This window comes from Quercus robur, chromosome 9, assembly GCF_932294415.1.
Source record: "Quercus robur chromosome 9, dhQueRobu3.1, whole genome shotgun sequence".
In the NCBI taxonomy this organism is placed as follows: Eukaryota; Viridiplantae; Streptophyta; class Magnoliopsida; order Fagales; family Fagaceae; genus Quercus; species Quercus robur.
The window spans coordinates 47,970,601-48,092,250 of NC_065542.1; the positions used below are offsets into that span (position 1 = coordinate 47,970,601).

The 121,650-nt window shown below is 36.8% G+C and overlaps 5 protein-coding genes across 13 annotated transcripts; 3 read left to right on the forward strand and 2 right to left on the reverse strand.

Moving 5' to 3' along the window:
- The first annotated feature begins 1,540 nt into the window (after positions 1-1,540).
- Positions 1,541-54,092, forward strand: LOC126698789 (acyl-coenzyme A thioesterase 2, chloroplastic). Of its 5 annotated transcripts, none has more exons than XM_050396238.1 (6): positions 1,541-1,916; positions 46,682-46,969; positions 47,817-47,988; positions 52,053-52,525; positions 53,245-53,373; positions 53,601-54,092. In XM_050396238.1, exons 1-6 carry the CDS (start codon positions 1,647-1,649, stop codon positions 53,760-53,762), a joined length of 1,494 nt encoding a protein of 497 aa, XP_050252195.1. In that variant the 5' UTR covers positions 1,541-1,646; the 3' UTR covers positions 53,763-54,092. The 5 variants fall into 5 exon arrangements, 4 of the variants coding, with proteins under 4 accessions (XP_050252195.1, XP_050252196.1, XP_050252194.1 ...); XM_050396239.1 differs by having other exon boundaries at positions 1,548-2,005; positions 46,771-46,969; XR_007646588.1 differs by lacking the exons at positions 46,682-46,969; positions 47,817-47,988; positions 52,053-52,525; positions 53,245-53,373 and adding exons at positions 2,774-2,945; positions 10,682-11,154; positions 11,898-12,035; positions 12,264-12,682 and having other exon boundaries at positions 1,566-2,204; positions 54,005-54,092.
- Positions 54,093-58,566: 4,474 nt separating this feature from the next.
- On the reverse strand, positions 58,567-64,264 carry LOC126698790 (formin-like protein 1). The gene is made up of 4 exons (XM_050396241.1): positions 61,849-64,264; positions 61,460-61,659; positions 60,251-60,495; positions 58,567-59,734 (listed from the first exon to the last, which is right to left on the reverse strand). Exons 1-4 carry the CDS (start codon positions 63,936-63,938, stop codon positions 58,895-58,897), a joined length of 3,375 nt encoding a protein of 1,124 aa, XP_050252198.1. The 5' UTR covers positions 63,939-64,264; the 3' UTR covers positions 58,567-58,894.
- Positions 64,265-82,219: 17,955 nt separating this feature from the next.
- LOC126698791 (mediator of RNA polymerase II transcription subunit 19a) lies at positions 82,220-96,441 on the reverse strand. Of its 5 annotated transcripts, none has more exons than XM_050396244.1 (8): positions 96,159-96,440; positions 92,673-92,739; positions 89,228-89,517; positions 88,820-89,065; positions 85,032-85,091; positions 84,745-84,878; positions 83,252-83,316; positions 82,220-82,593 (listed from the first exon to the last, which is right to left on the reverse strand). In XM_050396244.1, exons 2-6 carry the CDS (start codon positions 92,701-92,703, stop codon positions 84,828-84,830), a joined length of 678 nt encoding a protein of 225 aa, XP_050252201.1. In that variant the 5' UTR covers positions 92,704-92,739; positions 96,159-96,440; the 3' UTR covers positions 82,220-82,593; positions 83,252-83,316; positions 84,745-84,827. The 5 variants fall into 5 exon arrangements, with proteins under 5 accessions (XP_050252201.1, XP_050252202.1, XP_050252200.1 ...); XM_050396245.1 differs by lacking the exon at positions 82,220-82,593 and adding an exon at positions 93,146-93,277 and having other exon boundaries at positions 82,831-83,316; positions 96,159-96,441; XM_050396243.1 differs by lacking the exon at positions 82,220-82,593 and adding an exon at positions 82,831-83,155.
- A 19,009-nt stretch (positions 96,442-115,450) lies between these two features.
- On the forward strand, positions 115,451-115,854 carry LOC126700344 (tubulin beta chain-like). The gene has a single exon (XM_050398441.1). It carries the CDS (start codon positions 115,451-115,453, stop codon positions 115,838-115,840), a length of 390 nt encoding a protein of 129 aa, XP_050254398.1. The 3' UTR covers positions 115,841-115,854.
- A 1,047-nt stretch (positions 115,855-116,901) lies between these two features.
- LOC126698792 (F-box/LRR-repeat protein 12) lies at positions 116,902-120,140 on the forward strand. The gene is made up of 2 exons (XM_050396247.1): positions 116,902-117,147; positions 118,555-120,140. The coding sequence occupies exon 2, from the start codon at positions 118,772-118,774 to the stop codon at positions 119,945-119,947; it is 1,176 nt and encodes a 391-aa protein (XP_050252204.1). The 5' UTR covers positions 116,902-117,147; positions 118,555-118,771; the 3' UTR covers positions 119,948-120,140.
- Positions 120,141-121,650: the final 1,510 nt, after the last annotated feature.

Below are 121,650 nucleotides of genomic sequence, written 5' to 3' on the forward strand. Positions count from 1 at the left end.
CATATAAGGGTTATAAATCAAAGGTTGGATGGCTGCACTCAAATTTCAAAACTAATATGAAACCTCTTTTGGGCAAGAGTGGACTAAGGAGTGAATTGCTCTATGGCTCTATTCTTGTCTGCATGCTTGACAACTCGATTGACCAAACTTCATTTTCAGTTGACCCAATTCTTTAGAATCAACAACTTCAACTTTCAGCTCGTTCCTTCTTGAAAACCCAAACAACCATAACTCAATTGACTTAATTACAGGAAAAACAATTTGCGATTACCACAAAAATTTTAACACACAATCTACCAATACTTAAATGATCCTAACAATTATTATTAATAACCAAGAACTTTCTACCCTTTTTTATTTAATTCAATAGTTAAGGAATATAGATTTGAACTTTGAATGCTTTGATGGATACATTAGGCTATACCAACCAATTGATTGAGGTACTTATCTCAATTGACATTTCTTTTCAAAAAAGTCATTCAAAATTAAAACATTACATCAAGTGATATACATAATAATTGCTAAAGAAAAGTTTTTTTTTTTTTTTTTTTTTTTTTAGGATACATTGCTAAAGAAAAGTTAAAGTTAAAGATACAGGTAGATTTTGGACTTGCCACCCAATCTTTGTTCAAAATTCTTCTAGCCACACAACTAAAGCCAGACATGATTTACGCATTTGATGTCAGCTTCTTTTTTTTTTTTTTTTTTTTTTTTTTCATGTCAGCATTATTTGCGCATGTGATGTCGATAATTGGTTGATCCTAAAGCCACCTTTTTGGATTATTAACTATGATAACGATTTGACACTAAGAACAAGGGATTTATATTAGTTTATTGATGGGAATCAAAATTAATTGATTGAGAACTTGAACTAGAATTGCATTAAAATTAAAAATTAAAGCTGGAATTATAAAAAAACTGGAGAAACAAGTTTATATTCAAGTCTGAAACTAAATTATATTCACATCAAAAATTAATTGTACTCTTACATAGCAAGCCTATTTATAATCTTTAACTATTAGAAAATAAAGTAACTAATAATTACATAAGTCAAATCTGTAATTAAAGAGGATACATGGCAAATATAAGAAGTCAAAATAAGGGGATTGCTGGCTGCCCTAAGAGGTCAAAAAAGGTGGTTGGTTGTTTGGCTTGTAGATGGTGGCTGGTTGTTAGTCCTAATGGCAGGAGTGTATTGGTTGGCTGGCCTAAGAATAGAGGGTGGCTGCATTGTTTATTTTCTCGTGTGCCACATGCATCAAATAAGTAATTATAATCAATGTTCAATTATTTGACACTATATGCAATTTTAAACTCTCTCATGTGATTCCACCATTGGAGCAACTCGAATTTGTATTATATATATACACCAGATCGAGTAGATATTTCTGCTTTCTCTCTCCATTTCTGCACCACTTCTTTTCCTTGTTCTTTTGCAATTCAGTTGAGTAAATTGATGTTTTTTTTTGGGGACCCTCCACGTGAATAATGCAATTTTCCTACCCCACCTGCACTATTACTATTGATGCATTCATATCATGAAGGCATCGCACGCAGAATTTCTAGCTGTGTAGTTAACATTAATTGTTCCAATTTTATCGGTTACCCTACAGTGACAGAGTGACCTATCCAATTCTTATTACACAATGTTTGTTGCACACAATCTTAAAAATCGTGTAAAAATACGGTCTCAACTTATTTACATACTTCGTACACACTTGTGTGTAATAAATAGTGCCTATCCAATTTGTGACTTCTCTACTCATAACTACAAAAACCGAGTAGTGTTCTTTGAAGGAAATCCAAAAGTTTCCATGGATTTGAATTCCTCTCTTTCTTCTAACACCATTTTTGTCGTCTCAACTTTGACTAAGCCCACTGAGGATGCCAAATCTTCTCCTACTTCTTCTGATGAGGTGCACAAGCCCATTTGCTACTGGCCAGGAGTGTACCATTCACCAGTGACAGATGCATTGTGGAACGAGAGGGTGAGCATCAATGAGAGGTTATTTGACATACCAGACGATGCCCCTCCTCCTACTGAATTGCTCACAAGAACTCCCTCAGAGAGTCGCACCACCATTGTCTATGCTTTCTCCTCCGACTCCACCTTGAGAGAGCAGTATAAGGATCCATGGAATGAGTTCAGAATTGGAAAGTTGCTCGAAGACCTTGATGCCTTGGCTTGCACCGTCACTTTCAAGGTCTCTCTCTCTCTCTCTCTCACACAACATTTTACCACTTGTTTGTTTACTGGAATTTAAAACTTTGGTAGAACATTGCTTCAAATTTACTTCTCTCAAATGAGATTTTGTTGGGTTAAAGTGATAATCCAGTACTGATAGCATCTTTGTGGTCACCCAAAAAAAAAACAAAGTTGTTGCTATCACTTTTAAGTTAAAAGCTGGAAACCTGTAATGAATTGAATAACGTGTCATATATGTAGCTGTCAACGTCCGTACTTCTCTTAATATTTTACCACTTGTTTACTGAAATTTAACGCTTGGTAATTTTTGAAATTTACGGTTCGTTCAGTATAGGAATTTAATTTAAACATACGTTTTTAGTTTTGAAATAATATTTTACGTATTTTTATATATTTTTTTATTTATATATATTTTTAAAAAATACAAATAATGTTCTTAGGATAACGTTACTAAACGGACCCTAATCTCTCATGTGAGGTTGATCATTTGCATGTTAAAAGCTGGAGATTTGTAATGAACTTTAATTTCCTTTAGTGATTTATTTGTTTGGTTTGGTGTGGGATTAGCATTGTTCTGATGATGATATCACGACAAGGCCTCTCATGCTGGTCACAGCTTCTGTGGACAGGATAGTGTTGAAGAAGACGATAAGTGTTGACAAAGATCTTAAAATAAGTGGTTCTATCATATGGGTTGGCCGCTCCTCAATTGAGATTCAAATGGAAGTCATAACTGAAGGTAATGCAACATGGAAAATGAGTAGAATATAGTTTGAGTCTTTGAGATCTACAGTTATAATTTTTAAATAGACTTTATTATGTTTAAATATTACTTAAATAAAATTTAGGTAATATTCTATATTAAAATAATTTTTTTAATTTAAAATCCACCATTCTTACTTTTAAATTACTAATTCACTTAATGAAGCTAGATTGATCAGTTGCATATTTATTAATCCATAATTTTCTTTGGGAAAATGGTAAAATTGTTACAAATTTTATTTTCGTTGTGTATTTGAATTATTTTTTATAATTGATAATATATTAATTTGTAAGATCTATATTTTTGGGGCTTTCTTAAAAGGGGAGGAAAAAAATGCACAACTTATATATTTGGCAAAAAAACAAAAACACACACTTTCCCTTTTTTGTATGGGTTAGTTTACAATTCTCATCACTCTAGACTATAAAATCAAATAGTAATGTTCAAAAAAAAAAAAAAAAATACCACTACTCTGTTACAGAATCTTTTTATTCAAGGAATATTTCAAAATGAAATTATTAAAGTACTCTTGAGGGGGCAAATGCAAAAGATCCAATATTGGGACAAAATAAACTCAAAAAATGTTTATTAATAGAAGAAAAATTACTTAATTTATTAAAATAAATATTTTATTAACATAAAAAAAAATATAATGTAAATGTCAGTTATATTTTTTTTGGTGCTTGGTTTCAAATTTTTTTTAAACCTAGTAGAGTTAGTATAATCATTGTTACACTTAATAGTTCCTCACAAATTAAGTTGACTATAAATATATATATATATATATAAAATAATAATTAGAAATAATCAATAAATAAATATTTATTAATATATGAAATTAAAAGATTAAGCTAAATATAAGATATTCCAAAAAAATCATTTGAATACTTAAAAATTAAAATAAGAAAAGCTAAATTTTAAGAAATAAAAAGATGAAGGTATAGGGGAGAAAATCCTAAATTTTAGGAGATCTCTTTTTGAATTCAAAATGAAATTTGTTATTTAATATTTATAATCCAACTCCTAATAACAAAAATAAAGTCTTAAATAATAAAATTAAAGAAAAGCTAGGCACGTAACAGAAACTTACACTAGTCCATCCCATAATTCGTACTCCCAAGTCCCAAACATACTTTCAGATTTTCAAATTTTCATATGTACAGAATACATTTAACTGTTTACCACATACATAACATGGCCTAACGCCTAGCACTAAGGGAAGAAACCAAAATTTTAATTTAGTGGGGGCAAGCCCCCGTGGCATGAACCATAGAAATTTAAAATTTAAGAATGAAAAACATGCTATAATTGAAGTCTATATACTAAATAAAAATTATTTTAAAAAAAAAAACATTATTCATTCAGTGTTAGATAAAGAAATGGTGTAGAGAGGTTGTTGAGAAGGTAATAGGACTGTTTGGTAGCAGTATTGTTGTTTAGAATGATGTGAAAATTGTCGTTTAAAAAGTGCTATGAAAATAAGTGTTTAAAATACTCATAATGCAAAAAATGTGTTTGGCACAGTGTTATAAATAACATATTTTAAAATATGAAAAAACATAATTGTGTTTTTGGTATGTGTATTTTTTTTTTTTTTTTTAACTAATGAAAATTAACGCCCTATTTTATTTAAGGAGGGAGAAAAAGAAAGAAAAAAAAGGGCAAAGTGGTAGGCCGTAAGAGAAAAAGAAAAAAAAGTTTAGTATTGTTAATGGGTCCCACAATTTTTCAACTTATTTACACAAAGATTGTTCAACAAAATTACTTGAAAACTAAAAACTGGTGTGGTGAATTTTCAACACACATGTTTCAAATATTGAAAAAATACATGTTCGTATCACATACAAAATATACGCAGCGGAAAATTAACGGATCTATTTCATTCGCAATTAATAACATGTACTGTGTAAATTTCAGAATATAAGAAGAGAATGTACCTTGGTGCGGTGAAATTTAAAATCAAAGATTAGAAGTATTTTGGAACACTTTTAATCTTCACTCCAATTCCACTTAATGCCTAAGAAGTATGGTCTCTCAATCAGTATATATGTATGTGTTCAATGGAGAATAAGAAAGTGTCTAATACTCACATACAAACCATTTCATTCCACTCTAAGTGTCATAAATAAATCTGTATGTTTCTTCCTTTATATCTAACTGATTATCTAATTGGGCTAGCCTTTTGAGTCATTCCAATTGAGCTTTAGTTTGTGACTTGGAGTAGGACCAAAAAGAGAACAAATAAGACACTAGCTCTAATGGGTCTTGGGTTTTTCTATACAACTCTTGACAAGTCTAAAATTACCATTAATTATATTTAATACCACTATATAAATATAATTGTACTCTAGGCCTTATTAATAAATTGGGATAATTACACATTACCCACCTGTGGTTTACCTCTAATTCTAAGTGCCTACCCGTGGTTTGAATTTTGACACTTTGCCCACCTGTGATTCTCACCGTTATTGTGCCGTAACCCACCTCTCTACTTTTCGTTACTCTAACACAGAAAATGTAAAAACAAAACCCCAAACGGATCAAAACACTCCTCACATGAAGAACATACACAAACACATGAAGAACATACACAAACATGGATTGAAAAAAGCAAAGATCAATTTCAATGAAAAAAGCAAAGATCAATTTGGCATCTGAAACTTTTTTCTCTTTACATATGTTTAGTATGAAGCAGTAAGTTTTTCAAAAACCTATATCGCTCTCACTCAAATCTTGAATATGAAGAACATACCAAAAATCTGAAAAATTATAGGAAGTTGAACCCAAAATAAAACATCTAAATCATCAATAATAAAAAATCAAAACCCACTGGCCACTGCCCCTGCCACCAGCCACCACAACCCACTGCCATAGCCACCACCGCCCACAACCTCAAACCCCAACCACCAAAACTACAAACAAGTCACAAACCCAAAATCAAACCACAAACAAATCACAAACCCAAAATCAAATCACAAACAAGTCACAAACTCTAACCCATAACTGCTGAACCACCAAAACTGCAAACAAGTCACAAACCCAGGCAGTGAAACCGAGTGGTGGCATCGGGATTTGGCGTCTCTGTCGGGTTTTGATTCAGATTCTAGGTGTTTTGGGTGGACCGATCAAACCCACGCCGAACTCCAAGCAGTTGACCCACGCCGCTCCCAAGAACTCGAAGAAGGGTGCGGTTTCGTCGCCGCTGAATCCGGTACTTTCGTGTAAAACCTCATCGTCTTTGGCGCCCCAGGTGTCGAAACGGGAAGCTTTGATAGAGAGAAGCAAGAAGCCGAGCCGGTCGGAGTTGGGACCGGTGGGGAAGAAGAGAAGGAGGGAGTTGGAAAGAGGGAGGCGAAGGAAGGAGAGCTGCCGTCTGCATAATGCTAAATCTGTATCTCAAAGAGGGTTTTTTTAGCTAATGGCTTTAATCGATCCACGTTCAAGTGAGTGGAGACTTTTGCTAAGTTCTGGGAATTTTTTTTTTTTTTTTTTTGAGAATGAGTAAGTTCTGGGAATTGATTACAACTTTTGGCTAGTTTAGGTAACAAAAAGAAAATATGTCGCCACTTCGATCAATTTATTATTTAAATAAATAAATATAAAAGTAGGGCTGTTAAACTTTTGTTAACAGTAGCTTTGTGTATGTTCTTCATGTGTTTGTGTATGTTCTTCATGTGAGGAGTGTTTTGATCCGTTTGGGGTTTTCTTTTTACATTTTCTGTGTTAGAGTAACGGAAAGTAGAGAGGTGGGTTACGACACAATAACGGTGAGAATCACAGGTGGGCAAAGTGTCAAAATTCAAACCACGGGTAGGCACTTAGAATTAGAGGTAAACCACAGGTGGGTAATGTGTAATTATCCCTAATAAATTATATCTTAAGACTTTATTATACATGCAACATCTTCATAAAATATTCGTAGTAATATAAAATCATGAATGTAGACTACCACTTTGAAGATTACTACATCTTAATTCTTGAGTACCCGGTTTAATCCTTTAAGTTATTCATCATATATTTATGAAATCCAGTTTCATAAATATATATTTTAGAAACCCCTTACTAAAGTAGTTAGGCCTAACATTCTGAATAATCAAACCCATTAAACTTATTTCAAGGGAATATTTTATATCTCCGTTAAGAGATTATGAATTCCATCTTGAAAATATATGTTCCATCAACATTAAATGTGGCTATCCAACATATTGAGGTTTTGATCATGATTTTAGATCTCACTCCTAATATATCAAGGCAACCTACACATCATGATCAGGTCCATTATTCTCTCAAGATTAAGAGTTCATATAAATAGAAGTCGTGAGATTTATTATTCATTTGACAGTCGTTAGGAGAATAATAAATCTCACAGTGGTCCAGTTTAATATATCTTAACTCTTAAAATATATCAACATATCAACTAGAAGTCTTTACTTCCATGATCAAGACAAATTATCTTAATTAATATGTTATAGTTTTCGCAGATGAAATCCCCAATTTCATCACCAACTACGAACTAAAATTCTGAGTTTACAAAGAACTTGTGATTTATATCTTCAGTGACTAAATCACATATTATGCATCTTATGAACTATATGATAATGTTCAAATATTCATGTTACCATTATTTTAGATAATAATAAAATAACTTTATTAATTACAACATTAAGTCATACATCATGTTTTACATAATGTCATACATAGCATCATATAATAGGATTTAAAGGCACTAATCCTAACATTAAACATCCTAAATTGATAATTGTAACTCAAACACTTTTGATAAAAAAAACTTATACCAAACACAGCTTTCTTTTTGGGGTCCACAATCATGTTTAAATATTGTTGTTTGAACTTGCATACCAAACTAATGTTTAAGCCTACAAAGAGAGGGGCATTTCAGTTGGTCTAATGGGCTCCAAGTCAGTGGTTGTCATGTGAAGTTTAAGGGTTTGTTTGAAATCCACTTATTTTGCTGAAATTAAAATTTTTTTACTGAAAGTATTGTAGATAAAGGTAAAAATTAGCTGAAATAGTATAATAAGACCCATGAATAGTATCAAAAAGTTCAGAGAGCCCATAAATAGTAGCAAAAATAATTTGAATAGTAAAATAAGCTAGCTTTTTAATTTTTGCCAAACACACACTAAGTAGGCCAAGTGGGCTCTAAGTCAATGGGTGTCACGTGAATATCGTGCATGCATGGTTTCCATCTATGTGTGCATTTGGCTCCAGCTATTCATGGGTCCGACTGCACTTTTTGATATTATTCATGGATTTCACTGTACTATTTCAGCTAATTTTTATCCTTATCTACTGTACTTTTAGTAAAAAGTTTTCAGTTTCAACAAAATAATCAGATCCCAAATAGACTCTAAGTGTTACAACGTTTTCAATTTAGGGGGTTGGTTGTGTGTTTCAATAGTTCATGGGATAATGTGTAATTTTATGGTATAATTTAAAGTGAAATCGTGTAATTTTTCTCATTTTTTTAATTAAAAAAAAAATCACTTATTGTCCCCTACATTTAGGAGTCTTAGTTTTTCTGGTAAAAATATGAATTTTAGGTATCTTAATACTTTTTATTTTAATTTTCCTTGCTGACCATAAATTTCTTACATTCAAATTCTAAGGCTGTGTTTGGTTGGATGTAACATATTTTCCGAGTGTAAAATATTTTCAGGTGAAAATATTTTCGAGAAAGAAAAATATTTTCAAGTGTTTGGTTGTATTTCAAAAAATACTTTGGAAAATATTTTCTAGTGTTTGGTTGTGTTGCTGAAAATGCTCTAGAAAACCCATTTTTATCATGTTTCTCACATTTTCTTAGAATCCAAACAAATATTATTACAGAGAATCAAAATATATAAACAAGAAACAAAAATCAAAACAAAAAAAAAAAAAAAAATCAAAATCACAGGACCAATCGTGGCGCGATCGGTTCGTGGGTTTATGGGTTCATCAGTGAGGATGAGGGATGGGTCGATTGGTTCGTGGGTTCGTGGCGTAATCTCACCGGTGGACGAGGTGGGTCGATCAATTCGTGGGTTCGTGGCGTAATCTCACCGGTGGACGAGGTGGGTCAATCGGTTCGTGGGTTCGTGGCACGATCTCACCGTCGCGTGGAAGGGACGAGGACGGCGATCTGACTGGCACGATCTCGAACTCGACGACGTGATCTCGAACTCTCTCTGTTTTCGCGTCTGTGAGACCTTTCTCTTTCTCTTTCTCTCTTTACACGTCTCCGGAAATGATTTGAAGGTAAAATAGAAGCTGAAAATATTTTCCGGGTCAAAGGGGCTATTTTACAGTCAAAGTAAATGATTTTTCAGAAAATTGTATTTTCCATGCGCAACCAAACACACAGTTTCATATAAAAGGATTTCCTAGAATCATTTTCAGCCAAAACAAACACAGCCTAAATAGAAGTTCTAGTCCTATCTGAAGACATTAAGATTTAAAGCTTATATAATTATATTATTGTGCTCATATGATTAAGTGAGTTGATTAGAGACTTTCATTAATAGAATATTGAGTCTTTTGAGTATTGAGGTACATTGATCTAGATGTATTCTTTTCTTTCTCTTTCAACTTGTTCTTCTTCTTTAGCGCATAGTCACTGTTCAAGGTCTTGTATACGCATTTTGATCATGCTATTATTCCGAACCTATGGACAAATTAATCAAATCCTTTTGCAATTAATCAAATCCTTCCCTTCCCTACCAAAAATGTGACTATTCTTTGAACGCTAACCCTTCTTTCTAAAGCCCTAAACCATATAGAAATTGTCAATTTCTCCTAACTCTAGACAACATCTTCGCAACATATTTTCAGATATGATGAGTACTGATAATACTTTTCACCAGCTTTTTTATCTTTGGTTCAATTACGTGATTTGAATCATCACAATTTGCTCCATTAACATAGCTAGTCTTAGTGATCTATCATAAAACTTCAATCCATTTATCTTTAATAAGTCAACAATAAGAACACCAGAGCAGCACATTCTCCCTAAACTGACCTATCTCAATACTTTATCAAAAGTGATAACTTCAAGGTATAACAAGGTCATTGATCTTGATTGCCTTCTTATTTTTACTGTTTTTTTTTTCTTCAAATAAATGCCATTCTATTTTATCGATCAATTTTTTTCTATTAGGTTTGCTGACCCTTCATTATATATTCTTTGACATAGTTTGGCATTCTGAGTCTGAAATTATGAAATTCATAGGTTGATTACTTTTGACCACTTGGTCCACTTCTCCTTAACCAGCATCATGACCTATGCAAACAATATAATCCAAGAATGAAGGATGAAAATGGAGAAGTAAATAATTCCAATCTACAGAATAAGGATTGTACTCACAACTGATGTCTATCCTATTTATACAATAGAAGAGTGATCTTACCTAGGGAAAAAAAAACATTAATGTAGTTTACCCCCAATTATTCGGGGATTAAGGCTGGTCTAAGTTGAGTAGTTATGAAATCACTTTACATTTCCTCAATCATTTACAAGAAATTATGCTTTCCTTATTTGTTTTAATAATCTTGGAATTCAACTCCTCCTTATATGCATACTAACTTAACTCCTAAGAAACCATGCATAAAGCATGAATCCTTCTTCGAACAAATGAGAACATTGTTCTGCCCAGACAATTGTAGACCTATTTGCACTAAGTTGACCGTCATCTGATCTACTACATGTTTGTTAGGTGAGGGCCCTGATGATTCAGACTCTGAAGCTTTGACTGCCAACTTCATCTTTGTGGCTCGTGACTACAAGACTAGCAAAGCTGCTCAAGTGAACCGGCTCACACCAGAAACTGAACAGGAAAAGTTCCTTTATGATGGAGCTGAAGCAAGAGATAAAGCGAGAAGAATGAAGAGGGGAGAAGATAAAAAGCAAAGTGATAAATTGGAGGTGAATAGATTAGAAGCTTTGTTGTCTGAAGGCAGGATTTTCTGTGACATGCCAGCCTTGGCCGACAGAGACAGCATTCTTCTTAGGGATACTCAACTCGAAAATGCTTTGATATGCCATCCACAACAGAGAAACCTCCATGGACGAATCTTTGGAGGGTTTTTGATGCACAAAGCATTTGAATTGGCTTTTTCAACGGCTTATACCTTTGCTGGAATAGTTCCTTCCTTTCTGGAAGTTGATCATGTTGATTTCTACAAACCTGTAAGTACCATCATCCTTTCTTTTGAGACAACATTTCTCTGCCTTTCTAATTTCATTTGTGTGGTTTAGTTTAGGATGCTTATCCTAATAGTCAGGACATATACAACAGAAGCCCCACAAAAATTAAGATACTTACTCCTGAAATGGAGAGTGTAAAGAAAGCCTATGAAAGATGAACATGTAGTATATATCAAGAAGCCATTTAATTAAAAGGTGAGAATAAGAACAGAATCTTCATATGGGAGGGAGTTTTGCTTGGGTGCAGCTAATGCTCTCAAATCAAACACATCATGGCACACAAGGGAGTAGCATTCCAAATCCACTTCTTTCTTATCTACGACAACACCCTTTCCAGCAAGTGTACAACTCAGCTACTGTCCTTAGAATCAACCATTACTAGATAAAGATAGAATGGGGGAAAGAAGTAAATATGGCCAACCCCATTTAGATGAAGAGGTGCCTAGTCCAAATTAATTAGTATTAAGGCTTGAGTTAAGTGTTTCTTGTATTTGCAAATAAATGAGGCCACTTTTTTATTTTAAGAACCAATATTTGTTATACATCAAATATATTGGGGGATTTAGATGGTGCTCAAGAGCCCTCCCTGGAAGATTGGTTCTACCTTGCCCAAAATGTATTAGCACTACCATGCTTTGACTACCATTTTGGCATTCAGCGTACATGTGACATGAATAACTTTGTACATATCTGGAGAAAATTTATTATATATGTTTGTCGAACAGGTGGATGTTGGAGATTTCCTACGTTTCAAATCATGTGTTCTTTACACAGAACATGAGTCACATGACAATCCTGATCAGCCTCTAATCTATGTTGAAGTTGTTGCTCACGTTACGAGGCCTGAGATGAGGTCTAGTGTGGTAAGTCCTAGCAAACTCCGCTTTCAAAGAACAAAAATTTTTTATTTGTACTTATATAGGATGATATTATGTCTCTTATATTACCTTAGAAAGAGTAATTGTAGAAGGCTTATAATATCCTTTTCTGCACTATCCACATGAATTTGAGCTTCAGTTCATAATGGCTGTCTAAAAATTTCCCTTTATTGATTGCATATCTTTTGTCTGTTCCTGTATAATATGAAACAGGTGTCAAATACTTTCTATTTTACTTTCACTGTTCGTCCCGAGGCAAAAGCCACAAAGAATGGATTTAGGCTCAGGAACGTTGTTCCAGCAACAGAGGAAGAAGCTCGCCGTGTTCTAGAGCGCATGGATGCTGAGGCCCTGCAGAGATCACAGAGCACTTAAACGTACAACAAACCATTAAAGGCAACTAGTAGTAACTATGCCAATTATGGTTGAAAGTTTGTAAGACTCTAATTATATTAAAGAAAGATCAGAAACGAAAGTAAAATGGAGGGCTTTTTATTTTAAACCAGTGCCAAGTACTTTGTGTAACAAGGCTCTGTGTAATAGGTGGAATATATCTTCCACTATGTTTGCATGTGCTTTGAGCAAGGTCCGTTGGTAAGTGTTTATCTGTTTTGTATTGTTGTAATGGCAAGGTGCCCTGCTGTGTTTTGAAGTCTTTCTTCTAGTGTTGATGTTGTTTTAGTGTCCTGTTCTGTTTGAAGATTGTTCTTCTAGTGTGTTTTTATTAATAAAATTACTTATTTATCAAAAAAAAAAACTTGTAGGTATTTATATATTTTTTCCCTTTTAATATACCAAAATGAGAGGTATGTAAGTTTATTGCTCCGGTAATATTCTATGAGGTCATTAGACCCGCCCCATTCCAGCAGGCAAAATTCATTCTCAAAATAATAGAAGGATGCAAATAAGCCGAAGAAACTTACCTCCAAGGTGGTGGAAAAGGAAACAAGAAAAATAACAAGGGATTAGATCTAGAGAGGCTATATCAGGAGACACTAACTTCATTTGTGCTTGACTACTTCCATATTTTCTGAGTTACAGGAACATTCAGTTGAATTTCCTTCCCCATATATCCTAAGGAACTACTATATCAACAATGTCACAATTAAGTTGCACTATTTCCTCTACTATGCTATCTTAGAATGCAACATGACATCATCTGCATCTGCATTGGTTGAGTTACCACTATTCCCAACCAAACCTGAAGCTGCCATGTCAATCAATCTTCTGTGTTTTATCAACAAGCTACCATTGCTCATCTTCTTCAGGCTTCATTGCACCTTCCTGAATTCTGCCAAATTATTACTGTTGTCTCTCCCTTATTGCCTTTTGAAGTAGCATGCATCAAAACTATGTATTTTGTGCACAAATATGATTTTGATTCGTAGTTCAACCCAAGAGTGACCCACTCATCATTCTCACACTTCAAGTCAAAGAAATGATTTATTCTATGTTGCACGGACACGGACACGGGAAACGGCAATTTTTGAAAAATAAGGACACAACACGGCCGGGACACAGCAGTTAAATAATTAATTAAATTTTCTATTTAGGCATATTTTTAAATATTTTTAGACATAAAATACGTTTATGTCTAAAATTTAAATTATGTAAGGACTATAAATAAGTAAACTAACACCCAAAGTAGTACAATAATGCACATAAAATGTTTAGAGTACAAACCAAAAGTTTAAACAGGCTACATTCAACGTCAAATTAAGGAAAAAAAGATTTAAACTTTTGGGATTAAAATATATAGATATATATATATATATATATGTAGTGAGAGTGGGATTTAAAAAAAAAAAAAGAAAAAAAAGCGTCATAACTTAAGTAACACTTAACAGTACAGAGTACACAGCATATCTGAAAGAAAGAACAAAAAAAAAAAAAAAACAGAGAGAGAAGAAAAGAGGTCGGACTCGGACCTGTCCACGCCGAGAGAGAGAGAGAGAGATCGGAAGGGACAGAGGGCACGGTGTCGATGGCGACTGTCTATGGAGCTCGCCGACTCGCCGATCGGCCCAATCTTGCACCGGCGACTGTCTATGGGTTTCAACTTTCATGGTATCAGACTCTAAACTTTCACCAGCGACTGTCAAAATCTGTGATTTTTTGTTTTTTTTGTTTTCACTGCTGGCATGTCCACCGGCGACTGTCTATGGGTTTTCAACTTGAGATGTGGATTGAGAAATCTGTGATTTTCTTTCCTTTTTTTTTTTTTTTTGTCACTGCTGGCATGTCAAACGTGTCGAAGCCATGTCGGCGCTGTGTCGGAGAAGCGAAAAAAAAAAAAAAAAAAAAAAAAAAAAAAAAAAAAAAAAAAAAAAAAAAAAAGACACACTCGCCGGACACAAGAATTCAGCGAGTCGTACCCATTCCGGTGTCCAACACGTGTCCGACACCGACACGACGCCAAAAATGGCGTGTCCGTGCAACCAAGGATTTATTTCCCTCCTCTGATCTCAAAACACCTTCCTTAAGAAGTTGTTGAGCATCCATTTCCCTTGCCCTCCCCAAATAACAAGAATACAACACTTGGAATATATTCCTGCTTCCAGCCGCCAAATCGCAACGATCAGTCTTCTCCTCTTTGCTTCACTTGATTCCTACTTGATTAGTATCTGAGACAATATGCTTTCCTTTCTTACTAAACACCATGTTCCAGTCATGGTCACCATTTTATGCTTGCTCAAATTCCTTTTTCTTAAGTGGTTGCACCATCCTACCATTCATAGCCATTGAACACTTGGACAATAGTGTGTCCAAAATTTTACACCACATAGAACCAAGCAAATTTGACTCTTTGTTTCAGTTAAATGATCAGCATATAGAGACATTTTCTTATTGAGCCACCGGCTCCCTCACAGTATGCGGGCCCCACATGCTATGAGAGATCCACTGCATACAGAGGCTCCATGAGATACTACCTCCAGCATAGAGTGGCTTCTCAACTGCACTACCCACTTAACTATACCTGCCAGGCTGCCACTAGTCGAATACTCTCCTTTTATTTTCTTTTATTTGTTTGGTGAGAAACCACTAATCACTATAACAATATTCTAGCAATAATTATCTTTTACATGCAACATTTCTCTTACAATATGTGAGTCCCACACTTACATGGGACTCATATTATGAGAAGAATAATGCATATAATCTAATATGAAATGCCTTGTCATTTGAAAATTAGAAAATTTAATCCACTATAGGATTTTGCTCAACCATCTTTAGTCAAGGACATGTCAGCATGCGAGGAGCTTATAATCACATGCGAGCCAGGATGTTCTTGAGGGGTGATAGATATTTGATTTAGCAGTACTATGTTGTACTTCCAGAGCAGCCGTGTTTTAGGTACAAAAGAAGCTACACAGAATTACTCTGAAAGATACCTCAGACTAAAGTCTAAAAGAAACCAGTAACTCAATGTGCAACGAATTTCATTAGTTGACCTCATAAACTACCTTAAAAGGACTACGACAGGGAATGCAACTAGGCTCAGATTTTGATGTTATAATAGAATGATAATTATGATGAATTGATGTAATATAATGATAAATAAATTTGAGGGACGCCAATTTATTTAGGCACTGTTGGTTTAATTTATTATTGTTGATAATACTAGAAGGCTTTTATTAATAAATGGCCTCCTAAAGACAAGAAAAGTGGTAATAGTGAACTCAATTTCACTATGAAAAAGTATGCAATTCTTGGTTTTTTTTTTTTTTTTTTTTTTTTTTTTTAATATGCATTCATGGGTTGTGGGACTCGCATATCAAACTTAAATGCATTGCATGAGACAGATTCAGGAGATACGCTAACGTTTTACTAACACCAAATGTTGAAAATAAGAAAGAAACAAAAATTAAAAAAATTAAAATTTGCATTATGTAACCGAAGGTGTATGTAGTAAGCACAAGTTCTTATTTTGTAAAATTTGAATGTACATAATCACCATTGTTAGACATTAAAAACAATATCTAGACATTAACAACAACGTCTAATCTTTGTAGGTAGAAATTAACAACGTCTAATCATGTATTAATTGGTGCATTACTTATTTAATTGTCATTGAACTGCAAGGTTAAATAAAAAATAAAATAGATATAAAAAAATTTTGAAAAATCATAAATAAATATGAAAAATGAAAAAATAGATATGACTAAATTACTAATCAAAACTAAGTCTAAAAATCAAGCCATATAAAATAATTCAAACAAGCCATATAACTCACATCACTGGAAAACATAAAATAAAAGGATGTCATAGAATTGTAGCTAAGCCTTTGCTAAATAAAATTTTTTTACATTACACGTCTTAAAATTATTGGAAGAAAAGAATATATCAAACTACAAAGTCATATTTTATGCACATTTCATATCTCACTAGTTGCTCTAATCCCATGGATTACAATATGAGCTAAAATATAAAACTATATCTTTATTGATCAGTCCAGTATCAACCTCATTATAAAATCATTTGTTTTCATTATGCTCCAATTTTTTTTTTTTTATTTAAAAGGCATTGCAATGGACCTATAAAAGTAATCTTGTTCAAATTTACAAAGGTAGTTGGGTGAAAACAACCGGTCCAAGTTGCACGGGTTGCCGAAAGCCCGCTGGGTTTTAATGAATTTTGTTAGTTCAAGTGCATATACTAGTTCACTGGATTAGTAGATTATTAGCCAGACCAGTTAGGCCAGTCCAAGTTTCATAACTATAAAAATTCAATTGATTTTGAGTATGACATTCATCCTCAAGTTTAATTTTTCTTATAACAAATTTTTTTTTTTTAATTATTAAAAGGAAGAAACCAATTTAATAGGACATGCAATAAAAAAAAAATATATATATATATATATATAAAACACTTTTTTTAAGATATATAACAAATAATTGTATGTACAAATTATTTGAATTAATTACATATGTATGAATACAAAGGAGTAATATGTTTATGCTTTTAATTGAAATAACCTTAACAAGCTATATTTTCTAAATCCTTTTAATTACATGTAATGTGTGTGCGTGTGTGTGTGTCTATATATATATATATATATATAGTAGTCTAATTAAATTTGTGCTATGTAATTAAATTGAGTATTAATATGGTAAATGTGTTTATTTTCTTGTATTAATTATTTATAAATAATGCGCTAATAATTTAATGAAATTAATATTAACAATTATTTTCACTAGATTTATATATAACATATTATTGATTTGGAATATAATATTCTTTTTTAAATTAAATTGCTTTGGTAACAATTTAAACAAATTAAGTATAAAAAAAATAAAAGCAAATATAATTACATAAAATCAAGAATATAAAAAATAGTTATACTCTTATATCAGTGAAAATAATTAAATATTTGTCGATTCAGTCAAGCAATATTCCTATATTCTTAATTTTATCTCTTTCTAATAACATGTAATGAAATATAATTAAAATTGATTACTCAAATATTATAATTTTTTATTTGTCGAATGTGTCAAAATAATCTGTGTGGTTAGGTGAGTAAAAGTTGACGTGATTGATGATATTATTATAACAAATTAACTTTTACATTGACAGGAACGTTGACTTAAAAATAATAATAATAATAATAATCTCCATTCTAAAATATTTTTCTCAGTTTGGCCCAAATCCAATTCTCCTATTACTTAATTAGGCTTTGTTTCAGTGATTCTGAAACTCAACCTAGCTTGTTCATAACTACATTTTTTAAAATGAAAGCCTATTTCTAAACCTTACAAGCTTTCCTCAACAAAATTCATATCTCACACTTCCAAAGGTGCACTTAAAATTTTCAGCACAATATGTGATTTGGTTTGAGTCGTATCAAGACGAGTATGAGTTTGTGTTATAAAAGCAAGCATTGTGTGAGATTAAAGAAAAAGAAAATGGGAGAGAAATCAAAGGTCCAGTGGGTGCCACTGTGTCAAATATCTTCTCTATGGTTCTCCACCCTTTTTGTTTTCCTCACTTTTCTGTGTTGCTCAATGCTCAATATCTGATGTTGTTCATGTTGCAGTGATTGCCATTTGCTAGTGTTTTCGGAGTTGTTAGAGATTTACAGGGTTCTTACTTTTCAGCAAGGGATAATGTTTTTTTTTTTTTAAACCAAAAAACAATTATGAGCACGTGGTAGTCCAGTGACATAAAAATTTATTTTTTGTTATTATTTTTAGTCATGTCAAACTTTTCCATATCTACCATTAAAAACATAATTATTTCAGCTCAATATCAATAAGTTATGGACTAAATTAGCATATTTAAAATGTTAGGAACCAATTTAACACATAGGACAAACATTAGGAACTAAAGCAGTAATTAACCCCTAAAATATGTAGATCTATATTCATAAGAGATGGGTGCATCACTTCCAAACTATGATATATTTTTCATGAATGTGATTTTTCTTTTAAAAAAAATAGTAAAATGAAATTTGAGTTTCCAAAGATAGTTTCACTTGACATATTATATTCATGTTTAATTGTTATAAAAATACTAATTAAAACAAAAGCCAATGAGCCTGCAACTGGGAAATCCATCCAAGAGCTAAGCCCCACGACAGAGCAATATATATGCTTGTCAATTCCAAAAAGGAGGACCAACCAAACCAGTAAAAGTAATCCAAGTAAGCAATGGTTGAGAAATCAAGGTGGTCCATCCAAGGATCCAAAGAAAACCCATGAAATATCTTCTTGACTTTGGAATGGTGAAATTGTTGATACAGAGATTAACCTCCTGCTATTGTACATTTCCCTTGTAGATTCCTCTTAGTTCCTAGGATTTAGGAAGGTGTATTTATGCAAGTAGTTTACTTGTAAGTTGTTAATCCTGATTATATTCAAGTTCTTTCAATTTGACTCAAGTTCTTAGTTGTTAGCCTATAAGATCCTTTGTTCCTAACCATCGATCATATTCATGTTCAAGCTATTTACCATAGTATTGATAATCGATTAGTCTTACTAGCATGTAACCCATCAAATGCATGGATGCATTTGAAATTAAACACAATTTTTATTATAAAAATATAAATAATTAGTCAAATTATTAAAAAAAAAAATAGCATGTAACACATACACATGTATAGATACATTTAAAATTTAACATAATTCTTATCATAAAAATATAAATAATTAGTCAAAAAAAATTTTAAGTAAATGTAATTAGTCACATATTAAAATTCTTACCTAAATTTAATACTACTTATGATTTTTTTTTCTAATTTTTAATAAGATAAATCATGTGGTGATATTTGTTGTGCGGTAATTTTATTGAGTATATGTGATTGGTTTTTTTTTTTTTTTTTAATTATAGTTCATTAATACTAAATTCTTAGTATTTTGCATTCATTCAATCACTTGACACAATGATTAAAAAACTTAAGTGGATAATTATGATGTGGTTCCCATACAAATTTAGACATATGGCACAAAATTATATTCTAATTTTAAATTTTAATTGAATTTTCTTTAAGTTTTACCTATTAATATATACTAGCTTGTAAACTCATGCATATGCATGGATACACTTAAAGATATATAATAAGATGCATAATATAATTCTTATATATATAATTTAAATATTATTAATAGTCATTTTTATATTTTGTTAACTCTTTAAAAAATTTTGTAAGGATATTATTAGGTATAAAATGTAAATTATCCATTTTTAAAAAATTATTGTGAAGCATTTTTTTTTTATGATATATTTATTTTAGACTCTTTGGTTTTTGTACTAAATAACTCACTTTGATGAATATTTATAATGTGGTCTCACATTTTATTCTAAAATTAAGAAATAAAACTCTTTAAGAATAAATAATTTAGGACACATGGCACAAAATTGGAACTCTAATTTGAAATTCTAATTTAAGTTTCTCTCAACTTCACATATTATTATATATACTAGCGTGTAGTCCGTGCTTACGCACGGAAATATTAACAATTGTGATGATAAGATGTTTATCTTAGTAGATTCAATTTCCACATTGAGCATTATGAATGGAAGTAACTTAACACCAACATTTAAAAATCAAATTGGACACATAGCACAAAATTAAACTATAATTAGAAATTAATTTGATTCAATTTGAATTCTAAAATTGAACTTCAACTTAATATAATATATATGATTATATTTTTGTCACTTTTAACAAATTAACAAAATCTTAATCCAGACACAGTAAAAACTATTAAAAAATAAGAACTAATCATTGAGCTTGGAATCTTCTTGGAGGCGCCAATGAAGCGCTAATGTATGAGAGTGTGAAGCAAGGAAGAGTGGGATTGAACATTGTGTTTGAACCCGGCCTTGCTCTAAAAAATCCGTAAGGAGGAGGAGAGGGCAGTGTGTGGATCTAGTTGGTAGAGGTTGAGAGAGGAGGAGACATGGGATGAAGATATGGAATTAGGAGGAGATGATGTTTTACTTTTATAGTCTTTCTCGTTGGACTCCTTGGTTCTGGTTGTGGGATTAGAAGAGCTCCAGACTCTATTGAGATCACCCATAAAAGTGTGCAGGTGAGATGTTCTTGCTTAGGCCAATGAATATTATTATTGTGGTTTTCTTGGCTTCCGTGTTAAATGTTAATGCATCATTTATTTGGGCACAAAAATTAGAAAATTTAGATAAGATACATGACACAAAATTGGAGTCCAATCTATAATCTTCATGAAAGTGTGCAGGTAAGATGTTTTTGCTTAGGCCAATGAGCATTATTATTGTGGTTTTATTGGCTTCCGTGTTAAATGTTAATGCATTATTTATTTGGGCACAAAAATTAGAAAATTTAGATAAGATACATGACACAAAATTGAAGTCAAATTTATAATCTAATTAAATTTTTTTTTGAGTTTTGGTTAGGACAAGTGGCGCAAAATTGAGAATCCAATTGAAATCTAATTGGATTTTCTCTCTGCTTCACCTATTATTATATATATAGATAAAGACATTTAGATTTACAGTGTGACTTAGCACGACTTTAGTTTACTTAGCTTATTGGTGCTCTATAACTTAGAATTGCAATAAGAAATTAGCTCTTGATTGTAATAAGAATTTAGCCTGTTGATTTCCATCAATAACTGTTACTAGCATCATCTTCAATAATTACATCAATTTGAGGGGAAAAAAAAATCCTCTTAATTAAGGCGTCATTGAACTACATTCCTTTTGAGAATTGAATTCAAATCCCCAAATCAACATCTTTAGCAAACAAATCGAAGCATCATCGATTCACCAGCACTCAAATTGATTAGCCAAAATTAAAATCATCTCAACCAAACACAATCAGTTACATAGATTCCAAGTCTATCCTTCAAAAGTTCTCTTAATTGAGACATCACCAAACCAAATTCATTTTAGAAGCGAAGTCAAATCCCCAAATCAACATCTAAAGCAAACAAATCGAAGTTTGACAAAAGTCATCTATACACCTACAATCATATCGATCAGGCAAAATTAAAATCATTTCAAACAAACACAATCAGTCACATGGATTCCAATCTACCATTTATTTTTCTTATACAAATACAAATAGTGTGTGATTGATAGTAGAGGCCAATGCACAAAATCGCATTGCAGTTTCTTGTATCAATCCAGATACAGTTAAAAGATACAAAAAAGGACAAAACAAACTGCCAGTGTACTCTGTAGTTGCGGGAAAGAGACCACATTGGCTTCAAAATGGTTGGAAAGGAATCATGTTTAGCATCGAGAGAGGAGAAGTCGAGGACAATTTCAGGTGTACGACTATGAGTCCTTGAATGAGACAATGAAATGTTCATAAATACATTTAAAACATGAAAGTAGATGTTAAAAAATTGGTTGTAAAAATGTGGACGTATGAGCATCATTGTCATTTCTATATATTAAATTATGGATGCGTAGTATTAGTTGGGATATTAATTAATCTTACAGACTTACGCTAAATAAATTTATCTATTTATTTATAATTAATTTGACTGTTTCAACCGTGGTAGGGGTATTTAAAGCTAAGATGTTTTCATTGGAAGCATTAGGAGGTGTCAACCTGTTGAATTATACAAAGCTCTTAGCCAAGTTTAGTTTAATAATGAGCTAAATTGAGCACAATTATTACTTGAACCAAAAAAAAAAATTTGAGAATCAGCTTGAACCAAAATTAAAGCAACCAAATTAAACTTTTAGGCTTGTTTAGTTGGAGTGATTATTGGAGGGTTGGAAATCTTGGGAGAGAAAAGTGGGCAGAAAATGGTAGTGAAGGGTGTTTGGTTAAATAGGGAAGAAAATGGAAGGGCGTAAGTGTTTTTTTTCTGGGCCCATTTAAAATCAATTTCTCCAAATTTGGGAGAAAATATGAGTGATTTTGCTTGAGCCTTCTCATTTACTTTTTTTTTTACCCTCAATTGTAACGTTATCTCTCTTTATTTTATTTTATTTTCCTTCTTTTCTTTTTTTTTTCTTTTTGTTTTGTTTTGTTTTATTTGTTTCATGCTACCAGTCCTAGCTATCTTATGTTATGTTTTTTTTTTTTTTTCATTGACTTTGTTTCCTGCATTTTTCTTTCTTTCTTTCTTTTTCTTTTTTTCTTGCTTGTTCAGTGTCAAATTTGCGCTTTTCTTTTTTCTTTTACAAAGTTTGGTTACAAACTTAGTTGTATAGCTAAGAGTGGTAAAATTTGACACGACCCACAAACCTAACATGACTAACTCGTTTATAAACAGGTCATAGGTTGAGACTAAATAGGTTCAAGTCATATTTGGGTCAACACAGCTGACCCGTTTAATAAATGGATTGTGTATGTATTCAACATGCAAACCCGTCTGACCCATTTGACTCGTTTAGCTTATAAATGTATTAGCTTTTGTTATTATTATTGCTTAATTTTTTTTGTTGTAACCCAAACATTTGTTGAATGTGTTAAAATGGTTTCTGCGGTTTCTAACGTTTTAAATATGTTATTTTTAATAAAAAAAATTTATTCTTTTATGCCAAACGGACTTTTACTAGAAGCCCATGTGGCCCTAAAAAAAATCTCCATTCTGAAATATTTTTCTCAGTTTGGCCACTCTCCTATTTCTTAATTAGGCTTTCTTTCATTGATTCTGAAACTCAACCAGCCTGTTCATAACTACATTTTTTTTTTCTTTAAATGAAAATCTATTTCTAAACCTTGCAGGCTTCTCATCAAAACTCAAATCTCCCTACTTTTGTCAATGTGGCACTTTCGACATGCCACTTAAAAAATTTCGCACAACCTGTAATTTGGCCTAAGATGGATGAAGACCAATAATCCAATACTAGTATATAACTCATGCAAACGCATAGATACATTTAAAATTAAATACAATTTTTATTATAAAAATATAAATAATTAGTCAAATTATTAAAAAAAAATAGTATGTAACACATGCATACGTATAAATACATTTAAAATTAAACACAATTTTTATCATAAAAAAAAAAAAATAATTAGTCATTTTTTTTAAAGTAAACATAATTAGTCATGTAAGGACACGATTTGCAACGACCCAACACGATACTGGGTTCGCACGTGAATAGGCCCAAACAATATGATTTGTAGAGCGTGGGTGTAAAGAACTAGGTTAACTTTTCTATAATAAAAAGATTCTCCCTCACGTATATTGAAGGCCCAGAGCTGGCACAACGATCGTTTTCTTTGATAATCGACACAGTTCTTTTTCTTTTCTCTCTGTTTTCTCTCTTTCTATTTTTTTCCCCTATTTTCTTGCATGTTATTCTTTCAGTTTATATACCACCCTTTGTGTTCCATCCTCACCACACACGTGTAGGTTGGGTTCGAAGGATTTCTTTCTGTCCCATCTAGCACCTCCTGGAACTTCCTATGGGCAGCTGTAAGGCTGCCTCCTTACTGTTCAGGTATCACCCCCACATTAATGCGGCCAGAGAGTTGGTTGAGAGGTCATTAATGCGGAGGCAGCTGTAGTTATAGATATTTATTTGTCTTTTCCCTTTTACCCTTGGTCTGTTATCCTATCTTCAGTGGTGACATAATTCTGAGGTCCGGTTGCAACAAGACCGCGTCCTGATCGTCCTCGGACGCATAATGCCGAGGAGTATGGCGTCCTCGGACGAATACAGAACTCTACCCTCGTGATATTGACTACCACCCCCCTCAGTAATTGCCTTATGACCTGACTTGGCCTCCTCGGACGGATATGCCTCCTCGGATGGGCCACAGGCCCAACGACCCTGACCTTAATGGGCCTATTGATCGAATGGCCCCCACAATAGCCCCTCAAAATCCTACTTGTCGACTCCTCGGGAGAGAAGGTGGATTTTGATGTCATAAGCCCGTACCTATGCGTGTTTTGGGGCATGCCCCTGACGCTTTAGCATCCCGATTTTAGCAGCATTAAATTTTGGCAACGCCCTTGTCTCCCATGTTCGATGGTGAGATCTAAATCGAACGGCAGAAGGCTTCCCTTGTTTTGTGAGCGGGAACTTTACCGTTCACAATCCTCACATGACTATAAAGGCGTTCTCTAATTAACCCTGTACTTTACCTTCGATGATTACGTGGTTCCAGAGCTCATACATTGAACCTGCCTTTCTCCATTCTTCATTATTCTCCTAGCGACTACAAATAATCATACTTTGCCGAGGTCCTACCTTTGAACTTGTAAGTCTTCTCGAAGTTTTTACCACTTTCATTTCAAACCCATCAGTCTTTTCTGCTAAGTCTTTTTAGAAAAATGGGGAAACAAAAGAATTCATTTCGATATCTCGTTGAGTCCGAGGAAGGTATTAGAAACTTTCGCTCTAAGTATAAAATCCCCTCAACGGTAGAGATGAGGTACGCAGCCCAAGGGGAATGGGCTGATGCCAGACAAACTGGGGAGGTAGTTATTCCCATGATCGCCTTTATAGAGGGCAGGATGACTATCCCCATGGGTAGTATCACTAGGAGTTACCTCAACTTTTTTAGGCTATCCCCCACCCAGTGTGCTCCAAACATGTTTAGGGTCCTGGGAAGTATAGACGCTTTGAACAAGAGAATGGACCTAAAGTTAACCCACCATGATGTGAATTGGGTGTACAACCTTCATCACTTAACCGGTCATGGGTATTATCTTAAGTCAAGATATCCTGAGGTAAGGCTGATTCAGTGCCTTCCCACTTCAAACAAGAATCTAAAGGATGATTTCCTTATTCTTTCTGGGGAATGGCACGATGATCTGCCTTGCCCGACAGTAGAGGGAACACCAGGTGGGCGCATAGTCATAGATCTACAATATTTAATTCGCGAATATATTTCGTTTACTTTTTTCTTTTTAATCATTTTTGTATCCAACAATTTTTACTTTCAACTCAACGGTTTTACAGATAGACGCTACACAAGGCCCAATCTTAGGTTAGTCAATAAGGCGAGCCTGGATAAGTTATTGAAAGTTGAAATATACGTGAACGAGACTAACGGTCAGCTCCGGGCAGCGCACTTAATTCTCGGCTATACCCCCCTTTCTTTTGCTTTTTAGGCGCCGAAGTGCATGATTAGAGCCCGAGATCCTCGGCTTCACCGTATCAGTGTTGCCTATGAAGGGTTCATTGTTCCAGAGGGTATTCCGCTTCCCCAGTACACACCTCGCACAGAGTCTCTTTTCGTAGCCAGCGTCTCGGCAGGAACTTCGTCATCCCTACCTACCCTTAGGGAAAAGGAGGTAAAAGGGAGAAAGAAAAAGGGGAAAGTCAAGGAAAAGGTTGTAGCAGTATCTGAGTCCTCGGACGATTTTGGGATTTTTGATCAACCCACAAGCCCCGAGGAAGATCCTGACGAGATGGGGATACAAAGAAAACCCCAGAAAAGTTTGTTGGAGCTGATGGAAGGTCAGCCGGGAAAGAGTGCGTCTGCAAAATCAATACCATCCTAGTCTTCATCTCTTCCAGCTAGGTCTCCTCCTCCTCCTCCTCGTCAACCTCCTCGGCCATCACCACAACCAGCGCTTCCTAACGCTGCCGAGCAAAAAAGGCGCAGGGAACAGAAGGGCAAGGAGGTGGCAGATACGAGCAAGTCTCGTCCAACTCGAGAGGAGGATGCCCAACGAGCTGCAAAGTAACAGAAAACCAAGCACCAAACCGCGCGAGGCCAAGAGAAATCTGATTCCCAACATCTTGAACCACAAGCATGGTTGCCAGCACCGATGCACGGTGATGAGCCCCTGCGAGATGATGCATCCATAAGGGACTTTAACGGCGGCATAGGGTGTCATATAGCCTCGGCCATAGAGGAAGCCTTACTGCTCCCAAAAGATATGGCCGAGATAAAGAATATGAGGAAGAATGAACTTGTCCTTGACAACAAACGATATTTGGGCATGGTAAGGAACTAACTTCTATCTTTCTCATTCTGGGTTTGTTACTCATCAATATGCATTTTTCATTGACTATAGTGTTAACCCTTTTTCCTACAGATCATCCAAAATACTTTCAAGCTAGATGAGATGCTCAACGCTTGTTCCGATCAACTAGATGATGAAAGAAAGAGACGAGCAACGGCTGTACAGACCTTGTCCAAATTTGAACAGGACTTGGCCGATACAAAGAAAAAGTTACTGGCCAAAGAGCAAGCTCGCAAGAGCGCCGAGTCGGCATTAGAAGGCTACCAAAAGCAGGCCGAGAACCAAGGGAAACTTCTGCGTGAGGCGAATGCCGAGCTAAAGAAGACTCAAGAGCAAGTCCTAGTTCTTAGGAAGCACCTAGAGGAAACTCAAAAACTAAGGGAGCGAGCTGAAAAGTCCAAGGAGCAAGCCGAGAAAGCAAAAATCTGTGCCGAACAGGCAATAAACGAAGCTGAGCAGAGGGGCTACGAGGTTGGCATAGCTGAAACTGAGAAGGCTTTGAGAGCAGAGGTTCCGGAGGTGTGCCGTATCTATTGCGCAAGGACTTGGAGTGAGGCTCTTAACCGTGTTGGGGTTGAAGCCTCATCCAAGTTACGTAAGCCAGAGAATGTATTCTATCCCAAGGCGATTCGCCCCTCAGTTCTTCTACCCCATTAGGCTGATGTTCCCTCTTCAATTACTAACCTCAACAAGGAGGTTTCGCCTCGCAATTCTCCTTCCCTTGGCCAGCCGGAATCAGCTAAAAAGGGACTTGCCCCTCCAGGAGCTTCCCCAGACAAGACCACAATCTCTCCGGAGGCAGAGACGGCCTCCCAAGGTTTTCAACGGGATTTGGACTCCACAGTTCCACCAACTGGGGGCGTTACCAAAGCAAAAGAAGGAATCACAATTTCGGAGGCAGACATACCTGCCAGCCAGAACCCAAAGATCCAATTGAAATTAAAAAAGTAGAACTTGTTTTGTAACTTAACTAGACATCTAGTAGGGAACTTTCTTGTTCATTTTCTTACCGCTTTTACTATTTTATGTTATTTTTGTACTCGTTCATTTTGTTATTGTAACCTGGATAGGCTCATTTCAACTACCTTTTGCTGGTATGGGACAATTTTACTCACACATATCGTCAATCGATAATCAGCAATAGGCAATAAGCATTAATACAACAGGGTCTTAAGGAGACGTTTTTGATATGTGTGTATTCTTTCCAACCAATTGCAATTCTTTACGAAAGCTCATAAACTAAATAATATCATGCCTTCAGTACCTTGATTGTACACCAACTTACGTCCAAAGATCTCTCTCTGACTCCTCAATAAGTGTTACAGGGCATTATTTCCGGTTAAGTTTGTGATTAGAAGATCTATCACAACTCAGTTACTGTTCAATACTTCAATACACAACCTAGGACGTTAATTTTCACCAAGTTTGCGATTCGAGGACCTAGCATAACTTAGTTTCTATTTAACATTTCAATATACATCATAGGACGTTAATTTCCACCAAGTTTGCGATCCGAGGAACTGGCATAACTTAGTTTCTGTTTAACATTTCAATATACATCATAGGACGTTAATTTCCACCAAGTTTGCGATCCAAGGACCTGGCATAACTTAGTTTCTGTTTGACATTTCAATATACATCATAGGACGTTAATTTCCACCAAGTTTGCGATCCGAGGACCTGGCATAACTTAGTTTCTGTTTAACATTTCAATATACATCATACGACGCAGGAGTACAGGATGTATGGTTGACGTAAATTAAAAGAAATATTTGAATTGAAACACTTTTATTAATAATAATACCTCTTGAGATTATTTACATTCCAATGATGAAGTACGGCTTTTTCATCTAGGTCTTCCAGATAATAAGCTCCTATTCCCGCTACAAAAGTGATTCGATATGGCCCCTCCCAATTAGGTCCCAATTTTCCCCAATTTGGATTCTTGGTGGCCTCCAGAACTTTCCTCAGCACCAAATCTCCTAGAGCTAGTGGCCTCATCTTCACATTACTATCATAGCCCTGCTTGAGCTTATGTTGGTAGTAAGCTAGTTGAACCATCGCGCTCTCCCTCTGCTCTTCAATCAGGTCCAAACTTTTCTCCAACATTGCATCATTACTATCTGAAGAGAATGTACTGGTCCTTAACGTTGGGAATCCAGTTTCCAGGGGAATGACGGTCTCGGCCCTATAGGTCATGGAAAAGGGAGTTTCCCCCGTTGAACGTCGGGGTGTTGTCCGATACGTCCACAGCACATGTGGCAATTCTTCCACCCACTTTCCTTTCGCGTCATCCAGCCTCTTCTTAAGCCCATTGACTATCACTTTGTTAACAGCTTCAGCCTGCCCATTGCCTTGTGGATAAGCCGGAGTGGAATATCTGTTTCTTATACTCAGTTCTGAACAATATTCCCTAAAGGCATTGCTATCAAATTGGAGTCCATTATCTGAGACAAGAGTGCGGGGAATTCCAAATCGCGTAACAATGTTTCTCCAAACAAACTTCTTCACATCTACGTCTCTGATGTTCGCCAAGGGCTCAGCTTCGACCCATTTAGTGAAGTAGTCTGTGCCGACCAGCAGGTACTTCTTGTTTCCTATGGCTTTAGGAAAAGGGCCGATAATGTCCAGCCCCCACTGGGCAAAAGGCCAAAGGCTAGAGAGAGGGTTAAGAGCTCCTCTCGGTTGGTGGATATTTGGAGCAAATCTTTGACACTGATCGCACTTCCTAACGTACTCCTGCGCTTCATTTCGCATATTTGGCCACCAATATCCCTGTGTGAGGGCTCAACATGCTAGAGACCTTCCTCCTGTATGGCTTCCACAAATGCCCTCATGCAATTCCTCCAGTATCGACTCTGCTATCTCAGGAGGCACACAGAGCAGGTATGGCCCAGAGAAGGACCGTTTGTATAACTTTTTATCCTCGGACAATCAGTACCGAGGAGCTTTCCTTCGTATTTTCTCAGCTTCCACCTTATCTTCGGGCAATATGTCACTTTCAAGGAATATTAATATGGGATCCATCCAGCCTGACGACGGATTGGTTTGATTAATTTGGCAAACCTCCTTTTCTGGTGAGGTGGGGATACACAGGTCTTCGACGATAATCACCCGAGGAAAATTTCGTACTGAGGAGGTGGCAAGGGTCGCCAAGGAATCAGCATGGGTATTTTCACCTCGAGGAATATGCAATAAGTCGAAAGACTCAAACTTCGTTCGTAGACGCCTAACCCGGTCCAGATACCCTTGCATCCTTGGGTCTCGGGCCTCCAACTCTCCTCTCACCTGGCCGACTACCAATCTCGAGTCTGAGAATAACTTCACTGCCTTTCCACCCATTTTATGGACCATACTCATTCCCATTACCAAAGCTTCGTATTCTGATTCATTGTTAGTAGCCGAGAACCCTAATCTTAACGACTTCTCGATGATGACCTCCTCGGGGGATATCAACACCAATCCCAATCCTGCTCCCCGTTGGTTTGCGGCCCCATCCACGTACACTCTCCAAAAGGACTCACCTTGTGCGGATATTAGGCCAACCGATTTTTCATCCATGTGACCTTGATTCATATTAACTTCTTCTGGGCACTCGGCAAACTCAGCCACCAGATCGGCAAGAACTTGACCTTTCACAGAGGTGCGAGGCATGTATTTGATATCAAAAGCGCCCAAAATCGTGCCCCACTTGGCAATTCTTCCGGTGTAGTCATCACTTCTGAGTATGGACTTAAGAGGCAGTTGGGTCAAGATAACCACAGTATGGGCTTGAAAATAGTGCGGAAGTTTGCGTGTTGCATGGACCACCGCCAGTATGGCCTTTTCTAATGACAGATATCTCACCTCGGCTTCATAGAGGGATTTACTTACATAATAAACTGGCCTTTGGATGCCATTGTCTTCTCGTATCAAGACGAAACTAACTGCATGAGGGGCTACCGCCAAATAAGCAAACAACACCTCATCTACCTCAGGGCTAGACATGATAGGTGGTCTGGACAGGTATTCTTTCAACTGCTAGAACGCTTCAGCACACTCCGCGGTCCATTCAAATCCATGCCACTTATGTAATAGGCGGAAAAAAGGACGACACCTCTCAGCCGACCTAGAGATGAACCGATTCAACGCAGCAGTCATCCCAGTCAGTTTCTGCACTTCTTTTGGATTCTGAGGTGCTTGCAAATCGTTAATGGCCCTAATCTGGTCTGGGTTCACCTCAATTCCTCTATGGGTCACCATGTACCCCAAGAACTTCCCGGAACCTACACCAAAGGAGCACTTCGAAGCATTCAAGCGCAACTTGTGTTTTCTCAAGATTCCGAAGATACTCGCGAGGTCCCCCACGTGTTTAGACACCACTTTACTTTTCACAACCATATCATCGATGTAAACTTCAATATTTCTACCCAGTTGCGGCTCAAACATCTTCGTCATCATGCGTTGGTAGGTAGATCCAGCATTTTTCAAGCTGAAGGGCATCACCTTGTAATGGTAATTCCCAATCGGGGTCAGAAAAGCAGTCTTTTCCTAATCATCGGTGGCCAGCGGTATTTGGTGATACCCTTGGAAGGCATCCAAGAAACTCATCCTAGGGTGTCCCATAGTCGCATCCACCAACTGGTCGATCTTCAGCATGGGAAATGGATCCTTGGGGCAAGCCTTATTGAGATCCGTGAAGTCGATGCACACCCGCCATTTTCCCGTCTTCTTTTTTACTACCACCGTATTGGCCAACCATTGAGAATAGAAAATTTTCTTGATAGCCCCAGCCTGTTTGAGCTTGGCAACTTCACATCTGACCGCCTCGGCGTGTTCCTTCGATGGTCGCCGAGGAGGTTGCCTCCTGGGCATAACGGCGGGGTTCACATTGAGTCGATGACAAATGAAATTCGGGTCCACCCCTGGGGCTTCATACGGGTTCCATGCAAAAACGTCCACATTGGCTCGGAGGAATTCCAACAACCTCGCCTTCTCTGGCAAAGGCAATTTGGCCCCAACCTGGAAGAATTTTTTCGGATCGCCATCGACAACTACCTTCTCCAGATCTTCACACTCTACCCCATCGGCTGGTACGTCCAAGCCTGATACTGGAGACTTTAACTGCTATAACTCATTGTCGGCCGTAGCCGAGGTTTCTGCTTCTGGCCGATGCTGTATAGCCACTACTAGGCATTGCCGAGCAGCCACCTGATTCCCTACTATTTCCAACATTTGGTCTCCGAATGAGTACTTCACCTTCTGATGCAGAGTAGACGAGACCACTTTAAGGGTGTGAAGCCAAGGTCTGCCCATAATAGCCGTGTACGGAGAAAAAACATCTACGACAATAAAGTCCACCTCCACCACATCCGTACCTTATTGCACGGGCAACCTGATCAGTCCTTTGGGAGTGACCAACCTTCCCTCAAAACTTACTAGAGGAGAGTTATAGGTTGTTAAGTCCTCTGGCTTCAAACCTAGCCCCTTGTACAAGTTTGGGTACATCACATCCACAGCGCTACCCTGATCAACCATCACTCTTCTGACATTGTACCCACCAATTCTCAACGTTACCACCAAAGCATCCTCATGGGGCTGTATGGTCTCAACCATATCCTCATCTGAAAAGCCTAGAATCAGGGGGACACGCACCTTGGCTCTCTTCAGCGCTTGGAAATGATCCTCGGCCGAGGATTGGGACACCGATAATACTCTGGAGGGGCAAGATCCAGTCCTTCCCGGGGCTGCAAAGATAACGTTAATCGTACCCAAAGGGAGTCTTGATGAAGCGTCCCCACACACCTCTGAACCTGCTTGGTTCGCCCTTCCACTGGAGTGATGCAAGAGTTGTTTTAATTTCCCTTCACGGACTAACTGTTCCAAGTGGTCCCATAAATTCCTGCAGTTATCCGTCGTGTGCCCATGATCCTGATGATAATGGCAGTACAAATTCGGGTTGCGTTTCCTAGGCTCTCCCGCCATCTTGTTCGCCATTTGAAGAATGGCTCGTTTTTTATCTTCTCCAAAACCTGCTGCACTGGCTCTCGAAATACTGCATTAACAACCTGGGCGTCCGCCGAACCTGACTGCCCAACCAAATCCCTCCGTGGTCGGTTGTTATTATAACGGTCCGACCTGAAATCCCTCCTCTCTTGAAGGATCACCTTGGCCTTTCCTTTTCCCTGAAGTTGATCTTCCTCTACCCTTCTGTATTTATCTATTCTGTCCATCAGTTGGCGCACACTGGTAACAGGTTTATCCGTCAGGGATTTCCTCAAATCGTGATCAGTTGGAAGACCAGCTTTGAAAGTGGTTATAGCCATAGCATCATTCTTTCCCTCTATTTCATTAAACATTTCCCAGTACCTATCCGATTAATTCTTGAGAGTCTCGCCCTCTCGCATAGACAGAGTCAGCAAAGATCCCAAAGGCCGAGGAGTCCTGCTGCATGTAATAAAGCGTGCATCAAAAGCCCGAGTCAGTTTTTTGAAAGATCCCACAGAATTGGCCCTTAAGCCGTTGAACCACCTCATCGCCGTCGGACCCAAACTTGATGGAAAAATTTTGCACATCAAAGCCTCATCCCTAAAGTAGATAGCCATCTTCTGGCTGTAATAGCTTACATGTTCCACCGGATCCGAATGGCTATCATACAGAGAGAACGTAGGCTAATGGAATCGCCGAGGATGAATCGCATCATCTATGTTTCTAGTGAAGGGCGACTTGGAAATTTGACTCAAGGCTTTGTCCATGGCATCGTTTCCCAAACCCCTGCTAGGTGGACTTCTACGCTTACGTCGATAATGGTGCTCCTCCTCATAGGAGAAAGTCTCGCTTGGCGGAGTTCTCGATCTCCGCCTATAACTAGCTCCATCCGACTCCTCAGATGATGGTTCGGAGTAAGGTGGGGAACGTTCCCGCCGTGCATGGCGCAACTCTCTTTTCAAATCTACAATCTCACGTTGCAGATTCCCATCATGCTTCGCGTGGGAGACGTGACTCTTCCCCCGAGAGTGGCTCCTGGTGGTATGAGTTGTACGTACACTCCCCTCATGGCCTTCTCTCCGTTCGGGACTCCTTCGAGGATCACCATGTTGGGAGCCCCTTGACTCTGCCTGGTGCAGGTTGACATCCTCCTGATGCGGTCCCGCCGCGGGGTGATGTGGACCCACTTCTTCCATTAGAAACGTTGCACCGGAAGTCCTTTAAGTTAACACAAGCTCTTCCCACAGACGGCGCCAATTGTAAGGACACGATTTGCAACGACCCAACACGATACTAGGTTCGCACGTGAATAGGCCCAAACAATATGATTTGTAGAGCATGGGTGTAAAGAACTAGGTTAACTTTTCTATAATAAAAAGATTCTCCCTCACGTATATTGAAGGCTCAGAGCTGGCACAACGATCGTTTTCTTTGGTAATCGACACAGTTCTTTTTCTTTTCTCTCTGTTTTCTCTCTTTCTATTTTTTTCCCCTCTTTTCTTGCATGTTATTCTTTCAGTTTATATACCACCCTTTGCGTTCCATCCTCACCACACACGTGTAGGTTGGGTTCGGAGGATTTCTTTCTGTCCCATCTAACACCTCCTGGAACTTCCTATGGGCAGCTGTAAGGCTACCTCCTTACTGTTCAGGTATCACCTCCACATTAATGCGGCCAGAGAGTTGGTTGAGAGGTCATTAATGCGGAGGCAGCTGTAGTTATAGATATTTGTTTGTCTTTTCCCTTTTACCCTTGGTCTGTTATCCTATCTTCAGTGATGACATGATTCTGAGATCCGGTTGCAACAAGACCGCGTCCTGATCGTCCTCGGACGCATAATGCCGAGGAGTATGGCGTCCTCGGACGAATACAGAACTCTACCCTCGTGATATTGACTACCACCCCCCTCAGTAATTGCCTTATGACCTGACTTGGCCTCCTCAGACGGATATGCCTCCTCGGATGGGCCACAGGCCCAACGACCCTGACCTTAATGGGCCTATTGATCGAATGGCCCCCACAAGTCACATATTAAAATTCTTATCTAAATCTAAGACTACTTAATCATCATTTTTTTTAATTTTCAATAAAATAGAACATGTGCTGATCTTTATTGTATGGTGATTTTTAATTTTTTATTAAGTATATGTGATTGCTTTTTGTTTTAATTTATAGTTCATTAATATTAGATTCTTAGTATTTTGCACTCATTAACTCACTTAACACAAAGATTAAAAAACTTAAGTGAACACATGACACAAACTTAAGTGGATAATTATGGTATGGTCCCCATATAAATTTAGACATATGATACAAAATTAGATTCTAATTTCAAATTCTAATTGAACTTTTTCTCAATATTACCTATTAATATATATATATATATATATATATATTAATTTGTGTTGTAAAATTTATAAAAGTAAGCATTGCGTGAGAACAACGAAAAAGAAAATAAGAGAGAAATGAAGGTCAAGAGGGTGGTGCAGTTAGTTTATTGTCCTGATAGTATTGGCGGTGGTTGCAATTGTTGGTGCTAGTGCTACTCACAATAAAGAAGAAAACGAAGCACTCCAATGAGACAGCTCCGGTGCCACTGTCAAGTCTCTTATCTATTAGTTGCTCACTTCTCCTTCCTTTTCGTCTTCCTCACTTTTTAAATGTTGCTCAATATTTTCTATTGGTCATGTTGCTGTAATTGCTAGTCCTTTCTAAGTTGTTAGGGATTTTTTTTTGGGTTTCTAGTAAGGGATAATGGTGACTATATTGAACTGGGTTATTAAACTCAAACCCCTTTTTTTTTTTTTTTTTAGAAATGAAACTATGACAATATTTTCACAATAAATAGTAAGTGGCAAATTATTATCAATGGCTAAAAATGTGATATTAGCGGTGACCAAGATTGTAACAAATAACAGTTTATCACTTAAGATTTATTGTAAAACTATAATAGATGTAGCATTCCTCTACCTTTAAAAAAAATTTAATTATGGTCTAGTGGTAGTCCACGTGGAAATCTAATGGAATAAAAAAATCATTTTCCATTACCACTATTAATCATGTCAGATTTTTCCATCACTATTAACTAGTTATTGAAAATACATGTTTAGATACCTAGTACAGCTTATTAAGTGATTAACTAGACATTGGAAAAACATGGTTTGTATTTCATACAAAATATACGCAACGGAAAATTAACGGATCTACTTCATTCGCAATTGATAACATGCACTGTGTAAATTTCAGAATTCAAGAACAAGAGAGCGTACCTTGGTGTGATGAAATTCAAAAACCAATAATTAGAAGTACTTGAGAACACTTTTAATCTTCACTCCAATTCCACTAACGCCCAAGAAGTGTAGTCTCTCAATCAGTTTTCAAGGGAGAATAAGAGAGAGGCTTACACCCACATACACACCATTTTATAGACTTACAACTTGTTACAAAATTCTAAATGTTTCTTCCTTAATATCTAACTAATTATCTAATTGGTCTACCCTTTTGGGTCATTCCAATTGAGTTTAAGTATATGGCTTGGAGTGGGACCAAAAGGGAACAAATAAGACTCTAGCTTCAATGGTCCTTGGGCTTTTTTGTCAACTCTTTACAAGTCCAAAGTTACCATTAATTATATTTAATACCACTATATAAATATAATTGCATTCTAGGCCTTATTAATAAAATATATCCCAAGACTTTATTGTACATACAACCCCTTCATAAAATATTCGTAGTAATACAAAGTCATGAATGTAGACTGCCACTTTGAAAATTACTACATCTTAATTCCTTGATTACCCGGTTTAATCCTTTAAGTTATTCATCATATATTTATGAAATCCAATTTTATAAATATATACTTTAGTAACTCCTTACTAAAGTGGTTAGACTTAACACTCTGAATTACCAAACCCATTAAACTTATTTCAAAGGAATATTTTATATCTCCATTAAAAGATTATGAATTCCATCTTGAGAATATATGTTTTATCAACACTAAATGTGGTTGCCCAACATACTGAGATTTTGATCGTGACTTTAGATCTCACTCCTAATATATCAAAGTAACCTACACTTCATGATCAGGTCTATTAGGGACATATTTTTATGTAATTAGTACATCCTTTGACAAAACGCACTTTACTTATATTCGGGTAAATCTAAGTAGGTTCAAGATAATCATTACAAGTGATTAAATTGAAGACATGAAGATTACTCAAGAACTGCTCAAGAAAAGTGCAATCTGCAGGTCTCGATACCTTCTCAACAGAAACTCGATCTATCGAGATTCATTAAAGCTCGACACATGTCTTGATCTATCAAGCTTACGAGATTCAAACTATAGCCAGCAACGTTTTTATTCTAAAAGGTTATTTGTTTATAGGTTTGTATAATCCTTTTAGGACTAGGAAAACCCAAGTTTTGGGGATTTGTGTAATCCTTATTGGACTAGAAAAACCCAAGGTTTGTGTAAACCTATTTGGAATAGGAAAGCCCATTAAGCTCCTATTTAAATGAGGTGGAAAAAGAAAAACCCTAACCCTAGAGAGCTTCATAAGGTTTTCTTTTTGAAACTCTAACCTCCTCTTACAAAAGAAAGAGTTCTTGCTGCGTTTCTTGTACGCCTTTAGGTTTTGTAACCAAGCAAAGTCTCTTGTACCAACATTGAAGATCTTATTGGTGTCTCTATGTGAAGCTGCTGTAAATCAACTACAACAATCAAAGGGTTGCTGTGGAGTTAGTCACGTACTTGGATTCGTGCAAAGGAGTAGGCCGCGTACTGGGATCCGCGCATCAAATTGATTAGTCACATACTAGGAGCCGTGCATTAAAATAAGAGATTGTCACTACAGAACAAGTCCAATTGGATATTGGGGTAAAGGTTCAACTGTAGGTTAGTATAAGGTACTGAGATTCCTTTACTTGTAATCACTTGTTTTGATAATAATGGATTCTCGAAAGTGGTGACCTTAAAATCACCCGGTGGGGTTTTTGCCATGTAGGTTTTCCCCATTCGTAAACAAATCACCGTGTCAAATTTATTTTTCGTTGCATTTAGTTTAATTGATGATTTGTTTGTGCTACCACGCTTATTGCATGCTAATTGAATTAATTAATTAACTTGCTAATTAATTGGTTAATTCATCACAAGAGGTCAATACATTCTTGGCTTATCAAGGTCCATTATTCTCTCAGGATTAAGAGTTCATGCAAATATAAGTCGTGAGATTTATTATTCATTTGACAGTCGTTAGGAGAATAATAAATCTCATAGCGGTCTAGTTCAATATGTTTTAACTTTTAAAACATATCAACATACCACCTAGAAGTCTCCACTTCAATGATTAAGACAAATCATTTTAATTGATATATTATAGTGTTCACAGATGAAATGCCCAATTTCATTATCGACTACGAACTAAATTCTGAGTTTACAAAGAATTTGTAATTTATATTTTCTGTGACTAAATCACATACTATGTATCTCATGGACTATATGATAATATCCCAATATTCATGTTACCATTATTTTAGATAATAATAAAACAACTTTATTAATCACAACATAATGTCATACATGATGTCATACATAGCATCATATAATACGATTTAAGGGCACTAATCCTAACACTATATCCAAATTAAATTGCAATATATAACGACTTACAAAACTTCCAGTTATGCAATGTACATGTACTTGAGCGTCCTAGCAACAAACTGCTTTAGCCATTTCTCTTCATGGTCTCCAAACACAAGTCAAGTACGCCAAACACAAGTCCAATCTCTCAAATACTCCAAGGCCTCTTGAAGATTTCTAATGTCTTTGTGGTTTTCCAACAATCCAAATCACTCAAGGCTACATACGCTCAATATTTTGGTGACATTCTCCTCTCAAAGATGGTCAATGGGAGAGGGTAAAGGTATGAAAGAATACAAGAACTTCTCTTTAAAAGGTACACTACCCTCCTACCTTCGTTCTAGATCAATTAGGGTTTTATTTTCATGCATATAAGGGTTATAAATATAAATCAAAGGTTGGATGGCTGCACTCAAACTTCAAAACTAATATGAAACATCTTTTGGGCAAGAGTGGAATAGTGGACAGTGGAGCTGCTCTGTGGCTCTATTCTTGTCTGCTTGCTTGACAACTCGATTGACCAAACTTCATCTTCAATTGACTCAATTCTTTAGAATCAACAACTTCAACTTTCAGCTCATTTCTTCTTGAAAACCCAAACCATAGCTCAATTGACTTACATGAAAAACATTTTGCAATTGCCACAAAAATTTTAACACGCATTTTTTTTTTTTTTTTGGTTAAAAGGAATTTGCATTAAAGAAAACTAAGAGACCATAGTGGCCAGAGTAGCGGTAGTAAGTCTACCATAGTACATGCCATTAGCATCTGTAGTTACATAGGATTCAATTTCTACAGATGGCGGAAAATCAAAATTAACAAAATCTTCCTGGAGAGAGCACCCTCTTCTCGCTAAGGCATCCGCACATCTATTCGCTTCCCTAAATGTGTGCCTCACGCTGACTTGGTGGAAGTTGCGTAGGAGAGATCTACAGTCATTAAGCAGGGGAAGAAATGAATTATTAACAACAGAGTTAAACTGCACCAAATCAACAACTATTTTAGCATCAAGTTCAACTTCAATTTTTTGTATTCCAATCTGGGAGGCAAGGATAAGACCATCCCTTAACGCCTAGAACACAGCTGTGATACTTGTGGCAAAACCAACGGATCTTGAGAAGCCTCTTACCCAGTCACCTGAACAATTTCTAATTAGCCCCCCAGCACCTGCAGCCCCTGGGTTACCTAAAGAAGCCCCGTCCGTGTTGAGTTTCATCCAATCAATGGGGGGTTTAAGCCATTTGACTGGAATCATGATATTCTACCTCTGATTTCTAGCTTTTCCAACACAAAAAAAGAATTCCAAAGCCTGATTAATGCATGATTTATGCAGGTTCAGGTTCAGGGGAATATTTTCAAAACAAACTTTGTTACGGTGTTTCCAAATGGACCAGAGAGCAAATGGAAATAATATGCTCCACTGTATAAAGGAATGATGAATCTCTTTGCTCTGACAGTTCAGACGAAGCCAATCAACCAATTCCGCACTGAAAGAAGGCTTTACTGCATGGGGTAGCTGAATCTTACTCCAGCAAAATCTAGCGAATTCACATTCACAAAGTGAGTGTATTATGGTCTCCCCTTAACATCCACAGACCGGGCAAGCATTACTACTACTAATGCCACGGTTTGCCAAAACATCTCTAACTGGAACACTATTATGAAAGCAGAGCCACAGGAAATTAATAATTTTAGGCAACATGTCCATTTTCCAAATCCAACTCCCCCTAAAAGGAGATCCAGGAGCATCACTAGGTAGAGCAAGTTGATAAGCAGACCTTGTGGAAAAGTCTTCATCTTTGGCAGCTTTCCATATGATAGTATCTTCTCTTGTGCTGTAGATTTGGAATGGAACCGCTTTTATCTTGTCCTTAATAGATTGAGGAAGGTCAAATGAAATCAAATTCCAATTCCAAACCTGATTTTGCTTCAAATCCGAGACTGTAAGGTCAACCTCAGCACCTGTTAAAGGACCTTCAATCAACTCTCTTAGGGCCACACCTTTAATCCAACTATCTTGCCACACCCTAATCTTTTCTCCATTACCAATACTCCAGCCAATTCCTTTTGCAAATACTGGGAATCCAACCATAATGGCTTTCCAGTTGGGCGATGAAGGCAGTTTATCAGGGTCTATAGATCGTCCTCTCGAAGCAGCACAGTATTTACTCAGTATGACTTTCGCCCAAAGGGACTCTTTTTCCTAGTACATCCTCCAATTTAATTTTGCCAACATGGCAATGTTTTTTGCTTTCGACATCTGGATACAAAGACCCCCTTCTTCTTTTGATTTAATTAGTTTATTCCAGCCAACTAGATGAAGCTTCCTTTTTTCACAAGTTGATCCCCAAAGGAAATCCCGGTTCACTTTATCAAGCTTCTCACATAGATGAGATGGGAGAGTTGACCCTTGCATCACGTAGCTCGGGATGGCTGACATGACAACTTTAACTAACACAGCTCGACCAGCAAGGATAAAAACTTCGTCTTCCATCCAGCCAGTCTTTCCATTACTTTCTCTACCACAAAATTAAACTAACCTCTTCCTGCTCCCTTATTTTTAATTGGAAAACCAAGATATTTCCCGAATGCATTTGTGGATTGAAATCCCAAAATACCACATATCTCTTCCTTCCTTTCAACATCTACATTAGCTGAAAAATAGATTCTGGATTTCTCCATACTCACCTTCTAACCAGATTCAGAGCAAAAAGTCTGAAGGACATCAGAGATCGCTTCAAAGGCCTCATCATTTATTTCGATGAACAATATAAGGTCATCAGTGAAAATGAGGTGAGATATACCTACATTCCCACGAGAGGCTTTACTTGGGATCCAGCTGCCATCAATACATTTTTCCTAGATTAGGTAGCCGAGATATTCCATACATAGTATAAATAAGTACGGGGATAGGGGGTCGCCCTGCTTGATGCCATGGGATGAAGCAAAGGAATCAAGTTTACCCCCATTAACTAGAATAGAAATACTAGTAGAAGAGACACAACTCATGATGAGTTTGATGATGTTTTGAGGAAAGTGAAATATTCGTAGGATTTTATAAATAAAGCTCCACTCTAACCTGTCGTAAGCTTTTTCCAGATCAATCTTGATAGCCATACATCCAGATTTACCTTTCTTTTTATCCATTGCATAGATAAGCTCCTGAGCAATAAGAACATTGTCTAAGCCTCTTCGCACAGGGACAAAAGCTGACTGGACGGGCGAAATGATTTTATTTAGGAGAGGCCTGATACGCTCAACAAGGATTTTTGACACTACTTTATAAATCGAATTGCATAGGCTGATAGGTCTGTATTGGGAGATGGTTTTAGGATTTTTGCATTTCGGAATAAGAGTGATCAGAGTCTCATTTAGGTATCCCAGAATAATTCCCTGAGTAAATATATTCTTAACTTCAGCATAAATAGAATCCTTTACGTCATGCCAAAAATGTTGGAAAAATCCAGCGTGTAGACCATCAGCACCTAGAGCTTTAAAAGGTTTGAGGGCCCAAAGGCCTTTTCTTATCTCCTCATCAGACACATCCATCCCAATTAGTTCCTGTTCCTCATTAGAGAAATAAAAGTGGGAGTGATCCGAAGTCCAAGCATTCAGATTGGAAACTTCCATTTCCGTAGTGTAAAGTTTAATAAAACTCTGCTGGATGTGGTCCTTGACTTTATCATCCTCATATAGCCATTCTTCTTCCATGTTTCTAATGCACCTTATCTTATTCCTGTGTCTACGAACCACTGTGGAAACATGAAAATATGCAGTATTTCTATCCCCAAAAGTGGCTGCATTAAGCCTAGATTTGAACGCCCAAAACTCCTCTTCCTAAAGAAGGATCAAAGAGTATTCCTCAATTAGTTTCCTTTCTAACTAGAGTAAAGAATCATTCGGATTTTCAGCTAAGGCTTTTTGAGTCCCATTCAGCCTTGCTAGTACTCTTCTTTTCCTAGCAAAAAGATTCCCAAACACTTCAGCATTTCATTTCCTAGCTCTATTGGTGAATCCAGAAATAGCCCAATTGAGGCTTACCCCCACACTCCAGGCATCCTGGACCACTTTGTGGAAATCCAGATGGAGTAACCACAAAGTTTGGAAACGGAACGGCTTGCTCCCATGATTAGTCCTTGAATTACAAAGCTCCACTAACACTAGATGGTGATCAAAGAAAGTACGAGGTAAGTGAGTAACAGTTGCTTCTGGAAATAAGAGTCTCCACTCCGGATTTGCAAAACACCGATCAACCCTTTCAAGAATAAGATCCGAAATAGGTCTTATATTCGTCCATGTAAACTTGGGACCAACAAACCCCAGGTCTATCACGTTGCATGTATCAATGCATTCCTTAAACTCCATGGCCCTGTTTATGTTCACCTTTCTACCCCCAACTTTTCCTCCCCACACAAAACTTCATTGAAATCTCCCAAAAGAAGCCAGGGAAGCTTGTGGAGATTAGCAACTTCAGAAAGGTTTGACCATAGTATCCTTCTCTCAACTAGTCTAGGACGGGCATATATTGCAGAAATTAACCCAAGTAAGGTTAAAGGAACATACCTTAACAGTAGCATATATCTCTTGCTCCGTGGAAGCTAGCAAAGTCACCTTCGTATCCTTTTTTTTTTCCATAAAACCCACAGTCCACCAGCATACCCTATGGTATCAGTAGTTATGAACCCATCAAATGGAAGACCCTCTATGATCCTCTCCACCCTTTCACCTCCAATTCTAGTTTCAGTAATTACCATTATGGAAGGCTGATGATTAATGGCCATCTCAAAGATCCTCCTTTTAAAGTCGGGGTTTAAAGCCCCTCTGCAATTCCACATCAGAATATTCATCTTGACAAATTGTCTTAAGGGAATTTCCGACGGGTTAGGATTCATCATAGCTACATCTACCATGCTCCAACCCAGTCTCCTCAACAAGTCTTTGGACGTAGTCGACTCCGGTTTCCATATCATCATGTATCGGAGGATGCCTAGAATATCCTCTTTGCAACAAATGAGAAGGTCGCACTTCTGCACTGGTGCTAGCACCTGGATCAGCTTTAAGGACGGATGATTCCCCATGTGAGCTAAAGCCATCCCCCTGAAGTCTACAATCTTCCTCTCTTGTATTAACCATCCTGATTCGTCGAAGTGGGGCACCATTGATGGCCTTGGATACCTGCCCAATCTCTCCGCTTCCTCCCAAGACAATAGGGGAGTATCTGTGAGGAATTTCCACCACGGGTTGGGGGTGTGACCCCACGCCGGATGGTCCAATTCCAGAAGACCTATTTTGAAGCTAATCGGTGTTAAAGGAAAAATATGCTTCCAAGCATTCTTTAGATCCTCTTCGTGCCACACCACCAACATCGTTGGAGCTGCCCTTATCTGCTCTATTATCTTGTCTGGAATCCCAACTACCTTGTTCCTGTACCATATCGCCCAGTTCGAACGTTGCGCTTGGAGTACACCTCGGAAGCTTGCTTCCATTAGTTCTGAGTTTGGGACTTTCAGATGGGGAAACTGACTGGCCTTGGGTGGTTTTAGTTCCAGAGCTAGATAGCTACCTCTTCAAAGTTTTGGAGCTTTTCACACCTAATCCTTTAGTGGCCGAGGCTTGGAAGATTGACCGGCCCTTTCTTTAGTCTTTTCAAATTGTGTCTGCCTTTCCTGAACATTACTGAGTTGTTTCAGCCCCAGGGTGTCCTGGCATAGCGCCATGTCACAGTCCTCTTCAGGTTTGTCTTCCCTATGAGAACGTTGGGTTAACTCCGCACATGTCTCCCCATGCTGAGATCCATCCACGTCTATTCGCTGGGATTTGCTTTGGACGTCATCATCCACTTCATTTAAAGAATCCTGGTTTACTAAACTGCCCTTGTAATTTTCCTTGTTAGTTTCAGACTTCAATAGGGACTTGTTACGTCCATTTCGAACTGAGCCCCTTCTCTTCGTGACAAGCATCCATGACCCAAAGTTTAAATCCAACTGAGCATCTTGGCCTCCGTCCCTGTTGGGAGGGTGTTCCGCTTCTTCTGCAATTTTTGTCACTGGTTTAACTCTATAACAACAGCTTTCTTGCTTGTGTCCAATCCGCCCACAGTAAAAGTACAGAGAAGAGATGCCTTCGTACAAGACCTGTTGGTTAATTCGTCCAACCCTTACCCATTTAATGAGAGGCTTCTCCAGGTCGACCTGAATGCATAGCCTTACATAGCTGCCTCGTGCACTCGTGGCTGTGTAAGAGTCAATACGGAGCACGAGTCCAATGGCTCTCCCAAAATCCTTTAACACTTCTAAATCATAAAACTCAATGGGGAGTTCAGGGAGTCGGACCCAAACTACCACTGAAGACAGCTTCGCTTCTGAAGCCTTAAAGTAAGGCTCCCAAGGCCTGATAGCTAAAAAGTGCTCTCCCACGAACCACGGTCCACCACGCAAAACCTTATCATAATCCTCACTGCTACTAAATCTTACCAAGAAAAAGTCCTTTCCTAAATTTACACGATCCATTCTAAAAGTTGGTTTCCACAAGGCGTTGATTTTGAAAGTGAGGTAATTGAAACCCACAGTCTTACCAAACACTTTCACTATCAAAGCCTTTGTCCATGGCTTCCTGATACGAGATTTAGTCTCCTTAGACAGTTTAACTTCCACCATACCTTCGATAAGAGGTTCCAGCTCCGTATCCGATTCATCTGCGTCTTCCTCTCTGACCATATCAAGCTTAAAGGCTTGCTCATAAGTGCCAAGGATATCACCTACTAGGCTATCCTTATAACTGATGGGTACTCGGTCCTGGGAAGACTGCTTAGCTCCATTACTTTCCTTAAACTTCTTAACGCTATGACCAAGTTCATCCTCTTCTTTACCAATACTTTAATGATCCTAACAATTATTATTAATAACCAAGAATTTTCTACTTTTTTTTTTATTTAATTTGATAGTTGAAAAATAGAGATTTGAACTCTGAATGCTCCAATAAATTTAATACCAAACAATTGATTGAGATATCCAAAAAAAATGGTATCTTAATCGATATTTTATGGTGTTCTCAATAGAAATATTCAAAAATAAAACTCTACATCAATTAGATACATCATCATTGCTAAAGAAAAGTTAAAGTTAAAGGTACAGGTAGTTTTGGACTTGCCACCCAATCTTTGTTCGAAATTCTTCTAGCCACACCATTAAAGCCGGACATGATTTACGCATTTGATGTCAGCTTTTTTTTTTTTTTTTTTTTTTTTCATGTCAGCATTCGAGCAACTTGATTTGCGCATGTGATGTCAGCATTATTAATGTACACTAAACTAATTGATTTGGTAGCCTAAGATAAGGTCGATAGTCGGTTGATCCTAAAGCCACCTTTTTGGATTAGTAACTCTGATAACGATTTGACACTAAGAACAAGGGATTTATATTAGTTTATTTTCTCGTGTACCACATGCATCAAATAAGTAATTATTATCAATGTTCAATTATTTGACACTACCTTCTCAAAAAAAAAATTATTTGACACTATATGCAATTTTAAACTCTCTCATGCGATCAACTTGATTTCCTCATGTGATGCTACCATTGGAACAACTCGAATTTGTATTTTATATATACACCAGGTCGAGTTATTGATTTGGTAGGCTAAGCTCAGTATTTTATCCCAACCTTACTAGAATTTGAAAATTTTATTAGGTATTTTAAAAGTACAGTTGCATGATATTCTATTTTTTGTTTTATTCTTTCATATTTACGGTGAACTTTATTAATCATGCATTTAATTACTTCCCAGAGAGTTTCTAATAAGTACTCATAGAATTGGAAACCCAGACCCTCATAAACATTTTGGCTTGAGTGAGAAACCAGAGTCTAAAGCCGGCCCACCTCACATAGGGTGTGTCACATTTATTTCTATGGTGGGTTTCTCCTTAATCAATGGTCTTTTCTTTGAGAGGGAATTGGGGCAGAGGGAATGGGCATAATAATTATAATAATAATGGTCTTTTCCTTTTTCTTTTTCTTTTTTAAATTCAGCTGAGATTTCATTTTTGTGTTGGACCCGCCACGTGAATAATGCATTCTTCCTACCCTGCCTGCAGTATTACTATTGATGCATCCATATCATGAAGGCATCGCACTCAGCAGAATATCTGTTTGTGTAGTAACATTGTTCCAATTATATTGGTTGCCCTCACAGTGTTTATTGCACCCAATCAAATTCTCACAATATATGTTACACATAGTTAGGGCCCATTTGGTGGGATATTTCTAATAACGTTGTTGTTTTATAAAAATACATGTAGGTGAAAAAGTGCATAAAAATACGTATAATGTAGTTGAAAACTGTTGTTTAAACAACAGTACTAAACACTCTTTAATTGCACACATTCATACACAATTTAAATACTAATAAAGTAAAATCATGTTTCACACTCCGTATGCGTTGGTGTGTACTCAGCCACATTATATACGCTTGCTTTCACTCTCACATCCCATTTGTGACTTCTCTACACAAAACTAATCTAAAAGCCGGTGGTGTTTCTTTGAAAGGAAAATCCAAATATTCCATGGATTTGAATTCCTCGCTTTCTTCTAACACCATTCCTGTTGTCTCAACTTTGACTAAGCCCACTGAGGATGCCAAATCTTCTCCTACTTCTGAGGTGCACAAGCCAATTAGCTATTGGCCAGGAGTGTACCATTCACCAGTGACAGATGCATTGTGGGACGAGAGGGTGAGCATCAATGAGAGGCTATTTGACATACCAGACGATGCCCCTCCTCCTACTGAATTGCTCACAAGAACTCCCTCAGAGAGTCGCACCACCATTGTCTATGCTTTCTCCTCCGACTCCACCTTGAGAGAGCAGTATAAGGATCCGTGGAATGAGTTCAGAATTGGAAAGTTGCTCGAAGACCTTGATGCCTTGGCTGGCACCATCACTTTCAAGGTCTCTCTCTCTCTCAACATTTTACCACTTGTTTGATTACTGGAATTTAACACTTTGGGTAGTATTGCTTCAAATTTACTTCTCTCGAATGAGGTGTTTTTGGGTTCAAGTGATAATCCAGTAGTGATAAAATCTTTGTGGTGACTTAAAAAACAAAGTTGCTATATTGTGTGGCGGATCACATTCATTTGTATGTTAAAAGCTGGAAATATGTCAAGGTAAGTGATTCCCTCAATATTTTACCACATGTACTGGAATTTTACACTTCATTAGGAAATTCTTGAAATTTACTTCTCTCAAAGGGGTTAACTTGTGTCCATAGTTGATCATTTGCATGTTAAAAGCTGGAAATTTGTAATCAACTTTTAGATCCATTTAGAAATAGATCCATTTGGATCCACGTTTTCCTGCGTTTGCTGCCTCTTTTTTTTTTTTTTTTTTTTTTTTTTTTTTTTTTTTTTTTTTTTTTTTTTTTTTTTTTTTTTTTTTTTTTTTTTTTTCACGCGTTTTGAGTATTGCGGTTACTGTTCATTAAACAGTAACCGCAAAAGTGGACTTTCTGCCGTGAACAGTGCATATGTGCACTGTTTACGGACCCACAAATTTCATTTTTTATCAATTTTTTCATTAAAAATGAGTCCCACAGCACTATTCACATATTTAAAAATTATTTTGCTACAGTGTTTTCAGTTTTCAATTTCAGCAAAATAAATTTTATCCAAACACACCCTAAAACTGAAAACTTTTTTGCTAAAAATGCTGTAAAAAAAACTAAATAATATAGCGAGACATATGAACAGTATCTTAGTGACTTATTTGTTTGTTTGTTTGGTGTGGGATTAATTAGCATTGTTCGGATGATGATATCACAACAAGGCCTCTCATGCTAGTCACAGCTTCTGTGGACAGGATCGTGCTGAAGAAGCCAGTAAGTGTTGACAAAGATCTCAAAATAAGTGGTTCTGTCATATGGGTTGGCCGCTCCTCAATTGAGATTCAAATGGAAGTCATAACTCAAGGTAATGTAATATGGAAAATGAATAGAATACAGTTTGAGTCTTTGAGATCTACAGCTATAATTTTTAAATACACCTTCTTATGTTTAAATATTACTTAAATAAAATTTAGTTAATATTCTATATTAATTTTTAAAAAATTTAAAATCCATCATCATTACTTTTAAAATTACTAATTTCCTTAATGAAGATTGAGTTGCATATATATTAATCCATAATTTTCTTTAGGATAACAGTAAAACAGTTGCAAATTTTATTTTCTTTTTGTATTTGAATTATTTTTTATAATTGATGACACATTAATTTGTAAGATTTATATAATATAATTTATAATATCTCTCACATCAAAATATTTTTTGGGGTTTTCTTAAAAGTGGAGGAAAAAAATGTACAAATTACAAATTTGGGGAAAAAAAAAAAAAACACTTTCTCCCTTTTATTTATGGGTTAGTTCACAATTATCATCCTAAACTACAAAATCAAAAATTAATGTTTTGAAAATGAGTAAATACCCCTACTTTGTTATAGAATCTTTTGATTCATGGAATATTTCACAATAAAATTACTAAAGTACTTTTGAGATGGCAAATGCAAATGACCCAACGTTGAGACAAAATTAACTCAAAAAAATGTTTATTAATAGAAGAAAAAATTACTTAATTTATTAAAATAAATATTTGATTAACATATATATATATATAAGTAAAATAATAATTGAAAATAATCAATAAATAAATTATCATTAACATATGAAAATATAAGATATTCCAAAAAATCATTTGAATACTTAAAAAGTAAAATGAAAACAAAAAAAATTAACTTAGAAGTACTAGCTAATCATATTCACGAAAGTTTTAGAATGTTCTATGTAAGCCTTGATTTTATTTCAAAGATGTTATATGACATTGTTATTTTGAATTAACTAAGAAAATATTAATGTTTGTTTTTCCTATCTTAGATTTATTTCTGACTATCAAAGGATTTTTTTTTTAATTATAAATAACCTTAAAAATTCTATAACAATGTAATAAAAAATTGAAAAAAAATATATATGTAAAATTGAGCACATTAATTAGGAGATAATAGTATAATATATCATAAGATTTTTTTTCCCCCTTCTTCACTATACTAGAGAAGTCAAAATTCTATAACAATGTAATAAAAAATTGAAAAAAAATATATATGTAAAATTGAGCACATTAATTAGGAGATAATAGTATAATATATCATAAGATTTTTTTTCCCCCTTCTTCACTATACTAGAGAAGTCAAAATTTATTTTATTTTTTTAAAATTAAGCTTGAAATTGTTGAGATTTTAAATTTGAAATATTAATATAATTCAACACGTTCATTACAATTCAGTCCTTAACTATTAGGTCATTTGCACTCCCCCCCCAACTATTGTTTTATTTGCATTTCTCTCTCGAGCATATTTAGTAATTTCCCTATGAAATATTCTATGAATCAAAAAAGATTCCATTATGTGTTACTAAAGTTGGCGGTCATTTGCTCATTTTCAATAGTTAAATGGGAGCATTGCTCGATTTTAGAATTTAGGGAGAGAAATGAAGATTTTTTAGGAAAAATTTACACTTTTCACCCTAAATTATACTCAAAATAAAATTTTATAACCTAAACTAATGAAAAGCACAATCGACCCTGTAAATCAAAAAGTTTGTTATACTTAATCCTTTTCTATTCATTTTGCTATTAAATTAAAAGAAAATTATAGACAGTGAATCACATGTGACAGTTGAAGAGCTATACCCTAATACCTAAAAGTAAAAGACCAATTACCCATCCATCTCTCTCAGTCCTCCATCTATTTGTTTACCAAAAATATTGAAGAAGAGAAAGAAGATTTTTTAGAAAATCTCTAGAAAATACGAATAAACAATTTGCTTTCACTTACAATCTTTATATGTAGAGTCATACTTGAATTCAACCACAAACGCAACACGGCTACTTACACCATGAAATCATAGCAATCACACACAGAAACTTAATTACACAAGTCCATTTCATACTTTCAAAATCCTTTCAGATTTTCAAATTTTCATACATATAGAATACACGTTTCACAAAAAAAACAAAAAAAAAAAAAAAAAAAAAAAAAAAAAAAAACTCATAAATAAATTCCACTATTTACCACATACATATTGATATAATACATGTCCCAGACACTGATAGTGTAGAAGTCAGAAGAAAGCACACATGATACTCTTTTAGAAGGAACAGAAACTTAACTAATAGTTTTTGATCATGAACCACGAATCCACTAAAGGTCCCTTGCTGGCTTATGAATAAGTTATTAATAATAATCGGTATTGCCTTTAGAGGCTACAATACGTTTAAATAATAAAAATAAATAAAAAATCTATAGTAACTAAATGACTAGAAAAATCTTCAAAACCCTAATTAGACTAAACAACATTAAAAACACCTAAAAATAAGGAAATAATAACTCTAAACTTAAAATAACAAAAATTACATAAAAATACTAAAATTAATATATTATAAAAATTAAATAATAGATTCTGTTCTACATCATACAACTTGCATGAGGGACGGAACAAGAAATTTAATTTAGGGGATGCCAAGCCGCGAGACATGAACTCAAAAAAAAATTTATAATTTAATTTAAGAATGAAAAATAGATTAAAATTTGGAGTTTGAAAGCTTTGGTAAACAGAGCTGATGTTTAATTTAAGACCGAAAAGAGGGGTATTTCGATCACTTTAGGTAAGCCTAGTGGGCTCTAAGGCAGTGGGTCTCGTGTGAATATCATTTTAGGTAAGCCAGTGGGCTCTAGTGCATGGGCTCTATACGCATACTGATCATGCTAATGCTATTATATATTCAGAAGCTGTGGACCTAAATCTAAATTGCTTATCACCTCTTTTGCAATTAATTAACCAACTCCTTCCCTTTCCCTACCAAAACTGTGACTATTCTTTGAGCTCTAACCCTTCTTTCTAAAGCTCTAAACCATAAATTGTCAATTTCTCCTACCTCTAAGCCCATCACAAGCACACGTACACTGTGTCTCGATCTGTCCTACATCACTTACTCTTGAATGTTCTTCAGGAGTCAGGACCATAATTAGTCTTTAATTTGATGTCGAGATGATGATAACCTTCAGTGACACAACATCTTCACTTAGGTCTTCCCTACATATTTGTTCAGATATATATGATGAGTGCTGCTAATACTTTAGGCCAGTTTGCTTAATTCACTTACATGATTTGAATCATCAATATTGCGGGAATCACCTAAAATTTACTCCATTAAAACATAGCCAGTCATAGGATCTATCATAAGACTTAATCCATTTATCTTTAATATGTCAACAGTAAGTACACTAAAGCAGTAAAGCACATTTTTTCTAAACTGACCTATTTCGATATTACGAGGTATAACTAGGTCTTTGGTCTTGATTGTATTCATCTTTTTTAATTTTCTTTCAAATAAAATGCCCATTTTATTTAATTTGTTTTGTTCTATTAGGTTTGCTCCCTTCTTTCTATAAGCATTGACATAGTTTGGCATTCTGAGTCTAAAACTATGAAATTCATAGGTTGATTGCTTTTTTATACTTCTCCTTAGCAGCATCATGACCTATGCAAACAATATAATCCAAGAATGAAGGATGAAACTGGAGAAGTAAATAATTCCAATCTACAGAATAAGGATGGTACTCACAACTGATGTCCATTCTATTAAATTATTAATACAAAAGAGGAGTGTTCTTACCTAGGGCTTAGTGGGGGAAAAAAAAACATTAATGTAGTTGACCCCAATTATTTGGGATTAAGGCTGGCCTAAGTTGAGTAGTTAAAAAATCTTTTTACATTTCCTCAATCATTTACAAGAAATTATGCTTTCCTTGTATGTTTTAATAATCTTGGAATTCAACTCCTCCTCATATGCATACTAACTTAACTAAGAAACCATGCAAAAAGCATGAATTTTTCTTCAAACGAATGAGAACATTATTCTGCCTAGACAATTGTGGACCTATTTGCACAAAGATGACCATTATCTGATTTACTACATGTTTGTTAGGTGAGGGCCCGGATGATTCAGACTCGGTAGCTCTGACTGCCAACTTCATCTTTGTGGCCCGCGACTACAAGACTAACAAAGCAGCTCAAGTGAACCGGCTCACACCAGAAACTGAACAGGAAAAGTTCCTTTATGATGGAGCGGAAGCAAGAGATAAAGTGAGAAAAATGAAGAGGGGAGAAGATAAAAAGCAAAGTGATAAATCGGAGGTGAATAGATTAGAAGCTTTGTTGTCTGAAGGCAGGATTTTCTGTGACATGCCAGCCTTGGCCGACAGAGACAGCATTCTTCTGAGGGATACTCGGCTCGAAAATGCTTTGATATGCCATCCACAACAGAGAAACCTCCATGGACGAATCTTTGGAGGGTTTCTGATGCACAAAGCATTTGAATTGGCTTTTTCAACGGCTTATGCCTTTGCTGGAATAGTTCCTTCCTTTCTGGAAGTTGATCATGTTGATTTCTATAAACCTGTGAGTACCATCATTCTTTCTTTTGAGACAGCATTTCTTCCCCTTTCTGATTTCATTTGTGTGGTTAGTTTAGGATGCTTATCCTAATAGTCAGGACGTATACAAGAGAAGCCCCACAAAAAATTAAGATACTAACTCCTGAAATGGAGAGTGTAAAGAAAACCTATGAAAGATGGACATGTAATATATATCAAGAAGCCATTTAATTAAAAAGTGAGAATAAGAACAGAATCTTCATATGAGAGGGAGTTTTGCTTGGGTGCAACTAATGCTCTCAAATCAAACACATCATGGCACACAAGGCAGTAGCATTCCAAATACACTTCTTTCTTATCTGCGACAACACCCTTTCCAGCAAGTGTACAACTCAGCCACTGTCCTTAGAATCAACCATAATTAGATAAAGATGGAATGGTGGAAAGGAGTATATATGGCCAACCCCATTTAGATGATGAGGAGCCTTGTCCAAATTAATTAGTATTAAGGCTTGAGTTAAGTGTTTATTGTATTTGCAAATAAATGACGCCACTTTTTATTTTAAGTACCAAAATTTGGGGGATTTAGATTGTACTCAAGAGCCCTGCAAGATTGATTCTACCTTGCCCAAAATGTATTAGCACTACCATGTTTTGGCTACCATTTTGGCATTCAGCCTACATGTGACATGAATAACTTTGTACATATCTAGAGACAATTTATTATATATGTTTGTCGAACAGGTGGATGTTGGAGATTTCCTGCGTTTCAAATCATGTGTTCTTTACACAGAACTTGACAATCCTGATCAGCCTCTAATCTATGTTGAAGTTGTTGCTCACGTTACGAGGCCTGAGATGAGGTCTAGTGTGGTAAGTCCTAGCAAACTCCGCTTTCAAACAACAAAAAAGTTTATTTGTACTTCTATAGGATGATGTTATGACTCTTATATTACCTTAGAAAGAGTAATTGTAGAAGGCTTATAATATCCTTTTTTGCACTATCCACATGAATTTGAGCTTCAGTTCATAATGGCTGTTTAAAAATTTCCCTTTATTGATTGCATATCTTTTGTCTGTTCCTGTATAATCTGAAACAGGTGTCAAATACTTTCTATTTTACTTTCACTGTTCGTCCTGAGGCAAAAGCCCCAAAGAATGGATTTAGGCTCAGGAACGTTGTTCCAGCGACAGAGGAAGAAGCTCAACGTGTTCTGGAGCGCATGGATGCTGAGGCCCTGCAAAGATCACAGAGCATTTAAATGTACAGCAAACCAATCAAGGCAACTAGTAGTAACTATGCCAATTATGGTTGAAAGTTTGTAAGACTCTAATTATATTAAAGAAAGATCAGAAACAAAGGTGAGATGGAGGGCTTTTTATTGTAAACCAGTGTCAAGTACTCTGTGTAATAGGTGGAATATATCTTCCACTGCGTTTGTATGTGCTTTGAGCAAGGTCTATTGGTAAATGTTTATCTGTTTTGTATTGTTGTAATGGCAAGGTGCCCTGCAGTGTTCGGAGTTTGGGGGAGTGTACTTGTTTGCAATAGGGCAGTATGCCGTGTTTTGAAGTCTTTCTTCTAGTGTTGATGTTGTTGCAGTGTGTCCTGTTCTGTTTGAAGGTTGTTCTTCAAGTGTGTTTTTATTAATAAAATTACTTATTTATCAACCAAAAAAACTCGTAGGTATTTATATTTTTCCCCCCTTTTAATATAGCAAAATAAGAGGTATGTAAGTTTATTACTCCAATGATATTCTATGAGGTCATTACTCATTAGACCCGCCCCATTCCGCCCCATTCCAGAAGCAATGATGGCTCAAGGAATTCTTTTTAGGATAGTCATTAAGAAACTAAAATTATACAAAATCTAATAAAAAGAGAACATACATTGACAAAAAAAACACACACACACACGCAAATAAATAAAAATTTTACAATTTCCTTCTAAATTTTTTTTTTTTTTTTTTGTGGAAATTATTATATGATAGTCTCATTATCAATGTTGCAAATTACATCTCTTCAAAAGTTTAGTTAAATAAAATTTTTCTTGGACTCTTTATTTTTATTTGCAAGGACTTAATATATTGTTAAAGGGACCAAAGTTTAAGAATAAAATTTGGCTACAAACTTAGTTGTAGTCACTCTTACTAAATGAATTATTGTTTTTACATATTTTGAAATTCTAATCGATGAATTACATGTTCTCTATATTCTAAAAATATATCAAAATTCCATGCCAATCAGATGTTATTTACCATTCGATCCATAAAATTATTTTTTATGGATAATTTTAGACTGCAAAAACTTGAAATTTAAATATTTGATTGACGACATAACTATTGATCTTTTACCTTTTTGAAATTTTGCAAGTATAGAGGATTTAAGAAGAAAACGTAATTAAATGGTAGATTTGTTAAAATTCACATTCAATAAAAAATATATATTGAATAGAGTTGTAACCTTAGTCTACAACCAAGCTTGTTACCAAATTTTGTCCAAAACTTAATTATATTGGGCCTAAAAAAAATTTAGGGTGGTCACAAAGTTTTTTAATGATAAAAAATTCATAAATTTTTAAAATTTATACATAACGATTGTTTTTTTCCCAGGTCAGGGTGGTCCTGTGACCACCCTGGACTCTATGTGAAGCCTCCCTTGCATTCCAGCAGGCAAAATTCATTCTCAAAATGATAGAAAGATGCAAACTTACCTCCAAGGTGGTGGAAAAGGAAACAGGAAGAATAAGAAGAAAGGGATTAGATCAGGAGAGGCTATATCAGGAGACACTACCTTCATTTGTGCTTGAGTATTTCCATAATTTCTAGGGGTTACAGGAACATTCAGTTGAATTACCTTCCCCATATATCCTAAGGAACTACTATATCAACAATGTCACAATTAAAATTGCACTATTTCCTCCACTATGCTATCTTAGAATGCAACATGACATCATTTGCATCTGCCTTGGTTGAGTTACCACTGTTCTCAACCAGACCTAAAGCTGCTACGTCAATCAATCTTTCGTGTTTTATCAACAAGCTACCATTGCTCATCTTCTTCAGGCTTCATTGCACCTTCCTGAATTTTGCCAAAACTGCTACTACTGTCTCTCCCTTATTGCCTTTAGAAGTAGCATGCCCCAAAACTATGTATTTTGTGCACAAATATGATTTTGATTCATAGTTCACCCTAAGAGTGACCCACTCATCATTCTCACACTTTAAGTCAAAGGAATGATTTATTTCCCTCTGATCTTAAAACACCTTCCTTGAGAAGTTGTTGAGGATTATTTCCCTTGCCCTCCCCAAATTACAAGAATACAACACTAGGAATATATTCCTGCTTCCAGCCCCCAGGTCGCAATTATCAGTCTTCTCTTTGTTGCACTTGATTCTTACTTGATTAGTATCTAAGACAATATGCTTTTCTTTCTTACTAAGCACCATGTTCCATTCATGGTCACCATTTTATGCTTGCTCATATTCCTTTTTCCAAAGAGGTTACCATTTATAGCCATTGAACACTTGGACAATAGTGTATCCAAAATTTTACACCGCACAGAACCAAGCAAATTTGACTCTTTGTTTCAGTTAAATGACCAGCATAGAGGGACAATTTTCTTATTGAGCCACCGGCTCCCTCACAGTATGCAGGCCCCACATGCTATGAGAGATCCATTGCATACAGGCTCCATGAGATGCTACCTCCAGCATGGAGTGACTTCTCAACTGCACTGCCCACTTAACTATACCTGCCAGGCTGCCACTGGTCCAATGCTCACCTTTTCTTTTCTTTTATTTGTTTGGTGAGAAACCACCCATCACTATAACAATATTCAAGCAATAATTATCTTATACATCTAGTATATGCAACATATCTCTCACAGTGAGTCCCACACTAATATGAGACTCACATATTATGAGAGGGATGATCCATGAGATGCAATGCTGGATGCATGAGATGCATTGCCATTCTCAAGGGGGGACATTAAAAAATTTAATCCACAACAGGATTTTGCTCAACCATCTTTGGTCAAGAACATGCCAGCTTGCCAGGGGCTGATAATCACATGTCAGCCAGGATGTTCTTAAGGGATGATAGATATTTGTATCAGCAGTACTATGTTGTACTTCTAGAGCAGCCGTTTTTTAGGTACACAAGCAAAAGCAGCACTTTATTTATTTTATCCAGCATTAATAGCTATGAAAAACTCACCTTTCCTGTGGACTAAATTTACTAGAATTTTTTATCCAAAAAGTAAAATGAACAGAATTAGAATTACTCTGAAAGATACCTCAGACTAAAGTCTGAAAGAAACCAGTTACTCTTAAGGGCAACGAATATCATTAGTTGACCTCATAAACTACCTTAAAGGGACTTCGACTGGGAATGCAAGTCGGCTCAGACTCAGATTTTGATAAATGAAAACACTAGTCAGAAATGGAAATCAAGCGGTACCCAGTATAGGCTTGTAAGGTTATTATAATACTTGTCAATTTAGATGTATCTTCAGTGTAATCAAACGTTATCACTTTCCAATGATTCTATAGAACCAAACCTACTTTGAAGTAAAAAAGGTTGGAGAATCGGAATTTTTTTTCCCTTTTTTTTTTTTAAACTAGAAATCCTTTGTCCTACAAATCACATCCACTTTTATACAATGCTGAAATTCAGTTGGAACATAGTTTATTGCTATAAGAGGAAAAATCTTACAACCAAGGAGTCTTTTAACTGAATATTGCAAAAAATTGAGTTTATTTGTGATATGGTACTATTGAAAGTTATTTGGGGAAATAAGGAAAGAGAGTAAACTTCGCCAACACCGTTGTTGAAATTCTAACAAAAGGTATGAGAGAGGAAAGATAAATGATGTGATGGGAGGAATGAGAAAAAATTTGAATTTCAATAATGAGGTTACCAAAATTCTTGCTGCCTAAAATTCCTGCCCAGGTGAAGTACTCGAAGGAGGAGTGGTTGACAGGGAAAAAACCAATTGTGGCAACCAAGTTGCCGAAATTGTAGGAGAGTGAGGAGAGGGAAAATAAGAATTGTGGCAACCAAGTTGCTGAAAATGAGAAGGGGGGAAAAATTGTGGCAACCAAGTTGCTGAAATCTTGGGTAAATTTCATATATGGTGACAATTTATTATGGTAAATTTCAAATATAACTAAAAATGCTTGTAGTCCTAAACATAAAAAATTCATTAATCTAAAATTTGAATAATAACAACAACAACAACAATAATCATAATCATAGTCATACAAACAATATTAACTACAACAATACATAATATTTTACAATATATTAGCTTCTAATATTTACAAAGCATATATTTATACAATAATAATAAATCTGTTAATTTCTAGAGCTGTAAGTTAATAAGTAAAGCAAAAAAACTTACATTAACCCAAAACTTACAATCCTTAGCTGTGCACATTGAAGCAAAGCAAAAGAGTAATATAGCAATGAACAATTGAAGGTAAGTGAAACAATATGAAAAATGTAACTTTCTATAAGGAGATACAATGCAAGAAGTGATGATGCATGCTGCCTTTTATAACGAGGAGGAGAAATGAAAAGACAAAAAAGAATTCATGACAGAGATTCTATGTGTGATAAAGAATATATTCCAAGTACTTTGGAGAATAAGAATCAGGAAGAAGAGGTGAGGTGATTGACGACTCCAATTTTCAGTGCCACAATTTTTTTTTTTTTTGGGCATGCCAAAATTCCTATTAAATATTTCTCTCTCCTCCCTTACAATTTCGACAACTTGGTTGTCATAATTCTTTTTTTCCCATTTTCGACAACTTGGTTGCCGCAATTCCTATTTTCTCTCTCCTCACTCCTTTACCATTTTGGCAACTTGGTTGCCACAATTCCTATTTTCTCTCTCCTCACTCCCTTACAATTTCGCCAACTTGGAACAGTAAGAATTTAAGTAATCTCATTACCAAACCCATATCACAAATAAATTCAATTTTTTGCAATATTTAGTCAAAAGATTATGCAACCAAGGGCGCTATATTTCCATATCAAAAAAAGAAAAAAAAAGGCGCTATATTTCTCAATGAGCAGAATTTTTTATTAAGTAATTGAACAGCATTTGTACCACCTTCAATCAACTTATGTTCATAGGCTTACAATACATATCCAAAAAAATTCAGCGTACTAGCTTATTCTTCTTTTTGAACAAAAATTCTTCTGTATATTATCTATAGGATGAACTCAAAATCTTTTACATGGATTTATACAGATCAAAAGGAAAAAAATAAAATAAAATTACAACAGGGCCAGACCATACAAGCTCCAACCTTTCCTAACCACCACCAGTTCCAGGCAGTTTTTGGCTACATGCAGCTAAAAGGTCATCCTGATTCAGACCATAAAACTAAGGGGATGCAGTCTCATCATCAGAGGAACTGTATGGCCGCCTAATAGGGAATCCAGGAAGACCTTGTGGCATCATCGGATTCACTGGAACAGGAAGAACTTGTGGCATCATCGGATTCACTGGAACTGGAAATTTATGGGCAGAACTAACTATTGTTCGCTCATTTATCAAACTAACTTCCTTGCAGACCCGATCAAGTACCGTAAGAAAGTCCCTCACCACCATGAAGATTCTGAACGGGTGAGCTTCTTCCTTGGCTGAGTTGCCGTGGAAGTACTCTGTAATCTCCTTCACTAGAGACAAAGCAACACTTTCTTGAGCTCGAATTCTTATGATCTCCTCCTCAGCCATTTTCATGAACCTGTTCATTGACTCTGAAAATTTCAGGGTGCTTTCATCCAATCCTACTGTCTCATTTAATGTCACCACCTCCCTAATGTTCCCAAGCTCACTTGAAAGCTTGGCAACTTCACTGCAAAGCACATCGGAGTCCATTGCAGCAGATTTCTTCACATTGGTGAGCTCTGAACTAAGACTTGAAACAACTTGCAGGCCAAGCTTCCTATACTTTGCATCTTCATTCAAAGTGGAGTTTGGAGTTTGGTTGGTTCCTGAAAGTCTAGCACCTTCAGTTCTTATAATTTCTTGTACAACAAAATGCAACAGTGTGGTTTTTCCATCAGCAGCCTTGACATCAGCAAGCTTGAGAAGCGTGTCAAGCTTGAAGGCATGGGCATCACCTCGGTTTGTCCCAACATTCATGCGATTCCCAGTCTTCAACACAGCTTCTAGAAGCTTCAAAAACATTCTACTGTTTCTCAGTTCTTCACAAGCAACCTGTAGAAGGAAAACCAATTAGATTCAATAAAACCCACAAAACTATAATCTTTACCCAACAATGAACAATGGACTATTGCAGGAATCTATTATGTGGAGTACGATATTTTTACAGGGAGAATGCAAAATATTCATACAGCACAACGTAAGTTGCGTTGGCATAGATGAACATTGGATAACAAGTCTTCACTAGAGTTCAGCTTTGACTTTCTTTCTTTTTTCTTGACTCAAAGGTGAGTGTGTCCACACAAACACACACACACTGAAACTAGTAGGCAAGCCTAGTTATGCTCATGGAAGCTGGCCTAAAAACCTGGGCCATTCAACACATGATCCATGTTCAGAAAGAACTGTAACAAAGGATTTGAATAGTCAACATATTGTGGTATTGGGCGTCCGGAAAATTCCAAGTTCTAAGGAAGATGTATCGCAGAACATTACCATTTGGTAATATTCAAAAAAAAGCAACCAACAGGGGAAAGCAGGGAGAGGGAGAAGTTAGATAACTTGAATTACCTCTAGAGTTTCAAAAGATTTTTTCAGGTACTCAACCTCGGAGTCAAAATTAGATATGTAAAGCATCGCATCCACCCTTTTAAATGCGAAAGGCACATCAAGCACTGCCTTCAGAAATTTCTCAGCTGGACCAAGCTTGATTGGTGAATCATCTTTGTACTCCTTCAGTTTACGTTCTTCTTCTTTCGTTGGAGCCATCTTCAATAAACTTTCAAGCAGTTCAGTGCCAAGTGTATCCGCATTACCTGCATTTTTTTTTTTAGTTTAGAAAAGAAAAGAAATTCACTTTAATTACAAGTTCAGTATCTCAATAATAGGGGGAAAAGCCCATCAGTTATGGATATCTACAAAAGGACCTCTGGGGCTCCATTTACTTTACTGTAATCTGAATAGATATAGGAAGATGTACGGATTTTTCATGCAGCACCCTACCAACTATTTAATCTTCTCATGGAACAAAAAAATTTGTCTTCGTTTTGAAGATAAATTTCTGGTGTTTGCTTTTGCTATATATTAAGCATCATCTGTTGTTAGCATTCCATTAATGCGTTGTGTTAAAGAGGATTACAGAAAATTAGCTTTTCACAAAACAGTAGATGATGAAAGTGTACATAACAAGATGAAAATGCAAAGGAAAAAGACAGACAATAAGTTCTAGGCACTCCTGATCCTGAAGTGCTAGTTTATTTAACTGCCACTTCAACATCAGCTCCTGCACCTACGAGTATCAAGTCCCACCACTCATAATCACACTGAAAGACGTTACAACAATGCAATCCTAACCATAATTGTAACTTTCCACAAATTGTTGTCTGCAAGCTAAAATGTCTGCACATGGGCATGCACTACAGAAGGAGAGAGAGAGATAGAAGAGAGGACAGAAGCCAAGTGCTTGTTGATTAACTCTAACGAGGCCTGCCTAAGGAACTTCTGCTTCATTTACAGACTTCAACTGTGCTATACCCTGGAGAAGGCCATTCTCATACAAATACAAGTAAACACAAAAATAGCAATAAAATGTAGGAATTTATATTCAGGAAAAAAAAAAAAAACTGTTAGACATCAAAAGCAACCTGATTTTTCATTATTAAAGCATGTGACAGTTAATATGTTCTAATCATAACATTTGCATAAGAGAAACAACAATTTTCCCAGAAACAAGAAGTCAACATGAAAATTAAATGAGAAGACAAGATAGACTATAGATACCTTCTAAAAGGGCATCACAGACTTCCTCCATGGTCACATTAAGCGCCCTTAATGAAATTGCGATATTCTGTGACTTTTTCGGATCAAGGACTCTGTCCTCTTGATTTGGTGAGGGAGCCGCCCATCGTGGAGTTGTTTCTTTAGGTTTCTGGTTCGGGGCATTCACCACAAACAATGTCTCAATCATTTCCTCATTTAATCTGCAGCACCCCAATTCAATACGCAATTAGTCAACAAATATGATACAAACAAGTATAGAACTGAACAGTTTTAGGCCAAGAAAAACAAGTAAACCGAAAGTAGATTAAAACCCAAAATAATAATGAAAAGACAAAAAGAGAAGGAGCGAGAAAAAGAAAAGAAGAGTGTTTGAGAAGTGAGTAGCATACTTAAAAGAGCTAGATCTGAGTTGATCCCAAACCGTTTCACGATCAGAACTGGCTCTGACTTTATCCCAATGTAAAGGTTTTAACTTTGGCTTTGGGGTTTCCTCATTGTTTTCTATGGTTGAAGAGGCCGGTGGCAACTCAATTGGAGAAACCTCTGTTATTGTTTTTGTTCTTGGTGGGGTTTGCAATACAAAAGGCCTTGAAGGCGGTATCAATAGCGTCGGTGGCGGCTTAGAGATTGGTGTCAAAGGTTTCGGAGCTTCCCAATGTCTGTACTGAGGCTGCAGTGGCGGAGGAGGAGGCGGCGGCGGTGGTGGTGGTGGTGGCGGAGCGTGAACCTTAACAGACTGCGCATTTGAGTCCCAAACATTGGATAAGCCAACTGTATTTTGCTCCAAATGACGCGCTGGCGAAGAAGAACAAGAAGAAGCACTGGATATTGTCGCTGATTCAACAACTGGGTCTGCGTCTCTCTGTGACAAAGACTGCCTTTTTGGCTGGGAACCGTTGGATAATCGTGGCGATGAAGAATACGAAGAAGAAGCATTGGACATTGTTGGTGATCCAGCAACTAAGCCTGCCTCTTTCTGCGAATATCTTCCAACTGAACCTTTCTCAGATTGTTGTTGTGGATAAAGAGACTGCAATTTCAACACTGATAATCGGGGCGATGAAGAAGAAGAAGAAGCATTGGATATTGTTGGAGATTCAGCAACTGGTTCTGGCTCTCTCTGTGAAAAAGACTGCCTTTTTGGATTGGAAGCATTGGATAATGGCGATGAAGAACAAGAAGAAGCCATGGATATTATTGGAGATTCAGCAACTGGGTCTGCGTCTCTCGGTGAAAAAGACTGTCTTTTTGGCTCAGAAGCATTGGATAATGTTGGTGATGATGAATAAGAAGAAGCTGCCTCTGGGTTTTGCTCCTTCAAACCCAAACCCACCTGTAATGACAAAGCAGGCAGTGTCGGTGAGTACCTACCTCGATCTGAGGCATTCGATATTCTTGTAGGAGATGAACCCAGAGCTCTCTCTGCATTCAATGCTGGTTCATTCAAGGCTGAAGCCGAAGCTTGGTTATGGCTTTGGCTTTGGCTTTGGTTTTCTTCTCTGGACTTGGGTTTGGGGCTCCAACTGACAGGCGGAGAGAGACTGATAGAGTGAGAACGAGCAGGAGATCCCGATTCCGATGACGAAGACGAATACGAATTCGAACTCGAATCACTGATTTTCCCCACTGCCGCAAAAGTTCTTCGAGACCCAGATCCAGTTCCACTCCCACTCCCACCCAATGACCCTCTCGGCGAGTAAAACTCTTCGTCTTCGTCCTCTTCCTCGGCTCGTCTAGCACTAGCAGTAAGTGGCGGAAGTGGGTGTAGCTCCGGCGAGTCCATTTTCCGAGTGTCCAAACCGCCATGATCATCAATCCTAGCTCCTCCACTAGGGTTCACCAAAGTACCCAGATACAGAAACTCAGAACTTGCTGAAGTGGAGGCTCCTCTCACTCTCTTGCTGGCAGTCGCAGTCGCAGTGGTGGGCCTTGTTTCCTCTGCATTTGTTTGGACCTCCGACGACAGGTAAGTCTTGTCGTCCTCGTCGTCGAGACCGCGGATCCTCCTGCGTCTCCAGTGGAAGAATAAGAAGAAAACGGCAATGGCGAGGAGGATTACCACGACGGAGACGGCGGCGGCGACGGCTTTGGGAGATTTGTGTTTGGGAGAAGAGGTGCGGGGGAGGATGAGGGAGGAGATGTTGGCTGGGAAGGAAGCGAAGGTGGAGGTAGAAGGTGGCGGAGGAGTTGACGGTGGAGAAGGGTAGGATGGGAAAAATGGAGATGATTTAGGGGTAGAACTGGAAAATGGATATTTTGGGGTGGTGGTAGTGGGCCGAGAAGGAGGATGAGTGGCGGTGGGGGGTTGTGAAGGAGGGAGAGAGTCTTGTGGGAAGAAGGGTTCATGGAGGATTCTGCGGTGGTGAGTGTGAATGTGGGTGCAGGATATGGGGTTGGGTGTGAAAGATAAGAGTAGTAAGAGGATGAAGATGGTGATGGAAATGGTGGGCATTGTGCTGTACTTGTAGTATTTCCACATTAACGCTACCGGCTCAGATGAAGAAGACAGAGACAGAGAGGCTATGGTTGAATTGTGGGAGTGTGGACTAAATTTTCAGAGACTGAAGAGTGAGAGTGTGAGTGTGAATGTGAATGTGTTTCATTTGCTGTTTGCAGATGAGAAAGAGAGAGAGAGAGAGGTGGTGGTGAAGGTGGATGAAGATGGAGATGGTGGTGAAGGTGGATGAAGAGAGTGTGAAAAGGTAAGAATCAGAGTGGAAAAAGGTAAGGAGGAAATTAGGTGCGAGCTGCTATGCATCCAGCTAAGATTCTGCTGGTACTTTTCCCTTCAACCGTGCTCATCTTTTTTTTTTTTTTTTTTCTTTTCTTTGCTCTTCTTTTTCCTTTCAGAAAGAAGTAAATATTTACTCCTGCTACAGTACCATCTAAGGGTAGATATTAACCGAACCCTTTTATAAAAACTAGATAAGCACACTGTTTTTTCAAAAAAGAAAGAAAAAAGATAAGCACACTATTAATAAATTGCTTCATTTATCTTTTGTGGAAAATAAAATGCAAAATGGTGAAATCAAAATCACTTGTGAGTTTCCAAATGGATATAAGGGTTTTGAGTTATGAGTATAGAACGAGTGAATGATAGATGTTCATTGGGAGTAGACCTGTTTCAAGAAACTTTTTTTTTTTTTAATGAAAAAAATGTGGGTGCCAACTCATTGACCACATATCACATAATGACAATATGTAATATCACATGTACCATCGGGGTCTTGATAAGCCTATCATCATAGGCACAACACATTCGCTAAAGTGAAGGTGTGAAACTACTTGAACCATTTAACTTCTGTCAAACACCGTATAAAACAATATAAAGACTACAACCACCAAGCTATACCCCACAATAATGTTTCAATAAACCTACTTATTACATCTAAGCGATTGGTAAGAGGTCCTCCAAAGATTAAGTCAAACAATTGTGATGATAGAAAATTTTTAAAGAGTGCGAGCTTCTAATTTTTCATAATTTTGCCTAGAAATAAGTCTATATATTTGTAAGACCTTCCTTGTAGATATAATTAGAATTCTAGTTCTACTTGAATTTGGGGGTTAAGTCACTTGCCCCATAGCAAGATCAAGTATTAGTGAATCGAGGACAACACCCTCTTCCATCCTTTTTAGATTACTAAATAAATTACCTATCAAATGACATTAAATATGATTTAGAGTTTTAACTCCTTTCAATGACATGAAATATATATATATATATATATATATATATAATAGCCTAAAATATGTGTTACATAGATTCTATAAAAAAAATTGTGATGGGTAATTAAAAAAAATATTAATAGTTATAAATTCTAATAACATGTAATATAATTGAATTTGATTGGCTAATTATTATAACATGTAATAAATGTGGGAAGATGATCCCCTCCATCAAAGAGCTAAGCCAGAGATGTTGAGCATGTAAAGCCCGGGGTAGGCATGAGATGTTGGACCCATATAACAACCCAAGTAATGATTGAGATGTCGAGCTCGGGTCACGCCCTGAGGTATTGGGCCCACATAAGGTTTTTGTGACGAGGATAAAGGAAAAAACTCGATTAGTTTGGCTCCATTACACTTGAGCAAAGAAGGCAAAAACCTGCTAAACCAAGGTAAAGTCCTATCAGATGATTCTTGATCCGGAAATCCGCCGAGGGAGGAATTACCCAAAAAGCCGCCAAGGAACCAGGAAAGGTGGCACTCAATCCAAGTAATAATCATATCCGCATTAATAAGATGTTCCTACCTAATGCATGCTACATTTAATAATGAATGACCCGCCTAAATTGGACACCCCAAAAGTTCATTTTCATCATGAAATTAAGGGAAGAGACACCTATTAGGACAAGAATTTGCTGCCGTTTAGCCTGGTAATTAGCTGATGGAAGGATGATCTGAAGGAGGGTATAAATAAGCCTTTTCTCACTTACTTACTAAAGGTGGAACAAAAATAGAGAGAGAGTGTGTGTTCTTACTTTGGTTAATCTTGCTTGTAATCTCGACAAAAGTTCAGTTACGTTATATTAATATACAAGAGTTTCGTTTCAATCCTTGATCTTACTTGTTTAGTCTTTTCATTATGGATTACCCCCTTATTAACAAATTAATTGTGATAACTAGATCCACGAAAACCTCCTTTAACAAAAAATATTATGCTAGGTAATTAAAAATAATATTAATAGTTATATATGACTTTACTTTTAATCATTTTTATTTTCTCTTTTTCTAATAACATGAAATATAATTGAATTTGATTTGTTAATTATTATAACATGTAATAAATGTGGGAGGATGATCCCCTCCACAAAGGAGTCAAGCCAAAGATGTTGAGCTTGTAAAGCTCGAGGTAGGCATGAGATTTTGGGCCCATGTAACAACCCAAGTAATGCTTAAGATGTTGGGCTTGGGTCACAACCCGAAGTATTAGGCCCATGGAAGGTTCTTGTGACGAGGATAAAGGGAAAGACCCGGTTAGTCTGGATCCACTGCACCTAAGCAAAAACGACAAAAACCTACTAAACCAAAGTAAGGTCCTATATGATGATTCTTGATCCAGAAATCCACCAAGGAAGGAATTACCTAGAGAGCCGCCGATGGAGGAATTACCTAAAAAGCCACCAAGGAACCAGACAAATTGGCACGCAAGCAATGTCACCTCCACATTAATTAAGTATTCCTACTTAATGCATGCTGCATTTGATAATGAATAACTAGCCTAAACTGGACACCCCAATAGTCAATTTCATTATGAAATTAAGGGAAAAGGCACCTAATGAGACAAGGATCTGCTAACATCCAGCCAGTATTCCACTGATAAGAAGGATGATCTAAGAGAGGGTATAATAAGCCTTCTTCTCACTTATTGAAGGTGGAACCACAAAAGAGAGAGAGAGAGAGAGAGTCTAAAGAAAGTGTTCTTACTTTGGCTAATCTTGCTTGTAATCTCGGCAAAAATTCAGTTACGTTATATTAAGGGTGCGTTTGAATTGACTTCAAACTAATTCCGGAAATGATTTTCCGGAAAATTCGGTGTTTGGCTGTCACGGAAAACGTTATTTTCCGGAAAATCATTTCCGGTTGACCACGAATTTTCCGTTTGACCACGGAAAATGAAATCTGCCTTCATTTTCACTTCATTTTACTTCCGGAAAAAGAGAGAGAGAGAGAGAGAAGAGAGAGCCCAGATCAGAGAGAGAGAGGGACGATCGCGCCGCTCGTCCGACGATCGCACCGCGCCGACGAGCGGCGCGGTGCACGATCGCGATCGTCGATCGAGCGGCGCGATCGACGATCGCGATCGTCTCTCGTCGATCGACGAGCGCGATCGACGAGCGCGCTCGTCTCTCGTCGATCGACGATCGCGATCGACGAGCGCGCTCGGCTCTCGTCGATCGACGAGCGCGCTCGTCTCTCGTCGATCGACGAGCGCGTTCGTCGATCGCGATCGTTCGTCGATCTCGCCTTCGCGATCGTTCGCGCCGGCGAGATCGCGATCTCGCGAACGCGATCGCGCCGGCGAGATCGCCTTCGCGCCGGCGAATCGCCTTCGCGCCGGCGGGTTTTCTGGATGTGTTTTCTGAGTTGTGTTTTCTGATTTGTGTTTTCCTTTCTTCTTTTCCAAACACTAGAAAATATTTTCCGGAAAATTTTTTGAAATGCAACCAAACACACAGAAATATTTTCCTTTTCCAGAAATTAGCATTTCCGAAAAATATTTATTTTCCGGAAAACGTTTTACGGCAACCAAACACAGCCTAATATACAAGAGTTTTGTTTCAATCTTTGATCTTACTTTGTACCGTCTTTTCATTGTGAATTACCCTCTTATTAACAAATTAATTAGATCCGTGAAAACCTCCTGTAAGGTTTCATCATTTTTTTACCCCCACAATAAATATTGTATATAAATCATTAAAAAAATCTTATAAAATATTTTAAAATACAGGGAAGGTTATTGGCTAATATATATATGTAGTTAAAGCATCCTCTAATGCCCACAGGACTGACAGGAGAGGGGAGACACAATGTGGAAAATCCATGCTAGATTGCTAACCCAAGTCAATGCGTTTTGAAAAAGTAGTGTGCTTGCATGGCTTTTTGAATTCTCTCCCATCATTGCAAGTTCCAAAACATTTCACAAGTATTAATTCATTTATATTTATATCATCTATATGCCAGTGTGATATAATACTAGTACAAGTTAATTAATGAAAAAATAAAGTAAATTCATTAATAGCATGCAAGTTCCAAAACATTTTTTTTTGTGTTTTTCCAATCTCTCATTTCCAAAATATCTAACCTTTTAGAACTTCGAAGAACTGTTGTTTCTTTTACACGACTAGGGAAAAAAAAAAGGTTTTATTTAATTATTTTTTTCTTTCACTTTTGGCGATAGCGACATAGTAGTGGAAGAAGTAGTGGGCATTAGATTAGACTGTTTTTATTTATTTATTTGGCACCCGATGATAGCGCATGAGATTGGAGTGTGGATCATCAGTGTCTCATTGGATTAGGAAGTCAAGAAAAACGGTCACCTAGTTCTTGTCCATTTTCTCTGCATGTGTATATGCTTAACAGCTTTATATTAATAACTTCATCTCCAAACCAAAAATTAAATTACATTAAATTAAATTAAAAACTAAGTGTGTGCTAATGCTAGTGCTAATGAGTACTGTTAATATACATATGGATAAAATAATGATAACACCAACTGTGGTGAGATCTCATCTCTCTCTCCTCTGCCTACCATTCTTTACACCTTTTATGTTGGTCATAACTTGTCATAGCAGAGAGGACACAGTTACCGTTGCAGTTTGCATCACATCACAATTGTTTCGGGCGCCAAGAAGTATAAAAGCACAATAAATACAGAAATCATCAAATTGCCGACAATAAGTGACTTCCATCTTCAACTTCACCTGTGAGTTTTTCCCACATCCATAATTTGATTCACATCTGCACTGTTGTTGTTATGACCCAATATAATGTGTTGGATAAATGGTTATATGAATTAGAAGTATTTAAATTTAGGTTTGGTGAAAGATTATTATTATTATTATTATTGATATTTGCTTGTATTTAAATTTTTTACTATATTTTAGGATAAGATTAGTTCATTTTAGGATTAATTGATGAGATTATCTCATTCTTGACTATTTAGGTAGGTTATTTACATCCTTAACTTTCAAGTTCAGGAGATTGGTTATTTATTTTAAATTGACTATACTGTCTTTTATTTTTTAGTTCACAATATATGCATTAAAAAAATTTCATAAAACCGTCTTATGAAGTATTGTTTTCATATTTGATGAGTCTCACACACTTGAGAAATTCACATATTAAGACTTATGAGTGAAACACTTCATGAGATGGTCTCATAAGATAATTTTTTTATGTATATAATCAACCCCCTTGACGAGTTGACCCAAGTTGCCCACTCATTGATAACATGATTTCCACAATTTTCTAATGTTGTCACCGATCTTCTCCCCATGCGTCACGTAGAAACTAAAAGTCCTGGTTAAAAAAAATACATGCATTCATAGCTAGTCAAGAACTACATATTTCCAATTCCCTTCCACATACACCCATCATTTAGCTTTAAAAAAAGCTCAACTTACCAACAAAGAGATATTCAATTACTACTTATAATTTATTGATGATACAAAGAGCTCATTTTGTAGCAAAATTATATAATACAATTTTACAAGGTTAATGAATTCGATTTTTATAATTCATAAACAAAAGTCATTCTTTCTATTTGATTCAAATAATACAATATCAATTATAATTTAGATTTTAGTAATTTATTAGCATATAATAATAAAGAGTTAAAAGAATAGTTGTATAATGTTTACTATATAAAAAATAATAAATTAATTAAGTAACTCATAAAAAGTTTGAACTTATTCGGCGAAAGAAAAATAAAAAAATTAAAACAAATAATTTAGTTTGATTATGAACTTAAACTTGAGATGTGTTCAATATAAAATTTAAATGACACGACTTGACTTGGCCTAGCAAAAAGAAACTCGTTAATCACATGGTACTATGGGCTATGGCACATGACAAACGATCTATCGAGTCGTGAAGGTCTGGTCTGGGACCTTCCTGACAGGTTGCGTACTCATTTGTTGAATGGTACTATTATTACTATTTCATTTTTGTTGGGAGTGTCGACTAGGGTGCACCGACAACACCAACGTTACAATTTTAATTATTGTTTTATTTTTTTTTTTTTTTTTTTTTTTGATTACCAAAAAAAAAAAAAAATTATTGTTTCTTTTTCTTTGCCTATAGAGATGCAACAAGTACATGGGTCAGTACTAAAACTCAATATATAGACAAATAGCCATTGTATTGTGAGTTTGTAAAAGCATCTGTAGCAAATGTTGTAAAAATTATGTCATTTTATCACATTAAAGACCTACTTTATTATTTTATCACATCATTTTATAACATTCCATTTATCAGATGTTTTATAATTCAATCCTACACATTAAAATAATATATTATCCCCTCCCCCATTATCATCAACAACAGCAACAACAACCCACATTGTAGATCAACTTCCACAGCCCACAACCACCGGCCACCCCCACAGATCAACCACCGACCACCAATATTAGCCACTGCTACCAAAAAAAAAAAAAAAAAAACTCAAACAAACACTACAACCAATATCAGCCTCTACACCAAAAATTAAAATAAACAACCACCAAAAGAGAGAGAGAAATTGGCAAAATCGGAGTGGCGATGATGATCGGCGATGATGATGGCGATGACGATGGTGATGATCGGAGTGGCCTCGCCCATGCCGCTTGCGCCAAAATACTCATGAACACCAACCAATCTCAACACCAATTCAACCCAAGCCAAAATACCCATCACCCGCAACCGATTCAACCCAAGCCCCAACCGATTCAAGCCACGGCTCCACCACTGAAACACCAACTACCACCGAAACTGAAACCCAAATGACTGAAGAGGGAGAGACAACTAAAACCCAAAACAGATCTCAAACACAATCTCTACCGTGACCTATACCCAAAACCGATCTCCACCGTGACCCAAACCCAATCTCCACCGTAAAACCCAGCCAACACCCAAACGACCACCACCAATCCGAACCTAGCAACCACTGAATCAACCCACCACTTTAAACCCAATAACCACCAATTTCAACTTGTGATAATGGCTACCTTGCCTTGGAGCTTATTGTTTGAAGATGTGGAGTGTGTCATTTTGTTCTTTCTCTGTTGAGGGAGGAGCTGGGTTTGATGTGAGAAGGAGCTAGGTCTAATGTGAGAAGAGAGAAAAAATCAAGACCAAAAGTGAGAGGAGAGAGAAAATCGAATAAAAAACAATATTTTGGTTTACCATTTCTGTTTGTACCATTGCAAATTTGCAACGGTACGGAAAAAAATGGTATAATTTTGGCACATATACAACATCTGATGGGAGGTATTTTTTCTGTTTGGTGTGGCAAATGTGCCAAATATTTGGCATTTGGCACATTTGCCACATCTACTGTGGGTGCTCTAAGAGCATTAGCATTGGGGAATGCTAATGCCAAATGTAAGAGATATTTGACATTTCAAGTCCCAAAATGTATTGCATTAGGAAATGCTATTGCTAAGTATAGAATTGCACTGTAGCACAATTCTAAAAAAAAAAAAAACTAATATTTTATTGTGATGGTGATTGGGAGAAAGAAAGAATAAATTATGGTGATTGGGGGAAATATTATTTTATTGTGTAGATATATTATTTTAATGAATAGAATAGAAAAATAAAAGTTTGGAATGCTAAAAGTATTGTAAAATGAAATGGTATAATTGATAAAGTAACTTTTTGGGATGGTAAAATAGAATAGAGTAGCATTTCCTGATGCTAATGCTCTAAGAGCATTCTTATCAAGGATTGCAAATCCTAAAAGATGCTTTTTTTAGCATTTATAACCCAAAAATTTGCCCCATCAAAGATTATAAATGCTAAAAAATTTACAATACTGTTACAGTGCGCTCTCATTTTTGAGACAGCACGGTAGCACAATGCTATTAATTTTTTATTAATTTCTCTCTCTCTTCCATGCGCTCTCATTTTTTTATTTTTTCCTTCTTCCTTTTCACTCTCTCTCGTGCTCTCCGTCACATGCTACCGCCGATCTCATGCTCTCCATCACATGCTGCCGCTGATCTCGTGCTCTCCGTCCACTCCTTCTTACCCTTTCTTTCATTTTCTCTCCACCTCTCTGTTTCCCTTTCTCTCTGAATCTCAAGTTTGTGGGTCTTAGGTGTGGTCGGGATGCGATGCTGGGTGTGGTTGGGCTGCGATGGTTTTCGCGGATCGTGGATCTCTACGGTGGTTCGTGGTAGGTCTCTGTGGTGGTTCGGTGAGTGGGTTTTGCAATTTGATATCAGTGAGTTTTAATTTCAATGGTTTTGATTTATTTTGGTGGGTTCTTGATTTCGGTGGCTGGGTTCGTGGGTTGATTGGGGTGACTTTGGGTGCTAGGTGTGGGTTGATTGGGGTGGTTTAGAGATGGGTGTGGGTTGATCGAGGTTGTTTTGGGTCTTTATTGTGATTTTGTGATTCTTTGATTTTGTGGCTTTGGATGTTGAGGTTTTTTTTTTTTTTTTTTTTTTTTTTTTTTTTTTTTTTTCCTACTGTTGTTTGTGATTGAGGTGATGGTGGGTGGATGGGGTGGTTGTGAAATGGGTGGGTGGATATGGTGGCCAGCGGCACTGGGTTGTGAAAGAGAGACCAAGAGGAGAGAGAGTCAAAGAAAGAGAGAGGAAAAAAAAAAGAATAAAAAATGATAGAGAAAGAATATTTAAATGAAGTGTTAAAAAAAATAGAAGTTTTTATGGAAGGGATGTTGCAAAGTAGTGTATTATATGTTATAAAATTGGGTTTTGAGATGGTAAATGCTAAATTTTTTAGAATCCTTGATAAGAATGCTCTAACTACTAAATTTAGGAAATCCATGGATGAATACCAACTACGACCAACCACCAAATTTAGGAAATCCATGGATGAATACCAACTACGACCAATCAAATGCATGGATCTGCTAGAAGATGTTGACTCCTTTTATTTATTTATCTTTGTCCCTTTAAAAAAAAAAAGAAAAAAAAAAGAAAAAGAAAATAGTATGCAACTCTTATTTGTTTTCAATCGTTCATAAAATGTTATTAAATTGAAATGGGGGGACAATGATTCATATTATTGAATTCAATCTGTTTAACAAAGGTTGTTTTGCTTTGATGGCATTAGTGGCATGATCGAACCGACATCAATTTAATACATTCATCACATGTGCTTGGCTCTACCAACTCGCTCATGGTAATTAAACTAAAAATAATTAAGTTCTTTTTCAAATTTTATGTTGACCCATTGTCCACTGTAAAATATGACTAATTATAATATTATTATCGATAAACATGGAATATCGGTTTTTGTTAATAGATTTAGCTTACGTTCAGTGTTTCTGTGCATTAAACGCAATAGAAACACAAATATGTGTTTTAAAATTGTCACATATCAGTTTAATTTGTATCTTATTCAATGCACATGAGTATTAGACTGAAATCTTACCCTATTAGCAAGATATTATTTTAGTGAAATTTTAAAATGTTGCCAAAGAATAAGGAAGCCTAAGAAATTTCATAAGAAATTAAAACAGCTTGTTGGCATCAATTTTGATTATTGTGAATCATTGTAATTCTCATTAGTCTATCTTCAAATGGCCTCCGTGATTAGGAAGTGGGAGACAAATCAATCCCATCCATGAAAATATGTCCTAGACTGTGTAGTGTGTTTAAGTTATTACGTATTTAGTGGAACTATAAAGTTGCTGCATGTATAGGTACACATAATATAGGAATAAGAGTATCAATGGTTTCATGGCTTAATGATTGTTTAAGAAGAAGAAGAAGAAAACATAATTATTAATATATGGTAATGATGCAATGATGATATATTCTCTATCTTTCTCTCTCTCTCTCTCTCAACAAAATATGATTATATAAAGAAGAATCACTCGCCTATTAGCATATCCTCTGTAATACAAATTTTGAATCAGTTGTTTATAATTTGATTAGAGCTGATATAACATTGATCATGCCACGCAAGAATAGAACCAAAAATTTATTTTTGGAAAGGTTCAAATTCAAAATATAAATAAAAAATTTCACTATTCAAGAATAACAAATATACTAAAATTTAAAACTAAATGAAAAAAAAAAAGAGTATATATTATTAAAAATAATATAAAAAAAAGAAAAAAAAAATACAAACAAACAAAGAAGAACTATTTTGTTATATATTTCAACTCAATAATCTATCAAAACAGAAGTAGGCACATTTTTAATCCCGAAATCATCTATCTATGAATGATTGAGGACTAAAAATTTTGCAATAATTTCTCCATTTTATATATAAAATTAAATATTCCATTAGAAAATCATCTACTATATTATCTTGAAACCTAGTTGTGGCTTTTGAATTACTTGCAATTTTTTTTAAATTGAAAAATTCAAATATTATGGTTGGTTTTCCATAATTCTATAAATCATATTTATTATCACATTATACGCCTAATATTTTATGACTAAAAAACCAATTAATAGCTAGTGAAATGCTGTTAAGTGATTAGTTCTATAACCCAGGAAAGGGGGAAAGGTGATGTCCTTCAACCACCTCTCCTCGAGCTTCCTGAAATTAACCTAACCTTTGAATTTAGAAAAAAGGAAAATCCGCATCATGTCCTCATGACAATGATATATGATTTAACAAAATTCCAATGAAGGTATGAAGAAACTAATACTTTTATTTAGTAAAATTCTATCTAAATAATGCTAAATTTGACTTAACCTTCAAAGCACCTTGATCAATTTTACTGGTCGGTTTTTGGTGTAGTAGGTAGGCTTCTTTATCTAGTTTTAGGTTCTATTATGAGAGTAGAATACTCATGAAGGATTAATACTTCCTCCTGTATTTGTTCTCCATGTATAAGTTGTCATTTTAAAACATTGTTAATTGCACATTGATGTGTACGCTTTTTATATATACGTCACATTAGCTAAAATTATGTGTTCAAAACACCATTTTTTTTTTTAATTATAACTAAAATCATGTTTTAAATACACAATTTTCAAGTCTGTGTGTATTGATGTGTGCAACAAACATTAACCACCATTTTAATAGTTTTGGTGTATATAAGGGAATTTCAAACAAGTGCTCCCTAGTAAGCATAAGACTCTTAACAATTATTGTTTCAACAGTTTAAAGAAAATGACTTCCACTATCAATTAACTTTATCTTTCAGACAGATTTAATTCTGAGATCAATCTACATCATCATTGAGCAACCATCGCCAGCTATATATTGTTTGGTGGTTTGTAATATGGTCGTTATTAGTCTGATGGATACCTTAGCATGCATCCATGCAATAATTAACATGAATTGATAATTGATTAGATCTATGTCCCTCTTTTAGCTTTTCTAGTATTGATTTTCAAATCAATTGACTTTTTCTCTCCTTCAATAGGCCATGGATACTTACTAAACACTATAGTTTTTTTTCTTTTTCTTTTTTTAAAAAGAAGTACAAAAAAGAGGAAGGAAAAAACCATAGAAAACACCAAAAGCTTTTGAAAGTGAGCTTTTCCCTCACTAAACTAAAGTTTCAAGAATTTAAAAGCCACAGTAAGGAATAATATATATTGTTTAACCCTTTTCATTTTCTCTAATCTTTTGGGAATCAGCCAAATCTTATCATCTTTTTAAGGATTCGATGTTCTATATCTTAAGGGCAACGGTTAGGCCTGACTTAATGGATTAAGGGCATGATTGATTTTATTGTGTTTATCTATAATTTGATTCCTACCCCCTTTTTCAAAGCCATGCACAGGAAAAAGAAAACATTGTTAAAACTGCTTTGGGAACATATTTACAAAATTGTTTTCTTTGAAAATTCATTATTAAGACAAACTTATTGCAATATCAAAAATTAAAGTCATCTTGTTTTTGTTTCACATATGCTATTTATTAGATTTTCCCATATTTTAAATGTTACCAAAAAAAAAATTCAATCATCCCAAAGTATATATTCAAATTACATTTTTCAGAATAGAACATTTTTTTTCCACTAGCTTAGTCTTGCAAGTTGCAAGTCCCAATGGATTAGGTTACTCAAAACTGTGAGTTCTATTCGATTTGAATACTCAAAACTCAGTTTATGTTCAAGCACATGTTTGGTGATGTGCGAAATTTTATAAATATACTATCCTAAGAACATTAAACTGAAGCCAAAAGTTAAAAAATGTCATTTATATCCATTAGTTTAATATTGCATTGTTTTTAATATTATGGTGATTACTATTTTGTGTGTGTTACTGTGTTCTACTACTTCCTGCTCCAAATCATACCTGTCCAAACATATATAGCAGAAAGAAATGTAAGGGCTACCCCGGGAAACAAGGAAGCTTTGCTTGAGCAAAAGATGGAAAGTATATATTAGTGACACTAGTTGTAGTGTTTAGTTTAGTTGGACTTTGTTTTGTTCTGATGTCAAAAAAATATATAAGTGTTTAAGAAGGGACTAAGGAGTGAGGACAAAAACTAAATGCCAGAAAAGAAGACAAGGGCCAGCTTGGCGGGGAGCATCCTTTTCATTTTTTACATGAATTGAAGAGCTACATACAACTGTGCTTAAGAAATAATGGTCCAAGGAACTGGAATGTTCGACAAGAACATTCCATTTTTATAGCCCTCATTCATCAGGGCTGGCTTGCTTTATTGTCTTCTAAGTTCTGCATGTTTATTTTCTTTGGACTAGTAACTCTAAGTTTACTTTGGACTCTCTCTCCTTGCCTATTGAAGATGGGGAAAAATCCCACCTTTTAATATATTATGGCCACTTTCCCTTCTCCTCTTCCTCTGTTCCAAACATATCATAAGAAATGAATTAAATTGTTGCAACTATAAAATAGTCCAAGGAACTAGAATGTTGGATTATAACATTCCAAAGCTCCTCCCTGCAGTGGCTTCTAAGTCCTACATGTGTGTTTTTTGAACAAGCAACTCAATTTAAGTTTCTTTTGTTTTGCAATATTTTGCGCTCTCTTTCTCCTTGCTTATTGAAAATGGGGATAAATCCCATAAAAAAAATTCTAGTGCCACACCAAAAGGCACAACTTTGGTCACAACTCGTCCATGTGGCAAGTTGTGGTTGGTAGAAGGGTGTTCCCACATGGATCAACCATCACCCTTCCACCAACCACAACTCGCCACATGGGTGAGTTGTGGCCAAAATTGTGTCTTTTGATGTGGCACAAGAATTATTCATCCCATAAAATTATAGTTGAAAGCCTAAGAGGTTAACCTTATGTTTGGATGGAGGGAGAAGAGAGGAGAATAGGTCAAAATTTATTATATTTTTTCTCGATCACTGTTCCCATCCCTCTCCTTCTATCTCCCTCTATTCCAAATATATCATAAGAAATGAGTTAGATTGTTCACAACTCAAAGAACTTGAGATATTGCAACAGAATTAAAAGCCATGAGGGAGGATCTAATGTCTGGCCTTTACAATAAAAAAGTAAATTATTGGATTCATAAATAGATGATGTCAATATATTGTAGTCACATACAAGTGAATGGCGGCACTGCAATTACATCCCCTAAAGATTTTTCAAAAAGGTAGAGGTATATTTAAATTATTAAAGAGAATAGTAGTACTATGCTTGTGTAATGTAGGAAAACAATTTTTTTTTTTAATCTACTAATATGTTAAAATTGAATGATAAATTAGATAGTAAAAAATGATGACTTTATTTCTTTGCTTTTCTTAAAAATGGTCCCTATGCAAAAACTTGTTATCCAAATGACCTTCTTTATGAATCAGCCATGGTCTAGTGCGGAAAGAGGGAAGGAGAGGTAAAACAATTTTTTGACCCCTAAAACTTAAAATTCAGTTGCACTTAATTAATTTAATTGTTAAATAAAAAAGTTTAGCTCCAATACTATTTCCTATCATAATTTATTGACAACAATATTATATGTTAACCAATACCTAAGGTATTGGTTTAAGAATCATTTTTAGAAACATTTTATTAGAAGAATGACAAAATAATAAACGTTATTGACAATTTTTTATATTTTTCATAAAAGTGGTGTCAAAACTTTTATATTATGATTTATTAACAATTATTTTTTTTTATATACAAAATAGAAATTCTATTTTAATGTAATTTAAGGATATCCGTTAATATAACCCTATCATTAATTTATATGTTTGCATTAAATATTCTAATCATTTCTAGGTTTCCTGTCATTACTTAATAATGCCGTTCATTTGAGTGGAAAGTACTTTTTTGCATTTTCTTGTGTTTGATGAGATAGAAAGTATTGAGGTTATTCATCCATTCTAGTAAAATATTTGCATTATGCTCTGTGTCTTTACTAGCTAGTAAAATATTCATATTAGGTTGCTCATAGAAAAGTGTGAAAGTTGATTAAATTATTTGGTTTTTACTCAGTTATCAATAAATTCCTCTTATAAAAAAAATAAAAATAAAAAGAGAAAACTAATTTCAGAACAAAATACTTGCCTATTGAAAAACATTGTTCAAAGCAAAACAATACTTAAAGCCTACTTGCAACATCTTTTCACAAATCTTGAGTTATGAACTAAATTTTTTTTACAAGCATATAAATTATTAGGACAAAGTTATAAAATCATAATAGGCTAATTGCAAAAAGATCTGTGAATCTGATAACCACAATTTTCCACAAAGAAAATTGAAAAATTTTCATGCGAATTAAATAGTGCTTGGTTTGATGAGATTGAAATTAGTTGTAGTACAGGAAACAATGTTACCTTTTGTTTGTCTTGTTATCATTTCAAGTTGACACTTACATTGGAAAAGACCCAGCAAGTGAAATTTTTTTTCCCCTTACTCACACAATAGCACAATACATATAAATTAGTCGTTACACCACTGAAAACTTTTTAATCCCGCACTAGATGACATGGGTTTGATACACTCCAAAACATAAAAGTAGCTGGAAAATTAAAATAACAGGGGATCCCACCCTATTCTTAATATATTGAGAAGAAAAAGATAAAAGAAGAAAAGAGAAATGATATTTTATAATATTTATTCATGGTGAAGAATGGAAAGAATGAGGAATGATAAGAGGGATAAGCTCTTTTTCAGAACATCCTATTGTTTTTTTGTCATCTTTTCCCTTGTAATTTGTAGAATCACTTTATATCAAAATCATAACTTCCAGGTTCTGCAAAATATTCAGTACTCAGGACTGTTTTTTTGGCAGTTTATACTTATAGCTCAACTGCACCTAGGAATAAATATGCAAACTTAATATTTAAGAAAACCATACCCAAAATATACACTATTTATATAATGTACATGAATATGACACAATGCCTTGATGAGGGCAGAGGAATAGTGGGGTTTCCCTCAAATTCTTAGGGATCACTTTTTAGTGCAAGAGATGACTAGATGAACTTTGGGACATACCTACCTAGCTAGGCCTTCCAACTTTTATGGTGGTGGGGTTTTCCCTTTATTTCTTTAGAGACTTGACTTTTTATTAGGCATTAGCTATTATTAATTGGTTAAAATCTGATACTGTGCCTTTTGCTCCCACATTGATTAACTTGATTCTAAATTGAAGAAACCTTCTAGCAAGGCCATAGATGGTAAGACTTAAAACACATTTTAGAGACACCTACAATGTGCTGACTTTAGGAGATGTTTGGCTCTTTCCACTTAAGCTTTTTATTTGAACTTTGTTACTATGCTTGATTCTTTTATTAAACGTTATCCCATGTTCATAGCAAAAAAAAGCATTGCCTTTCTCCTTTAGGGACAATTTATGGTCCGTTACTTTCAAATGTGTACCGCACAATGCTACTTCCTTACTTAGAATCTACTGGCATGCACAGCACTATCATCATCAAATTTTGGTGCAACTTTCTTGCTTTTACGAAGGTAGCATCTTAGATTTCACAATGCAGAGCCTATTTTATTTTCGAAGGGACAAAGTAACAAACTTTTTAGGATACCCACAAAAAGATAAAAGGAAATAAAGGAAAAGAAAAAGAAAATTAAAGTGGAATGATGTTTATGTACTATATAGGCTATAGCATTATCCTTCCTTAACATTCATTTCTTAAAACCAAAAAAAGATTTAATTTCAAAGGTGATTACATCCTAAGAGAGTATCTAAAAATAGGTTAAGTTACTGTCATTACATTTTAACAACAAACATGATTACCAATGTGGCTTAGTTCAAAAAAAAAAAAATGACACATGTGAGTCATTTCTTGCAGAATAAAGTTTGAGTAACTACTACTAACTGGATAGACATAATTTAGCTGGGCTAGCCCCCACGCCCTTGGCTACAATTAATGATTTATCTAGTTTGATTCGTTTTGTTTTTGGGACCATGTAGTTGTTGCAACTGAAGTTTAATCAATGGCGTTTTATTAGGTCTTACTGATCATAATTGGTGCAACCAGGTAAATCCAAAGTAAATGGTAATGGGGATGATACCAATTATTTAATACAAATGAATGGTTGAGTCTTCAATTGACCCCTTAGCTCAATATGATTATTTGTTTGACAGTTTTATAATCACTATCAAACAACAATGATGAGCTTTCATTGCCCTTCTTCTTTTTGGCCCAAACTCTCTCCACAAAGAACGTCGAGGCTCTCTTTACTTACGTGGTGCCATATCAAGTTTGTCATCACATGCATCATTGGAATTATTTTTGAGGGCTTGGTTCCTCTTTCCCTAAAGAAAGTACTTTTAAAATAAAGTGCACACAATTCTATAAGCAACCAATTCGGGATTAGAAGCAGTAATACACAAGTAATGTGCAAGGTGCAATAGTTTTTTTTTTTTGGGCAGCAAGAATTCTGCATTCTTGTCCTATCTTATAACCAAGAGTTCGATGAATTATTGCAAGGGAAATCACTGCAAACCATTGAAGGGTGGCAGCCTGATGGTAGGAGTCCCTTGAACCATCATCCTTGCAAGTCCGAGGATTGTGGTTTGAGTCGTGACGCTTTAGTTTAAATACTGTGCTCACATGGATAGCCTCAAGCAGCTTTGGTGGTCCCACACCATAGAATTCAAGTTCAAGTGGATCAGGGCAATGATATTGTGCCATATGAGACCTTTTTTGTTCATAAAAAAAGGGGGGGGGGGGGAATTACTGCAGGACAGGTGTCCAAACTCCTTTTTGGACATGTGTCATTGTGAAACTAAACAGGATAGCCCATTAATTTTGGGCAGTCAATGAGACAGGCCCAGAACTTTCAAAGTGAATAAACTAGGCCTGGGGCATCTCAACGGAAAAATGAAGTTTGGGGTTGCTTCGGCTAATACCCAATAGGCTCATAACAAACAGAACCAATCAAGTAAATTGTTTGTTTAGTTGTACAGAAGCCTGGACTTCACGTATGGTCTTGCCCTTTCATTTCCCAGTTGGAGAAGAGGGGGTAATTTGCAAAAGACTTTATACCATACTTTCCATGATTCACCCTCAAACAGATGAAACAACCGCTTTGTGGCACTGCTAAATCATTCAGCAGCATCAAATGAGCTCATTTGGAAACATGGGACCAATAGCCAAGTCAAAATTACTTCGAAAATTGGGTTATCAGGAAACCAGGAGGAGCTAACCATCTTACCATTTAAGAAGGAAAAAAAAAAACACTACAGAGAACTTTAGGGGAGAGGAGCCAAAAGGAAGAAGGAAAGCTTCCAATTTAACCAGACAAGGAGAGCTGATTGCTGTTAACCAATAACCCTATATTTTGCTAGTTAGAATACACCAGATTTGGACCAGACATTGCAGTCATGAGTTTCATGAGTATGGAGTTCTGTTACCAAAGTCTAATGAGAAAGTTCAGACCAGGCATTGCTACATCCACAAGCATTGCCTCGGTGAATCACCAGTTGCCAGGCCAAACTGGGGCCACCATCTCAAAAGAAGTGTCACCCTTAATCTAACAATCGTTAACCAGCATTTATTGTGCCACCAACAACCTCACATCGCATTAAACGTAGTGGAGCCTGTCACCCTTGTCAATTGGCCCAAAGTGACAAGCACCATATCCCCTTAAAAGGCCTGAATCCATGGGACGGTTTAGACAGGAAAAAGGCAAGGTCCCCAGCTATACGAAGGGATCTCATAATCTGGTAAAGGTATTAGGAAAAACTCTGAAAATTTTATTACTCATTCTTTCAAATTTTTAAACATTGACTTAACCATCAGAGTGGTTTCAACCAGGCCTATCTCACGAAAATAGATTTTCTTTGTCTTACAGTAACACTCAAATTAAGCAATTTGGACCGTCAATCATCCCCCCTCGCGTGATTTCTCGTACACAAGAATTCATCCACCACGGTTAGTAAATTCCAACTACCTTCCCCTCTCCTCTACTCTCCTATCCTCGCCTCTCCCTCCATAGCCACAAACCCAAAATAGCTTGATCTTGAACAAGTGAATGAGTATCTGCACGGAGAGATACAAATAGGCGACTGGCTTACATCTACTAAAATCTCCATATCATGTAGACTCCCTATAAAAAAACGAGAGATATCTCACTTTGGCAACAAAGACCAATGGTTAATTAATGACAATTTCAAGTAACTATGAATCATCCAGGTTTATTAATGCTGATAGCAAATAACTGCGAATCATCCATTTGCACAGTAGAATCCCTGGTTTTGGTAATTGCTACTCCCAGACATGAATGTTAAGAAGCCCCCATCACTGACAAACAATAAAGAAAAGAATCATTCTGAGCCTCAAAATATCAACCAACAGCAATAATGATTCCCTCGATGACCCAGTCATTAAGTTTACTGTATATACAAAGAATACATTAATTAAATGAATTGAGGATTAATGTGAGGACATAGCCCTAGCCCTTACAATCAATTTGGATAATCAAACATGCTAGTCATTGCTACAACAGATGAGGGAATATGTACACAATCCCCTTCCCAATCTAGTCTTCCTAAAACTCAAAAGCTGGAAACTCTAATTTAAGCTTATCATTAATGTCAGCTTAAAAACTCTAAACAGGAGAAAGATTATAATAATGTATACACGCTGAGAAATCCAATGCGCCACAGAAACTGAGAAGAAAAAAAAGTAAGGAGTCTTGCACATTACTACCAATAATATTAGACCACTGTTATGATACAAAAGAGTTCATTTTTAGCAATTTTTACCTTACATCAGATGCGATCACTAGGCTAATTTATCTTCACAATCTTTAGTCAGTTCACAAGCCGTTCTGTATAAAAAAAAAATGTAATGTAAGTAATGACTGTAGTATACACAGACATTTCTAGGTTTGGTCTACCATGTAGAGAAGATTACAGATTACAGTTGCTGCTAAAGGCAGAATACATAAGAAATTAATAGTAAAAAATGCATATTATACTCTTTAAGTTTGACCAATATTTATTTCAGATATTTGACTTTACTTTTGTTCAATCGAGTCCTCTTAAGTTGAAAATTTGATCAATTACGGCCTCCCATCCACTTCTGTTAAGTGGTTGTTGTTAAGTGTCTAATTTTGATTTTATTTTTATATAGCTTCTTTATTCAAAAAATCCAAAAAATATTAAAAATAATTTTTTGAATAGGAAAAAAAACACACACACACACACACACACACACACAGATTTAGGCAAGCAACAGGATCAGGAACAAAGTACAACCCCATAACCAAAACCAAAATAAAAGCAAGATAACAATTAAACTGTAGCATGGTGATGCCCAGGCTGTTTTCATACAAAGAGCACCCATGAGCAATTAAACTGGAGTAAATTCTAAAAAGGGAATACCCATTTGCACAAAACATGCCCCCTGTAACATTAACCCAACCCCAGGATCCAATTTGGGTTATTTTTTATTTCAGGGATTTCATTTCCATCATTGTGGCAGATAAACAAATAGGTATAGGTATAAGCAAAATATCAAAAAAACCGGTTCTCAATTCCACTTGGGTCTTTTCTATGTAAGTAAAACAAGAAAATCTTTTCCCAATCTTGTTGCTTCTTCCACGCCACCCAGATCTTTTTCTTTTCTTTTTTTCCCATTTTTTTCTTATCAAAAAATTGTTTTTATTATTTTAAAAATTTTTGAATTAAATAAAAAAAATTAATTCAAAATTGGACACTTAACAGTAACTAGTTAATAGAAGTGGAATTTGCATTTTTGCCAAAATAATAATACCATTAAGACCTAATTAATCTGAACACAAATGAAGAAAACCAAAACACACAGAAAGAGAGAGTAATGCAAGGCCACAGAAAAATATGAAGAAACAACAGCTTCTTGCTTTATTCATAAATGCAAATTTAGCTTGCTATTAAACAAACGGGGATTGACAACACTTCTGACTCTCTGAGTCTAGGCTATGTTATAACAGATAAGCTGGATATTAAGGATAGACTAACTGGGAAAAGAGCTGGCTGCAACAGATAAGGATCCAAACTAACTTTGATTATTGGAAATCTGGGATTGTGTATATGCGTTTAGGCCTAAGGGGAGGAGAATAGTGTGGTTGATTACAAGGCTAATTACCATTACTGAAACATAAAGTTGAGGTGCATCATGAATACCGTGAAGGAGATTAGGAATCATAATTGTGTAGTACGCTGCTGGGCAAGTGTTCATCAGAATTAAAATTAAATATTATGTCACGGTGTTTTACCTCAAACAATTGGACATCGTTAAGCCAAAGACCCCCCAAACTCTCTAACAAGAACCATTGAGAACAATTATTCTATGCCACCTTCAGCCGGCTACCTTTATCGCACCCATTTCATCAATTTTTGAGCTTTTATGCTGCAACAAATTAGTGTTAATACACAAAGCTTAATTATAGCCAAATAATGGCCAAAATTATTCAATTCATAGGAGAAACAATGAAGTAGGATTGAAAGTAAAACAAAAACAAAATCATCCAAATTGCAAACGTTTCTTGTTTATATATATTACCTTACTTTTTTTGTGTCGGTGAATGTCATTAACGTCTTCATCTCCATCATGCTTCCTTTTCTGAGAAAAAATCCAGTACATAGACTCAATTATGGGAAAACACTGAAACCTTAAATTAATTTTTCAATGAATAAACAAAGCAAGGCAAATTTTTTAAATTTATCACAAACCATAGGGCTATTAATATTGAATGTCAATGGAAGATGGTAGGAATTAGAAGATTAGGATTAGCCTTTGTAGAAGACTTGGGAAATGGTGAAATCGGTTTAGGAATTAAGGGCTCACAGATTTAGTTACACATGCAGGAAAATCAGAAACATATTGTGGAAAGCAAAAATATATATCCACTAGCATCACACCAGCTTATTCCTAAAAACAACACTAGTGAAGAAAGTGTCACACTTCGTAGGGGTTGAAAGAAACTCAAGACCAGCCATCAAAATTCTGATTATATGTCTAAAGATAATAAGAATCCCATTGTAAAGCTTATATATGCCTCCCAAAAAATTCTAATGACTCCAAATTTAGACCCTCAAAACAAACTAATCTAAATCACACTTTATTACTAAATAAAATATAAATATGACCCCAAAATTCTTACTACTTGGATCCAAAAATAATAAAAATCTAAATTTCAGCAGTGCCTTGAACAAAGAATTTTGGCCAGTAATTTCAATTTGGCTCCTATGTAGAATCTGGACCACAATTTCAGATAAACTCAATTTTTAAGTTTGCTCTTCTGGGAGCTTCATGCCACTTTCTCCCCTGATTAGATAAAACTTGAACTTGATTTTTGAGCTTTGATTCTTGTTCAGAGTGTTCACCATCGTGAACATGATGTTCAATTTTTTTCAATAAAAGTATGACTACCTATCAAAAAAGAGAATGATTTTTGAGCTTTGAAGTAATAGAGTTCCAAACTTCTTGAACAACACCACTGACATAGGATAAAAAATTTGGGCTGAAATTTTCTTTCTTTTCTTTATTGGTGTAAACCATGATGACACTAGAACGTCCTTTTTTTAATAGTAGCACTGAAATTTCCAGCAATTATAAAATCAACAACGTGAACCAACATTGCAAATTACACATTCTTAGCCTGTAGTGTAGGTTGAACTGTTGAAATAGGCTTTCCCAACTCTTTTTTTTTCCTTGTTTCCATCTATCACCCTTTTAATTCTTCTTGACAACTCCTCGTAGCAACAAGAAAGAAGGATCTTGGATCTTGGATCTTGGATCTTGAACTCTTACTGAACAAAATGTCTTCCTTTGCTTCAACTTTATCCTCTTCTATAATTCTTGAATATTGTTAGAGATGTATTTGACATGAAAGAAATATTCTGTGGCTGAACTATCAGTTTCCTTTGCTCCAACAGCCTTTTTGACCTCTGTTTCTTTGCTCTCATGTCTAAACTCATCTTTGTCAATCAATTGAGGGGCTTTACCTTTTTGAAAATTTCATCCATTTAAAATTTCATCAGAAAGTCACCTAGGCATTTCAACTTGTTGATTATGTTCTTTTGCTGCTTTTCCTGCTCACTGTTTAGGCTTGCAAACTGCAGCTTTCTTCACTTGATACTTAGATCTCAAAACCCTTATGATTCTTTCCCACATGAAAGCTGTATCAATACCTTCTTAGAGATCAGAAAATTGCATGGTCGACATCTCCTTTTGAATTCCAGATCTTAGCCCGGGCTACAATGATGCATTGTAAGAGTTGAGGATGTTTTTAAAGAGAAAAACCGTTTCAAGACAGACGTCAGGAGAGACTTTATGATAAGATGGATAGTTTTCACAAGGTAATTTATCAATGATTGATTGTGCTAGTTTGTTTGATGAGTTATCTCATGGTGTCATAACCAGAACCCAGACCAATTCGTGCAGGATATCAGCAAAGATTCTATGATTTAGAAAATCTGTTAGGGCTTGTTAAAGATGAATTTGGTGTCTTTCAATCAATATTTATTGGGTAAATGGCTTTGGAGTTTTGCCACAGAGAAGGATGCTCTTTGCAGGAAAATAATGGAGAAAAAATATAATTGTGAGCGGGGTGGTTGGTGCTCGTGGGTGGGCTGGGGTCATTATGGTGTATGTTGTGTAAGGATATTAGAAAGGGTTGGGGCAAACTTTCCAGATTCATCAGTTTTAAGGTTGATAGTGGTACTACTTATCAAAAAAGAAAAAGGTTGGTAGTGGTACTAATGTTCAGTTTTGGCAAGACAAGTAGTGTGGGGATAGGGTTCTTTAGGAAGCATTTCCAGATTGGCGAACTACTTGTGTTGGAATGCAGGCAACTTTCAGTGGGATGTTGCTTTTATTAGAGCCTTTCAACATTGGGAGTTGATTTTGTTAACCGATTTCTTTAGAAACATAATTGTTGTTGACTGGTATTGCATGTGTAAGAAGGATGGAGAGACAATGGACCATTTAATCTACATTGTGATATAGCCAGAGAATTATGGTCCCTAGTGTTCTGCTTATTTGGGATGAAGTGGGCTATGCCTAATATGGTAGTTGATTGACATGTTGGAAGGGGTTGTTTGCTAGGCACCATAGCAGTGGTATTTGAAAAGTGATCCCTTTATGCATAACACGAACCATCTGATGAGAACGAAATAAACTGAAGTTTGAAGGAATTGAACCACCTACGATGATCTTCTTACATTTTCCCTGTATGAGTGGATGACTTTGTTAAGTGATCATTTATTCTCTAATATGCTTGACATTCTTGAATGTTGTAATTTTTGTTAATTTGTGGTGCCCCTCAAGTAGATATCCTGTGTACTGGATGATGCATTTTCTAGTCTAGTGTTTGAATAATATTTTTGACTTAGCTATCAAAAAGATTCAAGAATTGGTGAAATTGGTTTGGAAATTAAGGGCATACAGATTTGGTCACACCTGCTAGAAAATAAGAAACATAGGGTGGAAATAAGAAAATAATTACTGGCATAAAATGAGTAGGTTCCTAGGAATCACTCCTAATGAAGAAAGCCCCATGTTTTCTAGACTTTCAGTTAAAACTCAAGACCAGCTGTCAAAATTGTGTTACATGACAATGATAATAAGAGTCTCATTACAAAGCTATATGAGCCTCTCATATAATTCTAACAACTCTCAATCTAGACCTTAAAACAAACTAATCTGGACCACACATTATTACTAAACAAAATGTAAATAAAAGACAGAAATCCTTACTACTTGAACTCACAAATAATTAAAAACCAAAATTTCAGCACTGCTGTGAACAATGCCACTATAGTGTATTGAATTTTGGAGAAAAATCATGTGTTAGGTTTATTTGATTAACCCTAACACCAGTTCTATTATACTCAGATAATGATATGCAAATTACAGGTGTACCCTCACAAGGGTAAAAAATAGCAAACTTAGTGCCCTAGACCATGTATTCTAACCTAATGCCATGAACACTACATTTTAACTGACAACTTGAATTCAACTTCTATGTAGAACCCAGAAAATTAATTTCGATTAATCTTGATATTAAAGTCCACTCTTATGGGAGCTTGTTGCCACCAGCATTAGTTTTTTTTTTTTGATAAGTAATCCAGCATTAGTTATCTAACCTTAAATTGGACAGAAAACAGCAGTCTATACCTAACTATAGCTGATTGCTTAACTTTAAAGGCTGAAAAAGAGAAGGCCATTTGAAAGTTTAAAAAAACTTGTTGACTATATTTACCCAGTAGATTTTCACAGCATTCCCATTTTTCTCAAATCGTCCCAAGTGTTCAAGAATACATAGTTACAAGAGAGATTTAGCCAACCTTTTCGTGGTGTTTCTTTGAGTGATCAGCACTAGAATCATGATGCCCACTTCTATCCTTCTTCTTCTCCTTATCCTTATCTTTATCTTTATCTTTACTTCGGTCCTTATGACGGTGCTTGCGCTTCTTATGCTCTTTATCCTTATCCTTATCCTTATCCTTATCTCTGTCTTTGTGCTTTTTATGCTTCTTGTCCTTGGACTCACTTTTTGATTTCCCTGCAATGGTAGGGATCCCCTTCTCTGCCTAAAGACAGCAAAAGAGATAAGATCAGCATTTAAAAAACAGATGTAACCCATTACAGGACCATATTAACTCTGGGAACCAACCACATGACAGGGATTCTCATCCAAATATAAGAAACTATCTTAAAGCACCAAAAGTATTTCAAGGCAATGGATTTCTTACAAGGGGCAAATCAACGGGAGCAGTTTCCCTTAATTGAAAGGCTTCTTTCAGAATATCGAGATCAAATGGTTGTATCCGTGTATTAGTATCTCTGGAATAAGATGTGTTCTGAATAAGCTGATCCAATTGCATCCCTTCTCCTTTTCTGATATCTGTGTCTCCCACAACATGGTGAAGATAATGCGTGTCTGAAATTGACAAAGGAAGTGATCTCTTGCAGAAAAAATCATGGTGTGGTAACAACTTGTAGTGATTTATGAGATCTACAGCACCAGTCAGTTCCCTTGGTCCTAAAGCCCAAATAGTACAGCATGTCATCCAAAAGGAGGGGGAAAAGAACCAAAAAAAAAGGTGCAAAGTAAAAAGGCCAACAAACTTAACAAAAAGGAAAAAAGTAACTGAAAACAGAATTGGATCATTTGACATCAATCAAATGTTCCCAAAAGATGAGGCAAATACATGCATTAGATTGCCTTTGTTTCAGAATGCAATATTTTACGAAATTATTTCCTGTATTTTCCTATGTTTGATGCAACTGAAATTGATTATCAAAGGAAAATTTTTGCATATTCAACAGAAAATTATAACCAAAGAAATAAAAAATAGCTTATGATTACCTGCCCCCTCCCCACTCTAACACCCCCCCCCCCCCCCCCCACCCACGCCACACTGCCAGCCCCCACACCACCCAACATAACCACCACTACCTACCAAATTTTTGTGGGCTTGTGTTTTTTTTTTAAGTAATGGTAAGTTACACATGAACCTAATGGCCATTAAACCCATAACCTCACCTTCCACAATGCTCTTACAAGGGAATGAGGTCCCATTTAAGCTAGAGTTCCAGATTTTTGGTACCCCAAAAAAAAAACTAGAAAATTATTTTCAGGATACCAATTACAGGAAGATAATGCAATTTCCCTGGAAATATTTTATCATGAAACCATTTCTGCTAGGAATATGTTTGATGTTGAAAAAAGCAGAGCCCAAAGGCAAGGTATATGAAGCTGAAAAGCATGACCAGATAGTTTAAGCCATCTTATAATCCAAATTTACACCACAATAAGACTTTTCCTGCATATTAAAGAAAAAAGATAAAATCCCACTGTCCTGAACCATCCCAACTATTTACAGGATACCCAGGCAGCACCAAATTTTTATATCTAGTATCTTCTGTTCCAACCCTCCTGTACTTTAAGCAAAATGCACTAAAGAATCAACTTATCTAGAATTATTCATGTTATACATAGCAAGCATATTTCCCTTTTTTTAGAGAGAAAAAACAGGTTTTTACTGAAATCTTATAATTCATAAAGTTAATAACTTTCAACCATTGGTAATTGCAGCAACATTTGTCAACCAATACCTGAAGGTGCAATGCATTTCCTTAAAAAGTTTAATTTAGTTAATTAGATAAATTACTTAGAAGTTACTTTTTTTTTTTTTTTTTTTTGTGCCAGGTAAACAACTGTGTTAATCAATAGAATAATGTTTTAATGTATCTGTAAGTGTGTGTTTGTGTGTGTGTGTGTGTGTGTGTTGTGTGTGTGTGTGTGTGTGAGAGAGAGAGAGAGAGAGAGACAGAGAATAAACATGTTCCCAAGAAACAAAATCATATAGTTGGTATTAGGTTCAAGCAACACAAACTGTCTCCATACTAGATCCCAACAAACCAAGTATTATGCAAATCTCACAATTTAACAATTAAGCAAAAGTGCAAAACCCTGTGAAGTCCTGCCTAACGGACACAAATATACACAGATGCAGAAACACATGTAAATAGGCAAGCTTTTCCGTGCATGATGCCACCAAAGGCACATGTGTAATGTTTCCAAACCTACCTCTAGAGGAAAAGATAATATCCCTGGCCCAATCCTTGTCTTGCATGTATTACCACACCAAGACAGTTCTAAGATGTCACAAGGCTCTCTACCATTGGCGGAGCCAGGATTTGCAAGGAGAGGGGTGGGCAAAATTTATAACTAACATACATATATCTTCATACACCCATGGACATACATAGATAGACATTGTACACTAACACAACACACACATTATATATAGAATACTTAAGACCAATTTGTAAAATGCCACTTGTGAATACTAAGCGGTATTATATTGTTAGAAAACCCATAAAAATAACAAATTATTACATAAATAATTTAAGATCTTTGACACTTTTGAAAGATAATAGTAATTTTTTTTTCTCCTGTTAAAAATTTTGCTTCTATATTTTGCTGCTGCTTCTTTTTTTCCCCTATCCTTCTTTTACTTTTGAACCTTAAAAAACATTAATAAAATATGAAAGATTTTCTTCTTTTTTTCAAAGGCATATAAAAAATGCATGAAAAATATAGAAAATAAAGTATAAAAGAGGAATTTTTGGTGGGTCCAGGGGGTAATTGCCCCCCTCAACCCTCTTGGCTCCACCATTATGCTCCATATATAAAATCCATGGATCATGTACAAATTTCTCTCTCTTTTTCTTCTTCCTTATTCACCCTCTTTAAACTGTGTATATGTGGGCATATGCATGCTTCTGTGACTGATACAGGAAGATACCTGATCTCATATTTGATTTTTTTACTTTTGCTTTTTGAATTTGGGCTTTAGCGTTACTGAGGATTTTATGGGATGAAATTGCAGCTTGATGTACTCCTTAAAGCCTATTTACAAGAGACTCCAAAAATAGTTTTGAGCAGTACATTTTGAATAAAAATCTTGGTATTAGAGTTTTCTCCACAGCTTGGTGGTGATGACAAGTATCCTCAGGTGGTGAAGCCAAGTGTTTTCTTTCTTTCTTTCTTTTATCATCTATTTTTAGTTCTGCAAACCCATTCTGCATCTGTGTCTGGGTGGGTGTTTGGGTAAGGAAGGCCAACACCCCATAAAGAAGAAAAGGCTCAAAATTATACAAATAATCTAACATCAAGTTTAAACAAAATTGCAGATAGCCCTTCTTCACCATTCATTAATGTTAATTGTAGAATTAGTTAAGTCAAACAGTTTCCAAGTGAATCAAATTGCAATGAATAAATACTTTATATGTTAGCACAAGTGCACGTGCAAAATGCATATTACCAACACAAAATGAGAAATAAGATATATTACATTAACACACAAGAATATTTTTTATAAGTACATTAACACATAAGAAATAACATGCTTAGTTCTGTTAATAATTGTTGACTTCTATGAGTAACCCTATAATAATTAAATGAAGGGTGGTCATCTAACACTGAGTGCACTATGCAAGATAAGAGGTCATAAGCAGAAAAATAATTGCTACGTGTAGATATTGCAATGTCCACATACAGAGTTTTCCTATACACAAGACCAAATTAACAAATACGATACCAAATCCAGATTCAGTCAAACAAGTGTTTCAAGGAAATAAAACAGATTAAGACAAACAACAAAGAAAACATATATAATAAATCTTTACCTCTTCCAAAATTCTTGCCTTCAGGATCCATGTGTCAATGTTTCACAAAGCAGTGGACCATTATCAACTGCAGTTTGCCAAAACCATCAAAATCAACAGAATCTCTACTCTAAAAATTGTAGAAAGAACATGAATAGGTCTCTAGTCTCTACAATACTATAACAGAAACTAAGCATATACATTAAATGTTCTATTTCCATCATAGGGGAACTCGAAACTTTTCTTTTCTTATGTGTTAGACATGGAATTCTCTACGTACATGTCCATGGTCACCTATTACTTTAAGTACTATTAGATGTCCACCAGTCATACTACACAAACTTTCAATATGGAGAGAGAAAAATCGCCTATCAAAAGACTTTTTTCAATCTCCATTCTCCCATCCACACTTTAAATATTGACATCACTGTTTGCAAATTACTACTTTGTCAACAAATATGTTCAATGTAGTTAAAAGCAAGGCTGGCACTTGCCTAGGTGCCTGGACGAGGCCAACAGGATGGATAACTTTAACGGTGCACTCCACACTGACCTTCTGACTGAAATGAGTGCTATGGTTCAGGCAACAGGAGCTAGGCTGCTAGCAAGCAGCTCATTAAAATAACCTGTTGTTAAAGGTACTTTAATCATAAAATTCAAGCAATCCCACACTCCACTTATACTAAACCAGGGTTCTGATAATAAAGTATCTCCTTTCCAAAAATATTAAAAAGTATCTCCTTTCCAAAAAAAGGGAAAATTAATAATAAGACCCACATAATTTAAGCCTGTCCATAACAATGTAAGCCCTCACTCAAAACTTAAAATTTAAGAAAGATATTGTTGTACTTCTCTATGTGTCACATAGGGGTCTCAATAATAAAGCTGTGTCCTACAAATCATAAGAATCTCTCTTTTAATTGATTCGATTCCCAGGGAATACATTTTTTTCCAGTTCATTTCAATAAAATGCAAAATGAAAAGAATGGTGTTAAGGATGATAAATATGCTTAATTTATTATTTTTGTCAGTAATTACACACATGCACCCAATGAGTCGTTAACCCACTACCTCACCCTCCACCTTACTTTTACAAAGAGAGGAGGTGTCATATGAACTAGAGCTCATTGGCATAATTATACCTATTGTAAGTTAAAGTTCATTAGATTATATTGTACTTATAACTTCCAAATAATGGTAATAATGATTAATATGTTCATATTTAGTTAATGTTCACTAGGCTATATTCTAGTTATAAGTTGATGAATTTTGGCTCAAATAGCACTTACTCCTCCGAATGAGAATGGGGTAGAGGGAGAGATCTAACATAAAGTGTGTGTGGTATAAATTTCCATATATTGATTTTTAATGTACTTTCATGCGTATCAACTACTTCGGATATTGGTGAATTTCTTAGCTTGCACAAGCACCCTATAGCCGCCTAGCACCTCAGGAAACTATGAATCTAGTGCCTTAAGGGCATTTTTCCTTAAGGTTTGAATTCCAACTTATTTTAAGGAAACTAAAAAGAAATGACGAAAAATAAAAGCCAAATTTTAAAATGATAAGGCTTTTGACTCACTCTAATTGAGTGTTTAAAACACAAGATTTTCATCAACATTGTTTTTTTGATAGGTAATAAGAGTGATATTATTGATAAAGGAAAAAAGAAAAGTACCAGGTGTTCACGATGATGAACACAAAAGGAAAACAGCAACATACCACAGAAGGACAAAAATAAAGAGTATTCTAAGAGAAAAAAGGAACTCTATGATGGAAGAACAGTCCAAAACACCCCAACACCAAGATCAAGCAAAAAGAGTTCGCTAGCACAAATCTATTTTCATAAACATACAGTAGTGAGCCAATATTCACTAACTCTTTTCATTTGGCTTTCCATTTCTAGTGATAATCTCAATGATTCCTAAGAGGGTGGCATTTTTCGTGTGGACAGCGGTTCATGGACAGATCCTTACATTGGATAATCTTATGCTTAGAGGGCGCATTTTGGTGAATCGGTGTTGTATGTGCCATCGTAATGAGGAAACTGTGGATCATCTCCTCCTCCATTGTCCTGTAGCTCACTCACTGTGGGTTTACATGTATCAGATTTTTGGGATCCAATGGGTCATGCTAGGCTCTGTGGAAAGCTTGGTGTATAGTTGGAGCAATTGGCTGAGCAAATTTAATTCAGACATATGGAACATAGTTCCTAGCTGTTTGATGTGGATAGTTTGGACGGAAAGAAATCGGCGCTTTTTTGAGGATACTAAGAAATCTTTGGTTCAATTACAAGCTCTATGCCAGAAGACCTTATTTGATTGGTCTAAGTGTTGGGGCTTCTCGGATTGCTCTACTATCTTGGAATTTATTTCTTCTCTTAGTTGTGCACTTTAAGTTTTTTCTTGTCATTTGATGCTGTTTGTTTGTTTGTTGCATTTCCTTGTGTTCACCATCATGAACACCTTGTATTTGCTTTCGTTAGTGTTGAAGTTTGTTTAATAATATTCTTATTACCTATCAAAAAAAAATAAAGTGCACAATTATCAAAATGGGAATCGAAAACAAGAATAGAGCACTAGAAAAGTAAACCCTAGAAATCATATTTCCAAGATATTCATGAAGCAAATAACGGATGTCACAGCTTGAACCCCCTAGTTCACATAGGGTCCAATGTCCACAATCACGGCCTAAGCCTTCCAAATGGTCAAGGCAGACCCTAAAATAGGAAAGGGCAGTCCCCAAATTCCACTTAAAGCCCGCCAAAAACTATAATATCTCAACTACATAGCTATCCCAAGGACAACATAGATCAGTTTTGCAATCTAATCCCACTCGAGCTTTATCAATCCCTAACAGTGCGAAACCAGATTCCACATGCATCACTAAACACTAAACAGCCCCAAGTGCCAGTTTTTTGCACAGAAAGTCCCAATTAATCTACTTAGACTCGGTCACAGATGCCCTTTCCATGACCAGTCACTAACTTGAGTAAATCAAAGTTCCAGCACTAAAAGCCCTAGAGTTGATTTAGTAAAATCAAACTTTAATGCACCCCAATTGCAACTTGACTAAGTAATTTAATGCACTACACAACTTCTTTTTAAAATTAGGGTCCATAAACCCCAACAAGGTTTAAAATTTTCCAAATCCTCACAAGCCCATGAAAAAAGAAACCTAAAAAATCAATGTCTCCATTATCAAATTTCATAAATTTATCACCAAAAAAAGAGTTCAATCCCATAATTCCTCTGAAAACCCAGAAAAAGGAAAAGGGCATTTCAATCTGGTTCAAATTTCCATGATTTTTGCACATATCCCAAAACCCATAAAAATTCAAAAATCAAAATGGGGACTTGGGGGCCCTACCAACTTCAACAAAATGAAATCTTCATGGGTTTCGCATATTAATACACAAAAATCAAGAATTGGTCATAACCCAAGTATTTAAATCAAGAACTAAAACCAAAAGTTGTTGTTTTTTTTCTGAGTATCATTATTATTTACCGTGACTTTTCCAGTGGATGCCGAGCCAATAAGAGTTGGGGGGGCCCTTCGTTGAATATTCCGGCGACTGGCCGGAAAAGAATTGCCGGAGGTTGCTGGAAGAGGCGGCCGGCCGGCCAAGTGACTGAGTGAGTGAATGAGAGAGAGAGAGGCGTGTGGGTAGCGGTTTGGGTCAAAACTCGAGACTCGAGCGTGGCGAGAAGAATAGCTTAGACAGAACGAGAGCGAAAGAGAGAGAGAGAGAGAGAGTGAAGAAAAAGAAACCAACGATATTATAAGTACCACTTTCTTCTAATAGATCTCATTGTTTTTCTTAGGTTTTTTTTTGGCTAACAACGTTGTCCAAAGCTCTATGAGGCCTCAATTATTATTTTTTTGATGAACAAGACCTTAATTATTTTTTATTCAATTACGAGTAAACTAAAATATTTGGCTAAGAGTTTTGAGTTCCAGATTTCATAAATCTCATGAGAATTGAGAGTAAACTAAAATATTGGCCAAGAATTTTGAACTTTGAATTTCATATATCTCATGACAAAAGAAAAATCGCTAGACAACAAGGATAATATAATACCATCTTCTTATTTTAGATCTCACCCCTTTTTTTTTTGTGAATAAAGGTCTCAAGTTTTAATCAACTCCTACTCATGTTTATTTTGTTTGGGTTTGTTAGAGTTTTTTAATTCAACTATATGATTGAATTGATAAATAAAGTAAGCTAAGTGTGCTATAGATTGGTGTTGTATTTAAAACGGAACATGAGCTTAATGTGTGTTTTATAAAATGTTCATTTCATGTTGTTCCTAAGAATGTAATAGTGATACTTAATTGCTAACGAATATTGCTATGGAGACTGAGGAATCCTTTATATATTAAGGATAAGTCAATGTAACCACACTATTAAATTTAATTAAAAAACCTTAAACATGATACCTAAAATAATTTTTCTCAAGTTTTACCCTTTGTACATTAATAAATACATATTGTACTAACCTTACTTTATATTTTACAAAATAACACTCTCCTAAACTAGGGATGTTCAAGCCCTGTCACACTATGATCTTCCTAAGGGAATGTTTCATTTTAAAATAATAATAACAAAATCCTACTTACTTTTAAGTTTCATGAACTTGAGGTTAGTATCATTTCGATCATACTTTGAGTAAAGTTCATTTTTAAAGTTAAAAATAAAATAAAATAGAAGATGGACTTATAAACCTTAGGAAGGAAGTGTTTTGACTGTTTGGTTTACGCTGTGTTTGGAATGGCAGGAAGAGAAGGGAAGGGAAGGGATTCTATTTCTACTGTTTGGTTGGCTAGAGAGAAAAGAAAACAAAGAATATGAGATCCCTCTCATAAAAAATAAAAAAAAAAGAATATGAGTAATGAGATTCCTCCGGGCCCACCTTTTCCAACCTGCCCGAACGGGAGAGAAAGGTGGAATGGGAAAATGCGGCCTCTTATTTTTTACTTTTTATTTCTTTCAAAATTACCATTTTGCCTTTTACTCACTTTTCCAATTAATGAGGGTATTAAAGTAAATAACACATTTTCTTCTTTCCATTTCTCTGCTTTTGCAAGCCAGACAAACATTTTTCTTTTCTTTTTCCTTCTCCTCCCTACATCCAAACATATGCTAAACATTTCTCCTTCATCTTTTCTTTTCATTTCTCTTCCTCCGTTTGCAACCAAACACAGTGTTAGTTTGCTATTTTTTTCTTTATACGTCCTCGATTTTATTGAAAATTTTAATTATTTATGTATAATAAGTTAAGCCACATTCCTTGTTGTTTCGCACAAAAGCTAAGCCTTTTTTTTTCCTAGCACATGCAACAAATGATGAACGAACCAGAGGGACTAGCATGACCTTCACAAGCTCTAACGATTTGCCAATGCAGAGAAACCATAAAAAACAAGCACCCACAATTGTCCACATACCAAATCCCAAAGATTTTTCATTTATGGAAACCTAGAACAATAGAAAGCACACAAATAGGGTTTCAAACTATAAAGTGGTCGGTTCATAGGGAGGCTAAAATTTTCTGTGTTTTCGAAAACTATAATTTATCCCCCATGCATACAACCATAGGCTTAAGGTTTTCATCTTAATGTGTAGGCTGCCCAAATCATATGGGCTTCCTTCAGATCAAGGCAAGCTCAACATGTCTAGTCCAATGCCAACATTCCCACTTACTTACAGTAAGCATGTTATCTAAACCATGTTTTTCTCGTTTGCGTCATCTATTATTTACTTTTGAGAAGTGCTACATTTATAATATTTTCACAATAAATTTTAATTGGCAGGTTATTACAGGTTTTTAATTTGAATTTATTGCTGAAATTACTTCTTTGCCCACTAGTAACTACATGCCACATAAAATTTGTTGTGAAAGAGTTGTAAAAATGCTGTGAACATAATATTTTTCTTTGTTTTTTGCATAGAATAAGAAAGGTTTTGTGTAACCGTTAAGCCAAACCTGCAAGGTAGGGATGCTTTTTTTTTTTTTTCTATATCTAAGCTCCATAAAATTTTGAATAATGTAATTTCCTAAAGAAAAATGAAATTCTTCATATGCCCCTGACCTATCTAGTCATGTATAATCGAGCCTCACTCATGACCATAGGCAATGTGATAAGGTGGCAGTTATATATTAACCCTCTACTCTGTAATGTCACATGCTAACCATTTTGTTATTTAATTTTTACATTTGTTTGTCACTTTTGACAAGCATTGACAACAACTTGGTAACTCACATTCAGTGGTAACTTTATATTCTTCTTTTCTTTTCTTTTCTTTTTTTCTTTTTTTGAAAAATACCTCACATTGAACCAAAGCTATGTGATTTTAAACCATTTTTCAAAAGATCAAATTACATATATAAAGAAACGAACACACACGTAGGGGAGAGGCGATAGGGTTCTAGAGTGGTGAAATTTATACTAATAAGTCTGGAGTGGGTCAACCGCAACATTATTCACAACATAACATATTTTATGTGAGTTTTAATTAGTTCAACTGGGAAAAAAAAATGTAAAGTCTCTTATTGTTAAATAAGAAGTCTGAAGTTATTATCTATATAAAACAAAAAACAAATTAAAAAAACTCATACACACGTATATATAAAATATAAACAATACTTCATATTTTATGTGGATTCTAAAAAAAAATATATATATATATATATATACACACACACTTCTATACTACTATTTAAAGGGGTTTCTCTTATCTAGACTCTTACTTTTAGATGCCCAAAATATTCTCATCCTGCTAACTTATATATAAAAGTTTTCAACTAATGGGAGATAAATATCTAAAATAAAACCCCTAAACTTTAACCACCCCCGCTAACTCACATTTGCTTAGGCAGTTTACATCCCAATAACACACATACAACTATCATTCTTTTCTCTTCTCCTTTTAATCGAAAAAACCATAGTCTCTACACGTGTGCTCAAGGCTCTTCTATTATTATTATTATTATTTTTTTGTAAAAATTACTCCCTCCGTCCCACTTTGTTTGTCCTCTATTTCATTTTGAGATGTCCCAAAATATTGTCATGTTTCTAAAAATAAAAGTCATTAATTTACTAATGTTCCTATTATACCCTTATTAATTTACTAATTCAATTTTTTGATAAATTTATTTAAGGGTAGTTTTGGAAACTAATACATTTTTAAAAGATAGACAAGATAATAAATGATGTTCCCTTAAAAAGTTTGACTTTTCAAACAGGACAAACAAAGTGAGACGGAGAGAGTAATAATTTGCATTAATTATGATTTGAGATTACTGCATTTTTCAATCACAAAAATACTTAAGGGTGTGATGAAAAAATTATTTCACCCACAAATACATAACACTCATCAGACCCCTAGGTAATTTTGTGATTGGAAAAACAAAAGCCCAAATATAGTTATCAATTATCATCTCTCCACCTATGTTCAATTTTTATCCAAAAATTAAACAAAAAAAACAAATGGCCAAATTCAATCTGATTGGGAATAGCTTATCTAGCCACTTCCCAAGTTTAAAACTATTTGAATCTTTCAACCATTAATTTCCTTCCATTGATCTCATGAACATTGAGTAGAGGCACGCAGGCCTTTCAAACCAAACATTGTTCAATGCTCGGTCTTCTATGGAGGGTGATGAATTTAATTTCTCTCAACTTTACAAATATATTAATACAAAGCTAGGCTTTCTCAAATTGCTCCCTTTGTGCAATATATATGGGTTTTTCCTCCTTCCATAATTTTTTTAGGTTAATAACTTCAAAGATGTATTGGTTGAGTTCTTGTTTTTTTTCTCCTAATATACCATGTTGATTCTTTTTCTTTGCCTCTCTCTCTTGCAGAGTCTCACTCTTTGCTAGGTTTTGGATTGAAAAATAACGGTAACTCTTTTTCCACTTTCATATTCATCCTAAATTCTCACCTCTATTCAAGATTGCATGTAAACTTTTACGGTATTATAAACTTGGCTTCCATTGACCATGAAGTTGAGAAGCTACTTGCACAAAATTATGGTTTTATTTTAATTATCATTTGTTTTTGGTTAGTTTTTTGAATTTTGAGTTTAATTTTCATTGTTTTTAGGTCCCAACAAAATAACATTGCAATATTGATTGAAACCTTATTGAAGAGAGCTTTGCAACCCAAATTTTTATTTAAGGAGCACGGAGACAAGTTTCGGAATATTCTAACTAAAAAGCTTTTAAATTTGATCCTTCAAATTAAAAGATTCTTAACCTTTTTATGCTTTCTAGCCACAAAAAGGGCAATGCATATTTTCACTATTACGTGTTATTATAGTTAACATTGTCAATTCTTTAAACTTATTAATTACATTGTATTTTTTTTTTATATTAAATTTGGTTGAATTCGTGGTTAGCTAGGAGTTTTTCATATTAAGTGGTTGGTTACTAATTTCTTTTAACAATTTCAAAGTTACAAACTGTTAGTTTGTACTTTGATTTCAATAAATTCATATTAGTTGTCAATGTCATTTTGTGTGGTGATATTTTGTTAAAGAAGAATATATCTTGAACATTTCGACATTTTATGGGATAAACCATAAATATGCAACAATGGCTGAAAATATGGATCATGAGTTTAAATGCTTCTTCTCCTATTCTTGAAAAAATAAGAACAAGGTTCTACTAACGAAATGGTAGACAAGTTTAGGCCAAGTTGGATACAAACAAAAAGTCTAAGGACATACACTTTACAACACACTTTGTCACAGCTTAGAGTAGTGTAATCTAATCACAAATTGACATTTATGGAAGTTGTGACAAAGTGTGTAGCTAAATGTGTGGTCCTAGAAAAACTCAATTAGATGAAGGTCGGTCCATATGCTGATGCATTCTATATACATTATCCAACTTCGCGCATAGGATCCAACCAAATGCAATAAATGACAACTAGCCTCATCGCACGTACTTCATGCGTGCTCTAAGGCTCTTTGTTTAGTACGAGGATGACAATCATTTGACTCTTTCATGATAGAGTCCGATAATTATTATCCTAATTCTAATCTATTTTTTACAAGCATGAAGAAATGAGGAGTGAAAAGTCAAAAAAAGAGGGGGGGGGGGAGAAAATAAAGTGTGTTTATCTCAACAAAAAAGAAATAAAAGACTTGAACTCCATGCTAATCCATTTCTATATTATTCTCACAGATTATGAGTTTTGATGTCCATCTTTAATGGGATCTTAGAATCATTTTAGCTTTGAATTCAATTGGTTTTTCTAATAAAGAGAAAAAAAAATGTTATTTGAAACTGTTCTAAATGTTTTGTTCACAAATTCTTAGAGTTAAGCTCCATCATAGCAGATGATAAAAATAAAATAAATAAAATAAAAACTCCATCGCGTTAAAAAAAATGTTTACACGAATATAAGTGGCAAGCTAAATTTTAGCATGATTTCAGTGTGCAAAAAAAGGTTGTTTTGATTTTTAGGGGTTCATCTATATTTGCATCATAAAGTCAAAATAGTAGGATTTTTTTTAGTAAAAAAAGGCAGTTGTACAAACACATCCTAATAAATCTTGATATATGAAACTGTTTATTAATAACACAAAAGTAGCACATTGGTTTTTTTTTTTTTTTTTTTTTGTGAGAAACAAGTAGCACATTTGTTAGTTTTTTTAAAAAAACAAACAGCACATTTGTTAGTTTGAAAATATGTCCATGGCAAATGTTGGTGGAGAGCAATTAGAAAGGAGAACACAAAACATTGTTCCACCAACTTCTCCACCATAGCCTGCAGAATTTTAATAAGATGATTTGTTCTATGTTACTAACATAGTTTATTATTTTACAATTTTCCTTGATGTAAATATTTCAAGTTTCTACATCGATTCATCAACTTATTCATAATAGATTCCATAAATATTTTCACATGCAATTTTTAATTAGTTTTATAGTTACAATTTCATTATTGTATTTTTACTTTATGTAAAATTTTAAGATGTTCTTCTAAATTTTTTTTCTAATGGTTGATATTGAATTATAGTATAGTATTCCAATCACCTAAATCATTGATTATTGCATTAAAAGAATTGCAAAAAATAGATGATGATTATAAAATACTAGACTTAGAGGTTAGTTGTAGAGATAAACGCTACAAAGATATTCATTGAGTAGTTAATATAATACATAGAAACACACTTAACCTAAAAGGCCTAAGCTCAATGAGCATGAACTTAACTATATTATATTAACTACTCATTCTTCAATGTAAGACTTTACTCAAATGTGTGTACCCAACAAAGACTCTTCTATTTTTTCTTCTTCTAAAGGTTAATAATTTCCATTCACTATAAATCATAATTTAGATTTTCTACATTTTCCAATCATAGAAGTATCTAGGGGTGTGATAAGATTTATGTGTTTGTGGGTAAAATAATTTTTTTCGTACAGATCTCATTACTCCCTTAGGTAGGGATGTGCATGGGTTGGGTTGAGTTGGATTAAGGAGGTTTTTTACCCAACTCACCATGGTGGGTTAAAAAAATTTCAACCCAACCCAATCCATCATATAAGTCAAACCCAACCTAACTCACATGAGTCAGGTTGAACCCATGGGTTGGACAATTTTTTATTATTATTATGATTATTAAATTGAGCATAAAAATATAAAATATAAATATATTTAAAAAATCCAAAAATTAGTATCAATGTAACTCCTTAAAGGCAAACAATAATAATAACTAAATAATAATAATAATTTACTAGGGTTTGTTTGAACTAATTGGCTTTTATATAGGATAGGAAGAATTGGTTATTTAAAAAAAAATTATTAATTTTTTTTTGAAACCAAAAAAAGAATTATTAATTATATAATATGTGGGGCCAGAGAACTTGGCGACCCCGACCCACTTTATGCTGGGCCCAAGGCCCGCGCCGAGGAGAGAAATGTCCGAGGACATGCGATGAAAATCCAAATGGTCTAGAGATGTTGCCGAGGATGATTCTATCCTCAGCATTCCAGACTCCAGTAGGGAAGAACGGTACGCCATCAAAGGCAGCCTCCCAGAGCGTTCCCCGAAGAAAGGATGAGTACAGTAGGACGCGCACGGGGGAATGGTGTAGGAGCAGCTTAAGGAAAAGTTGTCACTTCCGCATTTAATGCGCCCAACTAACGTCCTAGTCGCATTAATGATGAAAGGACCCCTGAACAGTATGGCCTTGGTTGCCGCAACTCACAAAGGGTTTGGGAAGGTGGCTGATGGGACGAGCACTCAAGTAATGGCTTGCACAATCAACAGATGAAGGGTTAAGATCGACTGGAAATAAATATATAATGGGAAAGACCCCCCAAGAATGGGAGGTCGCGAAAAAGGGGCAGGAAGAGAGAAAAAGGAGAAAACTGCAGCAGTCCGCATGGTCTTGAAGAACCACGGGAACCTAGTACTGATAAGTAGAAGAAGAAGAACATCAAGCTCCCCAGACGAAACACCCGGGGACAACATTTCAGACTTGAACCCATTTCCTCATTGGTCCGCCCACACCTAACTATGTATAGTGATTGTGGTTTAGCTTAACACCTAGTTCTTAGGCCCACTCTCTAAAAATTCATTGTATTGGGCCAGTTAGGCTTGAGAACTTTCATCCAATAGGAAGAGCGCTTAAAACCAACACCCTACAATTGGCGTCGTCTATGGGAAGAACTTGTGTGTTAGTAAGGACAACGATCCGGCATGGTAGGGTCAGGCCCTCATCAAGCAGGCTCCCATCAGCTGGAACCAGCCAAATCCCAACAACAGGGTAACTCCCCCAACCCCAAGTGCAACCGAAACGAAGAGAACGGAAGGTTTCGAGAGGGAAGCGTAAACACCACCCAAACCAGCAGGAGCCACTCTCGCGCGAACAGCCACGTGCTTCAGAGATGAAATAACAGCCGGGCCCCGTAGCAGGAGGAAGTTAGGAGCCATATATCTCAAAAACAGAACAATAGGCAGTCCATGCAGCGAGAGATAGACGATTTGAAAAGAAAGCTATACCATGCACAGCAAAGGCAATCTCGTTCCAGACTTGACGCGCCTTCCGAGGATGAAAATGACGACAACTATAGACGAAAATCGAAGACTCCCCCAAGCGAGACCTTCTCCCACGAAGAAGAACACTACCGGAGGTGTAGGCGCAGAAGCCCATCTCCTAGGGGCTTGGGAAACAACGCTATGAGCAAGGCACTGGATCAACTCTCCAAGTTGCCTTTCACGCACCACATAGAAGGGGCCATACTCCCTCGACGGTTCCAGCAGCCAACCTTCGCCCTTTACAACAGTAGAACAAACCCGGTGGAGCATGTGAGCCAGTTCAACCAAAGGATGGCTGTCCATTCTAAGAATGAGGCACTGATGTGCAAGGTCTTCCCGTCCAGTTTGGGACCAATGGCGATGAGGTGGTTTAATGGTCTGAAGACGAACTCCATCGACTCGTATAGGCAACTAACCCAAGCTTTTGGCTCCCGCTTCATTACGAATCGCAGAACCCTTCGGCCTTTGAGCGATTTGCTGTCATTATCCATACATGATGGAAAAACCTTAAAGGCCTACTCAGACAGATATTGTGAGACGCATAATGAAATGGAAGACAACTTTGACGATGTCGCCATTATCACTTTCAAAAATAGCCTCACAGCCGATCATAGCCTACGAAAGTCTTTGACTGGCAAGCTCGCCACCAGTATACGTCAACTGATGGATTGGATCGACAAGTACAAGCAAGTGGAGGAAGACCAGTTACAGGGGAGAGGAAAAGAGAAAGTTATCCCTCAAGAGAGGAGGGATTTCAGGTCGGACCGATATGGCAGCAATCGCCCGAAGAGGGACTTTGTAGGGCAACCCGGGACAACCAATGCACAGACTGTCAACGCCGTATTCCGAGAACCAGTGCATTGGGTTTTGGAGAAAATCAAGAACGAGCCATACTTTAAGTGGCCGAATAAGATGGCGGGAGAACCCTCGAAGCGCGATCAGAACCTTTATTGCCAATACCACCAAGACCATGGCCACACTACGGAGAACTGCAAGAACCTCTAGAATCACCTAAACCAGCTAGTCCGGGAAGGGAGGCTAAAGCTCCTTCTGCATCATTCCAGTGGTCATCAAGAGGCCAGGAGGGATGCTGCTCTGAGTTCACCCGCAGGAATGATCAGCGTAATCGTGGCTGCGCCAAGGAGAACGGGCACGCACCCTGCACGAGTGTTATCGGTGGCTCAACTACCTGCCGAGGAGTCCCAACCAAGGCCGAAGAGGGCCAAGATGAGCTTTCGCCCCGTTTTGAGCTTTTCAGAGGAAGATAAGATCGAGACCATCCAGCCCCACGACGATACCCTGCTAATCACCCTCCGAATCGGGGACTACGATGTGAAAAGAGTAATGGTGGATGGCGGTAGCGCGGCTGAGGTTATGTACCCCGACCTATACAAGGGGCTAGGGTTAAAGCTGGAGGACTTGATGCCCTATAACTCCCCTCTGATGAGCTTCGACGGGAAGCTTGTCATTCCAATGGGCATGATTAGGCTGCCCATCCAGATCGGCCCGGAAATAATGGAGGTGAACTTCATCGTGGTGGACACTTACTCTCCCTATACAGCCATTGTCAGTAGGCCCTGGCTCCATACCCCATGGGCTGTTACTTCCTCGTTACACCAGAAGGTAAAATTTTCGTCAGGAGACCAAGTCCTGGAAATCCGTGGTTGCCAACCCACAGCGAGGCAATGTGTGGTAGCGGCCGTCTCGCATCTGCTTGACGTGGAGTCCTCGACCTCCGCTGAAGAGAACTTGTAGCAACTAAAGGCCCCAGTTTTGCCCCCTAACGCAACTGCTGGGGAGGCAAAATGCGAAGACCTAGAAGAGGCGGTCATTGATGACGACCTGGAGAAGTTCTTCTGAGTAGGGGCTCGGCTGCCTCTCTAGGAGAAAGAGAAGCTGATTGAGTTCCTTAAAAGGAATATTGACGTATTTGCATGGGATGCCTGCGACGCCCCCGAAATCGACCCCGCCTTCATATGCCATCACTTCAATGTTAACCCGGCCATCATTCCCAAGAAGCAACCACCCCGTCGTTGGTAAAAAGAGCATGCCGACGCGATTAGAGACGAAGTGGCGAAGCTTAAGCGTGCTGGGGCTATCAAAGAAGTCTTTTACCCCGAATGGCTGGCCAACACGGTGGTGATCAAGAAGAAAAGTGGGAAATGGTGGGTCTGCGTGGACTTCACAGACCTAAATAAGGCATGCCCTAAGGACCCATTCCCAATGCCTCGGATAGACCAGCTAGTGGACGCAACAGCAGGCCATCTTCGGATGAGCTTCTTGGACGCCTTTCAAGGCTACCACCAAATACCACTGGCCTTGGGGGATCAGGAGAAAACGGCCTTCGTAACACCAATCAGAAATTACCACTACAAGGTAATGCCGTTTGGCCTGAAAAATGCGGGATCAACTTATCAAAGGATGATGATAAGAATGTTCAAACCACAACTGGGCAAGAACATCAAAATCTACGTCAATGACATGGTGGTGAAGAGTAAAGTAATGTCCGAGCATTTAAGGGACCTCGGTAGCACCTTTGGCGTCTTGAGGAAACATAAGTTGCGTCTGAATGCTTCCAAGTGCTCATTTGGTGTGGGGTCAGGCAAGTTTTTGGGCTACATGGTTATCCATAGGGGAATCGAGGTTAACCCAGACCAGATTAAGGTCATAAATGACCTGAAACCTCCACAAAATGCAAAGGAGGTCATCGCAGCCCTTAATCGATTCATTTCCAGATCTGCGGATAGATGTAGGCCGTTCCATCTCTTGATCAACAAGTGAAAGGGGTTCGAGTGGTCCGAGGACTGTGTGGTGGCTTTCCAACAACTCAAAGATTGCCTATCCCAGCCACCTATCATGTCTAGTCCCAAGGCCGATGAAGTTCTGTACGCATACATTGCTGTAGCCCTCCATGCTGTGAGCTTGGTGTTAATACGGGACGACAATGGCATCCAAAAGCCGGTATATTACGTGAGTAAGTCACTGCATGAAGCCGAGGTCAGATACCTACCCCTGGAGAAAGCCATACTGGTTGTAGTCCACACCACGCGAAAGTTTCCCCATTATTTCCAGGCCCATACAGTGGTTGTTCTAACCCAACTACCCTTGAAGTCTGTACTGCGAACCGCTGACTACACTGGAAGGATTGCCATATGGAGCACAATTTTGGGAGCTTTTGACATCAAATACATGCCCCGGACCTCCATAAAGGGTCAGGTCCTGGCAGACTTAGTAGCCGAATTCGCTGAACCCCAGCAGAAACAGTGGCAGAGGAACAGAACATGGATGGAAAATCGGTTGGGGTGATCTCTTCATCAGGACCCCCATGTTGGAAGGTGTATGTTGATGGCACAGCAAATCAAAGGGGATTTGGAGTAGGGCTAGTCCTAATATCTCCCGAGGAAGCCATCATAGAGAAGTCCCTGAGACTTGGGTTCTCGGCCACGAACAACAAAGCCGAGTATGAAGCCCTGCTACAAGGAATTGCCATGGTACAGAAAATGGGAGGAAAGGTAGTGGAGATTTTCTCGGACTCGAGACTGGTAGTGGGTCAGGTAAAGGAAGAATTAGAGGCAAGAGATGCAAGGATGCAAAAGTACCTAAGCCGGGTCAAACGTTTATAGCCGAGCTTCAACTCTTTCAACTTGTCGCACATCCTCAGAAGCGGAAACACTCATGCGGATTCGCTGGCCACGCTTGCCACCTCCTCGATAGGGGACCTGCCTCGAATTATTCTCGTCGAGCGCCTGGACAAAGCGAATGAAGTAGTCAAAGGCATGGTCCATATTCATGAAGTCAAAGTGGGCCCTAGCTGGATGGACCTTATCATGAGGTTCCTCAAAGACGACGTCTTGCCCAAGGAAAAGTCAGAGACAGAGAAGATACGAAGAAAAGCTCCTCGGTTCTGGTTGTCTAAGGACCATAAATTGTACAAACGCTCATATTCCGGGCCATATTTTTTATGCGTCCACCCTGAGGCATCAGAACTACTGCTCGAAGAGCTGCATGAAGGGATCTGTAGGAGCCACACAGGAGGAAGATCTCTGTCACACCGAGCCATTACCCAGGGATACTGGTGGCCAGGGATGCAGAAGGAAGCCCTGGAGTATGTTAAAAAGTGCGACCAGTGCCAAAGGTTCGCCCCGAATATTCATTAACCTGGCGGGACCCTCAACCCTATATCCAGTTCGTGGCCGTTCACCCAGTGGGGCCTGGATATCGTAGGACCCTTCCCAAAGGCAGCAGGAAATAAGAGATACTACTAGTCGGCACAGATTACTTCACCAAGTGGGTCGAAGCCGAGCCTCTGGCCAACATCAGAGACGTGGATGCTAAGAAATTCATCTGGAGAAATATTGTCACACGATTCGGAGTCCCTCGCACCCTCATCTCAGACAATGGACTCTAGTTTGACAGCAAGGCCTTCAGAAGATACTACTGCGAGTTGGGGATCACTAACAAGTACTCAACCCCAACCTATCCTCAGGGAAACAGGCAAGTCGAGGCTGTTAACAAGGTCATCGTCAACGAACTTAAGAAGAGACTGGATGACGCCAAAGGAAGATGGGTGGAAGAGCTGCCGCACGTCCTATAGACCTATCGGACTACACCACGACGATCGACAGGGGAGACGCCTTTTGCCATGACCTATGGGGCCGAGGCCATTATCCCTATAGAGGCAAACTTCCCGACTCTGAGGATGAGTTCATTCACCTCGGATAGTAACAACGAACTACTGGGGAAGAACCTAGATCTAATCGACGAACGAAGAGAAAAGGCAATGGTCCAATTGGCCTATTACCACCAGAAGCTCAAACAGGGATATGATGCCAACGTGAAGCTTAGACCACTAGCACCAAGGGACTTAGTGCTGAGGAAAGTTGTGGGTGCTGCAAGAAACCCATCATGGGGAAAGCTCGGGCCCAATTGGGAAGGACCATACCGGATTACTTCAGTTGCGGGGATAGGAGCATGCTACCTAGAAGACTTAGATGAAAAAGCTGTACCTCGTCCATGGAATGTAAATAACCTGAGAAGGTATTACTATTAATAAAAGCACTTGTCCGGTTCAGATTTTAAGTCCATCTTGATTACACGTCTCACACTCCAAGAAAATTTAAGTGCTAGACAGAACTAAGGCCTTGCATGGTACTCGAACTCAAGCTTATAGGGAAACTAATCACTCCAAGAAAATTTAAGTGCTAGACAGAACCAAGACCTTGCATGGTCCTCGGACTTAAGCCTATGGGGAAACTAGTCACTCCAAGAAAATTTAAGTGCTAGACAGAACTAAGGCCTTGCATAGTCCTCGAACTCAAGCCTATGGGGAAACTAGTCACTCCAAGAAAATTTAAGTGCTAGAGAGAACCAAGGCCTTGCATGGTCCTCGGACTCAAGTCTATGGAGAAACTAGTCACTCCAAGAAAATTTAAGTGCTAGACAAAACCAAGGCCTTGCATGGTCCTCAGACTCAAACCTATAGGGAAACTAGTCACTTTAAGAAAATTTAAGTGTTAGACAAAACCAAGGCCTTACATGGTCCTCGGACTCAAGCCTATGGGAAAACTAGTCACTCCAAGAAAATCCAAGTGGTGGACAGAACCGAGATCTTGCATGGTCCTCGAACTCAAACCTATGGGGAAACTAGCTACTTCAAGATTTGTAAAAGCTGCGGATACGGCCTAAGCGTCCGCTCGGCACCCCGGATTATTCACTTAACACCCTAGAGATATGGGAAAACACAAACTAAGCGTCCCCTTAATACCGGTAAGGCAATATTGAGGGATTTAACTTCAAATATATTATGTGCACAGCCATTCACACTCATTAGGATAATTAATTCGCAAGCCACGAGATTTTGCAGTAATAGTAATATCGATAAAGGCAATAGACACATGATTCAAAAGGGAAAAGAAGAAAGGAGTTTCATATATATATATATATATAGTCGAAAAATTCAATTACAAACAAATTCCAAGACTCCTAAAACAGAAGCAAATTAACTAAAAACTAAGCTGAAAACAAAACCAACACAAAAGGTGACCGGAGTCTTTACTTCTTCAACTTTATTTTAGCCCCTTCCTTGGGAAGCTAAGCAGGATTGGCCTCGAGGCCCTAGGAGATATCCCCTTCCTTGGGAAGCTGAGCAAGATTGGCCTCGGGCCCTGAGTGACATCAGTCGGGAAAATGGACTGGAGGGGCTTAATTAAGAGAGGTGGCTCCTTGGCTTGAGGGTCCTGAGCGCTGACTATGGATCCGGCAGCCTCCTGGGGTGCTTCAGGGGTAGAACTCACACCCGTTTCTATCACCTTAGGAAGCTCGCCCCCCTTGGCTAGTTCGTTAGCGGGGGACACAACCAAGGCAGCCTCAAGCAAGGCAACCTCAGCCTCCCCCGGAGCACTCATCGTCTCAGAGTTGGTCTCACGAATGGTCGGAGGATAGTACACTTTCTCCGTCTTCCACAGATCAGACGAAGCCTCCACCCCAGCTTGTTTAAGGGCTTCATTCCAGACCTGGAAGCAATAAAGCTGGCATACCCCAGGGATTTGAGCCTTAAGGACGGCCTAGGTATCAACCACCCCCACGTCATAGGCCTCCTCCTCAGCTTTGTCCTTGGAGGTCTCGGCCTCCGTCTTGGCAAATTCAGCCTCTGTTTTAGCCCTTAGTGCTTCATCTCTGGCCTACTCTGCAACGCCCTTAGCCATCTCTGCCTCGGACGACTTCTTCTTTAAATCGTTAATCTGCTCCTTTGCAATCCTCAGCTGGTCTTTAGCTTTAAGTAGGCGCTTCGTCTGGGTCTCGGCCTGCTTTTTGGCACCAGCCAAGCCTGTTTCAGCGCTGTCCCTTAGCCTGGTCATGTCCTTCAGATCCTCCCTGGCCTTAGTGAGGTCAGCCTTGGAGTTCTTAAGGGTGTGAGCAACGTCCAGACGCTTATCACATTCGGTCTCCAAGGGCCTGCTCTGCTCCTTAGCCTCATCCTCCAGCCTATAAGTGGCCTGGACGGCCTGCCAATCGGAACAAACACACTATGAATGGGAAATTGAGGAACAAAAATTGACGGAGTCACAAGTATCAAAAGCCTTACCATAGCCAAATACCTCTTCATGTTGAGGAAAACCTCCTACCTCCTCTTCAACTCTTTCATGTCAGTGGGAAGGAGCAGGGTCCTCTCCAACTCGTCGGCCACGTAAACGCCTTCGCTACCTCGAAAGTCCCTTAGGGAGGCATTTTCCATTAATGGCTCCCCGTGGAGCATTGGGGCAGGGAGCCAAGCCTCGGGCGCAGACCGAGCACCGATCTTCTTGCCTTGGCCTTAAGGCCCAATCTTTAGCTGCTTTTGAGCTCGTGGGGCTTCGCCCTCCTCGTGAGGCGTGTGAGACTTCCCCTCATCCATCGGCTCTTTGCCCTTAGAACTCCTCTTCCTTTTTGAGTCGGTGGGCTCAGGTCGAGGAGGTAAAGTTGATTAGGGGGAAGCAAGGTGTTTGGGTCGGGGAGACGGCGTCCGCAAACTAGCAGGGGAAGACCTGATTTGAACAGGTTGAGGCTGTGGCAGAGGAGTTGGGGGTTTGGACTGCGACTTTCCTGGTGCCTCTTTCCCCAGCTGGCCCTCAATTAGGTCGAGCAGGCTTGTCTGGGGTTTCCTTTTAAGACCCATCTCCGCCTGAGATGATGTCCCCGCTAACTAGAAATCCGCCTTGGAAAAGTCGGGGTCACCCAAGTCACCAATGGGATCCGCAGATAAACTAGCCTGGTCAAACGCACTGAATCCTTCTTCGAGCAAACCCAAATCACTCTCGGCTTCCGCTGCTTGGTGGGATGAAGAAGAGCCTGCCAATGGGATACTTTCCGGAATAGGAGACCCCTCATGAATTAGAAACCCGTGCTCAACTACAGTGATTCTCTGAAGCCAGGGATCATTTACTCTGACCACGTACTTCGGATCGGCGAATGACCTCTGAATAGGATCGTACCCCAAGATCTTGTGAGTGGCCCTGACTTGGTTGTCCGCCTCGTTTACAAAAACCGCCGCCCTGAGAATAGTTTCCAAATCTTCCTTGTTGATCAGATGGAAGTGCCGCTGAAAGGCGTGCAGATCTGCAAAAAGAAGGCATGTTTATATCAGTAACCAAACCGTGCAAAACGTGATGGCAAAAAAAAAGGGGGGTCATCCCTTTCCCATTCTAGATACCCCACCTGGCTCCCCTTCCACCGTGGGGCAAGGAAGGCCATCGTGCCACTCCCCAGACACGATGAAGAAGTCCTTGTTTAACCCTTTGCTGGACTCGGGGAGGCACTGAATAAGTCGAACCTTATTATCCCTCGTCTTTAAATAGTAAGACTTGCCTTTTAGGAGTTGGAGGTTGTGGCACTAGTTCACGTCGTGATAGGTTAACCTTGGCTTCATTTTCTCGTTTAAGGCGTCCACACAACCCAGGATCCTAAACACGTTAGCAGCACACTAGGTGGGGGCTAATCGGAAGTGCCTAAGATAATCCCTCATCACTAGCCCCATGGGGATCCTCACGCCCCCCTCTATAAAGGCAAGTATGGGGATCACCACCTCACCCATTCTTCTCCTAAAGTGCCACTCCCCTTCCTCACAGTACCTCAGACCCACATTGGGGGGTATCCTATAATCGACGATGAATTTTTCCATCGCCTCTTCGGTCTCAACCAACTTTTTTAATTTACCCATCTTTAGAAACTGCCAAAGAGACTCAGGGGATGACGAAAGAAGAAGAGGAGCAAGAGAAAGATAAACTTAGAAGAGGGAAAGCACAATTTGAAGAGCGAAGAAAACTTACAGAAATGAGGAAAAGCTCCTCGAGCAGGCTCTTTATGCTGAAAAGGAACTTGAGTTTGGCTAGAAGTTTGACTGAACTCAGGACATATGCGCAAGAACTCTTAAGTGTAAAGGTAAAAAGACGAGTCCGTTTAAATGAGAATTTATACCTCCCATTAAAAAATAACTGTGCGGGTTTTCCCGCCCATAAAGGTGAGGAAATCTCAACCGTCAAAATCACCATCACACCATTGAACATGGGGAGCACGGAGCCACCAACATTCATTAAAGACACGATTCATATACCAAGGCGCCATGAACGTGTCTCGGGTATATGAAAAGACTCTAGCATTAATGAAGGACAGGACGTGACAAGCCATGACGGAAGCCTGATGTTACCAAAACCCTCCTCTCCGTCTGAGGATCTAGACAGCAGGATTTTGAGGGGCTATTGTGGGGCTAGAGAACTTGGCGACCCCGGCCCACTTTATGCTGGGCCCAAGGCCCACGCCGAGGAGAGAAATGTCCAAGGACATGCAATGAAAATCCAAATGGTCTAGAGATGTTGCCGAGGACAATTCTGTCCTCGGCATTCCAGACTCTAGTAGGGAAGAACGGTACGCCATCAAAGGCAGCCTTCTAGAGTGTTCCCTGAAGAAAGGACGAGTACAGTAGGACGTGCACGGGGGAATGGTGTAGGAGCAGCTTAAGGAAAAGTTGTCACCTCCGCATTTAATGCGCCCAACTAACGTCCTGACCGCATTAATGATGAAAGGACTCCTGAACAGTATGGCCTTGGTTGCCGCAACTCACAGAGGGTTTGGGAAGGTGGCTGATGGGACGAGCACTCGAGTAATGGCCTGCACAATCAACAGATAGACGGTTAAGATCGACTGGAAAGAAATATATAATGGGAGAGACCCCCCAAGAATGGGAGATCGCGAAAAAGGGGCAGGAAGAGAGAAAAATGAGAAAACTGCAGCAGTCCGCATGGTCTTGAAGAACCACGGGAACCTAGTACTGATAAGTAAAAGAAGAAGAACATCAAGCTCCCCAGACGAAACATCTGGGGACAACATTTCAAACTTGAACCCATATCCTCATTGGTCCGCCCACACCCAACTATGTAAAGTGATTGTGGTTTAGACAAACACCTAGTTCTTAGGTCCACTCTCTAAAAATTCATTGTATTGGACCAATTGGGCTTGAGAACTTTCATCCAATAGGAAGAGCGCTCAAAACCAACACTTTACAGAATATATTTTAAAAATATATTAAATATATAGGTGGGTCGAGACGGGTCGTGTTTGATGGGTTTGGAATTTTATGACCCAAACCCAACCCGACCTGCTATAAAAAAAATATATATATATTGTAACCCAACCCAACTCACCAAGTCTAAAACCCAACCAAATCCAGTGGATTGGGTTGGGTCGAATCGGTTTTGACGGGTTGGCTACACCCCTACCCTTGATATTTTTATTATTGGAAAATATAGCAATTACGTCTTATTTTAATGAAAAGGGATAATTACACTAAACCCACCTGTGGTTTGGGCGAAAATCACTTTACCTGCCCGTGGTTTGAAAAGTATCACTTAACCCACCTGTGATATGTTCCGTTTGTTTTCCGTAACCCGCCTCTGTTAAAATTAAGGGTAAATAGATATTTTTGCTCAAATTTTATGTCTCTCTCCTCCCAAAACAAAAAATTGCACAAAAATACAAGAAAAACAAGATCAAAAAGTGGTATTGGTCTCTCTCTCAATTCACATAAATATTGAACATGAAGAACATACTAAAAAAAAAAAAAAACCTAGATCAACCTACATAAACAGTCTCTCTTTCTGTGCCCGCACTTCCATCCATTTCTCACAAAAAACACTCTCTCACTCTCTGCTCTTTTTCTCTTATTTGAGGAAAATTTTTTACCAAGAACTTGAATTCCAAAGAAAAGAAAAAATGCGTGAGATTCTTCACATCCAAGGTGGGCAATGTGGGAACCAGATCGAAGCGAAGTTCTGGGAAGTGGTGTGTGCCAAACATGGCATAGATCCAATTGGGAAGTACCAGGGAGACTCAAATCTACAGCTAGAGAGAACCAACGTAGCAAGCTACGGTCGCTATGTTCCTCGTGCTGTTCTCATGGATCTGAAACCTGGTACCATGGACAGCATCGGATCTAGTACCTACGGCCAGATCTTCTTCGTTTTCGGCCAATCAGGCGCTTGTAACAACTGGGCCAAAGGCCATTACACTGAAGGTGCTGAACTCATCGATTCAGTTCTCGATGTGGTTCGTGAAGAGGCTGGTAACAACTGGGCCAAAATTAGAGATTGTTGTACAAGCTAAAACTAAAACCCCGATCCAAAAAACAAACCAAACAACAGAATCAACCTGTGAAACTCAAAATTCACAAAAACAACATAGTTGTCCGTACACCCCCACAAACTAAAAGCACAATGAAAGACCCTCTAAACCCACAAACTTTTGAGACCCCATTATCGGAGCAGATAGGAGAAAGGAGAAAAGAATTTTAAGAGCTCAGTATTAATTCAATAGCTAGGAGTAGGACCTGGCTACTTGAATTCATGTGGTTATATAAATCGTTCATGTTATATATTTCACAAAGTATTACAAGAATGCATCACCAAATGGGAATCAAAGCAATTGGGAAAGCAAGGAATTATATATTTTCCTGCAATTGTAATTTCTATAATTACTTTGGAGCTCATTGCACATATGCCCATATGAACCCGAGAAATTACCACTTGATGAAGACATATCAATAAAACACAATTTCTGGGAAGTACAAATTTAGAGTTTCACACAGTAAGTTGGCACTTGAACAAAATCTGAAACCCTAAATCAAGAACAGACACAAATACCTTGATTTTCTTTACCGAAACTACCTTCTCTAGCTTCGATGTTGCGAAACTTGTGTTTTCTCCCCCTCCAGACACTCCAAATCACGAAGAACACGTTGATCTCACCATAGGTCTCTCTCTCAAAAAGTTTCTGAGTTTTGGGTGTTTTGATTCGCGTTATGTTATGTTTTGGGGTTAGGAAGTGTTTTTGTAACGGCTGGGCTTGAGGTGGGTTACGGAGATTGATGGAAACATACCACAGGTGGGTTAAATGATACTTTTCAAATAACGGATAGGCAAAGTGATTTTCGCCCAAACCACAGGTAAATTTAGTGTAATTATCCCTAATGAAAATTATTAAAACCTTTAAAAAAAATTAGAAGGAAGAAAAAAATATAAGAGCGCCGTGCCCGCGTGTTTAGAGGCTATCCTTTTGGTAATGGATAACACCAAAAGTGGTAATGGATAACACTAATGGATAATACCAAAGTGGTAATGGATAACACCAAAAGTGGATCGTTTGCATTACTCAACCAATTAAGCTTTCGAGTGGCCAGTGTCCTATTGGTAATGGATAACACCAAAAGTGGGCGTAGAAAATTACATATACACGGCTTTGCATTGCAAAATAATAATATCTGCCAACACAGGAAAAGAATTTCCCGCAACGCCTTATCTAGTACAAACTATCCATTGGTTATCTTTATTCTTATCATATGGGATTAACAAACTTGCTCTGATCCTCACCTCAGCATCTCCCAAGTTAAGACTTCTAAGTTCTCTTACACCCAGGTAAACCAACAACAAACAACTAGAATCTTTCTTGTTTATTTCATGATCGCTCGGAAGTAATCTTATCTTCTCCTTGTTTTCTGTATTTTGTTGGTCCCGTCTTATGAATTTTTGAAGTTCATCCATTTTTTTGACGACTTTAAGGTATCTATGATTTTTTTTTTTTTTGAGAACCCATTTGATATTGAATCCTTACTGTGATTGATTTTGGGTGGACAATTATTAAAGTGAATTCCTTTGCAAATAATATTATTATTAATGAGGAACCTGTCAATATCTTCCATGATGACTGGTTGTTTTGTTTGGAATGAGGATTTTAGTAGGATGGAGAAAGATGCTATTAGTAATACTGTCCAGGAAAAGATTTTAGTTGTAAATTTCATCAAATATCAGCTGAAGTTGTTGTCTTTGTCTTGGGGATAACTACCTATACAACTGAGCTAATGGCTGTTTTGTCATGTGGAAGTGAAGTAAAGGTTTTAAGGTTATAGACTGAGGTATTTTTTGCTTAATTGGTGCCTAGATGGGTAGAGAAGTACCATGGGTTATTAAGACTTGGATGTTTGTAATAGAAGGGTTATAGGTCTGATACGGGAAAGAGAAGGTGATTTTCAGACGTTATGAACTGTAATGGATTGTGGATTTTGTAGCTTGACGGCTATGATTTTTTGATAGGGGAAAGGATTTTGTTTGATAAGAATGGATTTTAGGATTTAAAGAAGTGGATTATCAGGTCTGGCTTAAATTCGAATCACTCATAAGTGTGCAGAAAGTGAAACTTTTATTGTGCAAGACTTAATAACTGAAATGTCCAAACAACTAGTACCATGTATGTTTAACCATAGACTTCTTAGCTTGCATGAGGCTCTTGATTATCACAAGGCCCAAAGCCTTAGTTTTTGAATTGCAATTGTTTTTATGATAAGTTAATTTCATACTTGAACCCAGGACTCAAACCTTTACTCCATTCTTATGATGGAAGGAAATGCCATTTGAGCCCAATCTCATTGATAGTTTTGGAAATCCAATGGCAGTAGTTCTTTTCTAATCATGCCATGGTTACTGCATCAAGCAGTTATAAAATTTCTCAAAAGCAACAAAGCAAGAAAGGTTCCTTTTAAATGTTGACAAATATTAAATTGCATAGTTAAGTAGGCCAGCATTCAAACCTTTCAATGCCTTATGATTTTCAATTTATATTCTTTTTTTTTTCAAGCGATAAGTATTATGTTGTAGATTGTGGTTCCCTGAGATTTGTTGTCATGTAGAAAATTATTTTATCCCTTCTCTATACTTTGCAGTTGTGGGTCCTGTGGATACCCTCTAAATTTTACATCTTCTAACTGAAAATACATAAATTAAGGATTTGTGTTCTCCATATCATTTGATCTCAGTTGATTTACTCAGGTTGACAAGGTAAACTGTTTCCCTGTGGGCTCATTACTATTCAAAGTAAACTCCTCAGCCGTAAAAGTGGAGTTCATATAGGCCATGTATATGAGATGCACCTGCTCTTCTTATCTTCAACTTGCCCTGCTCATCTATCTCAGCTTATGAAAAGTTCAGCATAAAGGTTGAAGCTCTATAGACACCTGAAGAGTGCTAAGAGGGTTAACAACTTGAAATGGAAGGCCCTTCTAGAGATAGTATTACCTTCATCCTTAATCTGCCTGACGATTGCCTCTTTTTAATTTTCCAATGGCTTGATTGTAGCTGTGATCGTGAATCGTTTGGTTTAACATGCCGTCGCTGGCTCAATATACAAAATTTAAGTCGCCGGTCCTTGCAATTCCAGTGTTCATTCACCAATTTCACCCAACTCATCCGCTCCTCGTTATCCCAAACCGTTCCTATTAACTCATTCCATCTAGACAGGCTGTTCGCCCGTTTTCAATATTTACAGTCTTTGTCCCTCTCTGGTTGCACACAACTGCTTGATTTAGACTTGAGACAGTTGGAACACTGTGGTTCAAATTTGCGTACTCTTTTTCTGGATTGTTGTCTTGGAATCACCGATCGTGGACTGTTTCTCGTTGGTACTTTCTGTCCTTTGCTTACAGTTATTAGCCTTTACCGATGCAATATCACTGATACTGGGTTAGAAAGTTTGGCTAATGCTTGCTCAGCTTTAAAGGATGTGAATCTATCATACTGTGCATATATTTCTGACCATGGACTAAAGGCTGTTACTCAAGGATGCCGTCAGCTTCAGGTGGTTAGGATTTCTTCTTCTTGGGAAGTAAGTGGTATTGGCTTCAAAGGGTGTTCATCAACCTTAGCTTATATAGAAGCAGATTGTTGTAACCTTGAACCGGAGGGTATAATGGGGATTGTCAGTGGACGTGGGCTAGAGTATTTGAATATTTCTGGTGTAAGCTGTAGGATTAAAGGAGGTGATTTGGCACCAATTGGAACAGGTTTTGCCACAAGTCTCAAATTCCTTAATCTTCGCATGTGCAGAGCTGTTGGCGATGAGTCTATTATGGCAATTTCAAAGGGGTGTCCTTTACTTCAAGAGTGGAACTTAGCATTGTGCCATGGGGTGACAATAACTGGGTGGGAGGCAATTGCACTCAACTGCCATAATTTGGAGAAACTTCATGTCAACCGGTGTCGTAATCTATGTGATGATGGTTTGCTGGCTCTTAAAGATGGGTGTAGCCGGCTCTCTGTCTTGTACATACATGGGTGTCGTCGGATCACTACCACTGCAATAGAGTTATTCAAATGTTATAGAAGTAATGTCACTATAAAGGGAGAAGAAATCATATGCATTGGTCCTAAATTGGCATTTAGATAGTAGTAATGGGTGAAATTGAAAACATCATTGTACTGTCAAACTTTACATGACAAACAAGGGTTGAATTCTGTTTAAAGATTTGTGGTCTGTACAGGTGAACAAAAGCTACTTATGTTTTTTAAGGTGTTTGGATGATACCTTGTATATTGTCTCCTATATATTTTCATCAATAAAATGCACAGGCTTTATAGTATGGATGCCTGCTGAAGCTGATTCTTCTAAGTTATCATTGTTAAATGTGAGGAAGGGATAGAGAATAAAAGAGAATTAGTAGTTTGGATTTTATATTTATTTTACTATTAAGTTATCATTGTTGAATTTAAGCAGTTGATTTTGGGTTGGGTCCTGTACAGATTTCATTTTGGAATATTTAAGACCTGTTTCTCATGTTCTGTCCAAGTTAACTCTATTATGTCTAATAGTTTGGATTTTATTTTAATTTTTGCAAAATCAGTTGGTAGGAACAAATTGGTAAATTGGCTCTATTTTAATAAAGGTGGTAATAAACATGATTTTGTTTTTTTTGTTTTTTTTTTTTTTTTGAATTCGAAATTTAAAATAGTACAAATAAATTTTTTTTTTTTTTTTTTTTTTTTAGAAGAAAGTACTAATAACTTCTTATTTTTTTCAACAGTTTCTTATCAATTACCACCACCAAAGTTGAAATTTAAAAAGTCTCCAAACACATACGTAGCATATGTGATATATATTTTTGGGTAGAATACTAATGATAGAATGGCATATGTGATTTTGCTTTGCGACTAAGCAATTCTTAAGAGTAAAGTTATTTGATAGGTGCATTCTCAAAAAAAAGTTATTTGATAGGTGGGTTTCCAAGAATTGGCTACTTAAACAAAATAATCCATATGTATATTTCTTACGAATCTGTTACTATCTTTTTGGTTAAGAAAGCGTAAATTAAAAATTAAAAAACTATGCCTTCAAAAAAAATTAAAAGACTATGAATTAATAAAACATTTTTTGATTTGCTAGTTTAATAAATGCACCCAAAATTATAGCGTATTTACACTTTGGGATATAAACTTGCCATCAATCATATTATAGATAAATTTACTAAACTGTCCTCTCTTGTTATCCTTATCCAAATCTGTTTCAAGTCCAGGCCAAGAAAGAACCAAGACTCGATTGATCCACATATTCACCAGAGCTTAGAGTTGACGCCAACAATTAGATTAGGGATTTTTTTATTTTTTATTTTTTTTGAGAATCAATTAGCTTAGGGATTAGGGAGGCAATATTATTAAGAGAGGGTTTTTGGTTTTGGGCTTTTAGAAAAGTGCTTTTCTTAAAGTGTGATTTGCAATTGATGCTCGGAGGTCCAGTACGACAAGGCAGAAAATCACAATATTGGGATCGAACACACGAGTTTTAAATCCTACTAAGGGTCTGTTTGGATACAGTTGAAAATTGAAAATTAAAATTGAAAACTGAAAAACATTGTAACATAATCATTTTTAAATGTGTAAATAGTACCATGAGACCCATTTTTAATGAAAAAATTATTGAAAAGTGTAGTTCATGGGACTCATGAATAGTGCACGAGAGCACTGTTCACATAAGAAAAGTCAAAAAGTTACGGCTGGGAAAAAAAAAAAATCTAAAACGCACTCTAAATGCAACCAAAAAAAAAAAATGCTATCATAATTTTTCGTCAAAAAGCAAAAACTAAACGGGCACTTAAC

Bases quoted from the DNA above. Each gene is read 5' to 3' on its own strand.
- LOC126698792 (XM_050396247.1), top strand. From the start codon at position 118,772: ATGGAAGGCCCTTCTAGAGATAGTATTACCTTCATCCTTAATCTGCCT.
- LOC126698790 (XM_050396241.1), bottom strand. From the start codon at position 63,938: ATGTGGAAATACTACAAGTACAGCACAATGCCCACCATTTCCATCACC. The intron at 61,660-61,848 runs GTATGCTACTCA...GGGGTGCTGCAG, and splicing joins CTCAGATCTAGCTCTTTTAA to ATTAAATGAGGAAATGATTG. The intron at 60,496-61,459 runs GTATCTATAGTC...AAAAAAATGCAG, and splicing joins CTGTGATGCCCTTTTAGAAG to GTAATGCGGATACACTTGGC.
- LOC126700344 (XM_050398441.1), top strand. From the start codon at position 115,451: ATGCGTGAGATTCTTCACATCCAAGGTGGGCAATGTGGGAACCAGATC.
- LOC126698791 (XM_050396244.1), bottom strand. From the start codon at position 92,703: ATGGATCCTGAAGGCAAGAATTTTGGAAGAG. The intron at 89,518-92,672 runs GTAAAGATTTAT...TTTGGGCTTTAG, and splicing joins AGGCAAGAATTTTGGAAGAG to GACCAAGGGAACTGACTGGT. The intron at 84,879-85,031 runs GTAATATATATA...AATTTGTTGCAG, and splicing joins ACCGACACAAAAAAAGTAAG to CATAAAAGCTCAAAAATTGA.
- LOC126698789 (XM_050396237.1), top strand. From the start codon at position 1,647: ATGTTTGTTGCACACAATCTTAAAAATCGTGTAAAAATACGGTCTCAA. The intron at 2,205-2,773 runs GTCTCTCTCTCT...GTGTGGGATTAG, and splicing joins CTTGCACCGTCACTTTCAAG to CATTGTTCTGATGATGATAT. The intron at 2,946-10,681 runs GTAATGCAACAT...CATGTTTGTTAG, and splicing joins AATGGAAGTCATAACTGAAG to GTGAGGGCCCTGATGATTCA.